This window comes from Opisthocomus hoazin, chromosome 11 (assembly GCF_030867145.1).
Source record: "Opisthocomus hoazin isolate bOpiHoa1 chromosome 11, bOpiHoa1.hap1, whole genome shotgun sequence".
Classification (NCBI taxonomy): domain Eukaryota; kingdom Metazoa; phylum Chordata; class Aves; order Opisthocomiformes; family Opisthocomidae; genus Opisthocomus; species Opisthocomus hoazin.
This window is the reverse complement of record NC_134424.1, coordinates 4114613-4258791: the sequence shown is the minus strand read 5'-3', so window position 1 is coordinate 4258791 and position 144179 is coordinate 4114613. Positions and strand designations below refer to the sequence as shown.

At 42.5% G+C, this 144179-nt stretch overlaps 1 protein-coding gene across 1 annotated transcript; it reads right to left on the bottom strand.

Annotated features, from left to right (window-relative positions):
* Positions 1–27994: 27994 nt before the first annotated feature.
* On the bottom strand, positions 27995–134212 carry CNTN3 (contactin 3). Its single transcript, XM_075432632.1, has 21 exons — positions 134127–134212; positions 111882–112016; positions 83556–83651; positions 70385–70588; positions 69972–70074; positions 68814–68998; positions 60694–60830; positions 58352–58481; positions 56928–57078; positions 45983–46110; positions 44408–44583; positions 40622–40739; positions 39338–39496; positions 39098–39247; positions 38260–38330; positions 37089–37323; positions 36802–36917; positions 36026–36212; positions 32630–32742; positions 30643–30811; positions 27995–30047 (listed from the first exon to the last, which is right to left on the bottom strand). Exons 2-21 carry the CDS (start codon positions 111934–111936, stop codon positions 29947–29949), a joined length of 2784 nt encoding a protein of 927 aa, XP_075288747.1. The 5' UTR covers positions 111937–112016; positions 134127–134212; the 3' UTR covers positions 27995–29946.
* Positions 134213–144179: the final 9967 nt, after the last annotated feature.

Below are 144179 nucleotides of genomic sequence, written 5' to 3'. Positions count from 1 at the left end.
AAGATGCGCTCTCTGTTTGTACCATCTCCGTGCTGGGACTGGGGAGCACTCGCGGTTCGACGGGAGCGTTGCTGCCACAGCCAGCCTGGCATTACGCAGCATCGCTCCACACCTGACCCCAGCCCTGGGATTCCTGGTGAAGGCAACGTCAATCAAAATTGCTAGTTTCTGCAGTGCTGTGACACCAGCAGATCTCTGGAAATAATCTGCTGACATGCAAGTACCGGTTCCTAACACAGAAGGGAGCAAAAGAAGGAACAGAAAATTGCCTTTGTGCTGGATTTAATAATTTGCATCTCAGACTTTGCCAAATAGGTTTGTTATTTATAGCAGTAGCAGCAGGAATATTCATCAGTTGCCATGAACATACTAAGCTCACCAAATACAACGCTGAACCACAATCTGCACTGGAGTCATTTTAAAATGCTTTCATGCTGAGTGAAATATTTTGCATTAAATTTAAGGCTAAAATGCTAGGGTTTCTCTAGTGCCATTTCTGGGATTTCAGATACAAAAATGGAAATACTTTATTGGAAATTTAATGGGAAGAGCAGCGCTGTGTACAAGAATCCTAAAGAACTTATTGTCACTAGTCAGGGTTTAGGATCACAATTTACTGTGCTTAAAAAGCAGAATGTATAATGAGAACATCTAGAATTCCATTAATAAGGATATATTTTTGAAGAGCTGAAAAGCTAGATGGAAAATAAAATTTTGTAAGTTGACTCTTGATGGAAGGATATGTAGGGGGCCAGTTTCTGCCTTCTGCGTTGTTGGCATCTTCATTTCAAGCAGTCGGTCAGCGTGTCTGATGTGGGAGAGTAATCACGCATGCAGAGATCCAGTCCTCCTGTTCTGCTTTTGGGGAAGCAATCCTCGTTTCTGAAATGCCAGACCTCCAGAATGTTGCTAAAGATGCAACTTTTTCTTTATTGGGATAATCTGGGGAAAGAAAAGACAGCAATTATCCAAGATTTTATAGACAGAGCCCGTGGAAAGGGTTAAATCTGGGCAGGGAGATCTCAGCAGATAGTTGCTGGTTATCAACTCAACCTGGCCTTCCCCTTCCCCAGCCCAAAGAACAAATCCAGCAGTAAAAGAACAGCTGAAAGCTGTCAAGCTTTAATACCTATAGATAAGGTCATTCCTTGGGGGAGACTTGCTCAAATGCATAATAATATAACCAGGAACTGGAAAAGACACTGAGATATATCAGAAGGTAAAATAAAGCAGACTGAAGTTCAAACACAGAAAAATCTAAGCTCTATATGGTGAAAGGTAAAATATTTCCACAGGTAAGTGGAGGCTCTTGAGTGAGGAACTGTTAGAAGGGCCTGGGAGGCCCGTTAAATCTTTGGGGATGAGAGTTTGAAGACCTACATGACACAGATAATGGAAGAGGCGGCGGGTGAGAGCGGGCCGTTGGAGGTGAAAAATCACCCGCAGTGAACGTGTCCGGAGCTGAACTTGCCGACTGCAGGGGTTGGGGGGTCTGAAAGGGCAGGAGAGACCCAAGCATCGCTTTGGCCAAGTGGCGGAGGTAACTGGAGAGCAACCCTAAGAAAAAGAAGCCTCCTGTGAAAGTGGAGACCGAGTCATGGAGTGGCATGAGGATGCCTGTGAGGCTGTGGGATTTTTCTCTAATGTAGTTTGCAGTGCTTATTGTTAGAATTGGGAAAGTTTGAGCTGGATTGTGGATAAAAGGGATTCTTCTACCGAGCCTTTTTGGATTAATATTGTTAACTTTGTTGTTGTTGCTTTTTGTCTTTAACTCGCATTTTTCAATGCAGAATCGTACTGCAGATCCCCTCAGTGGGACTGTATTTTGGTGTGAGCCTGGTGATTCTGTGAAAGCTATGGCTGCGAACAGCACGTGGTTTGATAACGTGGTGATACATCCATCTCCACTGGGAAATAAGCCTGGTGCTCACTGGTTTTAGCTGGCAGGCCTTAGTTAAACCCCTTTGCCACGGGGTTTGTGTGTCTGAAGCAAGCTCTAGCCCTGGATTTTCAGATGGCGTTGGTGAGTGGGTTCGTGCTCTCTCGTGGCTCGGATCAGATCATGTTGGTACTCACCTGGCTTTTGCAAGGCTGTGTTCCTGAATGGATTTTGCATTTCATCTGGTATTTGTGCAATAAACTGCAACACGTAGTGGTGGGAACTGGGCTCAGCATCGCTGCCCAGGCTGGGGGCGTTTGCTGGTTGCTGGGGGCAGTGGGTGCCAGTGCCAGCAGTCTGGCGTCGGGACGTAAGCACTGCTTTGGAGGGAATCTGCTGCTTTCTGAGAGAGCTGAAGGCTGCCAGGACCTCTCAGCACTGGGATCAGAGCGGGTTGCGCTTTGGGAAAGTAGCAAAGGAAAAATTCAAGGATCAGTCTTGCCAATGCAATGCCCATACTTAGTCTAATATAGTAAAATTTTAACGGTTCTGTGGTTCAAGGCACAAAAGTTATTATGAGCTGGACTTGGTGAAAATGAGCTTCTTAAAAGTAATATTGCAAATACAATTGCAGAGTAGGGAGTGTTACAGCCTGTTAGTAAAGCTTTTGGTACCGGCTAAGTGGTGGATTGGCCTTTGCAGGTTGCAGATTGCTCGTATTCCTATCCGAGCTCTTTGCTGCTGCCAAAGCAGCCCGGGAGCCCATCCTTCCATAACAGCTTTCTCTTTTCTTCTTTACCTGAATGGAGGCTTGACAGTTCTCGAATAGACTTAGATATACTGCCGATATTTTATAGTTTTAGCATTTATTTTTGTGCACAACGTGTCATTGTATTTACGTGCCAGCAATAAAGGAGTTGTAGGAATGAAAAAACCCCGCATTACTGGTGTATTCTCTTCCTTCTCATACAATGCAGTGTGGGAGAGATTACTTTCCTGAGATAAAATTGCAGCATACGAAATCCCACACTGAGCACTTCAATGCATTTTTCTTACAGGGGAAACAAATATGAACAAGAATGGGAACGAAACTCACTGTTGCTCTTGTTCAGTTTTGCTTTTTCATAGCAGGTTTTTCATTTACAGACTTTTGCCAGGCAAAAGGGATGCGTGAAACGAAAATGGAGGGAGAACTATTAAAAATAATTACTTACCTGCCCTTAAAAACTGAAATGGTTTTAGTCCTTCAAATACTCTTCCTCCTCCCTGAAGTGTGGGGCAATGTGGCTAAATGAACTATTTCTAATCGTCAGAGCTCCAGCACTAGTGAGAGAAGGAAAAAGCAGAGGGCAAGCGGTCCCTCCTGCCTGGGCTCGCTGCATGCCGGGTGTCTTCCAGCAGCAGAGCACTCCAGCAGCACACGTTCCCCTCCCTTGATCCTGTCTGTAGCCATCCTTTCCAAATACGAGCACGTTTTGCCTAGACAAAGCATACTTTTGACTCCCAACTGTTGAGCTCGCCTAATTTCAACTACCCTGCAATATTTAACTTCGTTTTCTGGAGGCAAGGAAACCCCAGCTGCGTGGAATTCAGTAAAAATTGCTCCTGTATAAGCAGGGATGCTCTGACTCTAAGAAAAAGACGTACTGAAACCTCCCTGGAAGCAGAGTCATCGTCAGGGGGGTCCGTGTGCATGCTGCTATTTTAGCCTAGCGCAATGGCGATGTTTCGTATTCAGAAAGCTTAGCTCCAGCTATTGCAGAGAAGTTGGGGAATTATCATTTGCAGATCAATCTTGTATCTAAATTGTACTCCTTGGTTACTAATTTTATTAATTAGAATATCTATCATCCATGCACAGCCTCAGACTGATTTAGAGTAGGAAGATGACGGTCTTTAATTTAAGGAGAAGTTGTACAAGGGGCAATGGGCACAAACTGAAGCAGAGGAAGTTCCGTCTGAACATGAGGAAGAACTTCTTCCCTCTGAGGGTGACGGAGCCCTGGCCCAGGCTGCCCAGGGAGGTTGTGGAGTCTCCTTCTCTGGAGATATTCCAGACCCGCCTGGACGTGGTGCTGTGCAGCCTGCTCTGGGTGACCCTGCTTCAGCAGGAGGGTTGGACTGGGTGACCCACAGAGGTCCCTTCCAGCCCCGAACATTCTGTGATTCTGTACAGCAATCACAAATGCTCATCTGAACGGCTGTGCTGTAATTTATCACTGTGTTGGGGCCAGAACATTGCAGCGCTGGAGGGATGTTAAATGTGTACTGGGTGGATTTGGACAGTAATACACCTTCTCTCAGAGGTGTTTGGTAGTGCGGTCGCTGAGCCATAGGGTGCCGTTCTACATTGGAGGAACCGATGTTGATAGGTCAAGGGGTAATGGTTTTAAACGAAAAGAGGGGAGATTCAGACAGGATATCAGGAGGAAATTTTTTACACTGAGGGTGGTGAATCCCTGGCACAGGTTGCACAGAGAGGTGGTCGATTCCCCATCCCTGGAAACATTCACGGCCAGGTTAGACAGAGCTCTGAGCGACCTGATCTGGTTGAAGATGTTCCTGGTCATTGCAGGGGGGTTGGACTAGGTGGCCTTTAGAGGTCCCTTCAAACCTACACTATGCTATGATTCCATTTCATATGTTTGCTTTGGAGCTTCAGACAGTGAGACCATAAAACGTACAAAGCAGTGTTTGCCTACAGCGTCGCAGTTTAAGTCCGATGTTTTTCATGGAGCTTCTCATCAGATTTCTGTTTGCGTACCTCCTCGGGGAGGAGGGAGCGAGAGGGGCTGTCAGGAGCCGAGCAGCAGAAGAGGTTGCAGGATCCGTGGGAGTCGTTTGGAGGAGCCCAGCGCTGCGTTCCCTGCGCAGGAGCGGGACGGAGGCGTGCGATGCCGTTCGTCTTGGGAGCACGGCGTTGTTGGTGCTGTGGGGAAGAGTCCACCCCGTCTCCCGTGGGGATTTCCACGTGGGACACCCGCCTTCACGCCCTTGCTGCCTTTAGGCAGTGGGAAATCTCCTGTGTTTTCTGCTCAGCCTCTGCATCGGAATGGGAAACAGCGTTCCCTGTTCGCTAATGTGCATCATCAGTCTTTCAAAGATGCTTGATTTCTGTTTGATTCTTAATTATTATAATAGTTAAGGCACTTAACATGCTTTAGTGATTTACTTCATTTAATTGGACGTAGTGATTAGAATATCTTTTATATTACCCTTACTGCAGTTTTAATTTAAGATTATAATCTCATGGTTCTTTTCAGCTCCTCTAGCTTCCGTTTAGATGCTGTTTCTTCTTTTCTGATTTCATTTTGTTTATTCATTTTTTCCTGCTGATTCAGTAAACATGCTGCTAGGATGATTTCTCAGGAAACCTGAGTGTGGTTATAAACTCTTTCATTTAGTGCAGATACTAATGAATTAAAAGAAAAAAAAAAAGAAAATGATTCATGAGGCCATGCCCAGCCTCTGGAGCTGTCTGTTGCTTTTTGCAGTCATTTATTAGAATTAGGAAAAAAAAAAAAAAAATTGTCTTGATGGGGCCTAGAGGGAACATATGAAATAAGGAGATAGAAAATGATGGCGTAGCATCCTCTTTGTGTGTGTCATTGTCCTGCCTTGGTAGATGGGTGATGTATGAATTAAGATTTTAGTATTATGACCCAGAGTGTGAGATTTTGATATTACTACCCAATGTTGGAATTGCTCTTCTGAAGGGAATGGAAGCCTGCGGATGTAGGTTCAGTCCCCGCTGCCCTGTGCTGGGAGCACCAGCACAGGCACTGGGGAGGAGGATGGAAAGGAGAGGGTGCTGGGAGCTGGGCTGAGAAACAGAACTCTGTGCAATCTGAGAAGCGAGCAAGCACTTCTCTGGAGGAGCAGTGGTGGATTCTCCAAATTAGTTTGAAACGTAGAGTAGGGTGTTCTTTTTTCCTCTTGGTGATGCGCAAAGTCACACAGGTAATCCAGCTGCCTTGTCCCTGCAGATATGTATAGTATCTGTATTTCGTCTCCTTTATAGTGCCAAATCCTAAGTGTCCTCCGTCACTATCAGTGCTCCTTTCAAAGGGAGAGGACCAACACAGATATGGGCACGCACGTGGCGCTTGGAGGATTTACAGGTCCAGCAGGAGAGAAGCTGTTGCTTTGTAATAAATTCCCATCTGCGATTAGGCTAAGAAAGCCCAGAGATCCATTTTACAGGCTTTTCTGTGCTCGGAGGTTTCGCCACCTGAAATGCATGGAAGCAGTAAAGCACTTTTATCTGCTTTCTCTTCTTTTCGCTGGCACAGATACTGTTTTTGTAGCACCAGGAATATGGTTTGCTTGAATTCTGACAAAGAACTACCATTACAAAAAAAAAAAAAAAAAAAAAAAAAAAATCTCCTTTTTATTATAAAGTAACCGTGATCCTGGTCAAACAGAATAAAGGATTCTGTCCCCAGTGCCGTGCTCCTGATCCTGCCCAAAGTGGCCACTCGGAGAAGGGAAGTGGGGCTTATCGCCCCTGAGCCCCACCAGCTCCCGTGCCGGCTCCGAGCAGAGGACCTCGTCCTTCCTCTGTCCGGGACGACTAATTAGGCGAAGGCTGTGGGCAGGCGCAGGGCTTCAGAAACAGTCTTTGATGAATTAGTGATTTAGGCTGCCTCATTACGCTTGTGAGCCACGGAACTGTATCGCCTTCCCGGACCATGTGAACCTGCCCAGCCAGAGCCAGGTGCCTTCAATCCCCGTGAACTGAACTTTATTCTGGGAAGCGTCCCAGTGCAATCAATTAGGTTTTGTGCAGAGCAAGGCCCTGCTGGACACGACTACGGGTACCAGAGCCCGGCCCTGGGGGAGCACGGCGTCTGCTCCGACGGTACCAGAGCATCGCGAGGAAAACGCAGACTGTCACTGCATTAACGTGAAATATTAAAGTGGCTCCAGTGTTTGGACGTGCCAAATATCAGGTCTATAATACATGTCCTAAAGCAGTCAGACTGTTGTTACGGGTGCAAAAATATTAATAAATCATTGGTTATTTAAATTGAATCATTTAGGGCTCATCTGGCTAATGAGGAAGGAAGAACGGAACTGAACACTTTTTTCAGAGACGTATGAGATCAGCTGTTGATGGGAAGCTATCAGTGTACGTACCTCGTTAGCTCCCTTGTGTGAAATTCCTTATCTGCGTCTTGTTAGTCTTTCATTAATTAAAGCTACAGAATTCACTATTTTTTGTTAGCTGTTCTCTCAGCATGAAATCTGGCTAATTCTTCTACTACAGGCAACAAAGCTTCAAGATTGAAGTTTATTCTTATTGTGTTCTTTCAGTTATTTATTTCATATTGCTGTCATGCATGGATGAATTTGTATGATGCTCTGATGACCTTTAGAAATTCTTCTGATTAAATGCCGTTCTACTTCATTATGACATTTCTGTACTTGTACTACCAGGTTTGATGTGTACAGCTTAATAACACGACCAGACATGAATGCTAATAACTTTACAATTCATCGCGTTGCTATTTTTTAATGTAGATGAATTTTAAAACAAATTTCTCTCGCTGCAGGCTTACATGAATCATATAAATTAGAAGGTAACAAAAGAACATATTAGCATTTGTTAGCCTGAATGCACAAATTTTGTAGTAACCATTTTAATATGTACTACAACTTTTCCAGCCTCAAGTTTAATATGTACTACAACTTTTCACCCTCGATTTTTCAACCAACATCATAATTGAATCGGTTTCCTTCTTGCCTAAGGATAATGATTTTACGCTGATAGAATCGTTATTAGATTCTAAGGGTTATACTGATGTTGCCTGTTTTACATAGAGCTAAAAAAAAAAAAAAAATCAGTTACTCAACTGTAAAATACTTCTACACAAAGGCTACTGTAAGTCTGAGATAGATGAACTAATTATGATGTTTAGAGTTGTCGTTAATATCCAGCATCCATAACTGGAGCCAACTTCTTGACATAGCTCTGTGCCATGGACGTGGAGCGCTTTGGAAAACCCAGCCCCGTTGTGTGTCCTTGAAGCCTGGCGAGTGGTGGAGCTGATGCTGGGAACACATGTGGTCATCGAGGTAGGAGATGGCTCCCTACAGATGATCACAGAAAAAAACCCTCCTAATCTACGGGCGCATCGTCTGGTAGTGGGAGAAGCAGAGGAAAGGTGGAAGAGGGGAAAAAAGAGAGCATTACCTAGGAGACAAGTGTTTTTACTGATCGGGGATCTGGTTATCGTTTCACTTTGTGTTTGGAAGATCTGCCCGTGCTCCAGCACGCCTTCCAAAGTGTTCAACCAATGTTTTAACTGGTCCAGAATAGGGAAGAACCAGCTCACCAGCACCTGCCGTTTTCTGGCTGCACACCCAAGCGTTGCTTTGCTGTTCTTGGATGTATGGAAGAAAAAAAACAGTCCAGGTTAAGCATAAATGATAAATTTCTGCTATCCTGAAAAACATCAACATTTCATGGGTAATTACACTTTCGGCTGCAGAAATAGCTGTTGAATTGATGATTTTACAGTTACTTCCTATTGTGCTAAGTGGGTGTGGGTCCGAGTGGATAGGTCAAAATAACATCTTCAAAAGTCTCAGTGATGAAAGATATTTACCTATATCTATTGAGTAATCAACAACTAGAATACATTATAAATATTTGTAACTTTTAATCAGACGAAAGAGGAAGAAAAAGGTGCTTGCCTTTGAATATATTAAACAGTTTTGCAATTTTTACTTCTCAAATATGGAAGTGTCTGGAACTGAAATTAAGCAAGTAGTCTGTCTCTGACTTTCTGGAAGCTGGAGGTTAGCCTCAATTAAAAAAAAAAAAAATCCTATTTCTTTAAACATCCATGTAAAATAATTTTAAATCAGAGATGAGAGACCAGTCGGCGTAACTCCAACGGACTGCTCTGCTGCATGATTTTGAGAAGCCTTCGTGCTTCGTGACCGTGGATGGATGTCACTTCTAAGGTCAGGAAACATGGTTGCTTTCCCAGGCTTATGCCTCAGTCAGTTTTATCCACTACAGAAGACAAGAGTAAGGAGCAGCACCTGTTGTAAACTTGCACTCACTCAACTAATTGTATACAGAGGGATCAATATATGAAATCAAATGTGATGTCCATGGTGCATTAAGACATTATCAAACTACTGTGCTTCTTGGCTACTTTAATATGCCTCGAGGCATTGCACACCACTCCAGTTGTGTCGTTCAATAGTTTCTTTAAGCTGAGATGTAAACATGTCTTTACAAAAAAAAAAAAAGAAGCAGCCGACCTAAAGCTAATAGAGCTGCATTGGGTTCATCTCAAATACGTGTTAAATTTTCTTGACACCATTACCCTTTTCCTTTGGAACCTTAGAGTGTTCTTGGCTAATAAAAAAATAAGGGAAAAACAAAACCTGTAAAAACAATCCAAGAAAACTCAGCGGCCCATCTACTTCCAACCTTTTGCTCTTTGTCCTAGGTATTCACAGCAAAGGAGACAAAATCCCATCAAGCTTTCTTTTCAGCGTTGCACTGTGCTTTATACTATTATCTGTACTCGAGTTTTTGCCTGTAACAACAAAACAAAGTAATTAAGGTGGTTCTAGCAAAGTTAAATGACGACAATAGCAGGAGACAAGATCTCTGGATTCCAACCCAGGCTCTGCAACTGATTTATTGAACAACCTGTGCTAAATTGTTTAACCTATTTGCTGCCGATTCCCTGTCTTTAAGGGGAAGGCATTAAGCCTTACCTCCCGTCGCATCAGTCACAGCGCTTGTTGACTGGTATTTCTGCGGTGCTTTTGAAACACAGGCTCCGTGACGTTGCGGTGAAGTGTGGCTGTGCCAAGACAGGAGACCACACAGTGGGGAATTGGTCCTGGCTTGGCTTTGCAGGTGGTGCTGGCAAGTCCCTCTTCTTTCCCCATCTTGAGAACAGGGGACTTGGACTCCCCGTTGGTGCGTGCCCATAGCCGTATGACGTGGTGTGAGCTGCCGTGTTCCTCAGCAAGAGGACAGCCCCAGGTGAGCACCTCCTCCCATCTTGACTGAAGGTGACGTGCTTGGGCAGCCCAAGGAAAACATCTCCTTGTGCCACGGACAGAAATGTCCCTAGCAAATCCTGGGGCTGTTTCTAGCTGCCTGATGGTGTTGATCCAGACCTGGCTCATCCTCTATGAGGACAGAGTGACATCATGGTGCCAAGTTCACTGGTGAGGGCATGAATTCACCCACTGTCTTTTAGTTCAAGGTCTAAATCCATGTCTGCATGGATGCTGGATGCAGAGCAGCCAAGAAGGCATGGCCCCGCAGCCCTTACATCTCTGCTGCTTGCGTGAGCTTCATGACTGCTGTCAACTTTGGAGTTTTTTTGCTCCCCGAAGCTTGAATTCTTCTAAAAATTGGCCAGATTTCTGTAGATTTCTAGAAGAAGAGTAAAATCTGTTGTTGTTGCAGTAAAACCTCATTATAGACTTGGTGTTACGTTTCATAAGGGATTGGTTTGTGAAGCATCTGTTGTTCCTCCATTGGAGAAGGTGGAGAGCAGAACTGCAGAGCAGCTTTAAGCTGAATTTGGGGACCAGGCGTAATTGGCAAGTTGCTGAAGTCTTGCCATGTGCTATAATTAAAAGGCTGCTGTCAAAGGCCAAACAGGCATAAAAACGTACTTTCCTCAGCTGCTGACCCCATTGGTGAGGTTATCTTAATTTTCAGCGTTTGATGGAGAATGGAATTTTGAGATGGAAAAGGGAGTGTCTTCTTTTAGCAAGACCCTCAGTATCTCTTAGTGCTCTTCTGCGGATATCCGGTCTGCGCAGGCATGGGAGGAAAGGAGGTGGGTCCTTGGTGTATCACTCAGTCTCCCCAGTTGTCACAAGTCCTCTCGAGGGGATGTGCTTGACAGCAGGAGAGGGCAGGCTGGGTAAGTGACTGTACCCCTGGTTGTTTGACAGGCACAACTGAATGTGCTGTACCTCTGGTTTCACAGAATGGTCGGGGTTGGAAGGGACCTCTGTGGGTCATCCAGTCCAACCCCCTGCCAAAGCGGGGTCACCCAGAGCAGGCTGCACAGGACCTTGTCCAGGTGGGTCTTGAATATCTCCAGAGAAGGAGACTTCACAGCCTCCCTGGGCAGCCTGTTCCAGTGCTCCGTCACCCTCAGAGGGAAGAAGTTCTTCCTCCTGTTCAGCTGGAACTTCCTCTGCTTCAGTTTGTGCCCATTGCCCCTTGTTCTGTCTCTGGGCACCACTGAAAAGAGTCTGGCCCCGTCCTCCTGACACCCACCCTTAGCCACAACTGGAATTTCCACTGGGAGAGAAGCTCAGCTGGGTGGGGATAATTAAGGTAAATAATAAGGTTTGGGGGATGGATTTCCTTGGCAGATGTCAGAACATTTCTAGGAAGGGAATACCTGAATCTCTTCTGCTGTGGTAGCTGTTAAGCTTCAGAAACCTAAGGAAACTTGGGCCACGAGCTTGGAGATGACCTTGTCCTTGGCGCAGGTCCTCCCAGTGGGGAGGGGTACCAAGTACGTCGGATGGGCAGAGGTGCTCCTAAGGACACGCGTCAGCATTTGGCAGGCCCAAGCTCTAAAGATGTTTCTGTGCTGCTGTGGCCGTAGCATGGACTTGCGTTCGCTTTGCCGTAGCTGGCTGGGATCCTGCGAGCAGTTCCGCTGCAGCAGGGCTGAGCTCAGTGCAGCTGCAAAGTCCATCTGAGAAGCTGAGAGGAATGGTAGTGTTTTAGCAATTTCTCCGTCCTGCAGCTGTAGGCTTGGGCAGAGAGAGTGCTACTGCTAGCCAAAACTAATTTAAAACTGTGTAGAGCTAGCGCAGATTGCTCTCATGGGAGTCAACCCCAAGATGGGTATATCCTGTAGCGCTCTACCCACCAGGTCAGACCATGCCTCGAATAATTTGGATGCGTTCCGGTGGACTTGGTGGTCTCTCTCTTTCCAAAGAACGAGAATAGGGATCAGCAGTTGCAAAAAGACAGCTAGAAGAAAAGGTACATTTTTCTGTTGTTTTTTTTTCTAAACAGCAGTTCATCTGGTGCGAGTGTTAATATTGACACACGTATTTTAAAATTTGCAAATGCACATTAGGCTGAGGTGGTGCATTGGTTTTTAATGTTTAATGCACGTGGTTTAGATGGCATGCATTAATCATATTCCTGTTGCCTTTGTTATGTTAATAGGAGAAATAAGCTCTTTTTTTTTTGTTAAAAAAAGAAAATGGGTTAGACTTTTTTTAAGATGCATTATATATCAGCAGCTAATGAAGAGGAAATAATGATGACTCTGCACTGTAATATGTATTAGAACACTAATTAGACTACAGCAGAACTGCTTACGGATGTCTTTTAAACACCTGCTTGGTAATTTTCAGCCCCATGCGTTACTCCGTTTAACGACGCATGCATGATGAGAAGACAGAGTTAAGGCTGAAATATGAAACGCTACACACATCAGCCTTCATTTTTGTCTTTTGTTCGTCCAGCTTCACATATGTTTAAGAAACGGCTAACGTGGATGGTCACTGAATAGCCCTTTTCAGGGGCTGGGCTTTCTACTGCCCGTTGCAGGGAAAGGGAAAGGAGTCAGACGCGTTGTTTTCTAACTTCTCTGTGACCATACAAAGGCATTACTGGTTTCAGGGCGAGACTCTAGGCCAGAATGTTGTGTATTGCATCTCCAGCGTTTGCTTATCATTGATTTAGTTTTGAATGTGTGTTTCTGAGACCACTAAAAGCTGCACATCTAGAAGTAATGCTGTCCTTAATTTTTAAAGCTATGTTTTGAAGTCTCCTCGTTTTACTGTAATGAGAAACCACAAATGTTCCTACTCTACATCTTATTTGCTTTTACATTTTTGTCAATTATGTAAATAATTGAATTATAAACATGAATTACAAATGTGGACCCTCAGCCTACAATGAGAATAATAACGAAGTCCTAATTATAAAAGCAATTCCCATGTTTATGTGCTGGGCCGAGGGTTCATCTGTGGGCTTTGAACTTGCACTGAAAGAACTCGATGTTGTCCCCAGGAATTGTCCTAGGAACATCAGTCCTAAGACAGCAAGTGCTTGCTTTGCGTTTTTGTACACGGAACAGTTCTAAGCTGCTCCCGTGTTACAGTCCTCTGCAGAGACAACTTGGTGTCAGAACAGTCATAGCTGCGCACAGTTTGCACCATCCAACTTTAAACTTCACGTGCATGGCATTACCCCGCAGGGACACCAGCTTAGGGACGTGGCCACAGCTGCCTTACCTGTTTTCAGAATGAAGCCCGCTCTCAGGACATGTCTGGTGGGACAACTTCATTTGGTTCAGCTGGACCACGCTGGCCAAGGTTTGGACGATCCCCATCTTTCAAGCAGCAGCACAGCGTACGTGCAGTTACTCTCAGCCTAAGGCTCAGCGAGTCCTTCGTTAAAGGCTATCAAATTTTGGTGTTCTCATTCCAAATGACAAATGGTGGTTTAAACCGATGATACAGAATTGTCAGGGTTGTGCAAGCATTTTAGTAGTCTCAAACTAATGTATAAGAGGACTGGTTCAGTTTCTGACTTTTTTATTTAAGCTTCTGTAACAGATTAATGGCTGCTGGTGAAGTTTTGCTTGCTGGTTATGCGGCGTTGAGCCTTACTGACAGTGACTCCGCAGTATTCACCAAATGCTGAGTCTCTGAGGTGATTCAGCTGGGTTTTTCTGGCTCCTCTTCCCAAAGGGAATCTTCCCTGACCACGCCGTTGATGCATTGTAAAATATGGAGCTGCTTGTGCCTGAAAGCCTGAGAGGACCCCGGACGAGCATGCTAAAGGTGAGCAGCTCTGATTCAAAGCTTTTTAATTTTTTTTTTTACCTTGACCATGAAAATATTCAACTGATGCACTAAATCCTGAGATAGTTACACACTGAAATGCAGTGTGACCACGTTTCTCATAAAGTAAAGCATTTAAAAGCAATATGCGATATTTCCATTTTATAGGTGTGTCAGAATTTTTTTCCCTATTTTGAAATTTTTGGTGCTATCTGCAGTTTTATATAACCCCATTTCAGATGGCCATTGTCAGCTACAAATGTTTCTGTCCCGTACGTAAGATCAGCTTTGCCTTACACACAGGGATGCTGCTGCTTTATGTAACTTCTGCTCTGTACCCTAAACGTAGCAGTAAAGCTCGGGTAACTTAATGCAACACGCACGGAGAGGACAGAGCTGAAAAGGAGCAGAGGGCTGGGGAGGTTCAGTGGTATGCATTGGTAGCATTGGAGTCCTGGAATGGTCACAGATTTCTGACCTGCCCGAGGACACCAGGTGAGAGGAAAGAGGTGAACGCAAAGGGGTGCGAAGTAGCATCAGACGCCATAAGGCAGCGTGGTGACCAGGTGTGGGTGTGTTGAAGGGAGAGAGGGAAAAGGGGAATCTGTTGTCCTCTTCCTCCCTCCTCAGCGTGTGGTCTGATCCAGCCTGTGGTCCTGTGCCACATGGCAGATGTAAGGTGGGGCTCCCGGAGGACACACGGACTCTTCGCAGGTGCTTTGGGGCTGGGAGGGCTCTCTGGTGCTGGGTGACAGAGCAAACCTCTAAGACTTCGCAGTCTCAAATACTATCATGAACGGATGCCCCAGGGACTGCAGTAATGGAAGAAGATGCCCTTGGGTAGGAGGTCTACAGGCAGAGAGTAACAGAAAACTGACTATGAGTGTAAGACAAGGGACTTACCTAGATACAGTAAGCAGCTAAAAAAAAAACCCCAAAACCGTGAGCAATTTTCATAGAATCATAGAATGGTTTGGGTTGGAAGGGACCTTAAATATCATCTGGTTCCATCCCCCCTGCCATGAACAGGGACATCTTCCACCAGATCAGGTTGCTCAGAGCTCCATCCAGCCTGGCCTTGAACCCTGCCAGGGAGGGGGCAGCCACAGCTTCTCTGGGCAACCTGGGCCAGTGTTTCACCACCTTTGGTCACGTTCTTCATCAGGAGAAGTGGTCTCGGCATGCCAGGTGCCTTGGCACTGCCAGTGCTTGAGGAAGCAGCAGAGCAAAGCGTAAATGCATCGTGTGAGGGAACTGGGAGACCAGAACCGCAGTCTTCCAAAGCCCCAGGCAGAGGTTTTGCCTTGCTAAGCGAGCCTGCTCACTTGGTGACACCAGCTCTGTCCACCCCTGCATCTCGCTGCGTCCCCCTGAGCGCGACTGCTGTCAGATCTGCGCTCACCCTTCGGTGAAGCAACCAATGAGTAGGACTTCTGAGTAAGGCGTGTTTGTCTCTAAAATAACATTCTTCTGAGGACAGGGACTTTCCTTCAGTTACGTGGGGAACTGCCTCTCAGTACGGTGAGAGGAAGCAGGAGGAGGGGACGGGGGGCATCTTGAAACAGGTCTTTTGAAGTCCCACTGTATGTAGACGTGCTGGGGAGCCCGAGGGGTTTTTGCCTCTGCTGCCAGCATTAGGATTTGTGTCGCTGATGGGGGGGTGCGAGACGAGAGCTGTCCCCACCTCTTTCTGCTCCCTTCCTTGTGGCTTCAGAAGTTGTGCTCCACGTCCAGAGGAGATGGGACCATGTGCTGTCTCGCCAGCACACGTGAGATAAATGGTCAGTCCAGAACTACTGAAATAATAACCCTTGGGATGGTGTCCGCTCCTTTCTGGGATAAATCAGTCTCTCCAGGGATCCTTCCCTGCCGGTGCATTTCAGCTGAATCCAAAGTTCTGAGCTTCTGTTCCTATTTAACTGCTCATCTGTATCAGCAGTATACTTAGGTATGCGCCATATCAATCTAATCACAAACCCAAACGAAGCCATTTGAGTCCTTTATGTATTGGCAGGCAAAAGCAAGCCCTTGCCTCTTATCCGTTCTGCATACGTGTAATTTTTCTGCAGCCTTCATCAGCACCAGGGATTCAATAGCTGAGACCAACATTTATGCCAGTAAATCCGGTGTGTAGGTCTGCCCCTTTCCTGAATATTCAGATATGCAGCCACATCAGTGTTTCTCGTTTGGAATACAATGACAAGGGTCATAATTTTATTCTTTATCTCCCCCTCCACCTGCTCCTGAACGCCGAAGGAAGGGAGGAAACAGCGTACCGGGGAGCTCGGCGGTGTTGATGACAACCTTGCAACGCTGGACCGTTCGTCAGGGCGTCACGGGAGGATGAGGAGGAGCGAGAAGCAGAGCTGGGCATCCGTGCCTTGCAGCCCTGGCTGGTCGGTGCTGGTGAGGGGGGTACTGGGGGTGGTGGTGGGAGGGAGACGGTGGGTGTTGGCCCTGCCCGCCCCTCCAGCCGCACGGTGCTGAGCTGAAGGGCAGAACTGCCGTGTCAGGTAGGAAGCCTTCAGCTTGGCCAAACATCAATCTGGTTTCTGAAGATGAGAAAGGTTAAAATTGAGTTTAAATGTCTTGAACTTCCCTCAGGGCTCTGTTTTGTGAAAAGGACAGGGGGTTTCGTTCAGTTGCTTTCTGCTCGCGCTGCATTTCCATACCTAAAAAGATTCAGCCGTCACCGCCCTGACAAGCGCTAAAAAGCTCTCGTTAAGGTCACCGATATCAGAGAAGTCTCTGGTACAACATCCCGGTGCGTCGGGGCCAATGTCAGACGCTGTTCGCTGCAGACGGGACTGTGACCCCCGACGTCGCGGCTGCCCCGGCGCTTTTCTTGCCACTCTTCCCGCGGAGAGCCGTGTAACGCTGCTCCAGCTGAGCGCAGAAAGAGCTCCAGACATGCGTGACCTTTAAATGCAGGCTGAAGCTCAAAGATCTGCCGCTGATGAAAAATCTGGGGTTGCTTTCATGTGTGTGAGCACTCAGGGAGCAGATGCAGCTGAACACGCAAACGCGGGGCTTCCTGCGGAACGACGCTGCTTTGTCAGATCTCGCATTTCACGCTGTTACCGCTCCATGCCCCGCTGTTTCTGTGAAAAGAGCCTCTGCGAGGAAAAGTTCCCCACAGACAGAAATCCAACTGATGTGGCAAAAAAAAAAAACCCCAAACCCAACAATTCAGAGTTTAATTTCTAAAATGCGTGGTGTTCGTCCGCAACCTGGCAGTCGGCACCTTCTCCGCTGCCACAGTTTTCTGCGCACGTCCTTTCTGCGTTGGTCCTCATCTGTGTCACCGAGCGGATCCCGAAGTCGGGAGCCAGGGATGTGCCCTGCCGTAGGTGCGCAGAGGAAGGTTGTCCCTCTGCGAGCAGCGGTGCCCCAGCGCCTGCTGGCGTGTTCGTTAGCGCGTCTGGTTTCTCCGTGAGCGCCTTGGCGTGCTGACAGCACTCGGGTGTTCCACGCATGTAGAGAAACAGATTTCCAAACGCTTTTTCTCTCATTGCTAATGCAAGCTTGCAGGTAAAGGGCATGCGCAGCAGCGGTCTGGCAGGTCCCTTCCCTGGGGGCGATGGGAGTGATGCCGTCAGCAGAGTCCACTTGCTGCAGTGATGTTCGTTTGGCACCTCAGATGTCTTCCTTGAGCCACCTGGGCATCATATTCTTCTGTCTTTAAAGCAACGTATGATGCATCATTGATGGGTGAAATACAGAAAAATGTTTGAGGTGCCCTGGTTGCCAAGAAGGCCAATGGGATCCTGGGGGGCATCAAGAGGAGTGTGGCCAGCAGGTCGAGGGAGGTTCTCCTTCCCCTTTACTCTGCCCTAGTGAGGCCCCATCTGCAGTGCTGTGTCCAGTTCTGGGCTCCCCAGCTCAAGAAAGATGAGGAGCTGCTGGAGAGAGTCCAGCACAGGGCTATGAGGATGGTGAGGGGACTGGAGCATCTCTCCTACGAGGAAAGGCTGAGGGAGCTGGGCTTGTTTAGCCTGAAGAAGAGAAGGCTGAGAGGGGACCTTATAAATGACTATAAGTATCTGCAGGGTGGGTGTCAGGAGGATGGGGCCAGCCTCTTTCCAGTGGTGCCCAGCGACAGGACAAGGGGCAATGGGCACAAACTGAAGCAGAGGAAGTTCCAGCTGAACATGAGGAAGAACTTCTTCCCTCTGAGGGTGATGGAGCCCTGGCCCAGGCTGCCCAGGGAGGTTGTGGAGTCTCCTTCTCTGGAGATATTCAAGACCCGCCTGGACGCGGTGCTGTGCAGCCTGCTCTGGGTGACGCCGCTTTGGCAGGGGGTTGGACTGGATGACCCACAGAGGTCCCTTCCAACCCCTACCATTCTGTGATTCTGTGATTTTTACTCTCTTCGGCTTTCAAGTATTTCCCATTGTGCCACTACCATATAATTCAACATTTTAAGCACATTGTTCCTCATGGCGTCTGCTTATATTTTTAAGCTTGTCTGGTTATTTTGACAACAAGAGACATCATAAATTATGTAAGCAATTTTTCTCCTTACAAACTGGCCCCAGCCCTGTGCTGCCCCGATAAGAGCAGCGAGACAGAAGCTGCTTTCATAGCAGCGGGACTCGTGTGACTGCTCTTGAGCTGCGCTGTGACCAGCGAATAGAGCACGCGGCACCGTGGAAATGAACTGAAACTGCGTAGAACAGGGGGGAAAAAAACCAGATCCAAAGCTGGCTGTGGTCTGAGAGTGCTCTGAGATTTGGGAAGCACGGTTTGCGGCGATTTAGTCTTGAAGCTGTGGCTGTGACCACGCCATGGGCTGAATGTAACGAAGCCTAATTAGCACGTTAGCTGGGTGCCTTCATCTCTGAAAGCTGGGCTTTCACCCCAGACACGCAGCTGGGAGTTCAGGTAGGTGTAAGGGAGGGTTCTAATCCATGAGGATTCAAGAAAATCAGAGAAACTGGGTTAAAGCCCTGATCGAGTTAGCGGTGTCCCTGCTTGCTGCGGGGGGGTTGGACTAGATGACCTCTGGGGGTCCCTTCCGACCCAAAACTTTCTATGATTCTAAGTAGAAAAGTGGCCACAAGAAGCAGCATCTCGGTTCTTACTGGAACTCGAAGAAGAGCAAAAATCCTGCCATCTCCTTTCCCAGGTGCTGGGAAGTGATGTCCGGCTCCTCATCTCGGTACCTGGGCTTTTATGAGACTCCACCATGATGCTCATATTGAGAGATCAGCCTCTTGACCCTTCAGTCACCTTTCTTATATGAGCAATTGTTACAGACTAATTGATAATCTTGAGGACTGGCAGTAGTTTTCCGGGACAGATGGCCTCTGCTGGGAAACCTCTGCCTCCGATAGCTCCAAAATATGATATAAGCCTCATCTTTTCAAGAAAGCCTTTACCAGATGGGTCTAATTTAAAGCATGGCCTTTCTCATTGCTTCCTAGAGGACAGCTAATTAGCTGCAGAACGGATAGCTCTGCTCCTCGGAGGGCGGGCAGAAGTGGGTGTTTGATATTGAAACATTTATGGGTTTGGTTCCAGCACATCGGTGAGGAGAGATGATGAACTCGTTAGAATAAATATCATAAGTGTCTTGAACTTCCCATTATTCTGAATTTACTAGAGCTGGCCAAAGAGAGGCCGGTTCTTGAGAAACACGTTGTGAAAAAACGTCTCTGTTCTCATTTTTATCATTGCTCTGCAGTGACCAACCCGAAGTCAGTTTGTATTATCTCTCATCAGTCCTATCAGTAGACTGCTGCCAAAATTTGTGCTCGCAGCTGAGGAGCTCGGAGAGCAGCTCAGAAGCGGAGGTTGAAATAAAGCTCTCGTCTTGCTTTCTGAGTGCCGCCTGCATCAATCTGATCGTTTCTGGCAGCCGTTTCCCAGTCGATAGTCAGCTTTGTCGTTTGACATTTGAACCTTTGGCTTCTTTAGCCAGGCTCCTCGTGGTCCCCGGTCTGCTGCTCGGAGGAGATGTCGGCACTGGGCTGCCGTGGGATGCGTTATTCTCTTTTCCTCTTTTGGAAAGAGATTCTTCCCCTTTGGGCAGAAAACCCTGAAAACTCTGGATCTTTTCAATTGTATGCGTTACAAACTGTGCTGATTGCCAGCCTTGTCTCTGTTCTCTTACATGAGCTATAAAATCTCTCTTCTCCTCCCTTCCCAAGCTGAACTAAAAATGGCCTATTTTTATCCGCTTTTTACAAGCGTGTCTACGTGGTAGAAACGAGGAGTTCTAGCTTATCTGGTGTTATGTAAATATTTCTGTGCTTCTAGAATCAAGTTTTTCTTTCCCTTTGATCCAGCTTTCTTGTAGTCAGTTTAACCTTCAGAAAGACTCGAAAGAGATTCGTGGAGATTGCCAGTGGCGTTATTCCTGAGGAACACTGGAGAGAGAAAAGAAAACTCAAAATTACCGATATAAACAGCTCATTTAGCAGTGGATGGCTAACTGAAGAAAAAGGTTGCCTTTTGGTGTCTTTTTAAGCAAATTTTTGCTTAAAATAGCTGGGACCAAATATAAAAATAGCATTTGCCATGTTTGCGTCGTGTTGCCAGATGAAAGCGGTGCCTTTGCAGCAGGCTGGGAGGTGGCTGTGCCCCAGTGTGTGCGGGGTCAGGGGGTCCACACCCCATCCCCTGGGCTGCGTGGAGGGACGGGGTGTGACCAGGCATGGGGTGGCTGTGGGGCTGGGTCCGTGGCTTCCCCTGGCACCCACACACGGATGGTGGGGCCCATCACCAGCGTCCGATACAGTGCCTTTTGCCTGCAGTTGTTGAACGGTGTCGATGGAGAAAGGAGCAGTTTGTCTGGTTATAGATGATTTTCTCAACAAGTGGATGTTCCTGGTGGATTACTTTTCTTAAAATGTTAATTATGCCTCTTTACAAGCACAACAGGACGAGAGGCAATGGCCTCAAGTTGTGTCAGAGGAGGTTTAGATTGGATATTAGGAAAAATTTCTTTAGTGAAAGAGTGTTCAGGCATTGGGACAGGCTGCTCAGGGCAGTGGTGGAGTCACCAACCCTGGAGGTGTTCAAAAAACGTGTAGACGTGGCACTTCAGAACATGGTTTAGCAGGCATGGTGGTGATGGTTGATGTTGGACTGGATGATCTTAGAGGTCTTTTCCAGCCTTAATGATTCTGTGATTCAGAAGCAGCTCGGGTGGGGAGGAGGCAGTGAGGGACCCAGGAGAAGTTGCAGTCTGCAGTGCATTTTGCTCATGAATGGAGGAGGTGTTTTGAAACCCTGCTGACGCATTTTGCCTGCAAGCACTGAAATGGGTCTTGAACTTCATAAATGCTAATGCCAGTGGTCACAGGGCAAGGTACCTCGTAGGGGCATGGTTTAGTGGTGGACTTGGCAGTGTTAGGTTAACGGTTAGACCCAATGATCTTAAAGGTCTTTTCCAGCCTCACTGATTCTGTGATTCTACAGAAGCGTATACATATGGTGGAAAAGCTGTAGACACGTCTGGAATTAGATGAGCCAGGCTCCTGGGGTTAAGTGGTGAAGTCAGCTTTGGTTTGTGGCTGAGCTGTGCCCTTTTTGGTACCAACCGCTCTGACGGGAGGCTGGAGCTCGGTCATGCCGATGGATGGTGTGGTTGGAGGGGATGAGGCATGCCCATCGTACCGTAGTGGGGAGCTGCGTGCCGATACGGCTTTGCTGGGCCCCCCGCTACACCCCGAGGTACGGCTGGGAGGTCCCCTGGGTGCAGAAGCCCCGTGTGCTCTGCGTTGGCCCAGGTTGTGCCATGGGCTCCTTCTCTGTCCCCCGCCCAGGGTTACCACCATGACTGGAAATGCCAGAGACCCCAGGTGGTGTTTCTCCAGCTTGTCAGTGCTGGCTTTGGACTGGCTGTGTGGCTCACGGGGCCTCACCCCGCGCCAGTGCCTGTTTGATGAAATATGTTCAGTGGTGTCAAGTACTGCTGCGTTAGAACCCGGCCCAAATCCAAAACCAGATAATGGAAGTTCTTTAGCGATGATGGTCGACCTTGTGAATATGAAGCAGTGTCAAACACTGTAAAGTTGTGCTTGGGTTGACAGACAAAGATCAATATTCATTGTAAATGCAAGAGAGAGAAGGGACACTTTGCATAGTTCATAAATGAGAAGGATTCCTGGAGAAAATTAAGAAGATTTTACTAGAATTATTTTTATCCTTCCATACCTTTGTGGATGGAGTTTTAGCTGATTGCTTTGGGCTGTGCTGGCAGGGAGGGGTGAACAGTCTTTCTAAAAGAAAATTTGAGGACAACTTCAAGCTCCCACAAGCAGCAGTTGATTCGAGTCTTCACCTAGAGATTTATAATTAGGACCAAAGCACCACTACTAACTGGAGGAAAAGAAGCAAGAAGTCTGTAGTTAAAAAATGTTTAATTAACAGTTAAAAAGGATTATACAGAAGATATAATAGCAGAGACTTTGTTATTTGGCAGTATATTGGGCAGAAACAATGATAGCAGAAGGCCTGGCTGAACTCGTGCTTCTGTGCCAATAACTGGGACTATGAGCAAGATTTCCTGTCTGGAGAAAATGTATATGTGGGATTTATATAGGTCTCGTGTATGTGTCTGCATGGATGTTTATCAAGTCAGCTGCTTTGAGAAAACAGGGCCTATATTTTCAAAAATAAACAGATGACAACATTAACAGTCATGGATGTGAAGGCAAGAAGGAACCGCTGCGAACCACCGCTTTGAGTGTCTGCCTGAAGCCTTCTGGTCACTCTTCTGGAAACATGGTCAGAGGTAAAACTGGGCCGAGCTTTGTTCTGCCTCGGTCCTCTCCGTGTTTAGAGGGGCTGACCGGTCAGTCGAAGTCTGCCAAAATTGGGGTGAGGGTTTCATTAGCCTTGGATCAGGCCCCTCAGCACTGGGTGCTCCGGTTGCTTGACAATAGGTAATTAATGGTGCTTTATTTTTCACGTTTCCAAGGCAACACAAAACCCCAAGACATTGTTTTCCAGTACACGAGCAGCTTTTGGCTGCTGCTGAAGAGTTCCCCTCTGCCTCATACGAAGCTGCTGTAAAGGTACCAAAGCTGTATTTTCTGTCGTTGCAGCCGACGTACATTCTATATCCACAAAAGTAACGACGATCAGACGCAGCTGATGAAATGATCTGTTCTCACTGCAGAAGAACTCGTTCCACCAGCTGAGAGCTGTGTTGTTCAAATAGGTAATTAGTGTTGTGACAAGCGTGGCTCGAAATGCCTCCATTTGGTGGCAATGTTAGGAAGCGTGACAAAAATTAAATTATTTGTCTGCTTTACCCATGGCCCTCCTTGGATTGCTAATGAGAGAAATTCTTGTTAAGCAGATGTCCTTTTTTGATAGACTACTTTGCAGGTCCTCAGCTGGGAAAGTGATTTATTATTTGTATCATAAAGGGCATGAAGGAGAGGGCTTTCCCTTATTTTCTCTGCCTCGTTTCTTTTTATGTCTTTAGCTGATGTAACAGGTCGTTGCCTGTGTTCCAGCACAAAACGGAAAGATCCCCTAAAATGAAGTCGCCGGGGAGAGCAATCCCCATGAACGCCTTTCCTGCCTGTCGATATTCCTTCTCAATTAACGGGCGCAGGGAGCGCGTTTAGGTGCTCAAATCTCAGGGGAGCGTTCGCAGCGCCTTCCCTGGAGGTGACCAGAAAAATCAATCTGCTCTTTCATTTCGGGCTGCAGAGCGATGAGTTCAGAGTGCCTAAAAATAAGTCTCTGGGCATGCTTTGCAGCACCTGCCTGGGTGTGCTGCAGCCCGGCAGCATGCTGGGGAGACCACCAAGGCCCCCCGAGTCCCGGGGCAGGAGGATGCTGTGTTAAGCACTCAGGGGACAGCAGGGAGCTGCCCAGAGCAGAGCTGCCAGCTGCTTTTATTCAAACAAAGCATTTTTATGTTTGCATTTTTTTTTCATGGCCAGATGGTTTGAAGTCCCACCTTTGACCCAGGGGCGTGCAAACCCTCTCCCTGTGCTGCTGGAGGATTCCAGTCCTGCACCCTCAGCTGGCAACGACCGGGGGGATGCGACTCTGTGTCCCTCCCCTTGCGGCTGGGTCCCTCTGCGTTCCGAGGAGCGCGGGATTTGGGAGGCTGGAGGCTCAGCGGGCAGCAAGGAACTGCGCTCTCTCAAAAGTTGCTCTTTCCTGATGGACAATTCTGGGATGTCCCCTTGTCCTGGGAGTTGCTTTGACTTTAGAATATCATGGGCTGAATTAATGAACATCTTGAAGTTGCATCCTTTCTGTTGGCTCCTAACGGGATGCTTTTGATTCTTCCCTTTTCAGCATTTGCCAACGCCTTGATGTTCTCTCACCCAAAGGGAATTAATCGCCGAGATGGAATGAAGAGCACAGCACAGAAAGTGGGCAAGGGCTCTATAGACCACATGGGACTAATTATGCTCTTAAAGGGTAAGAAAATAATCTTAGGTACCTTGGGAAGAAAGCGTCTTAGTAATGCTACATAAGGTTACTGGCGTCTCTCCTATATTTGTGTATTTAAAAAGAGAAAAAAAAAAAAAGAGACTTTCAAAGAAACTTCTTGAGATACTTCCAAAAGATCAGCAAGGAGCTCAAGAAAAGAAATTTAATACCAAATGAATTTATCAAGTTTTCTTCACCCTTAGAGATGGGAAAAAAAAAAAAGGAAAGATGCACATGAAGGTCTTGCGAAATTCTAATACTAAAACACTCTCTCGTGCACAAACTGAAAAGTCTCAAAACAGAGAGAGTTCAAAACCGAAGCAAATGATGCGCATGGTATGATCGGAGACAGGCTAGGGTTATTTTAGACTCCCAACTACCTGTAGTTGTGGGAAGTGTACTTACACACAAGCATACACATGTCCTCCAGAGTTGTGCCAGGGGAGGTTTAGATTGGCTGTGAAGAAAAAATTTCTTCACCGAAAGGCTTGTCAAGCACTGGAACAGGCTGCCCAGGGGAGTGGTGGAGTCACCATCCCTGGAGGTATTTAAAAGCTGTGTAGATGTGGTGCTTAGGGACATGGTTTGGTGGTGGACTTGGTAGTGTTAGGCTTATGGTTGGACTCAATGGTCTTCAAGGTCTTTTCCAACCTAAATGGTTCTGTGATTCTGTGGTATCTCCTAGAGATAGCCGTATTCCTCTGGCAAAGAGGAGATGCTCCCTGCTGCTCAGGCCACGCACACCGTGCTGGCTGCGGACATTGGACACAGAGCAGTTCCCTGCTGCGGGGAGGACTGATGGGGCTGTCCTGGAGGGATGTCCTCTGCCGAGTGAGCATCTGGCCCCATCGCCTCGTCCGGCAGCCAGCACTTTCTGATGGAGTGGTGGGGACCGGTCCCACCGACGCTAACGAGGTGTCCACATCCCAGGCTGACCTCGGGAGAGACGTCCAAGCCGAAGGGGAGACGCTAACAGCACCTCTGAGAAACAGCTCCCATACACGCCGGGTGCAGGCAGCGCCCGCTGGCTGAGGCTGTTGAAAGAGGTGCTAAGCTTGGAAGAAGAGAAATGTCTGTCCCATTTTATAGGCTGTGCGTTGCGCTTCCCTCCCGGTGAGACCCCAGCCGTGCGCACGCCAGGGAGGCAGCCGTGAACTGTGAAGTCTTCGCAGAAAAGCTCCTTTCTAAGAGGCCAAGACCGACAGCCAGAGGTAGAGTGAAGTGCTGTGCCATCTCCCCCTGTCACGCTGCAGCTTGCTCTACGTATGCATGGGATTTAAAGAAAAGTGGTGCCTCTTTGTATCAAGGAGGCTTGATCAAACAACAATAATGTACATTCAGTTATAGCTCTGCTAAACGTATCGTTTTGTATTGCTTTTCGGGGGCTCAAAGTATTAGCATAAAACAATCGAGGAGGTTGTTTTTCCTAAGAGAGCAAGTGCCTGTTGACAAACTCATTTTATTTTGACAATATTCCATTGTTATTTATTTCAGACAGAAAGCTGTCAGATTAATGCGCTCCCCCATGCAGGACAGCTTGCTTTATTGCCGGTTATTAAGATATAACATATATAACCTGACAGGCACTGCCCACGTCTGCGTTCCGCCAGTGAGAGGCAAATTAAGTCGAAAATGGAGATCTCCAATATTTCTTACGGCTAACATGGTATTAGTTTTGAACTCATTTTGTATTCATAGAGGATCCTGCCTGTTTGCAACACAGCTGACAGAGTAAACTGTCCAAAGTAAAAGGGTTTTTTGTAATTCTTGTACCAGCTACCTCTGAGAATTTCAGACTTCAGCAGCACAGGAAGAGTCATGAAGTCTTCTCTATGTATAAACAGTTGTCAGGAAAGAAGGAGAAAGCCCTACGTTATCCAGGTGGCACAAGAAACCCTTCAGAAATCTTGGGGGAACAGCGGTGCAGGGTGAGAAACTAAACCCACACCAAAAATAGCCCTCCCCCACCAAATCCCAAAGCACAGCACTCCTGTCCCCTCCGGTACCGGCTCCCAGCGACAGCCCTCACTGCTTCTGGAGGAGACTCGCGCAGTTACAGAACCACGGAATCACTAAGGTTGGAAAAGACCTCTAAGATCATCCAGTCCAACCGTCACCCCGACACCCCCATGCCTGCCAAAACTTGTCCTGAAGTGCCACGTCTACACGTTCTTTGAACCCTCCAGGGATGGGGACTCCACCGCTGCCCTGGGCAGCCTGGTCCAATGCCAAGGGAAGGTTTTTTCTTTTTATGTATCAAATTCTTTTTGCTTTGGTGCGGGTATCGAGCTGGTGGCAGGCGCCTCGCATCCCGTCTCCTTTTCACAACGACAGTCTGAGTCATTGTCCAAAAGCCCGGTCTGTGCTGCAGTTTCCCCAGGAACCCCGTGGTGTGTGGCTCCGCGGGGATGCCGCAGCGGGTGCTCACCCCGGGGCAGCACCCACCTCCCACCCTACGACACCGGGCTCCTCCTCGGCCCGGCCTTTGGCTTTGCTCTTCGGTAGCCTTCAGCGCTACGGAACAGCTTGGAGGAATACAGCTGCGTTTCTGGACAGGGTATTGCGAAGAATACGCTTTACACAGTAGTGTTTTCCTGCAAACTGCGACTCCAGCCTACTCCTACCTCTGCCTTACTGGATTGCAAATAATAGCAAATGTAAGTGGTAAAGTGCTGGCTGTTTTTTCGCAAGTGTAACTGGAATGGCAGAAATCCTTCCCCATCACCCACAGTTCCAGTCATACAGGCGATGTTATTCACATTTTTTTATTGTGTTTTTTTTTCCTTTTTCTTCTTCCTCCCCAGGACTGAGCTGTTAAACTTGGTTAGTGACAGAAGCTGCTCTGGAGAAGCCCTGCAAGAGGTAGGCTGGCTCGGGGACCTGTCACCTTACCTCTTACTGGCTCTTCACTTCTTCCTCCTATGCCTTCCCAAAAACAACTTATTTTTTTTCCAACTCTCCCTGGAGAATCAAGCCAGATTTATTACTGCAAATAAACGTTAACTGAATTAACATGAGAGGAGGAATGGAGGTCAGTTTAAAGGAAGCCTAGTCTGACCACGGGGGGAATACAGAGCAAGGCTGGTGTCCACCTACAACCATCCGAAAGGGAAAACTCAGTTTACTGCAGAAGAATTCCTTCAGGCTTGCCTCTTGTGTATACACCTGTCACCATGCTGGGATTACTGTTAACCCTTACTGCAGCCTCTGAATAAGCTCCCTACTAACATAGGTGGAAGCCATCCTTACCATCTTAAAATTCACCTGTGTTCCCGGTGAGAAGGTTTTAGTGCTAGAAATTCTCTGGCTTTATGGGAAGCTGAAGTACAGAAGGAGCAGGCAATATGCAGGGGGGAAGAGGCCATGCCATTTAATGCTAAATAGTGATACGCTAAATAAATTATACCAAGAACTAACTCTTCTTCAATAGGATTACGTTATTTTTTTTTCATTTCACAGCAGAGGAAACAGCCAAATTGGATAGATGGGGAACAAGGAAAGGGAGGGGGCTTTTTGTCCCTCGTGCTGCAAACCTGTGGGCAGAGGCAGAGCTGAGCAGCTCGAGCAGACCCTCGGGTCCCTGCCCCAAGCATGTCTGGCTCCTCCGCGGAAAGGCCGGGATGGTGTTTACACCCTGACTCCTCTCCTCCCGCCCGACTGCTGTGGAAGGCGGCCTGGGTATGGCCTGGGTATATGTGTTAGGATTGGAGTCTCTGGGGCAGCAAAGCTACCGCGAGGGGAACCGCTCCTGTCCTGCCAAGAAGTGCCAGTTAGCAGAAATGCTGTGAAAAATGTAGCCAAGGATGTTTAGATGCAGTAAATCCCCGTGTGTGCAAATATGTAACACGGACAAGCAACGCTACTTTGAAGTACTCCAGTATCCCTCAATGTAATAAATATTTTATTAGAGTAATAGAAAAAAATGCATACAGATAACCATAGGATACACACACAACTGGAAGTTTAAGGATAAATTTCAAACTTTTCAATATGAAACAAGGTACTCGGTACATATCTCATGGAGATATATAACTAGACATTAAATAATACAATGTAATCGCATGAAAATGGCAATACAGGAACATGGACTAGAATTCCGTGAAACAAGAAGAGAAAGATTCACCCTTTGTTGCATGAAATATAACTATATAGTTACAAGTAACACCTGTTTTCCATCTCCCCCCCCACATTTGCAAGTGTCTGAAAACATCACTGGTTAGCCACATTGAAAAGCAACTAGCCATTTACACCTATATATATGTACAGTATATACAGATCTTGCTTACTTCAACAGTTAGCACAGATTTTCATCGGGATGGGATACTAATATGGTTATTTTCTATTTGAATGCATACCAAGGTATTTTTTCTACACTGCTACCGTTAAGTTCATTAATCCTGGTTCTCTCCCTTTATATTTCTGTGTGCTGTAATAATACTAAGATTTAAAAAAGCAAAAATTGATCTCTTCAAAAGGGTATGCGTTGTGTCACATCAACACTTGCTCTACCGTGCACATGGGCCGCTCTTGTCTAAAAGGCTGATTCAACTAAACTCACAACTGCAGAAGTCGAATGTACCAGGTTTAATGTATCTTTGATATATTGCTAGAAAGCAAGCATAGCTTTCTCTAGAATAGCAAGCCTGAAGTGTCTTTGTGTAATTTTTTTCTTATGAGCTATAGTATTGCCATAAACTTCCCAGAATCGTACGACAGTGATGGGGAGCGTTGGAGCGCCAGCCCAGGTGAAAGAGTTTTGTACTGGCTGAAGAGCAGCAGGAAGGAGAGCGAAGAACATAACACTGAGCTCAGGGTGAGTGTACAGGGCGGCGCGGCAGACAGAAAAGCAAGGTAATTTGGGGCTGCATATTTGGAAGCACCACATCACAAGGTAGGGAGGTGGTAGTAGTCCCTTTTTGTAAGGCCGTGGTGCAACTGCATTTCAGTAATGCTTACAACTGGGCACTTTTGTTAGCGAAACGCGCTGACAGGAGTTCAGAGAAGGGCAATACAAATGATCCCAAAGGTGGGAGAATTTGGTTATGAATAAAGAACCTGGCTAAGAAATATAAGGTGGGGATATAAGGAAATTAATTTTAAAATCTATTGATGGAGAGGAAGGTTAAGTGTTTGAAAAGGTCCATAAACGTACACTGCGATAAAACAGAGAGCCTTCTTTGAAACACGGCTGGGAAATCATTTTTTCAAAGTAGTAGTGGAAGCCCTGCCTCTCGGATACCCCGGTGTGGACTGCACGCAACCAGCGTCCACACTGTGCCTTTTCCCTACCTCCCAGCTTTGAGTTCTTGCTAGATTTAGAACAACCTACATAAAGGGCAGTGAGAAAACTGATCCAAGCCCACTGGGTTATGGCACTGCCTCAGGAACGGCCGCCTGGGCGATGGGTTATCAGCCGGCTGAAACGCCACGTCTCTCGTTTCGCCTTTCATACGTAGAGCGCTGGTATCGTGACAACACAGAACGTACTCAAACCCATTCGGTGGTGCTGCAAAAACGGGAGTTTGTCACCGAGCCGAGCTCTGCCTCGCAGCCCTGGTCACCGTGCCACCGCCCTCCCTCTCTCTTACGCTGTATCTGAAGTATGTAATATGTAAACTCCTTTGGTTCAAGTATTAAGGCATTTTAGATTCCTTCTTAAAGGATTTGCTAAACTTGTCGTGATATTTTTACTTCAACCTACAGTGAAATATAAAGAATTTAAAAACACGTCAGTATAGAAGAAAAACATGCATTAACCGCTGCAGTTTTTTTTAAAAAAGCACTTTTCTGTAGTAACTGATTCCTTTTTTTTCTTCCCCCCAGCAAATGAAAATGTATCATCACAACACTGTATTAAGAGTCAAGGAAAATACTGTTGGTAAGAAGCTGGATACACTGAAGATATTCAAGACTGATGGGCCAGAACCTCTTGCATCCATACCTGTGACAAATGAAAAAGGTCAGGATTAAAGGAAAGCATGAGTACCTGGCTCTGTCAAATTATTACTCTTCCTAGATACTAAGAAAAATTACTGTAAATTTTTATTTCTGACAATCAATTAAAATTTACAAAAATACACTACATCTTTTTAAACTACACAAATGTGCTGCAAAATGCTGACACTGTACGATTGGTCTTTACTTTCAAGGTAATAATAAAAAAAAGGAGAAAAGTAGAAAGAATAATAATCTAACGTTTTTAACACTAGTTTGTATCGTAATTTACCAGCTCAATAGAATGAAGTTTGTCATGCGTAAGGGCATGAAGACTGTTAATTGCTTTCCTTTTTATTACCTTATTGCCATACAACATACGAGCATTAATTGTTTTTTTTCTCCCCATCAATAAGGACTCAATTCCTGCAGAGACAAGCTGCGGCAACTGCTGTGTGTCAACTGCAAATTCGGTAACGACTGACTACGGTAAGGCACGACGTGTCTCTCGATACCGTGGCTGGTAGAAAGGAGGTTCCGACGGTGGCAGGGGACCCTACGTAAGCACGTGCCAAAATGCGAGGGATTCAGCTTCAACCTACTGGCTAGTCTGGGGATCAGGATCCGATCGCTGCTCGTGCCGTCGCCGCCATCCGTTGTGGCTTTCACTTCGATGATGTAATCTTCGTGAAACTGGAGCAAAAGCTCAGCCGTTGTCTTGTCCGTGCTCAGCACGTTCATATCGGTCTGGCTGCTGGTCCTGTACAACACCTGCAACGCAAGCCAACAGCTCCGCTGCGGCATTTCTGCCGCCAGGACCTGCCCTGCGATTTTTATTTATGTTTCTTGGAAACATGGGTTCAGTCTCTAAAAAGATGCGATGAGAGAAAAGATCTGATTCTCGGTTAATATTATAGGGCAGAATTACATTTAAAGATTGAAGGTAACATCAATCAAGCTCTTTTATTCCAGCTTTAATCTAAAATGGCACAACGTATGATGACAGCAAATGAATAACATATTCTGTTGAGTATCTTAATAATGTATTGTTCTATAAATTCTCGCACCATTTGGAATCTGTTATTATCTAGATCAACTGCTTGTGCCAATACGTAGTTTGGGAAGGAGAGAACATTACAGACTATGCTGGAAGATGTTCTGCAAGTGCAGAGTGATTATTCTGTCAGGAAACTTCAGTGCATTTGGTGTCCTACGTCTGACAGAATGGGAGCTACATCTGAACGCCACATTGCCCGCTCAACACGACCAGGCAAGATGAGAGGTATCTCCTGGTAGAGTCTGAAAAATAGATGGACCCTGTGCATTCACCCGGTGGAGTTCCACAAATTTGATGAGCAGGTAAGCTTGGGAGCTTCCCATTGCAAAACCCAGCAACCCCAGCTGCCCCAAAATAACGGCAGTAATGATGGAATGGAAAAGGAACACAAAGCCACTGGAATTACACACATGCTCCACCCTGGAGACTCGCTCCCTAACACTGAGCCCTGCTATAGAATGCTCTGGGAGGGACACGGCCGTACGGCTCACTGCCACAGCGACCGCACTACGGCTGCTGCGGCAGTTTCCATGTCATTTGTCGGCTCTTCTCTTCCTGGCAAACCAACTTTTGCTGACCGTACTGCCCTTGCCTTCTGGGATTAAAATGACCCACTGAGTGCTTTACTTCCGTATAATTAACCAGCTTTATCAAAATTCAGCTTATCCTTGGGTCCTTGGCAACGTTTGTTATCCACAGGGGAACCCAGAAATGTTGTGGGAGACAGACTGCGCAGTTCGCAACTCTCTGTGGTATGTTTTTAGGTCAGCTAGCGTCTGTGGAACTAGGTGGCTTATCTAACCTGTAAACATGTATTGCTTGCCAATACAACTCAGAACACTGCACAGTCAGATCTTCAGCATAAATCTTTTATGCGGGAATATGTCATGTGGGATCCAGCTGTACGCAGGTCATCAAGAGCATCCTCAGCTATTCTCTTAAACCCGCTTAAGATACATAACATACTTAAATACTGTTACGTTTGTGCGCTCATCACATTTAGAGTAGATGTACCAGTGTACTTTCCATCAAGACAATGAGCACGTCTCACAGGAGGTAAGAAGAAAAAGGTTTAAGAATATCAGTTTGATATATGCAGTACTAATAAATAGACCTGGCCAGCAATGGAAACTATACCCATCAGCTAAATCTTGGATTATCTGGTTTCCTGCAAAATGTTACATGTCTGTGTGTTATACGTTTGTAATGAGTGTTACACATGTAGTGTTACACATGTTATACCATCCAAGTGTTAGACATTTGGGTAAGTGGGATCCCAAGAGCTGGCAGCGATGCCTGCAGCTCTGGGCTTGCTTTGCCTGAGGAGAAGGCGTTTAGTGCACCAGGAATGGTGAAAGGACCATGGTTCACGGGACGTTGTTAGAATGAGTCAAAAGCTATAAAAAGGAGACACCACTGAAACGGTTCAGATGCAGTATGGTGCATCCTCTGAACTTACTGCCTTGCAAATGGACAAGAAAAAGCAAACTGTGGATTGCTTTCAGGTATTTTTCTCATCTGTTTTCAATTACCTTATACCCAATCACCTCGGACTCGTTCTCCATTGCTCTTACTTCCTCCCAGCTGAGGATTACTCTGGAGTCGGTGACATTCCACACCACGTTTCCCGGCGGCTGACTGGGTGCTTCAAACGCATAATAAAAGCATGACTTTAATTTAATTGGCATTAGTGATTTATTCTACAGTAGGAAATAATAGTTCAGGTAATTGACTGTCATTATATGTCGGATGCACAAGCAATTCCAATGCAGCCTCGCTGTTTGTACACTTTATGGTTCAGAGACTAAATTGGAAAAACAGAAGGAAAAATAGAACGGCACATGAATGTTATTTCTGAAGTTGCATTATCTGTTGATGGTCCTTCATTAAATACAGCCAAAAGCGTATGTCTTAGGACACGGGTGATCAATTAGAACAAACTCTAATGAAATTAATGATGGTAACAGGCAATTTCTAGTTTTAGTATACTACCAAAAATAAGCAAATACTTCACAACAGATTATTTTTTAGACAAATTTAGTCTTAGTGAATATTGAAATCTACACGCTACGCTGATTTAACACATTTATAATGTAAAAATATTTGACAGTTTTGGTTTTTTTTTTGGTGGTTCTTTTAACTCAAGACGTGATTTTGAACTGCAGTCTGTGCCATCTCAGTATCTGCCAGTTGGAACAACAGCGTGTTTCAGCCAACAAAATCTATTGGGGTTTTTTGGTTCATTAACAATCTGAGACTGTTATTTTCAAAAGGAGTAGTATCCCTTTGCCTGCACACTTCAGTATATCTTGAAACTGCCAAGCTTTCAGGGAAGGCGAAGGTAAGTACAAACCTCTTAAGATGCCTCAAGTTGGTTTCCCAGAAAATGGGTCATGCAGTGACACAATCAATGATTAAAATCTTTTCTAAATGTGTTAAGGAAAACAATTTACTGTTGCTGTCACCTAGTGGAGGCAACTGCTGCTTAGGTGGACCGTGCTAAGCTTTGATGCTGAAGGTTCCAGTATTAAACACTGACAGTGGATTTAAACACTCCTATCCATCTGCTTATGGGGTTTTTTTATCTTTTTTTTTTTTTCCCCCTCCTCTTATTTTTAAACTCTCTCACACAGGTAGCTCCCTACCTTCTTTCCATGAGCAGTCTGATCAAAACCCACCTGATTATACTTCTTAAACAAAGCAGACACAAAAATGTAAGAGCGAGACTTAAAAGGATTATTCTAAAGTCAAACCACTGCTCACAGGTGTTTGGGTTTTTTTTGCAGTATTTGCCTTGTTCTATATACTGAATAGGATTTAACCTGATGCACTAAGAGCCGCTTTTTGTAAATGTAAGAGGAGATTGTTTTACTCCCGAGAATTAAGTATTACAGCACATGCAAATAGTTTTCACAGAGATATTAAAGCTGAATTTCAAAAGAAATGAGTCATTCTTTTAAATCCACAACAAAATACTAATATGACATCTGAAAAAATGAAGAGCAATTATATATAAAAACTGTAATCCTCTATCTACCGCTTGACTTGTGGGAGTGATTCAGAAGGCTCCAGTTCTCTTCAGATACCCAGGTCTGCAGGAACCTGCAGTGTTCAGAGCTGCAGATCCTCATTTGCAATAGGTCAGACCCTGAACCACCACGTCACCTAAGCACCCGTCCCGTGCTAAGCGTGCAAACGGCTACCTGGCTTTCTCTGAGCCCCCTGAGAGCTGGGGCAGCTAGTATTTCTCTGAATTAGAACCGATGGACAGAATATTTTGTTGTATTTTAAGACCTCCTAAATAAGGAGTAACTGTAACATCTTGCCTTATAAACTTGGGGAAGTCTTCCCCCAGTTACCTGCTATTTTATATAGCGGTATTTTATAAAACAAAACTATACTTGCTATTTTTTGCTAGGAATATGAATATTTATTCCAATATAAAATCAAAGATACTTTGATGGTCAAAGACAAACAATGAAGTTTCAATCTTGAAATATACTGCCAATTGAACTTCAGTATTTGTGCTTCTTGATATGGTTAACAGTTACTAGTAAGAATCTTGTAGGTCTTATGGTGAATGTAAATGCAATGTGCACAGAAATCCTTCACGGTGAAAAACAGATCAATCACAAATATTCAAGTTAAGGTAGAAACTAGGATTGATCAAAAAATCACACATTTGAATGAAAAATCAGTTTCTGCTGCAGCAGTACAGAGAATTATTTGTCTTAGTTAATTCAGCTACTAGTTAGCAAAATCCTTCAGACTGACACCACACAGTATGGCAATGTTTTTGCTCTCTCTTTTCACGAGCAAAATACACAGGCATAGTGCAACTAATTTTTTTAGTTATTCTAAACAGCAGAGACCTTGACTAAGGGCCTGATCCAGATCCTGTTCAAATCAGTGGGATCAGATGCTTGTCCAGTTCGTGGTCACTAAAAAAGGCCTGAAAAAATCACCGAGCTGACTAGGCTGGCACAACCTCTAATGAGTAGCCAGCAGCCACATGGATGATTAATTAGCGAAGGCTATTCACCATGTGTCAGGGACAGGCTACAGGCCGCGAGTTCCTTCAGATCAGCCAATTTATGGTAGCTATACGTATAATATATCAAAACTCTAGCAAGTACAAGATAATCTGAGTTGGTTTAGTCCTCAGTGACAGAGTGTGACACTCATTTCTGCATATAATCATTTCTGATGAACTAGCTTATTTCATAATATTGATGATGCAACTACTTTTGGTAGAAGAATGTTAATGACTATTCCAGGGAGTCTGACCTTTCAGACAGACTTAATTGTACATTCTTGGGGGTCTGACAGAAATACTCCAAGATTGATGACCCTGACTCCAAGCTGTACTACAATGCAAGAGCATACTAAAAATATTTCCATTTGTAGAAAAATTAGTGCTGCCTTTGACAATCTGTTCTCCAGCTTAACTTCTCCTTTTAATAGTAAAGTGGCCTCTTGTGTAATTTGTTCAAGGGGAAACAATGGACCTGAAGGATTGTTTTGCATGAATTCTATGAGGATCGCTGCATTTCAAAAGCCATGCCCTAGAGAACTTACTGAAAAATTCAACAGGTCCCCATTTTTTTTCCTTGCAAACAACTGAATTTTTTCTTTTAAAATTCTTCCAGTGGCTAGAAGAAGAGTAAAGGTTCTATGGAGAAATTACGGATCTTACTTCAGCTCCACTGGCATAGCTGAGTTCTACTTACTCATCCTGCTAAAGCAGCAGAGGGTAGAGAACGGGACAGCTACGCTCCATTTAATTGTGTAACTAACTTCTCTAGTCTGGATGAAAATTTAGGTCATTTGTGCATATTGTGAGTCCCAGTAATGCGCCTATTTTTCATTTGCCTGCAAGTGCTAACACACCGTTATGTCTCTCCCCACTTTACATTCACGATACTTACGTGTCTTTTTTGTGGTCGCATTTACTGTGGCACTAAAGGGACCGGCTCCGGCACTGTTATAAGCACGGACAGCTGTGTAGTATGCTAAGTTGCTCTTCAAACCTGTTATTCTTATTGATGTCTCATTCCCTGCAGCTTTTACTCTGTTTGAAGATTCTTCTTTTCCACCGTTATTCCAGTACCTAACCTAGTAGATATGGAACAAAACCATTTAAAATCTTGCATGGAATGGGCTGTTCACCCACTGCATCGCATTTGACTCCTTTAAGTGCATTTTGTTTCTCAGATGAAAAAGGTAGAAATACATTAAAGTTTCAAAAATATGTTTACTATGTAAAAAAAATTCTCATCCATCTGCCTTTCACGCTTGCCGCTCTTTTTAGTGTGACTGTAGGAAAAAGGGAACTGAAATATTAGATCTTGCTTGAATTAAAAAATGACAAGAGGAAAATCATTACTTCATCTAAAAAAGTAAACAAGTTACGCTCAGAAAACTGTATTTTACAAAATAGTTTCTTTGCAAGTAAATGTAATTCTGAAAAAATATGTCAGACAGACACATGATTATCAGCACAGGAAGCAAAACACGATTTCATTCTGTGGCCTTTGTTTTCAATGACACTTAGAAGAAAATAGCCTTCTTTGGGATGTACGTGGGGTAGGAAGAAAGCAAGATGCGTGGCAATCTCTTGTAAATTTGTGCTGCTGTCCTGCAGCCCCCCTGACCCTTCTGCCTCATGAGCCTTCACAAAGGAGAGTATTTTAAATGAGCTCACCTCGTAGCCCAGTAATCTTCCACTACTCATCTTCCAGGGAATGGCTGTCCAGGAGACCTCGATGACCGAGGACGACAGGCTCGTCGCAGATACACCGGAGGGTGCTATGCTGGGCTCTGTATGCGGAAATCAATAAATGAGAGATCAGCAGCACTGGTGACTGTGGAAATAAATACATTGGTATTCAAAGTGATCTCATTTCTATTAACTGTTGCTATGTTCTCCGATGAAATATCTTGTGTTAAATTTCTGGAGGTAACTCAAGCAATCTCGAGATAACCACATACCTTCTTCAGCTGAAAAAACTGTGGTTACTGAACTGAATGGCCCTTCTCCTTTATTGTTATAGACACCAACTTTGACTTCATATGGTGAAAAGGGCAAGATGCTTTCATTCCTAAAGACATATCTTGGTGTGTCGGGAGAGGTGACCACAGTCTGTATCCACGTTGTGGTGCCGAAAGGGCGGAAAGCAACAACATAGCCAAATCCCTCTCCGTTCTGTAATTCTTCTGGGATGGGCTGTGAGAAAAGCAAGAGATGGCAGAAGTCTGTGATGTTACGTACAACACTGGGGATACTTTGCAGGGTGAAAGCAAAGTATCCCCAGTGTTGTACGTAACATCACAGACTAACATACTAACGTACATGATTGCAACTAGGTTCTGGTACTGAATTTGGGATCATTCCATCAACAAATTAACTCTGGTACAGCAGAGCAAAACATCTTCCTCTTGATCCTATTTTAAGATTTGCACTTTAAGAAGAGAACAACTTTCAGGTATATTCCTTGTTATCCAGTAAATATACTGCTTTAAGACACTATTCAATAAATTACATTTTTTTCCCAGTTTCTGGTCACAATTCATAGTTCATAAAAAAAATTAATAATTGCTTAGCCAATTACTACAGAATCCAACACTACCTTTGTACAGTGGCTTAAACCTTCGTCTGATGTGATTATGATTAAGTAACCACACAGAGTAGTATATGTTACTATTACTATGTTAATACTATGTTAACATTTTTTTACTCATTAAAAACAGCCCACTTAACATGAAGTAGCCCCTGACCGTACAGCTAGCACATGTGCCCAGAGTTAACAGTAAGAAAGCAAGAACTGCAAAGCTGCCCTGAGAAGCATTGTTCTTCGGCTCAACCTTTGAGCAACACCCCTTCCTCTTCCCCCGTCCTCCTGCACCCTTTCCAGCTGAACATTTGAGAACAGAAGCAACCTCAGACAAACGAACTAAATGTCCTCCTGATTGCCATCTGGCACAGTAACACAGGAAAGCGAAAGAGGGAAGGCAAACGTGCATAGCTCACAGTACAGAATGTTACCGAGCACATATACATCCTAGATGAGAAGCTGCTGCAGCCAGGGAAATTCATCTTTTAAGGAGAGTTTGAATGAAAACAATCATTCTCTGAAGAAAATTGCTTGCCAAGAAAACTTACATCCCATGTTATGACCAGTTCAGACCTGCTGCCTCCTCCCCCACTGACTTCAGATGGGGGAATTTCGGGAACTGTGAAAAGGAAACGTACAGCTGTCTGCACAGTGTAGCGACAAGAGATGACATCATATACCGTTAACCTCCTGCTCCAAAGCTAACCTGCCTGCATTCATATTGCTTTTGCAAATCGAGGGCAAGGCTTTTGTGGCAGGGTGGGCAGCGCTGGAAAGCCCCGGCCCCATCCTGCACTCACCCTGCTGCTTTCCATCGCTGGGGCAGGCGGATGCTTTTCTGAGCGGCTGAAGAACCTCCCTAGCTCGCAGCCTGAGCCCTGTATGCTAATACTTATGAGCTTCTAAAAATTTGAGGCGTGCTTCATTTTTTTTTTTTTAATAGGGTTAACGTATGCGGTTGTATTGGGCAATGGTCTTACTCCAAGTAAACTCCTGGGGTTTTAACTGATGCGCTCTTCTGAGCCACATGCTTCTTACATGGAAGGTGTTCACTGATCAAACACTAGAAATGAAAAAAACCCGTCAAAATTAACTTATTTCCCTTCATTAATACCTTCAGACTCTGCAGCACTGCCTGAACTGACAGACATTAGCATACTAAATACAGTTTAAATGTATTTAGATGCTACGCTTCTGTGATGCTCAGTAAAGCAACACAAACTATCCCACAGCTAAATGGAAAAATCATGAACAAACTAGTTGTTACAGGCATTTATAGTCAAGGGCAATTCCAAGCTTGTCTGCAAAGAGCCAAGGATATGAACGCTCCTTTTTTGTTAATATTCAACATTAATGAATTCAAAACAAATAGAAGAACCCACTAACCTGCCTCTTCGGTTCTTACTTTTTCTGAGGGCAAACTAGGTTCTCCACCTCCAATTTTGTTACTGGCAACTACACGAAATTCATATTCAACCCAAGGATTTAAATCCACTACTGTGGTTGTGAATGTTTTTCCATCGATCACATCTGGAACTAGTAAAAAGAAAGAAAAAAGGCACTAAGAACATGGTGTCCTTGGTCGAAAACATTTCAACAGCGCCTGTAACAAGAATTGTGTTTTACCTGTTGTAACTCGCTGCCAGCCAACTGAGAAAGGTGTCCTTGCTTGTATGTTGTAAGTGGTTACTGGGCTGTGATTATCTGTGCCTTCTTGCCATGAGATCTGAGCCGTGGTATCAGTTATTTCATCCACTTTCACATGTTCAGGGGGCCCAGGTGAACCTAGCATCAGATTGAAAAATGTTTTGTAACGCTAGTACCCTGGAAATCACTAACAAAGCAGTGATTCCCATTTTTATCAGCGCCACGGTAGGAAGAAAACAATTCAGCTTGGAATGAGAACACTTGTAATTATTGTTTTACATTCACTAAACTTCACTCTGATAATCTAATTCTGAAATACTCTGAACTGCAGCAGAGATGACAGGGTTTTGGTTTCTTTCAAGGACCTTTGTTCAGCACGAACCTTCTATCTTTCCAACGTCTTTTACTTTAGTCCTCAGTGTCCTCTTTTAATCTACTCATACATCTCTGTAGTCTGCCAATTTGTTATCTACAGCTGTGTTACTGTACGAAGCACGGTAACAATTTCTCAGCACAACATCTGATCAGCACCCCGAGCAGCAATTCACTCAGGCGAGCTTTCTGCTGCCTTCTGGAAAATCCTGATTTTGGGCATCCTGGAAAAAATGCTGGTTTTTGTCTCATCTGCACCAGCAAACGGGGGGGAGTGTGTGTGTGAAATGACTAAATCATCGGCAATTAGAAAATATCTGGCATATTTTAAAATACATTGAGCAAGTGTTGATCACATAACGTGCCTTCCCAGATCAAAGCTTTTTCCTTGCAGTAAATGTAGCTGTATCACCGCAAAGGAAGCTACGGTTCTGGCTTAACCGTGAGCATTCCTTCTCTGAATGAGAAGGTAAAAGCCTGCATTACACGCTTCAAACTCCAGCCTGTCCCTGGGACAAAGCCTCTCCTAGGGTCTGGCAGCCGTTGCCCATTTCACAGGAAGGATTCTGGAGTCACCAACCCCAGCTGCTCACAGCTGCCAGCACCGAGTTCCCTCTCGTCAGCGACTTGAAGGACTGTCAGTGAGAAAAGATGTGCAGTCCATATTATATCCTCCAGCTCTTAATTTCTCTGGGAAAAATTAGGCTTCATCCAAAGATTGAGCTAAAATTCTCCCTGACTGCAGGGCAGAATGATGTAATTCAAGTCACAGTCATTCATCACCTAATTCAAGTCATGAACTGGTTTTGTAACCTACAGCATCAGTTGCTTCTGTCATCTACAATATAAAAGAGAAAATATGATTCATGGTTAACTGAAGCTGAAATTTACCTCGTACGATAAGGTCCGCTGCAGATGCTACGCTATCCACGTCTGTCTTCACCATACAAACATATTTCCCACTATGTTTCAGCTGGATGTTTCTAATCATTAAATCTCCTGATGCACTCTGTCGAAATACAAAGTTCTTATTAATGTAAAAGTACTACCCTGTAATTTAATACTGATTATATTTGTAAATGGAAAAGAAATCAGCCAAAAATGTTGAAGATGAAGTTCCTCAAAAATTGCACTGGCAGACAGCCTGCACGATAGCAAGTTATTACCCATCAGCACGGCAATTGTCTGTAAGCAACGTGAGGTAGCATCCCTCTTCTACAGGCAAAGTAAGCTACAACGAGGTTAGCTCCTACTGGGGACGTACCTCCTGGCTGCTGTTGGGAACCATGGAGAAAGCCAGCGCCCTGTGACCAACCACTTGTCTCAAAGCCCTAAGGAGGGGAAAAATGTAGTTTAGACGGCCATTAACCAGTCTGACTGCTAGGCAGACTTTCTAAGTCTTGTTATTACAGATTTTTAAGGCGTTCAGATCGGTAAATGACAACGCTGAATTTGGTCCATTCTACAGGTTACTGCAAGCACACTTTCATTGAAAGGTTGTACATTTCAGGCTATACTCCCCATTTTACAAGTTTAAGTTCTATTCTTTGTTCTTCACTGAGTATTATTTAACCTTTGGTCATTTTTTCCCATTGGTGTCTCTCTCATGTCATAGCACGTGGTTGATCTTCTGAATTGTACATAAAAACTGAGTGATAACTGTAACTTCACACCACGTTAGGGCTCCTTGTATACTATTTGTTTTCTGCATCACTGTGTAGAGAATTTGATATTAAACCTTTGGTAGCCAGTGTCACTTCAAAAAAATCTCTTTCCATCAGCTGATTTACTGCTTTAACCCGGTTCACATCATATTTTCCAGGTGACAAATCTCCCCATCAGATCTCAATTTTTAAAAGTTGTTAGGTTTTTTTTAAATTTTCTGGAAAAGCAGCGTTTCAGTTGAGGACAGAACCATATTTTGTGGTTGTTTTCAGCTACTCTGGCTACATGGCTGGTTCTTCAGTGCACATTAGTTTGGGAGAAAGGGCAAGACATGACTGTGGAGTTTATTTTAGTCTTAGAACAAAAAATAACAACTTTTCCAACCATTTGATTATTTTTTTTGTTTCATGCATTATTTTAGCATTACAATGTCTCGCTTCTTTATTCAACACAAGCTGAAAACAATTCTGCCCACTTCCCTTCCATGTGTGTATAAACACAACGCCTGGTCTTCTCTGAAAACACAGAGGTGAGGATGCACGGGACAACTCAGCCCTGACTGCCTACAACGCATCAGAAATGGAGTCGAAGGCAATCTAAAATCCACCTACTTGACTGGAAATGGATATTCAGGGAATGACCAACAACAACCATGCATGCTCAGAAGCAAGCCATGTTCTACACGAACTTATTTTAGCAAACTAAATTTAAAACTTCTCAACAAAGTCAAACAGAGTAATTTTACTTGGCATAAAACCCACCAAAACATTAACGCTGCATTTAAAGTATTTGTGGGTATTTTGGGGGCTGCAGACCATCAGTGGGATCCACAGCCTTGCCTAGCCAGATTAAATCTTTGTCAGTGTGGACAAGTCCCGGTGACAGGAAGGTCACCTTCCTTTCTCCGTGCTACACAGAATACAAATGAAGAGCAGTCCATGCGGCATGAGCAGCTGCTGATGCTGCTTTTGCTTCTCCTGACTGCGTAACAACCTCGGCCACGGCTGGGCTCTAGGAGCAGGTGACACCCGAAACAGTTTAGAAGCAATCTGTTCAGAATTTTGGAATCTGCTTGGTTTGCCATACTTTTCGTACAAATCATCTGCCCAACAAAAAAAAAGAGCAGTAAGACAGTGTTACATCCTATATTTTTCTAACCATCTGGAAGACCAGGTGGTGGTCCCATAACATTCCCACTAACTACTACTACGTGTCGGAGACCTCGGGGACTTCCAAGACATCATTACACAGGAATCGATCCATAGAAAAATTATCTTCCTTTTGCCATGTTTACAACCAAGAAAGCTGAAGTTATTTTTGCACAGATATTTTCATTTAACAAACACACGCTGTAACTGTTGGAAGGCTTAGGACATGTTTATGCTTATGTACTTACCATGACCCACACATAACTGCAGGTGACATTCCACTGACCTCAATGTGATATAAAGCACATAAAATATTTTATTAGATCTCTTGGTAACCTATGAAGTTTTCTACTAATGAGCTTCAATCCCTCTTGACACAAATAAGAGTTTAAAAAAAACCCCTCCAAATGTCTGTATTCCATAAAAAAATTCTAATTCCGTCCCTTGTGAGAAATTTCCAAGTAAAATATTCTAGATTCAGAGTTCTGAGCCAACACTCACCCTAGATTCTTCTTCAGCACTGACTGAGAATTTTTGTCAACAATACTTTTTTATGCTTTGTCCCTCGGGGGGGGGGGGGGGGGGGGGGGGGAAGACACCTAAACAAGGCTCTGATTTGGAATTACGCCTGTGTGTGTTTTAGGAAAAAAGCTACAATGTTTTGTGAGAAAAAATACTGTACTTTCCAATCAGCTTTTGAAGCCTTAACTGAGCCAGTAAAACTGTCAGATTCAGGTTTTTGTATGTTTTTAACCTTTCCTTTCTAATCTTACTATTTGTATATACAACCAGAGTACAGCTGGGGGGAAATATTACTAAATAAATAAAGTCCATGTAGCAATACTGGAAGGTAACGGGCTATGAAATCGAAGCATTCCCATTACAGCATGACAGATGGTCAGTTTGTAATTCTCAAAACACTTCTGTGCAAATGTACATGATATATGAATATCTCATGGCTCCTACAAGGAAACCTCATCATCTCCACATGCACTTGTATTTAATCAATTGCAAACTGCAGAACAATCTGTGTGTTTGGTGCCTACTGATGAAATGTGGAATCTTTCAAGGTTTTACAGGTAAAGAAGAAGAAAGTTTGGTGCTGGAATTTCACAGTTTCACAGTCAGTAGTGTCTAACCCACAGCTATTCTTCTAGAGCAGGAGATCTGGCAAGAATATGTGAAAGGAAACTTTATGAGGGCTTATAATGGCCGGTTTCAGGCTGATGCTCAGCTGTTTGTTTTGCTACCGCTTGGCCGTGGCTTGCACTATAATAAGGCCTTTTGCTGTAATTGATTTCATTCTTGTGATACATCCCTCGTCTGTCTTAACGCTTCACTCTTCATGTTTTGATTAGAAGGCTGAATTCAAAAAAGCATTAATGCCACCACCCCCCACCCCCAGCAGCATCTCTGCATGCTGCATAGGAAATATTCAATGAGATACTTGGCTTCTCGCCCCGGGAGGCTCAGGCGGAATGTTGACGGATTCAAGCGCAGGAAAAATAAGGAAAGATGGAATGTTTTTTGTTCGGCTTTAGGCTGAAGCTCACAAAGTCTGTTGTCAAGTTCCTTAATCTGTCATTGCTGAGTTTCATGTGATCTTGGGGAAAATCATGCAGGGCCAGATGCAGAAACAGAGGTAGGAAGTTAAGAGTACTTCAGGTCTAAAATACAAGGCATCTGTACAACAGGTTATGGGCAGCAAACTAGCTCAATGAATGATTCTCCTTTCCCAACACAAGAAAATTCTACACGCTCAAAAGAGAAGAAACATCCCAAGTCTACTGTGTTGAGAAAAGAAAAAAGAGTAAGCCTGTCTGTGCTGCGTAAGGCCAGTGATGAGAAGATGTCTGCAACTCACCCCTCCAACCTTCTCAAAATGAGAAGCGTCCTTCTTGAAATCGGTGAGCGTTCCATTGAAATACCAGGTGAAGCTGATGTCCAGTATAGGATCATGCTGAACCTGGCAAGGCAAGACGACACTTTCTCCAACGGTGACATCCATGTTGGAAGGTGCCAAAGTAATCCTGGTTGGCTCTGTTGTGAGCAGAAATATCGGTTATTGGATTGCTGTATTGCTGAGCTTTGCTTGCTACTAATATTCTACCACGTTCTTCAAATCTGATTAATGACAGTCACTTCAAATTATGCAGCTGGACTATAAATCCTGCTGCCCAGCCCCTCTTGTTGGAGCATTGTGTCCTTGCACATTTACCAGTGGGAGCTACTCAAGACTGAAAAGGTAAATTTTCACCTGCGGAGTACGGGCCGATACACTTTACAAAGCTAAATGCACTGCAACCCACAGCAATGAAATTACCATTCAAGAGCATGTATGCTTCTCAGCAATAACATTAATGTTTTAGAGCAGGAAGCTGTAGTAGCAGCCACTGGGCAGATTAAGAGGTGGGAGTGAGAGAAAGAGTTAACAGAATCTGGAAACTAAAGGAAATCCACATAGAGTAGAATGCATTGGATATTTGGGTCTATATATCATCTAGAACATAAATAGTGTAATTAAGAACAGCTGCTTGTTATTTCACAATCACATGAATGGAGAAAAATTTCAAGTACTGTAAATACTGTAAAAATAAAATTTGATTTTAAAACCCCTTTGTATGTAATTTTATTATTTGTATACAAAGGGATATGAATCATTTAGGAGCACAGACTGAAAATGTGAAGCTGTTCATTCACTGAGCAAAATAATTCTCTTTGGATCTACGAGATATATAGGATATGTAATACAGTCAGACAGTAGTCTGAGTTTGGAAAATCTTTTGGATATTCCAATCTTTAAAAAACGACGCCATGAGAAAAGACATTCTTCAGAGAAGCGTCACCGACTACTGGGCCTTTTAATCCAGGGTCTCAGACAGCAGCTAAGAGGAAGGGGCAAACACCCTTTTAACAACAATTATGTATAGAAAGGCTTTGTGCTTTACTGTCCATGGAGTCTCTGAATGTTCCTGCAGCTGGAGTTTCTACCACATCCTTTTCCATAAGCAACCAGCATATAGTTCCTTAGGACTAACCAGATTTTGTACTGTAATATAAAATTACCTCAAATACTTTTTTCATTACCATGTTTTTTTATCAACAAATTAAAAAAAACCTCAGTCCTAACCTAAAAGCATAATTGCACTATTTAGGGAAATAAGAGAAGGGAGAAAAGCGTTAAGAACTCCCTCACATCTGAGAAATATCTTTGTCAAAGACAGAAAATCCCTCAGTCTCTTTCCCCTCAACTAATAAAAGATCTGCAACAAATATCTTTTTCTCTTTCTGTATTATTAAATATATGACTTCTCACACTCTTTACCTTCCACTAGATTTACTATTTTTTCAATAAGCAAACTCAGACTCCACGTCGCTGCAGAGTTTGCAATTCAATGCACATCCCCGCACAGAGGACCCTCTGTTCCAGCTCACCTACCGGTAACGATTAAGTTTGTAGAGCCCCTGGCTGTTCCAAACTGGTTTGTTGCCAGGCACGTGTAGCTTCCAGCATCAGCTTTGGTCACATTGGCTATTCTTAGTCCTCCATCCTTTAGTAACACGATTCTAAAAAATTGTGAAGAGATTTTAAAAGTTGCGGCATCGGTTTGTAGACAAAATCCTTTATTACTCATACTGTTACCTCAGATCTATCAAACTGCATCGATTACCAACCTGATGTTTGAAAATTTTGTGGCCATACACTGACAACCTGCAACAAATTTATACCCATCTGTATATTACTCACCATTTTGGACACCAGTAGAACCAATGTTTAAGACCTGTATGTGTGCATATGTCTGTCTGTGTGTGTGTGAGCGAGAAATAGCACATTAACTCCAACTTCAGCTGCACCAACTGAAACTAGAATAATTTTCAACTGTTATGCTGTCTGCCTCCGGCAGCCTTGCATGGTAACTTTGAAATACCCGTGTATCATGACGATGCAATGGGATTTTTCATAAGCAATCCACCTTTTGCACTTTTCAGGGTTCGTACAGACAAGCCCAACATACTGCGTTGAAGTCAACAGCTCATTTGCACATCTGACTCTAAAGCAGGATTTAGCCCATGCAAGTACAAACTCAGTATTTGTTTAGAAAGCAAACTGAGACTTCACACCGTTGCAGACTTCTGTCTCCGTTTATCACCAATGCTGAGCAGGAGAGACCTGCAGACATGGGAGAGCTACGCTTTGTGGCATGAGGAGAGACCTGCAGACATGGGAGAGCTACGCTTTGTGGCATGAGGAGAGACCTGCAGACATGGGAGAGCTACGCTTTGTGGCATGACTTGAAGGAAAGAAAATCCCCTCCATCCCACACAAACCCCACCAGTGAGAATCATGCCTAATGAACACACAGCATGGAACAAAACGGAAAGATCCTCATAAAAAATGTGAACCAAAGAAGATTTGCATTACTGATACAGACAGAAGAGTGCCAGCATCCCAACAGCTGAGATGACAAACTATGGCACATCCTAGGCAACAGCACTGGAAGGATGCAAAAGCAAGGTTAATTTGACTCCCTCGTTCCCTATTCCTCCTCTCTGTCATATGCTTAGATGCAGGACCTTCTACCAAGGCTTCACTAAGGTAACCCAGAGCAGCTACACAACTAACTGTAACTGTATATACAAACACCCAGAATAATTAACAAAAAAGTAAACAACATTTTTCCTGACATGCCTAATTCTCTCTCCGATGACATCAATCCATTTCAATGGCACCAAACGAATCGCGGCGAGGCTGTTCTGTTGGTTCCTAAGCACCTTGGCTAGCAGGTATTTTGGAAATGCCCCAAACACCCACATCTAGTGACACCGAATCAACAGAACAGCAAACAACCTGAACACTCTGGGCAAACCTCTAACTGCGTTAGCTGGAGTCTTACACAGTTATCGCAGTAAGTACCAGCTGAGGAGGCAGCAAACGTCCTGAAACTTCACATTGCTATCTTCCCTTTCTCAGAAGCCATGAGGATTGTGCCTTCTCACTTGCACGTACTTCATTATTAACCTGCTTCTTTATTCAGTACAAAATTAATTAAATACACACCCCTGCTGGTCTTTTTATTTTTAACATACTTGGTGCAAATTAGGATCTCCATCGCTTGTCCCAACTGAGATTCAGTGCTCTGAAGTTAAACACATATTACAAAAAGTCGATGGGGAAGTCTGCTGTGTTAGGTGGGAACTGGAGTCACTGCCTCTTCCCAAAGCTTGTCCCAAGCATGGGGTAAGCACGATGTTCACTAGAACAAACAGGTTCCTTGCTCTTCCGGCACTCACACGCTGTAACTACTAGCTTGGCATGAGCAACTCTCCATGCGAAGCTCCACAGGTGCTATGGCAGCTGACGAAGGACAACGCCAGCTTGAAACGGCAGCACTGGCTGCAGGGCAAGCCTGTAAAGACTGCTGGGACCGAAGGCAGGCACGGCTACAACACACCTGGGGAACACACCACCGGAGACTTCACTGCGTTGCCAAAATAAAAGTTGGCCCGCAGAAGGTATATGCTTCAGTAAGCTGCACTGTCATTGATTATTTATAGTGATTTATATTATAAATAATACAGTGTTACAATGTGTTTGGTTTTTTATAAAAGAAATTCAGCTGAATGCATATTTCAGAAAATAATTTATTTGCTAAATGAGAGCAACAGAACACAACTCTGGAGTTTGATGGGTTCGGTGATCTTATCCTTCACCCTTAACTTCTCTGATCCTTCAAAACCATGTTCACTACCGCAGACCACGGCGGTGGGAGTCTCTCGTGCCTCTGTAGTTATCCTGCTCCTCTCCTTTAACAGCAAGTTCACCTAATCCTCAAGGCCACAGGGAGACTGCACTTCACATGTCTGAAAGCGGGAGTCTGGATTCCCTCCACAGCTGCGCTGATACTACATAACCCTTCCCAATGAAACAGACTCAGAAATAAGCACAACCTTTACTTAGTTTTCTTAATTATTTTGAATTGCATTTTATATTTTCTTAACAAAAAGATGTTGCAACACTCAACGCTGTAGCGGAGATACATTTCCTTCGGGCAAAGGTGATATGACGATGAAATTAGCAGATGCAAATGACAAGTCACCTTGTTAGAATGATAGACAAAAGCATCTTATTTGGGGGAGAAAATAGTTGTATATAAATAGATAGACAGTTTAACCAGTTTACATTTGGAAGTAACCACCTCTGAATCTTCCTTCCTAAGTACGCTGAGGTAGCCAAGCCAACGTGGTGGCATCTGAAGCACATTCGTAAGGAGGATGTGCTCCATCAGTGTCTGCACAGCCGACCTCCCTGAGGCTTATTAACTTGTTTTGGAATATTTATAAGTTGTATTTCGCTGCACTTTATATTAGATGGAACATTTATAATTAATTAAATCTTCCCATAAGGTATTTTCAATGTGTTAAAGACATGGTTAATACATTTTATAGGTAATTATAACGACATCAATAAAAGGTGTTAAAATATATCAATTAGGGTTGCAAGCAAGCTATTGAGACGCTGGACTTTCTAGTTATCTGTATATTTGGCAAAGGCTTGTATTGCATCATCTACTTTGAAGCAGTTTCCAATAGAAAAAATGCAAAGCCAAATAAAAACCCAACGGTACTGACTAAGCCTGAGATCAAACAAAGGAAAAAATAGGATTGGGGTATAAACCAGAAAATGGCTATTCTTTAACTAAAACAAGTCACGCTTAGAGTGCTCTGAGCTATCTGGAAGTCTAGCTTGCCTAGAATAATTAAGCAATAGGCTTATTAAAACCAAGATATAATTAAGATCAAGTTTTTTTTCCAGAATTAAAAAAAACCAAACACACAACAAATCAATTCTAGAAAAAAATTATTGTCAAAATAAAATCTTAACTGGTAAATTAAAAAGATAAACACTTTTTCAATTACAAAACAGTAACTGCAGCGCAGCCTATGAAAACACTAAACCCAGAAATAGCTCTGCCCCTCCTGCTGAAACATTAAACAAACCAAAGCTTTTAGTATACTTAAAATTATTAGATACTCACACACTGTGATAAAACAAATGTACTACGGCTGGCTTGCTGCCAGGAAGCGATCTAGATCTCTAACACAAAAAAATAACACAACCTCCAGCGCTCCCTCTACCTACAAGCATTTTTCAATACATTTTGCTGAAGGCCAGCAACGTTCAACGTGAATTCCACTTTCAACAACCTGCACACTTCTGATGCACGCGCGAATGGCAGAAACTTTTCGCCCTGTAAGAGATAATTGGTGGAGCAATGCTCTGGCACATAGCCATTTGCACAACTGGAGACTAATTTAGGACCTGTTTGGTCATCAGATCAAAACATCATTGGCAAAATCATCATCTCTCACTAACTCTCAAGCAAAATAGTGGGAAATCAGTCTTTGAGAAGGTTCTTTTTTTTCCATTGTCAAAAGGATGGCACAAAAAACCCCAACTAAACAAACCTGCAACAGCCAAATGTCCTAACTCATGCCCATGCTCTTTGACTGAGCTCAGCAGAACGGGGAGAGGGATTAACCAAGCCCAGGACTTCACGGTTCCCGACCCGAGAGGCTCACGTTGGTAAACTCTGAGAGTCTTCCTGTCCCACCCGAACTGGGAGCACGTATTCAGCATTACAGATCTTCCAGACAGCCGAGGTACTTCAGTGGGGTTACAGTCTCCATTAATTCTGCCCAGCCTGTCAGGTTTTATTCATGACATTATGATTCGTTATTAGTTATCTTAGTCATAACCGACCACGGAGAAATCCAACTGTGAAATGTGCGCATGTACTTCTCACACTGATAAATTATTTTATTGTTGTTACAGACCGCACCAAATTTTCGTATTTACAGATATTGAAACAAATATCACCCGGGCCTAGAGGGCAACTGGTGCTCCAGGACGCCAATCCAAGATCTGTCAGCTTCACTATCTGCACTGTAAGAGCATTCGAAGGTATTCTGCATTCACTGTCCCCACACCTAATGCTTACAGACAGTATTATCTATAGGTTTATAGATAATAGAATAAAGGTTTATATAGTGTTATCTTACTCACCAAAATCCTGTTAAATTGAATTGTTGGTGCAGTGCAAGCACGCGCACAGCTAAGGGCCAGAATATGCCTCAGGGTTCAAGACCACAAGGCTGCCACTTGAAACTTGGTGTCGTTAATTAAACTGCCAATGAATGCTAATTCATTCATCTTCCCATGACAAAGCTTTATTACTGAAATAACAGACATAATCAAACTAAACAAACACTGCCTTTTTTATTTGTCAGATTATTCAGCAGAAAAGTCAACTATTTTAGCTCCTTATTGATATGATAATAAACACAAACATGTTGCTCTCCAGTTCATAACACTTCAGTACAAAGGAACAGTGGAAAAGTGGGTCAAAACTGCCTTTTTATATATCAATCAAATTCCAACTAAATTAAACCAGATTAATTAACAAGAAAGGGGAAAAAAAGCTCCTATTGAAGTGCTGGTAAGGAAATGCATTACTTTCCACATCACAGCATTTCAAACTGTAATGCAAAATGAAATAAAAATACTTAATTCAAACTGTAGGGAAGATAAACCCAGTAACTGATACTTCTAAGAATCATGCAGTGTTTTATCAGGAATTATTTCTCCTCTTTTCCTTCCCCCTTAATTTGACATCACTTTGCCACAATTAAAATTGCTAAAACTGGAGTTTTTTAAGAGAATTGCACTGCAAAGTCTTTTAGTGAAGTTAAAGTTTGCAGCATCTTCGCGTCTTCTTCTAGTCTCGATAAATCTAGAAACATCTAGGAATAAAGGTGGATTTGCTCACAGCTGAAACACCACTCCACATGATCTCAAAATCCCTGGTATTAATCTGAGCCAGGAGCACAGGACCCACTACAATCAACATGCAGTTGTCCAGTACTATAAAGCAATTAAAAATCATATACATAGATATAAAATTTAAAGAAATCTTTGAAGGGGTTGTCTAGGTTGCAGCATATTTTTGTATGTCTTCTGGTTTTGATGAGTTGAACTAGCATCAAGTGCATTTAACTTTCTTTAAACGTCTAATTCTCCTTTTTGGGATAAAAAGAAAATAAAAGTCCATCCACCTGGAGGTGGAGGTGTCTTCAGCCAGCTTTTCATCACAGAAGAAGGTACATGAAGGCAACTATGGTTTGTGTCTTCTGCTCTGTCTATCCTGGGGACTGTGGTCTGCCATCAGTAGAAGCTGTTCCAGATTAATTTGGAATAAACAAAACCTAGTCGTGGCTCAGTGACTGCACATAAAATATACTTTAGAGAAGGTTTTTAAAGGCCTTGTAATATGAGATGCCTGGCAAGGAATAGCCCGAGTAAACCCAAGCTGCTCCCAGCGCGGTGCTACGTACGCACCGTAACTGTAATATGGGGTGAAAAGTGACCAGTGCCAGGTAATCAGGTACCCTCAGGACCTGATCCCAAACACAAAAGAATTCTTGCTAATTCTTGATTATTATGCTCATTACATCACCCAAAATTATTTATTTGAAAGGTCCAAAACCTGTAGGAAGCATTTCTTCCTTCAGTACCCAATTAATTTAATTCCCATTTTCTCTCTTTCCTTGTGCATGTTCTACAGTGACCCGTAAGATCTCCCTTGTCTCTGCATTACTGTCTAGCTCTCTCTATTGAAGATATTCTAAAAAAAAAAAAAATCACATGTTTGCAAAACTAACAAGAAGCAAGGCTGTGTTCTTCAACGTTGAGCGATTTCTCAGCCCAGAGCTCATGAATCCATTTTGAATTATATTTTCTTCCCTCCACAAGACATACCATATTCAGCTCATTTAATTAAAATTTACTAAGTCATTATCCGAATCTCCTACGTACTGAAAACGCAGCACCATTTAAAAATAAATTAAGAATACAAGCAACAGTGCCATCAAAACGAAAATCTTTCAGGCTTTACTAAAGTAATGCGGTCAGTACCTCGAGCGAAACGTTAAGCTCTTTTATGACAAAATACTAAGTATACATTGAAGCAATGGACTATTTGTGCTTTATTTTATTATTCAAATGGGAGTTTTCTTAAAACATAGCTATTCTATCCATGTTGCTGCATCTGATGTGACATTTTCACTTTTATGGCTAACATTCAGGACTTGGTTCCACATTTGTGCTGAGCCATGCCCAGCCTCTTGTCCATCCAGAAAGCCTTCCCAGTTCAGGTCCAGCCCAAACTAGCATGGTCTAACCACAGGATCTACACCAGGGTGCTGGAGGAACGTGCTGGCACATCCTCAGAAGAGGACATGCTCCAACATTTGTGTATGTTTATATGCAAACCAAAACGTTTCACTGCCTTGATCCTCTAACAGCGCTGAAGAACGCCATTACACCACAAGCAAACCTACCAAAACCAACAAGAACACGGTTTTAACTACTCAAGGGCAAATGAATTTGGGAAACTATACATGTATCTATCCACGTGGGACGTAGCGCAAGAGCTGTTCCCTTGCAGGAGCTGAGCTATGGAGACAACATAACTCGCTGCGCTCTTTGGAGACCCTGCTTGCTCTTTACAAGCAAAGGGCAATAGTGAGGGAGGGGGGTCTCCGGCTCCGTCCCACGGAGCGCTCCGTGAGCCTGAACCCTCCCGCAGGTCTCAGCTCCAAATGTAATTACGCTCATTCTGCCTCCCCTACTTCTCCTGGATAAAGCACAGGCCGGACCCCTGTGGCCAGCATTACCCCTTTTAGGAACTCCTGCCTCCCTTTTTCAGCGATTAAAAAAGACACCACCCCCCCAGACTTCTCCATTAGCAACGTAGTTAAAGGTTGAAAAATGTACCACTAATTGGAAACCCCTTCCTAAATTGCAACAATTGTAGAACTGCAAGAAATTCATGAATTGCAATTATTCATAGCAGACAGTAATGAACTCCAGTGCTTTCTGCACAGAATCACATTTCTGCTTTTCTCTGACGGCGAGTGTACTTCATGTAGATTAATTCAGGATTATTGCCTTGCTATTATGTTTCCTCTGTAAACCATTTAGAGTGTGCTGCCAAAAATATAGCAGGAGACTCTTTGGGCCATATTTTGGAAATACCTGCACTTTGCAGAACTAAAAGCCATAATTTATGTTCATAAATCCAAGCAAGTAGCATCACGTATGCTCAATGCATTTTCAGAAACTGAACATTACTTTCTTTAGCCTGGTACCATCCCCCCAGATGAAACTGGTGGGTACTGCTTTTGAAGGACAATCCAAAGCAACCACTAAAACCAGATCTAATACCTGTACAGACAGAAAGCTCCCAAAGCAGTGCAGAAGTGGTGGCTGGAACGCTCTTCTCTTGGACATGTGTGGAGCCCTGCACGGTCCAGGCATGCCTGGCAGCTCTGGATATCACAAATTGAACCTACACAGCTTAGCTGAAGGCTGATGGCAGGCAGGTCCAACACCAGACAAGCAGGAATGGCAAGGATGTCATGCTTCTTGCCTGTCTTTTTATGGAAATGGTATGGGGATAAAAACTAGGAAGACTATCAAGTGCTATGCATTTCATAGAATCATAAAGGTTGGAAAAGACCTCTAAGATCATCAAGTCCAACTGTCAACTCAACGCCCCCATGCCTGCTAAACCATGTTCTGAAGTGCCATAGCTACATGTTCTTTGAACCCCTCCAGGGATGGGGACTCCACCACTGCCCTGGGCAGCCTGTTCCAATGCCTGACCACTCTTTCAGTGTGGATTTCAGTCCTAATATCCAGTCTAAATCTCCCCTGACACAACTTGCAGCCATTATATTACAAAAAGGACCATAAAAATAAGAACCAATGAAGATCATCAAAGAGCAACAGGTTCCACAGGAATTTTAGATATTGTTGCGGCCCTGTGTTACAAACTTATTTATGAATGTGATATTATGTCATTACAAGCCGATGGGAAGTTTCACATAGGAAAAAAAAAAAAAACTGGGCTTATTTGGAATGAGATTGTGCTTGCTTGCTCACCGGCATGCAGCCAGCCAGTAAGTCTGTGGTACCGTGTCCAGCTCTGTAACGACAGATGCCTCATCCTCTGCCAGATTGCCACATCTGACAACACTTAACACTTGAACGCATGAAACCTATTGTGTTCCCTGTGAAAAAAGAGCCAGAGCTGCACAGATCCAGATGACAGCAAGTGTCCAGACCTTTTGGGTACAAGAAGAGAGCTGTAGCCTTATGATGGAGCAAGCGATGGTCTCAATCACAGCCTCTGAAGGTTTTGACTCATCTGGTACCACCTTCTGCATTTAGAAATTTCAAAACAAAACCATGACGTGGTGTTTTACAGGAATAGGGCCAGAAGAATTTCACCTGGTTCAGAAATAGCTTCTCAGTCATAGGCTAAGCTTTGTACAGCCTAACACAATGTCCTGGAGGAGCAGGGATACATTCATGAAATCACAACACGCTGCCATGACAATCCTCCTCTGAAAAACAAGGCATTCCATTTGCTCAGCCTCACGTTTGGACTTTCGAACACGTCAGCCGTACCACTGTCCTTGAATTACCCTTGTGAGACAGGGTGATACAGTGCTGCAAGAGGAACACCGACAGTCATCCTGTCCTCGCTGCTCCCAGGCAAATCCTACAACTGTCTGCGGCCGCTGCTGTGACTACAGCCTGCACCCACCTCAGATACTCCAGCAACCAGGTGCAGAAAGGCTGACCTCAGGGCAAACCAAACTCCCAAAGAGCTACTCTGCTCCTCAGAGTTTTTACAGCCTGTACTGAGTGCTGAAGTGCTGCAGCTGGAACGTCCCAAGTACCAAACCACCTAGTTTCATGCTAAATCAGATACGTAACTACCTTAATTACACTCTTCATCCAAGGGTTTTTCCTCCTGTCCCAGTTCTCTACCTGAAGCTCCCACTCTATGCAAATATTGAAACATAAAACAGAAAGCTTGAAATGGTTTTCATCCCTAATACTGGAGAGATGCAAAGCAAACGGCTCCAGAGCACAGAGAGGTACACTTCTGTATAGTTTGATTATACAATCTCATCAGCAGGCTTGTGCAATTTTAGTTTACGACTAATTCAATAATGCTTTAATGGTTACTGCTGGAAAAAGTGTTTACATGTTGCTGGAAGTCAACAGCTGAGGATATATGTGAGTCACAAACTCTCCACCGAGAATTACTAACACCAAAACCCATTCACTATCACGTAAACACTGAAGAAATGGCAACCTACGTCCCCCTTAGTATATAAAGTTCATGGTTGCTTGAAAAGAACCTGAAAGTGTATTTTCGTTCCCTTTTTATGTTTTCATCTGAGCAACATGCAATTAAGCATATGTATGAACAAGTACGTTCATAATGAGTACACATCTCCTTTCTTCCACACACTTCCTCGTTCTTCCTGCAGTCACACGATCTCGATCTTTTCGCTGAACTGACCAGAGATCCATTAGTCATCCTTCTAAATATTTTCATCAACCATCTACTCTACTATGTATTTCTGAGAGCAGACGCCCAGCACTTAACACTGTATCTAAGGCAATGAACTTTCACAATGCAGTAACAAAATTTTAAGTTCTTTTCTGTTCTGTGCCATACACACCACCACTCTATTACTTAACTAATAATGCACACGGAGCAGATGTTTACACTCACCTATGCACAGTGATGCTTGTATCACTTTCCTAATTGTATGCAGTTAATTTGTAACACTTAGATACAATCAGTTTTACTGTTTTCCTTTCTAAAGTGTATTATACATCTGTAAATACTGATTTTCACCTGTCACTGTTCAGCTCACGTGTTTGGGTTTACGAGGTCCATCTTGCAATCACCTGGAAAACCCTGTGATTTTTTTTTTTGGGGGGGGGGCACCTACAATTTTGAGTCAACTTTGTAATAACTTTTCCCATATAAATAAACATAGTAACAAAAAGGTAAAAACCAAAATATTAGAATGGTAAGAGCGCTATTCTCAACCTCCCAATTATTAACTTTCGCCAACTGGATTTTTTTTTCAAATCTCCTTTCTCTCAGCCACATTATCACCATGGCTGTAATTCGCCTCATCTGCCTCCTTGCCAGCATTTTCAGAGTATTTTGTTGAAGGCTTTTAGTACTGTTTTATTAGCCATGCATTTCCAGTTTTCTATCAGTACCTGGCTCGCTCTAAATCAGGCCAAACTCTACATTGAACTGAAAATAAAAGGCTCTTGACCTTCACTCTCAGAGCTCAGCTACAGTGACAATTAAAAAGCAACAAAGCCACCCCTCAACCAGAGAGACTTTATAACTATTCTGACCTACAGACGCCACTACTGCATAAAAAGGCATAAACAAGCTTTTTTGTAACAGTAAAACAAATAAACCAATATAACTTGGTACCTTTCATTTTCGTGTAGCTGCTCACCTCCCTTCTTCCAGGAGCATTTAGCCTTAGGGGAAGCTTTGGGTTTGCATTCAAAATCAACTGTGCTGCCTATCTGAACCTGGATCAGCTTCTTCATTGGATTCTTGGAAAAATCTGGAGCGGAAGCTAAAACAGAAGGGATAGTAATAATGAAATAAAGTACCTGTAATTATATTAATGATATTGTTATTTAGCACTTACATGACACTTCTCAGATTCCAAATACAATTTAAAAAATGAATTAGTTAGTTCAAACGGATCTTCTATTGGACAATTCTGCATTTCTCCTCCTTATACTAGTACAAAAGTAGAGGTCTCCACTGCGCAGCGCACGTCACCTAACGAAGCATGCCCAGAAGACCACACCAACTTCATCCGAGCTGAAGCTCACTGAACCCAGCGAGCGTTAAGCAGATGCCTAACTTTACGCTTTGCTGCATGCGAGCATAGCTGACTTCTCCAAGCCCAGGCAGGGCAGTCATCACCAGCAGTCCCGTTAAAACCGAGGGAACTGGTTGGCTGCTAGTTCTGTGTGAGAGTGCAGTGTCAGATCAGATACATTAGATGACATGAAATTACAGCACGGCTCATTCTGAATGGGTAGAGTTTGTATTAACCAACGATTAAGAACGGGCACACGGCTTCTGTCTGTGCTAACAATGAACTCTGAAAGGAAATTCAGTATTTCAGGAGACCAATGCTGAGGGAACAGACTGCCGACTGACTGCAATCTTAACAGCAAGGAAATAACCCGTGTCCCCAACACACGCCGCCTCTACAGGCTTAGTTTTGACATCGGTCTACATCGGAGGTAGAAATCGCACAAGCGTATGAGCGCATCTAGCAGTCCCAAGTCCAGTGTTTCCCTCAAACAGATGGCTGTCACTGATTTAGACCCACGCACACACCGTTTGGGTGACAGCCCCTTGTCCCCCTGACCAGAGCAGCCCGCTGCTTTCGCAGGACCTGGCTCCCCTGAGAGCCGGGAGCTGTGGTGCCAGAGGTGAGCACAGCTCACTGATGATGTGTCTGTGTCACTGACTGATGTGTCCGTGTCACTGACCGATGTGCCCCTGTCACTGCCGCCTCTGAACCGCAAGAGCCGCTTTAATCTTTGGGCCTGTGTCCAAGCCCCCATCTCTGCTCTTCCCCTAATGAATAATTTAGCTGTGTTCTGTTTTAAAGCAATGAATGGTTGGACTGCAAATCCTCTGGAAACAGATGAGTCAACCCCTCAGTGCTGCAGATAAAGATGCTACGTCAACATAAATGTTTATTTCAGTGATAGCATCCAAGTGAGTTAAATTTGAGAGAATGACAAGGTGGAATACGAGGCAGGTGGAGGGGCTGTGGAAAGGAAGAATGAGGTTTGTGCTTTAGTGACAAAAGGAAATCTTACCTACAACTCTGAGCTCTGCACTCGAGTAGATGACACCATGCTTATTTTCAGCTATGCACTGGTATCTGCCAGAATCTGTCAGATTTAGATTTGATATTGTAAGTGCACCATTTTCAATTTGGATCCTTCCCTGAAGATTAAGAAAAATAGCTTTATTTATATTTCCTGTGAAAAATTTAAAATAAGAAAAATAAACAGGACAGCATAAATACAATAAATGGGATAAAAGTAACAGCATAATCATGAGAACAGTTCTAAAATAAGTGACAAGACCACATCATGATATGGCAACACAGTGTATGAAATCGATTCTTCAACCTTGCTCAGTTTCACAGAGGCTTTGCGATCTCAAATACCCTTGTATTTCCCCAGAAATATGGACAAAATCATATTAGGCTCCTCACAACAGACCAGAGTATCCAAACTATACAGATGGCACTGGCATTTCGTACTATTTAGAGATTTCACACATGCCATTTGCTAATGAGCTCTCTGTAATACCATGCAGAAAAAATTCCAACACTCATTAAACAGAAGATACATATTTAAGTGCCTTAGAAGCACAGGGAAGGAAGCATAGGGATCTTCTCACCTTGCTTATTCTTGGAAAGCTATACAAATTACCGTAAGAAGTGACTAATTTGAAGGATGGAGTGACAGGAACTGCTGAGAAAAGGAACTAGTGACAAAGACAAAACCCAAGGAGATTCTCCTTCAGGGAAAACCAGAGAAACAACAACGAGCAACAGAACAAACTATACACTCAAAAACATTTTCTGATTTTTTTTTTTTTTTTTTTCAGATCTGGACATGGCTCTCCAGGCCTTAGGCAATGGCACTCACTCTCTGCCTTTTCTTAAGGGCATGTACTTGGAGCTGGCCCCACCACAGGGTGACTCTGGCTATCTGCAGGCAGCCAGGACAGCTCAGCTCCGCTCCCTCCTTGACAGGTCCCCTCCCAGTTAACTGCAAGGTGCTCAGCCAGTTAGACAAAGGACAAAAGCCTGAGTCTCCATGTCTTGATCCTACCTCTAGCATCCCAAGCTCCTCTTCTTCCTCTTCCTTACAAAAGATTTGTTCCTGGAGAAGGGGAGCCAAGGGGAACAACCCCAGGAAGAGATCTTTGTGGAGGAGACCCGCAATGACTACGGATTATTGCAATAAAGGAGCTGAAGACAACTGATCACGACACACAGAGAACTCTTCTGGTATCTCCTCAGCGCCAGCTTTCAAGGAGTTAGTCCTACGGTTTACAGCCCTTAAATATTTCAAGCATAAGCCACGCTCACACCATACCAAAAGGCAAGACACCAATGCTTAAAAGCAGAGAAATGGGTTTTGATTGAATGAGAGAAGGTATTTTTGAGGTAAAAAAAGTGCATTACCTTCCTGACATTGTGTGATATGGTAACAATGCTCTTAAATCACCAAGATGAGATTTTGCACTCCCTCACTTAACCTGTCCACTAAACACTGCCATTCCTTTTAGTGAGCATATAGCTACAGCACTCTGAATTGTAAGGAATGTTTTTCAGTGCTTAGATCATTTTTCACAGCCATTCACTGAATTCACTTCAGCTGTTGCTCTTTCTTCTTCAACTGCCAGTGCCAACGTCAAGCACAACACAATGGCCAAGGGCAAAACACCTCCCTGCAATGGGATAGTGCCCATAGTTTGTATTTATATCCCTGATTACCTGAACTGGGCAGTTTTCCCAATGAAGCAGTGAGAAATAAAATCAATATAGGTATAAAATGCTTTTCCACATTTATCATCTGGGAGACCAAATATCTCACCTTCCAAGTACCACTTCTCTTCCCTGTCACCAAATGCATTACCTTCCATTAATTTAACAATTGTATTAAAGCAAATACCTATGTTAACATTGCTGTTTATATTTCACTCTTTGTATCAAGTAATGTGTCCTATGAATTCTTAGGTTTTTTGTCTTCCTTAAGAAGTTTGAAAATGTTTTCTTATTACCTTTAATGAAGTGCCAACAGCAAGTAAACCAAAATCACTTTAAGTTCTCTATCCCTCATTTATGGTTGTTAATGTATAACGTTAATTAGCATCCTTCTCATCTTTCCTTATATACTTAGTCGCATAGTTGTATTATTGCTTTTAGATCTCTGTTTAGCTGGGATACTCTTGTACAACATAATTGGTCTTTGTGTTTCTGGTACTGCAGCTTCTGAAGTTTCCATCTGGATGCTCTTGACAAACACATGAAAAACAGTTATCAAGTATTTCTCATGACTAATTACGTGGACTTCTTCAAACTGTCACAGGTGTACCAGTAATTTTACATGGCATCATATTTTTCAAAACAGAATGTTACCTCTACTGACAGTTGGTCTCCATTCTTCAGCCACCTATACGATGGTTTGGGCTTCCCACTTGCTCTGCAATCCCAGTATAGCGTGTCCTCCACAGCAACTTCAGTATCTTTTATTGTCTGGATCCAGTGAGGTTTTGCTGTAGATGAAATAGACATCAGCAACGAAGGCTCTAATAAGTTGCTTTTCCATATGAGAAAGGGTTAATTTGCACAGCGCTCATCAGTTTTCTGCATGGACTGGTTTGAATCACCAGACATTCTCACTGGTTCTGCTTCAAGTCACCTAATGAAAGAAATTACTCACTCTTCCTTTTACACATTTTTATTACAAGCAGTAAACCAAAAGAAAATTGAGATTACAGATCACTAAAGCTGAACTAGTGAAACGAATATTAAAATCACTGATTAAACAACACAAAATTGAAATTGAGGTAAATGTATGATAAAGAAATTAGTGGTGATACTGGAATTACATAATTGATGTAGCTAAATCATCAAATTAATACTGAAGAGAATCCTTTAAGTCCTAAAAAAACTGTAATGATATGCCAGCCTTTATTGTAAATACCATTTCAATTGTTTTCTAATGCTAGTCAGTACTTAACTGGATAAATACATGGACGTCTGAGTCTGTTTTTGAAAGCATTAATATTAGCACAGCATTTGGGTGATGCAAACCAGAATATGGCCTTAAGAAAGTCCATAAAAATCACTAATTTTTAGACAAAATTTTGATGTCTTAACACCATACATCATTTAGAATTACCTAAAATAGAATTAACACCATAGAGTTTAAAACATGTATCACAGCTCTCATAAGGTAAAAAAAGCTCACTTGGCAAATAAACATCACTGCATGAAAGACAACAGTAGTTTATTCCTTTTGTGCTATTTTACACAACAGCATGACCATTGTTTTATAGCTAATTTGTGTGAATTTGCTTTGAATTTGTTCAATATGCTAGAAAGTTTATAAGCTCAATATATGCTACTTCTCCAAGGAAAAAAAAATTCTGGACATTGCATATGGAGAAAAAAGATTAAAAGTAGGACGAAACTTGGTTGCAGGTATATAGCTAAGGACAAAAGAATTTTCTGGAGTCAATGTGATTATCTTAAAGATTTTCCTAAACTGATAATTTCTAAAACTGCTAACACTCTCATACCAAAACAACTGGGGGGGGGGGGGAAAAGTCCCTAGTGACAGAAGAAAATATTATTATTTAATAGATGAGTTTTGGAAGCACAGAAGGTCAGATTAATTCCCATTGAACTTCCTACTACAATGGAGTTACACCAGCAATTAATTCAGACCAGGGAAAGTAATGACACACCTATGGCCACGAGGGAAGCCTGCAGCACAGCCGAGAGCTGAACCCCTTCCATCGCCATAGGCACAAGACCAGCACACCATTGTTTGGATGAGGGTTGGTACTAATTTTATTTTAAAAGGTTCATTCTTTTCTAGCATACAAATTTTCTTTCTATCATATATCCTACAATACAGCAAGAAGATCTCAACATGATCATGTATGGTACCATAATTTTATGCAAACAAGCATTAATACTATTTATGATATACGTATTAGGATTAACTTCTCACAGAAGAACTTACTAAAACGCATTCATCAAGATATTAACTTAGCAGGTTTTGGAATTCAACCAGCATTTGCCGGCAGTGAAACCTTTGTTATTTCTCTTCTTTTGCACATCCCTTATACCCCATGAGGATTAATGCCTTTCACTGATTTGGGGATGATATATTTTTCACACTCTCTTTATCAAGGTCAGCTCTAAAAGACAGGATAATCTGATCTTTGTGTCAGGCAAATGTACCACCTTACTGATACTAATTTTGGTTAAATCTTGAAAATTAATGTTACAACACTGGAGTTCAAGCAAGAGCCATTGCTTTACCTCACATTGTCGTCTGGCATCTTTGCCCCACGCGTCAAGGGGATGAAAGCTCAGGACTCCATGTCAGCGTGCTTCCTGCACTTTCCATACCGAAATATTTATGCAACAAGCAACAGTGCTTCAATTATTCACGGAGCCATACATGTGTAATATTTCACATCTGCTGCCTATCTCCACTTGAAAGTAGGTCAAATACAGTCTATTTTCAAGTTCAAGATCTTGGATTCAATTCCATTAATAAGAAAAACATTGTCTACGCCATAAATCTTCATTTTGGGACTCCTCATGCCAGACAGTGTCCACAGGAGGGTTTCCCAAGTCTTCACGGTAGATATGATAAACAGGGTCTTTTTGGAATGCATGAGAGCAATACAACCCCTTAAAACAGAAATGAACAGAACAGAGCTTCCTAAGCCAAAATACGAGAAATTTATGGTCCTTGATCATTTGAAAGAGAGTGTTGATGTAGATTTTGGTGATTGTCTTGAGGAAGGCTTTTTCTCTTCAAAATACTGATGAAGGAATTCAGCAGAAAGAAAAATACCCCTTTCAATCTGCCACATCTCAAAGTCTTTAAAAAAAGGCCGTAAAAGTCTTAGAAACTCTTTGAAAAAGAACAATTCAACTAACCAGTTCAAAACTGAAAAGGCCGCTAAACAGGGGCAATTCCAGCTGGGAATACTCCACTGAATACTCTGAACCTTGGCCAAGGTAAAGATGGTCCACGTTGCAGCCGCTGAGAAAAGTGCAGACAGAAGGTCACGTAGCAGTAGATCCACACACCCTCTCAAAACATAAGCGTGACTTTCCAAGCCCAGCACTGCCCTTATTCCTGAGCTCTGCCTAACTGTACCTAAATGATTCTGTACGTACGGCTTTATTCCTCTTGAGGTCTAGTCAAGGTTAGACAAATTATACCAGTTTAGAACATCTGGTTCCTCTACCACCATCACATCTGTGCTCCTGAAGGAAAACTAATGACTTGGTAACAAAGCCTCATTCTCTCATGGAGCTACTGCATTGGCTTGGTGCGTAACTTAGATCTTCCTGAGGAGACACCACTCCTTCCTCCTTAAGCAAGGAACAGACAAACAGGCAACACACTTCTCTTCAAATGAAAAAAAAAATATGATGTCCTGTAAGTTGAGAGCTTGGAAGTTAATTTTAATGCAGTTTGTAGTGCAAGGTTTGAGACTGTGACAGGAATCTGTATTGTGCGGTAATACTAAAAATTCTTAGGAACTTGCTGTGCAATCTTCATGAAACATTCATATAAAGTTCCCCTAGGACAAGATACTTGTAGGTAACTGATTTTCTAAAGAAGGTTAGCCATCAGCCTCATGGTTAGTCACTTGGAAAAGCATCAGACTCTATTTTGCTTCAGTTGTTTTTGCTTAAAATATTCCTTGCAATACTCACGGTCCCACAGGCAAGAAGTGATACAAGTGTGTAACTTCATAAAATTGATGCCAGTGAGAAGACTCGGTCATCTTTTTTTCGGTGGCTATGATCACCCTTTTCTTCCACCTAATTAGTCCAGGCATGTCTTCCTGAAGAAAATAACTGCTGCTTCATTACACTATACAGCATCTCTGCAGGCATAAGGAAAGCAAGAACCATTTTTCTAGATTTTTAAGAAACCCTTTGCAATGACTGTTCTGGGGTTTGACGAGAATGAAGACCAACTGCAATGAGTGACTGCAACGAAGCTCTTGGAAGCAATGGCTGATGAAGTTGATACTTTTCAGAAGTTGTGCTGAAATCTAATTTGTAAATAATTTGTGGGGTACCATGCACGACGCATGTCAACACGTATTTTGATATTGAATTTCCTTCAGACTAGGAGACTTCAGTAGAAATCTTCTAATTCTGTAAGCCACAGGAATGGCATGAAGGAAAGGCAGAGCTTCAGGCCCACGGGTTTTGTCGAGACACTGCGCTCTCCCAGAGAGTAGCGAGGTCTGCCATGCCTCTGCTTGGAGGCAGAAGACGATGGGAAGCTCTTCCAGAACAGTCCCTAATTGGGGCTTGCACAGAAGACACAGTCTGCTTATACACATACCATTACTTTGAAATACACAGCCTGAAAGCTGGGCTGGAAATCTCCTTTGAAAATATCTTTGGAGAGCTCAGCAGTTGGGAAATAAATCAACGTCAAAAGGAACTTTCCATAGTTCAAGAGAAAGCAGCTATGAAGCATACTGGTGAAACAAAAAAAACAACCAGAAAAAGTAATCTTTGTTTTTCTAGGTAGTAGATCTGAAAGTCAGGCTATGACACTCATACTGATACCTACCGAAGTGATGAACCTTATTTTATCTCAAAACTCCAAGTGACTTTAAGCACGAATAACTTTTTTTGATAAAACAAACTGGGCCTAGAGAAGCATCTAACACATCCCTGAACATGTCCGTTATTTGACTTCCATTGAAAAATAAAAGCAACAGGTAATTGCTATATCACTGGGGAGAGTTTTAGCATGTAAAAAAGATGAACGATTTATCTCTGTAGCAAGGCAATTAAATTATTAAACTGCATCGACAATTAAACTCTAGGTTGCTCAAACTCAGCAACTTCTTGATATTATTTAGTCATTAGTTTTGTAGTTAATATTTTGAAGACATCTTCATGAACCAGACAGCGTCTGGCTATCAGACAAAAGCTTTAAACAGTGAGGCTTTTCCACATACGCGAATAATGTAGTTTCAATATAAGTTTAGTGGTACATTATTACCAAAATAATTAACAAAATAAACAAGTCTTTTTTGATATACTAAAAAATTATGCAGAGTTTGTGTATTACTGAGGGGCTCACCTTTGCTATCACAGGCCACCACTGCAGAGCAAAAGGAGAGCAGCAGCAGAATTTTTTCTCCCCGTTAAACACTTTACCTTGGTACTCTCAAGCACGAGTTCCGTTCAATCAGCATGTGCTAATTAAGAATATATATTCGTCAATTATACTTTAAATTAATTTCTTCACATACCTCTACCATGTTACAGGTTTAATTGCATCTTAAAATACAGAAATGTAATTGTTTCATTTCTTCTCATTTTTCTATACCATGAACAGTCTCCATAGATTCTTTCTTCTTCTATTATCTCTATGGAAAGGGCTAACAGCGATGACAAACGAATAAACTAACAACGTGAAAGCAAATTATTTATACAGTCAGCTTTTATACTAAATCAAAGTTAGATAATCTTGTCCTATTTTTAGCACCTTCTGAACTTCCCCGAGGAGAAAACTGGCATTAAACAAACGTTGGAACTGTACAAATCACAATAAACTGAACATTTGATGTTGGGTTTTTCTTGATAAATCTTTTACGAGAAGAAAGGAAGATTAATACTCTGTTAGTAACGTTATGAAAGAACCCAGAATATCTGTTTTAGACTATCTATTTCAATTACTGACTTCAACTATGGCTTATATTTAAAACCCACAATAAATGAAAAAAACAGACCCATTTTATTTTTCATGAAGAGAGTTACAGATGTGCATAGAATTTCTAAACCAAACATATTTATAAGCATTCTTGAGAAAATGACTATGGACATGATTAAAGCTGAGCCTCTGTTCAAATGCTCTGTGCTTTCAAGACCATAATTCATTAGTGGAAGAAGAGGCAGGATAGCACAGAAAACAAAAGTGATTTTTTTTTTTTAATTGAACAATTTATGCAAGTTTTACAGTTTCAGCTCGTAAAACAAATCGGGAGCATACAAGTGTTTTGTTTCACAGCAGAGCAAAGAAACGTTTCAAGTTCTTGTTTAGGACTAGCTTTATGTTTCATTTACAAACAATCTTCAAAATCTGCAAAGAAAGGAAAATTCTTTTTTTTCAGTCAAATGGAAAATTATTTATCAATTCCCCCCCCTACCCCGAAGATTCATTTTTTGTATTATTTCACCAGGACAGCTTGGAAAATGTTAACCTCAATTCTTCTTGTACTCGTTTTTGGGTAAGCCAGAAACTTGCTTTGTTCTGCTGAGGAGAGGAAAATAAATGTTGTCACTGTTGAAATACAAAAGCATTTGTCCATTTGTAATGCTTACATTTTTCTGTATACGAGTAGCAGACACCTCTTGCGCTCCTACCAATAAAGTGCTTTAACAGCAGCCAACATCCACCAACATTGCCACACAGATTTGTGTCACCTCTGCCAGAGCTGGTACTTTCTGGCAGATGGATATTTTTTACTCTAAGTTTTCAGTACATTGCATTAGTTTCCCCCAAATCCTCATCTGCTTTTAGACCAATTTCCTTAAATATTGATCTTTTATTGGAAGACTAAGCGGCATATGGTTAGATTTCTTTACCAGACAGATTTCTGAGCTTTAGTCTCAGGCACAGTGGCAAGCCATCAGAAGATATTATCTTCAGTTATAGAACATTCTGAATCTACAAACTGAATTAAAATCCACCAAATTATCAAAAAGTGTTAAAATGATCCTATCCTGAATACGACTTCTTGGCATTCTATCTGCAACAGTAAGGCAAGTAACAGAATAAGAAAGATTACTTAAATCTACTTAATTCTGCAGAATGGGTTTCATTAAGCAGAACAAATGAAATGAAACAGTTGGAGTGCCATTAATGCCATTAAAGGTCTCATTAATCTTTTTAGGATAAACACCCATATTAGGGAGGAATCCAATATGGGCAGACATTTATGTTGGAATATGAACTTTATTTGAGAGTTCAAATCCCTTTCTGGATTTGTAATGAAAATGTTCATGCTAATTTACTAGTCACCAAACCGCAACTCGCTTGCTTTTATTGATCCACAGCATCCCTTATTTCAGCTCTGTGTCCTCTAATGAGCGAAACAAAACTTGGGAAGAAGGTCAAGTTATCTCAAGATTGCCCACTGTCGTAATGACACCACAAGGACTAACAAACAAATCTACTCTATTTTGCATGTAGCTTACACTGACGTGTCTTACAAGTGCCCTGATTTAAAACTGGAGTAGGAACGGTGAGCCAAACTGATATACAAACCACCACCTGTTTGAAACTTTTCAAGCAGCTAATAGAAGTCATGTTATGAAACCAAATGCATAGTGCCAAGATCAGAATGACAGATGACACTGGCAGATGAAGCATCTTAGATCTTTTGCCCTATGTTATTCACAGCATTTCTCAAAGAGTCATAACTAGTATACGGAAAATTCAGGCTGCTCAAAGTCCCCCGTCCAACCTAATCTTGAACTGATGGGGCATTGATTCACTGTAACTATTAATTTGGAAGCTGGCGGGGGTAGAAGTCTCTCTTCCTTCCTCCTTACAAAATCTGTTGTACCTTAAGCTAAGATCTTAACTGGCTAAAATCTACATTGCAGCGCTCTGTGTGCCTTGGCAAACAGCAGCTTCCCATACAGAAGCCGTAAAGAGTATTTGCTTGAGGTTGCAGAGGAGCTATGCTCTATGATTTTTTATACAACTTAAAAAAGCATCCCTTTGCTCTAGTATTACTACATGAGGAAAACATTCCAAAGCACACTCTGAAACGCTCTTTAAATTGCCATTTACCTAAATAAAATTATATTTGCTGAGATGTGGCTTTAACAAAAATTGGCCATTACCACTTTGTTGCAAATCACTCTAGCTTTAAAACACCACCAATGTGCTTTGCTGATACTCATTTTACTCTATAGCCTTAAATGCACAGGAGACTCTCCTTTTTCTAGCTACTAAATTTCATATTATTTCATTTCCTACGGTGGATTATACCCTTTCATTTATTTACTCATTTTAAAATAAAATTGGCCATTTTGAAAGCAAAGGATTGACGGTATCCATCACTAACCTTTTCCTAAAGCAAGATAAAACGTGTATTTCCTGTAAACGTGAGGCCTAACGATCCCCCAAATAAACCCAATGAACGGAAAATCTAAGGTTTTACCAACAGATCAATAAGAAGTGTTTAAAAAAAGTCTTTCCATCAAACAAAAATAAGTACATGCACTTCCTGCAGTACTCGTGGCAACCCTTCTGAGCCTGGGTGTTGATTAGAAATGTTATGCAGAAACCCGGTGCAGAAGTTCTCATTCTCTGCGAGTAGTTAAGATGCCATGGATTTTTAAGCATAAATGCTTGATGGTATTGCAGAAGCTGTTAAAATGCCAAAGTACCCTAGAGGAGTTTATATTTCATGTGTAAAGAAGGGTGGGAGAGAGGGAGAAAGGAAGTTCCCTACCATAGTAAGTCAGACGTCCTCTTGCAATGTTTTTTCCTCTTGAGTTTTCAGTAATACATTCATATAATCCTGCATCCTCCTGCTGGAAATTCGGTATTTCAATCATGCCATTAGATTTCCTCAGCTTTATTTTACTTGGAAATGGCAGACCATCAGTTCTTCTCCAGTTAATCTGAGGCACAGGGCTAAAGAGAAAATAATGGGAGTTTAAACCGCTTTGCTTCAAGTATTTCATAGTCAAAATTAGATCCTTAAACTAAACTCAGAAGTGACTAAAAGCTTGTGTCAAAAGTAGTATTCCTATTGTATTCGACAGATGGTCAGACACTATGGCAACTCATTTGCACATACCGTTCTGTTTCCCACGCTGTTATCTGCCGTACCAAATTTTTCATTAATATCCGTGTGAACACCCAACAACTGTAAAACTCCTTGTATATGGGCACTGGCCTCCCTCAAAGAGGGGTGAGAACCACCAGTGACTTCCAGGGGAGGAGAATGAAGACGATTCTTTTGAAATTCCCATCCTACAACAGGCATCCATTCGCTGATTTTAAAACTTTCCCTCACCTCCCCAAAGCAATAGCATGCGATTAAGTTATCAATCTCAAGCTTAAAATTATGAACACCTGACAAAGCTGCCTGCAAATAAACCGCAAAGTGGTAAGTAAATACATTTACAGAAACATAAATGCATTCTCAGATCACTTGTGAAGGAGAAAATATATCAATTGTGTGTGAAATATCATTCAGAAGAGGAATGCATTTTAATCTCTATTTTGGCTATAAAGGAAGAACAATATTATGAAAGCATCAAGCACATTTAACAGTAAAATTCAGACAAAATTCTCGCTGACTTCAACAACAGTTCCTTCTGCGCAGAGAAAGGAGAGCTAGGCCAAAGGATATACACAAAACTGCACTGATCTTATTCAAGATAATTTGAAATGTAAACCCCTGTGTTGCCAACATATAAATTTTCATTCTAAACAAAATAAAAAAATACTCCAAGGCTCCTTGCCTTCTTATTCCAAGGCAGTAACTGTGATGATAAAAATAGCGTCTTTAGAAAACAACCGCCAAACGCCTGCCAGAACTCCACATCTCTTGTGCAGATGAGCCCTTCAACACCCAGTATGGGTGAAGTCGAACACTTACTTCCCCAGCGCAAAGCATTCCAGCTTCACAGTTGAGCCTTTAGCTGCAGGAAGCGTTTCAGGAAACTGAACTTCTATTTTGGGTTCGTATTCTCCCATCACACCTGTATGAGACAATTGAAAAAGGTAATTTTTTATTTTTAAAGCCTTTCCTCTCTCTTCAGCATTACACATTGAATTCAAAATCCAGTTTATTTCTCTCGCACTCCATTTATAAGGAGAAGCAGAGGAACCTGCCAGTGAAATCACTGTCAGACTCAAGAGAGGAAGAGGAGCATGCAACACAAAATAGCTTATCTTCTTACAAAGCAATCAATATTCTGAGAATGTGTAAAAGGTTACACTGTAAAAGACAAAAACGTTCACTGACGACTAGATGCGGGATTTATCGACGGTGCAGCAGGGAGCGCGTACCATCCGTGCGCAGCACTAGAGGAGTTGGCGACCCCAGAACTTGGCTGTTGGTCACAGTGCTGGTTACAACGCAGGTGTAGTTTCCCACGTCCGACGGCTCGACTTTGGCGATGTAGAGGTGACCGGTCTCTTGAGACACAAATCGCCGACTGTCCTCTTGTACATACGATGGATATTCATTGAAGATCCAAGCAAATGACAATTCTAGTTGGTAATAAAAAAGTAGTAAAGATGCTTAGTAGGTTTTTTCACATTTTCTCTTTAAAAATCAGTTTATTACCATATTTTACAATATTGTATTATATACAACACTGTACTATGTAACAAACAGGACCAGGGAGCCAATGACTGAGAAAAATAAATTTCAAAAAGCACCAAAAACTAGCAAAACCAACAAAGGCAAAACAAACCTTTTTTTCACCAAAGCCATATCTCCTCTGTCAAAAGAAAAAGTTGAAAGGAATTCAAAGTGTTTTATGCAGGGATAATATTTTATCTACTTTTTTTTAAAAGACTTATTATGCACAGAAATAGGAGCAGACAGCAAAAACGAGACCAAACTTTGCTAAAATGCAAACATTATTCATTCAGCAGCTACTTAACAACTCAGCTAGATACTTAGCAGGTAGAAGCCGCACAGGAGCATGCAAGTGAGAGGAACGTCAAAAGAAGCACGAATTCCCAGTACGGCTTACCACACAGCAAAACTATCTTTTCATATAAAAATCCATAGAAATTCCATTACAAAAATCTCTGTATGATATGGCAAAGTAGCCCTCGCTACCATTCATTCAGGTCATTTGAAAGTAAAACCACACTTCAACAGATAAATGAAGAGATCTGGCAAAAACTGCATTAGAGTTTGTTTTTTTCTGAACACCACTTGGAGCTCTGTGTGTCCGATTTTAATTGGCAAAAGTCCCTTCCTGTGTGAAGCCATGTGCTTGTCTCATTCATTACTACAGAATCAAAGGAAATTAATTTTTAATGGTTTTCCAGGCAAGAAGTATTTTTCATCCAAATGCCACCCAGCTGAAAATTTATAAAAAGATTACAGCTTCTACAAGCGCTAATTAGAGACGATTACAGCTTGATTGACCTGCCTTCATGTTAAAATATCTTGTAGCATTCACACTGCCCCTACAGAATGGAGATCATCCTTTTTTTGCACAGGTTTAATTTGAAAGCACATGGATTTGGATGAAATCATGAAATGGAGAGCAGGCATTTTTATAACCCTCATCGTTGAGTACAAATATATACCCAGGAAAGCGTTAAGCCAATGAGACAATTTAATACAAGGTAAGATTGTACAGATGAAAAAGCATTCAATAAATAAAATAATTAATATATTTATGGACTAGCAAATGCAAAAAGGGCATCAAATGAAATGGCTTATCACAACTGTATTTAATTTTTTTCTACCAATATTTAAACTCCTTCCATTAACATAATTTTGCAGGAGCGGTGGGTACGAACAATTCACAGTCTCAGGGCTTTTCTCAGGAGTTAAACTTTTGGCATATCTGGAAATATTTATGGTTAAAACCAGCCATCTACCCTTCTGGACCTGCAGCACGTCTCCTCAGCTGAAACAACGGCTTCTGCTAGAAGCTCCTTCCTACGTAACAGCAGAGGCGTAACTAATTTATGACCAGAAAGGTCAACAAGGATTCGCCAAGAAAAGATGGGGTAGTTAGTGCAGTGGGAAGTAAAACCTGTGATCTAGCTTGGTTGGCTTCAGTAAGACTTCCGAGATGTGCCACAAGAGTCTCACGCACAAGCCAAAGAATATTCACATGGCCAATTAAAAAATAACGTGTACAGCCATCCTCCTATCTTACAACACCAACACCAAGACATAGGTGTCAATGGTTTGCTGCTGAAGCGAGAGGGCTCGTTCAGCAAGCACCGCGCAGCAGGGAAGCGGCATCTGTGCACCATTCTGGCTGTGGTCTGGCACTATCCAATATCTGTCAGCCACTTCAAACAGAAAAAAATAAAATAATAAATAATTTCTAAACAGGTAAAAAAGAAAGAGTACATCTGATGAGTTGGACAGGGTCTACGAACTCTCAGAGCAGACTGTATGGTCTTGCTAAATGAGAAAGACCAGAAAAAAAAAAAGGGTCATTTCATTTCTATGGAGCAGCTGGATGAAGAGCATGTGATCACAAGGCTAAGCAAGAGGCTGTAGACCAAATTAGGTCTCAATTTAGGAGGTGTAAGAAGAAAAAAGTTTACAGTTTTAGCTCTACATCAAACTCAGACATCCACAAGACACAAAAGGCAGGAGGCCAGACTTTATTAGTTCTGATATTTATTGAGCTACTTGTTTCCCTTACTTCAAAATTTTCTTTCATTTTTTTCTAAAAAAAAAAAAAAAAAAAGAAAATAAAAAGAAAAAAGACATTATTCAAAACATTCAAAAGGGACAGACAGATCTGGATATGTGGCAGGAAAATAAGCAGCTTGATTTCGTTCCCATTATATTGGGTTAAGTCAAGAGTAAACTCATTGAAATCAGTCATTATGATTATAAAAGCCACGCAAAGTGTATTCCAGTTTAATTGGATCCTTCAACAGCCTATGAATAAGCACGCCTGGAAACCTAATTTCCCATTCAACATATATTTTCATCGACTCTCTTAAAAAAGGGAGCAGGGTGTTTCTTTACCAGTGCCTCACAGCCAATATCTCATTTTATATTTATTGTACTTTACAAAATTGTATTCTTATTTTCCAAAAAAATCGTATTAAACAACTTGTTCTGTGATTTATTGTGTTTACACCATTTGCCTGTTGCTGATCCTAGGGCACCTCAAGGGACATAAACTCACTCCCTTTCTGTCAATTACAAGTTTTCAGTTGATTTTCTGTTATAAATGGAAGTAATATGTCTCTCCTGGGCTTCCTCAGAGATCGAAGCCTTTGCTTTCCAATGCATTTTTTCCTTATTTGCCAACCATGCATGGTTAAGGTATTGGAAATTACAGTTATTACTCAATTTTTATTTGTTTACTACATCTTAGTTGGCTTCTCCTCTTTATTTTGCATTATTTGATTATTATTTACTGTGTGGTTTACCAGCCACAGCACACTCAGCATGCTCATACTGTTCCAGGCACTGTGTGCACCTAAATGTTCAATTAAAAACCACTCATAAAATTGCCTGTCATTTTTACACTTAAATCTTTACAAAAATTCAACAAGTAAATCAGCACGGTCTTTGAGGTCTACCATGCTCGTTTCTTGCTCTCTACGAGCCTTGAAAAATGCATCTTCGTTTCCTATGCAAAAATAATGTAACGTTGCTCCAGGGGCATCAGGGGATAAGCCCCGTACACTTTGTAGTTTTTAACTGGGTTCAAAATTTAAGCCTTAAACTCATGTACATAGTTTTGAAAAGATTGCTTTTAACTATATTACACATTTCCTCTAAGAGAGGTTGTAACACATCAGTGGGAGACCACTGAGTGCAACCAGGACAAACTTGCTTCTTGCAACTCGAATTTAAGAGACAAGAGCAGTTGTGGGAATCCCACACTACAAATGCCTTCAGGAAGCCTGCAAAACAAAAGTTGGAAAAAAAAAAAAAGAATAAAAGAGGCATACAGACCTATGACAGAAATGAGAAGGATAATTCATAAAATTTATTTTACACACAAAATGTACAAATCCTGAAGGTCTTCTCTGCTGGTCACTCCCCCCCAGCTCTTGCTCCTTCTGGTCTGCACCACCGCTCCTACACGCCTGTTTAATGTGTATCCGCTAGCCCCGCAATTCACACCCAAACAAGATTTCTAAAATAGCCAAAAGTAAATGTTGTGAACAATACTGTTCTGAAACTTGTGTTAAAAACTGATTGGATTTCAATTAGTGAAGTGGATGTCTCCATAAATAATTCTGGAAATAAATGAAAAAAATTTCGATTTTGCATGCATCAAGCTGACTGAACAACAGTTAAAGAGATCTTAAGCTTTATTTGTAAAGACAAGAAGTTTCATGTCAATCGCTGATACCCAAACCTGTATTATTTCATACAGTTTTCCAATTCAGATTCTACAATATTCTGTAACAGAGATGACAGGGGAAGCTGAAATACCCTGGTATTCTCTGTCTTCAGCTGGCACTCTGCCTAACCTGCAGGATGGTGTACAGCTTTTAAAAAACTGCTTGCAAGAAAGTAATCAGACAAAATCTAGCAATGACAGAAACTGCAATTAAAGACACAGAAATCTGTAAGAACCAGCTATTTTGAATTCTCTACCTTAGAGTTAAGAGTAGAAGTAATGAGAAAGTAACACTGATTTTGAGAGGATAATGACAGATTCCATAATTAAGGAGGAAGCCAATTAGTTCATCATTTGGCCCAGTTTCAGCTCAAACTGTGATGAAATGATAGAAAACGGAGCAAAGCCTCTCACTTGGCGGATGAGCGCCGCTCGGGAAGAGCGAGCGCCCACAGCACAGACACCCAGCCATCGGGTCCCGTTTCGTGGGGCAGGCGCATGCAGAAATGTCAATTTGTCAGCAGTTGTACAGCTGCCTGCATGGGAACCCCTGGGAAAGTGCTAACAAATTATTTAAAGGTAGGACATTCATCTGCATGGGGTAAAGGGCATTAAACTCTCAGAGGATGCTCTTAACCTAGATGTAAACTGTCCTTAGTTCCCTGCAGCTTGATCCTTAGAGGATTACACTACGCAGATTTTGGTCACTCTGCTCTTGGATGCGAATGCCCCCTGGGCGTATAAGGAATTTTATCTTACATGCACTACCTTCAAGCCTCTCATTAACTATTTTTCCTTTCTCACTTGGGCAAACTCTAGCTACTTTACTCCCATTAGTTCACCGCCTCGAGTAGTCCGTCCTTCCTTTGGCAAACCAGCCCAACCAGCTGCAAGGCTATTCCTGGAGCCTGGACTTCAGCCAAAATCAGAGGTAGTGCTTTTTCTCTGCCATAAGATAAATCACATCTTTCTCACTTTTTTGGCAAACATTAAAGGTTGTTTTACAAATAAAAAAAGTCTTATGCACTGTAGGCGTAAGACAAGGTGTTTATCTACTCCAATATGGAATCATCTAACATACACGTAAGTTGGATGTTGTAATGTCTTTAGGTGCTGCTGTCAAAAGTGGTATCATTTTGACAATGAAAAAACACTTTAGAATTTTATTGGAAATAAAATGTACATCACTTCAGACTTTTAGGGTATACTCTTGACCACTTTAAATGCCCAAAAACTGAAGAACTGTCCTGTGTTCAGCTGGGAAAAACAGAACAAAACTCTGACCGTGTATTTCCAAGGGGCATCCTGCATTGTTTGCACACAGGTAGTTACACCACTAATTACGCAAAAATCTTTAAATGTTCACAAAAGCTGCAGTCCGACTTCAGAGTACAGTCTGTCTATAAACTGGAGGTTGGTAGTTTATAGTCTGTTAATGTTTTCTATGCAAAAATAATGACAATTACAAAACAAACTCTATAACAGGGCTTGAATTGTGGCCACCAGCAGTAAGGCGAGACAATGTGTACCTGGTTAAAATAGTTGTAACATTTTCCCAACTTGGGGAAAAAAAGTTTGGAGATTTATAAATGCTTCTGAAATTCCCCCTGAACTCTTCCGAGTAACTCTCTTCTGGCTGAAGATATTTCTGCTTATACAAAATGTAAATTGCATGGTGGGAATGCGAGTCCAGGTACAAAAGGCTAAGAACGCATCCCAAGAAACTCATTTTATTCCAGAGAATATGGAAACACCCCGATTTGAAACTAATGAATACCATTAATCTTTTTGGCATAAAAGGTGAATTATTTTGTTGTATAAAAGATCAATTTTCAGCATGCTGTGCAGGTAATTAGGCATGCAACTTCTGTGTATGGAATAACCCAGAACATTGAGAGCAGGACGAGAGACCTGTGTAATACCCTGCAATTTCAATCTACACATTTAACAAGAATATTGAAATGTTTCAGCCAAAAGTGCAAGGTTCCTACTTCAGGCTGACACCTAATTTTCATTTTTAAACAGAACATGGTAAGAGTCCACTCGTTTTCTGATTTTGAAATGAGCTAGTGTGATGTGAAAAAAGATGCAATTCCTTAAACATAGTCGCAGCACGAATCAGATTTTTCTCTGCCGTCCCCTCGCCTACACCACCAGCACAGAGCGGCCAAGCAGGAACTGCACACACCGGTCTGTCACCTTCGCACAGCCGCCGCAGGTGACAACGCTCCAGCGACGCAGACCAGCCCACTGAAGGTCTGTCTGTCTCTATGCTCGACAACTTGCAGAGTTTCTCCGAGTCTTTCACAGCAGTGTCCAAAGCAAAGCACACCGCTAATTAAAACATAAATACTCATAAGCTCATCCTTGGGAAACACAGATGTTCAAGACCAGCAGCATTATTTCTTTGTTAACACCACAGAAAAACTCCTGCTAGGTCCATTTCCAAGCAGCATATCCACTGGAAAAGCAGCTCAGCAATGCGGCCTTGCCTGCTGTCTGCCTTTTCCCCCGCCCTTCTCCAGTCACACGTGGGGTTTGACCATTAACTAGTGTTAAGTTTCAAACCAAATGTGACCTCGTAATGGAGAAGTGCTCCTTAACTCGCAGGTTAAACGTTCATCTTGTTCCAGATGGTAGTGGGAGAGTTTAACAAAATGCTTTTCTACATTTGGGTTCCAGTGCTGAATAAAAACCCAATTTTGCTTCCCCTGGAGCTGTGCCGGATGATGGATTAGTTTCTCTTTATCCCATTTCTGAACTAATTGTTTCGGACTAGCTGTGTCATTCAAACTGCGCTGCCTCCGATCACATCGCTCATCCTCTGCAAGTATGCAGAAAAGAAGCTGCTTTAGGAAGCAATATTTAAATACATACCCATCAGCCATATCCATTTCAAATGACAAATTGTTCTTTTAATCACCTCCCTGGAACTTTACATTTAATTGCTCAGAGCATTTCTAACAACTCTGTTGTGCTTTTTCAATAGTTGAAAGTATTTTAAATTGCTTCCTGCCTATAATAATTTTGAGGATAAAAAGATGATAGTTTAGTTTACTGCTCAACTAAAACATATCTGATTCTGTCTCCTGTTAAATATTAGGGAGCTAAACTAAGGGACACTAATGGAAATACCCAAGTGTAAATTTTCAAAGAAACACAGTAATGTTTACAGGCTAAACTTGTGATTAGCGACAAACTTCGTTTCGTAGTCTTGCACTCATTTAGGAGAGGGTACTCGGTAAACCCCTGTGAAAAACAAACGTTACTTGCAGTACTCTTGTGAAGAGTGTAATGATCAGCGATGACTGTGTGCTGGGACTGCAGCCATCTCCCTCCTGCCTCGTCCTAATCAATTATCCTGCTTCAAAAGGAAAATTCAAATACTTTAGTAGAGAAGATAATAAAGAGCTGGAGGAGAAAAACCCCACAGTAACAATTTAGGGATAAAAATAATCTTGGTAGAGAGCCAAACACCATTACTTTGTCTAATATTCTCCCCTTTTTCACCAAGCAAACCTGAGATACTTGGGACTAGCTAAGGGAAAAGCCTCGACCTGAATGTTTTCCTCGCCATTTGGTTCTTCCCAATCTACCCCTCCCTCTTTCTTCGCACCCTCCCCTTCTCCCAGCAAACACCCCATCACCGAGCGGCACAGTCTCCCACGAAAACACTCCCCTCTCATACCGCTGCCTCTTTCAGTTCATTCAGGTTCAGGAGAGAGGGACGATACGAGCTGGTACCAGCAACCAAGCGCACACCTCCCAGTCTTCCGAGGTCTCCTGGAGTGCCCACACACATTTTGCTGAGGTAACTTATGCAATGTCAGTCCTGCCAAAGTCTACTCTACTCTTTGCTCTCTCCCACAACAGCCCACCTTCTATCTGCTACCAGGATAGGTACTAACACCTTAGTGGTTAGGGAAAACCAGATGTAGCGCAGCCAGCCTCTTTGCTTTCTCCTCCTGGGGCTTTAGGTGAAATCGTACCCCCCACACAGACTACAGCTTCTGACAGGCTCTGCTGCCCCGCCAATAAAGAGAAAAAACAAACTTTAAAAAAACCATGAGATTTACAAATATCGTTTTGTTTTCTGATTTGTATACTTGGGAATGCCACTTTAAAAAATAACTAAATATGAAGGACTGGGGGCTAGAAGCTTTCCTTAAAAACAAAATGACAAAAAGCTGCAATATTCCCACAATCATCTTGCAATGGGTATTCAAGATGTAGTGCAAATTTATAAGAGCTAATATTACTAATCATAGATGCTTCCAGGCTTTACGCTCTACTGACTACCTGGCTACGAAGCTATCCTTTGCGATTTAGACACAACTCAAACTCAGACTTACAAAAAGGACAGAAGATCCAATATCTAAGAAATAAACCAGAAATACTAACACCTTCATATGTTCAGTGGCATTCATGTACACAATGAAACACGGAGTTCACAAAGAGTTCTGTAAGGATTTTCAGTGACACCATGCTTGTCCAGTTTGCCTCTTCCCAAACTGGAATCATGCATCATTTGCTAAAGTTTGAGCCAGTTGTACACCCCATGCTAGCTTAAAAACACATACTGTGAACTAGCTGCACATGTGGCACAAATATATAAATAAGGACATACTAATTTTAGTGTGGTTTACTTCAGTATAGAACACAGGTTCATCAAGAGAAGAAGTGCTGCAGAAAGACTGTATTTGATGAAGTGCAGAACAGAGTGCCTCTGCAGCACTGCTTTGTTACTGGTGGTGAAAATAATGCTCTGACAGATAAAAATCATTGTAAAAATCCAGCTGTGAACATGTATTATTGTCCCTCATATGGACAAATATAAGCGTCTCTTGGGTATCATTTGATTTTAAACTGTCAGCTGAAATTTGTGCAGATGATGATGACGACACCAGCAGGACTACTGCACAATATATTTTTAAATAAAAATATCATATCTCCTTGGCAGGTTGAGAACAGCTTGAGAACACTACGGAACCATTTTTAAGGCCACTACTTTTACAATATTCAACATGCTATTCTCCTTAGAATGCATTTTTGTGCAAAAACTTCATAATGTGCCTACTACAAGTATGATTTATTGCTCATGCCCAGATGAGCGTCATCCACAATCTGCAAAAAAGCAAGAAGTAAAGGTGCAAAAACAGGATGCTTTCCACCTCCTGAAAACACATTGGTAGGCAGTAGAAAGAAACCATATTCTGGAGTTCTATCAATTCGGTTTTGCTTTGTTTTACAGGTGTGACGCGTTTCCAAAGTCAACTAAGTAAAATTAATTCAATCTATAGTTCCCTGAAAAATAGCATGTTGATATTCAAGAGTTGCAAAAAAGAAATAATCAAAGCATCGAAATATTTCTGGCATCTGAGATACTTCCCATGCCATGTTATGCGTGAAGCACAGTCTTGCCGGAACTTGCAGGTCTCCAAATGGAAATACAAGAGACACGAGCAAAAATTTGCAAGTCTAAACACTAGTCTGCCACAGACACGACATTATTCACTGAATGATCTCAAGCAGTGAGCAATAAAATTGGGATCTATCTAATATCATTTCAAATCATCATGTCATAACTTTAAAATAATAAGCTATAAGCTAGATTGATCCCTATCCTTCAACTACAGCCTCATTTATTGATTAAGTCTACATTTATCAGGGCATGATAGAAAGAAAGACAAGTTCTTGCTGCTTTCTATGTGTAGAAATACCTTTGCCATAGCACGTCAAACAGGAACGCTAATCATGATTATAAAGACAAGTAGAAACTCCTTGCAACTTCCAAGCAACAGTTTGTCAGCTCCACCACGTTCTTGTGGGTTATGGTTGTATTCCACATAGCAACAAGATAACAGGGAGTATATCCACCAACATTAACTAATGCCTAGTTCTTCCAGGCAAGCCTGCGTTTCTTGAAAAGTCTAAATAACTGTCAAGCAAATCTTCTACCATTAAAAAAAATTATCTTTATAAAGCAGCCCTGAAACCACCACAGACAACATAGGAGGACTACGCCTCCTTGCTTCCTCCCCTCCCAAAGAACACAATACACCTTATAAATCAGTAGCATTTTCTGAAATACAAAATCAATGTCAGATTAGTAAAACTGACCGTACTACACAAATATAAATCACAACACCTAGCAAACAGAAATAATGGCTGAAGACAAGCTACATGATAATCAAGTTACATGCACAGTAGTAACAGCAGGTAAAACCCTAAAGGAACTTGCAGATCTGCTTTACTCTGGGGTTTGTCACTCCTTAGATACCAATTTTGAAACAAAATCAATAGTAGAGAAAAATAATTTTTAGATCTCCATATGTCTAGCCTTTTCCATTCTTGGCAGAATGGAAAAAAAATAGCATCGCATGAACGTTTTTTAACTGGCTCCATGTTAAGTGTGTCCAATATCAAGTTTTGTACATGGAGATGTTTGCTATACTGACAGTCCTTTAAAACCATCAAAGATGTAACAATAACACAGTAAAATGTCAAAATAGCTGTAGAGAGTTCAGTAGAATTTAATGATTATGACAACTGAAAAAGAGAGCAGCAGATCCACATAAATAAATTTTAGATGTCATTTTATCTTTTGAGTAGGCGGGTGAGATGATTTACCAATGTGTGTAAAAAACAGGGTATTTTAACAGGTGCCCTGTAAAAGAATTAAAAATATATACAGAAGTATAGTCTTGATGTCCATCTTAGTTACCAAAAAGTCACTGCTCAGTGATACAACTTACTTTTTTTTTTTAAATGTTAGATAACCAGCTGAATTAGTAAAACATTTGGGAGAAGCCTTCACACACACACACAGGCGGTCATTTACGGAGTCTCCCATTCAGTAAATCACCAACAAGACTGCTAAAAAAGGGAATGCCAAAAAGGGAAAACGTGCTAGCACTAAAGAAAATGTTGGGGTGGTTTGTGACACAGCTTATGTTTAATGACAGAAATAAAAAAGAACACTGATCTGCATACCCTCAATTGGAAATATCAAGCACCATCCTCTCCCCCCCGTATGCCAACGGCCATCTCAGACAAAGTCAAAATACAAGCTCAGCACGTGAGCTGACGTGTATGAAGTTAAATGGAGTTTCATTGTTGGTTTAAATGGTAGATGTCCATACTCTGATGGAACTGGAACTGCAGACTTCAAGAGGACAAAAGTACCATTAACTACATGAATAATTCGCTCCCCATTGAAAGGCAATATTCATATTACTTATGTAAATATCTGTGGCTAAGATAAGCAAACGAAAAAATATGCCAGGTTGTAGGAGGGAAGCAATTTCCTTTTTCCATACTATGAACTGGTATTTCTTTTGGGATGAACACTGGTTTCTATTATAACAAAATGCTGCAGATGGAGGAATAACCACAATTTAATCAAGTCTCTTCCCGAAGGCTTCTTAGAAAATGTAAGAAATAAGTGCAAATCCCCATCAAGCTAGCAAGAACTTAGGAACTGCACTACACGGCAGAACACAAAAGAGCAGTATTTCAGAGGCTAAAGCGAGCGAGAAAAGAAGGTATTAGAGAAGGTTTTTAAAATTAGAGTTGTCTGGAATTATTTGATAGCTCAGTGCAATAAATACAGAAATCAAACATAAAAAAAAAATCAGATCACTGACCTGGAAAGGGCTCAACAGCCCTCAGAGCCCTCAGGCCAGGTCAGCTGTTCTAAACCATCCCTGCTCTTCCTAACAAACTACCACTGCTTAACGGACCGATGTTTTATCTAAGACTCACTGACCTGCATCCTACCATGCAGGTCCAGAGGCACTGTATGCTGCACACCACTGCGCTACGGGTTTATTTTAGAGAAGAAAGAAGAGGAAAGATTTTCCACCTTGCTCCGTGTCTCCTGAAAATTTTAATGGTTAATAAACCCATGGATTTTAAACAATTGTGGTACCAATTCCCAATTCCATTTGATAATTCAGAGAGCCCTCAGCTCTCTCTTTTTTGCATGAATAACACAATTAGTGTGCGGGGTGTCAATCACATCCCATCTGCTGACTGTGGAAGAAATTCTCACCTCTTCCACGCGTTGATTTGAAGCACCGTTCTTCGCGATACGAGCGTGTTTTGTCTCACCTCCTGTTTAACACCTCAAACACCGCAAGGCTCAGCACAGAGCTGTAGTCAGTTGGTGACCACCTCTGGCTGTACACCCATGCACAGGATGCGAGTGTAAGAACAGCCGGGGTAATTCAGGCTTTGGACTGCATATAGAAGCAAAATTTAATCATTCTAATTCTTATAGATAGCTGGGAGAACGACCCATTTTCTCAGGAGCTGAAAAGACAAAGCTGTTGTAAGGCTATAAAGATGATTTAAGAGTATGTATCAGTTTAGAGAGAGAAGAATTCTGCAAGCTCAGACAGTTGTAAAATTGCCACTTTATGGCTGTGTTTGCTTGGACTCTGTCAAATTTAAGAGGCCACAATACCTACATGATTGTATTCAATGTTTAGCTTATATTACCTTGTCTTTGCAATCAAATCTAATGCTTAGCATCACAGCCCTTCAATAATGAGACTACATATCAATTAAAACCAGTTAATTTCAAATAGTACTTGAGGCCCAATAGCAATTAGTCAAAGATGGAAGATGCAGAATGAACGATAAAACGTACTTGCAGCTTTTGGTCCACCAAGAATCCATATATCCAGTTTTCTCACCCTCAAGACAGCAGTGCTTTGAATTATGCCAGCATCACTACATTACACTATCGAACATCTTGAATGCAAGAAAGCAGGCAGATACGAGCGTAATTAAAGACAACAACATACTCTTTGCAATTGTCTGGTTATAGAGAAAACCAGATTCACTGAGGTTTGGCAATTGTGAAATCAGGCAGAGTTTAACTCCTGAAGATACTCAATTAGCTACTAGAAATATCGTAAAAATCAGACATGTTAACTGCACAGAAATTACTAGAAGGCATTTCAAGATAAAAGTAAATCTTCCTAAGTACCTCCCCTCCCCCTCGTTGGTTTTGTTTCCTTTCTCTCTGTGTTTACTTCAGAAATGAGGCTTCGTTCTTGCTCTCTGAAGGTCCTCTCTCACATTTCCAGAGGGATAGTCAGCTCCCAGTGAGCCCGGGCCGGCCGCAGGATGCAGCCCGGTGGGTCCCTTACCTCCTGCCCGGGGCGGTGGTCCACACAGCAGCACGACACCCTGCCCCTCTCGAACAGACACCACGCTCCTCATCTTCGTCCTGGGGTTTTCAAGTTCTGTTGTTGAAAGAAAAGTGAGCTGGGTATTAGGAAAGAGAAAAGACCAAACATACATGAGTTTTTAGTTCAAAGAACCTGATATCACATCTCTTGTCTGCAACCGAGTTCAGCGACTGCAGTGGGTCAGCGCCAAAAGAAATGGCAGCTCAGCACGAGGGAGGGTGACAGAACGAGGACCGAATCGAGCTAATTTACAAGAACATAATGAAACAGATCCTATGGCCAATTCTGTTCTTATGCCAGGCTTGTACTATCCTCATTTTGATAACAAAAAGGAGTCATAAGCATAACTGAAAAATAGGTTTCAGCTGCTGTTCATTCTGAAATGAAGGCTCTGATGAAAACAGCATCAAGATCCTACTGAGCTCCTCTAACCAACCGTAAAGCAACGCTAATAACGCAGCTGCTCAGAAGAGAGATATGTATCTCTTCAAACAGCCGAGAATCCCCCCGACCATGTCCCCTGTCACACGGCGAAGCTCCGGCGCAGGCACGTGCTGTGCCCCTGGGCGCGCTGACCCAGCGCTCCGCCCGGCTTCAGGCCTTCCGCCATCTTCTTCAGCCGTGCAAGACGGGAAACAAACGCCACCGAGTGCACATAAACACAAAATCGCAGAGCAGCAGTGTTTTATCAGAATTTTATATTAACTTTAACTGGTGACTCAAGACCCGAGGAAGAATGGTCTCATTATATCCTTGAGTGAAGCTATATATAACATCCAATACAAACTAAGAGTGTGATTCTACACTAAGAAAGATTTTTCTATGAATAAATCATATTTTTCCGTAAGAAAACCAAACAGATTACAATTTTTGAAAGTTTGTCTATGACCTTGTAAAGGATGCCCACACACAGTCCTTCAAATGAGGCCATCTCTATAACCAAGCATAATAGCCACAAGTTGACCAGCAGTAGCTATTTCATAAAATATAGTATTCTTTCATATTGAAAAGCAACTGCTGTTACAGTCAGAACACTGAGCCGAAGTGATCAGAATTTCAATGCTTCATTTGAAAAAATACATTTTTTGACCACAAGAAGATATTGTTTTATTATTCTTTGTTACTCCACACAAAGCTCACATGAGGGTTTCTTAAAAGGGCTATTTTCAGGTTTCCAACTGAATTTCCATGCAGACACATGTCAGGGTCTGTGTTTTCACCCACAGAGGAAGTTTGGGTCTTTCAGCTGGTACTTCAGAGCGAGGAGATACGCTATCCTACACTAGCTATGCATGTGTAGGATATCCTACACTATGCGTATGCATGATATGCTATCCTTCACAAAATAGCTATGCAATATGTATTTTAAAATTTACAGGGAAAAAAAAAATCTATTTTACATATAAAATTAGTTTAGGCCAAATTTTGCCCTCTTCCTTCCCTACCACCATAAGTCACAAATCATACGCAATACCTATCATTTCTGTAATTAAAATGAACCGGTTTATCGCTGCTTTCTAAGCATTCTGTACATTCATTTAGTGCGAACGTAACACCTGCAGAAACGCGGCTGCCTGAGCTGTCGGACACATGGCACAAGCAGGACGGGCTCGGCCTGGGAGCACCTCGGGCAGGGACACGAGCCACGGGCCGTGCCGAGGCGTTCCGAAGGGCACGTCCCGCCCAGCCTGCCGGGACACAGCAGGGACCCACCGCAGCTCCGCGGCTTCATCTGCTGCGATGATATACTGCAGGAGTTGTTAATCACTGATTGCAGATGCAGACTGCTGTCACAGGGGAGGAGTTTTTTTGGAAACAAGAACCAATGCAGAATCCATCAGAAAATGAAGAACATGAGCCATACTACAATGAAAGAATAATTTTTCACTAATTAACAGGAAGCTCTCCATCCTACCTTCTAGAGTGGTTTAAGTACCAGACTAATCACACAGCTGCAGAAATACCATCGCTTAATTCGTTTATATACTTGTATATTCTCTTTGCACATTGTCTGGCACCACCTTGAAAATAATTAAAAGTCACTATGCAAAATAACCACAAAGTTCTCTATTAGCATTACACAATGAAGTCTGAACCTCTGACCTTGGAAAGAACTCCCTGCTTATATTTGAGATTCTGGTCAGGTTTTCAGGCACCTCTGTAGCATATTCAGAGTATTTAAGGTCAAAGCCAGTCCTGTCTGGTGGAATACCAGTACAGAGTGGTTTGGGGTTGTTTTCTTTGGTGTTTTTTTTTTGTTTGTTTATTTTGGGGGGGGGCTTTTTTATTTCTGTTTTTGGTTTGTTTTTTTTTTAATAAAGCCACTATTTTAACAGCAATAACACTAGAGAGAAACGCTGTATCTAACAAAACTTGCTATTACATGAAATCATTGGGAAGGAACATTTATTTCTCACTGGAAAAGGCCGGCAACTAGTGGAAAAGCTTGTTTACTTTTACAGACCATTCTGTACCTCTGAAATCAGAGGCTCTTAACTATTAAGACATTTCAGCAGGATAAAAGTAGAACTGGAAACAAAGAATGAAGGTAAGAACAGGACAGAAGACAGTTTTAAGGAGCAATAAGTCAGAACAGGACTCGCTTTCCAGTGCCCCATGGGATGACAATATCCCACTGTTATTTGAGAAAAAAAGGGCAAAAACACATATAAAGTATTTCTGTGTTTTATCTTCTGATCTATGAACTGTCTTACTTATCACTAGATTTTTAAAGCTTTATCTACTTTCTCAAACTGGTCACCAAAACAAAGTTTAATTAGTTTCTCTTGCCTACGTATTTTTAATTCTTACTTGTATTTATTACGATATATTGTCCCCCATTTATATCTCCCTTCCTCTGAAAGGCTACCATTCCAGTAGGAAATGAGCTACTTTATTACTTAACTCTGGCAGGCAAAGTCTCCCATCACAGCACTGAAAATATTTTGGTAAAAATGTTACAAAAACCTGACTCCACAAGAAAAAAAAAATTCAACTTCAAACCAATCTAGAACTGTGTAATCTGGAAATTACAAGTTTTTATTGTCTGTTTATAGTTTGCCATATAGAAAGAAAGTTTAAAATTAGTAACTGAGACTTTTCTGACTCCTGAAACAGCATTTTCTTCTCCCTTCCCATGCTAACACATATTTGCCTCATTGCCTTAGTACCAAGTACATAAAGCTACATCAACTGAAATACACATGCCATTGCAATAAAATGGAGCAAGAAAATGCAATTCAGCTTTATTAAAAAGCCTTTTATTCTGCCCGAAAAGAACAATGAAACGTGTTCTTGCACATCCAAACAGCAAGGATATGAAAACTGTGTATTCCACTGGGTTCTCGCCTTCCATTTAATAAGTTAAGTTTTAAGTCTCAAACATGTTGCTAAGAAAGATTTCAAATATGGAGTAAAAGTAACATGAGCATCATTCCCCTTGCCTCTGCCCTGGAATAACTGTTTCTGCATTTGGAACAGAAGCATATAGAAGTTCATCTGATACCCACAGATATTAAAAGACGTGGATTTGTAAATTCATGGGGGAGACGAAGATTTGTATATGCGGGGGGGAGCATATGCTACCTGAAACATCTGCAGAAGGTAAACCAGGCCTTGTACACGTGAGAGAATAAAAACCTCACCTGCAGAGGACACACCTGCTGACAGCATTCACTGCCGCTCACTGCGAGCATCTTCTAAAATGTTTCCAGATTCTGTCGTCTTGCGTGATCAAGGAAGGGAAGCAAACGGATCATGCAAGATCAGATCACATATTACGCCTACACTTTGAAAAGACATAGAACACCACGTTGTGAAAAGTCCAGAGAATTTCTGATGACAGACCTGCTCCAGACAGGCGACTCCTAGCCCGTGGCAGCACTGAGCTGTATCACACTGTGCCAAGAGACCTGTGTGATGTTTCACCCCAGTCACACGTATCTGTACACAGGAGCTTCGTAAGATTAGTAGAGGCTGCTGGGAACTGCACTAACTTCTAACTTTGTAATGTACAAGACACATTCACTCCCTGGAGAGGAGCAGGATTCAGTAGGTTCCCAACTCCAAGCCTCGTAATACTGAAGCATCTTACTACACTTGTACCGATTGATATTTATTGTCAAGACACATCTATGAGCAATTCTACCATGTTTTGATAACTGCAGAACACGGGTTCATGCTCTACAAACACAACTGTCCCTTAAGAGCCACGAAAATATTTATTCCATTACTTAGACTCATTATTCAAAGCAACAGAACTTGTTAAATATACTTTATGTATAATTCTGTACTGGTAGGATGCTCAAGTACCTAAATGAGTCAGACAACCAAATCTTAACTGTTTTCTTGAATAGGTAATTCTGAAGTGGGGACTTTGTTCGATGTTAGCACATAATGAAGCACTAACTCACAAACCGCTCGCCCTGGTAAAAGTCGCATTATTAAGAGGAAATGAAATAGCAGTCTCTTGGCTCTTAGGAAAAAATAACAGCCTCAGCATGTTGTAATAGCTATGCTGGTAATGACGATTTCCAGAGAAAACAGAATAAGATGCATTTGTTTCTTCAAAAAAAAAAAAACCAAACCTCTTCACCAATGCCTAAATCGCCTATGTGCATAAGCCAACCTTCTTCCCCGCCACCCTGTACCCCCAAAATTTGCTATACCAAGACATTTCCCTGAGCAAATATTTTAGGCTTCTTCAGACAGACAGCAGAAACTGAATGTACACTTGGCATAACATTAAGCTTCTTAAAAATACCTGTGTCCGCCCCACAGAACAGCTGGGATACAAAGCTTGTTAACCCCAGCACACTGCCTGCAGACACACAGCACTTGGAAAACGCACAACAGAGCCGCACTTGGAGCCAGCGAGGCTTCATGCTGCCTTCCCTGGGCTGCGGACCAAGCCTGGGAGCACCATGCTGAGGAGAGAGGGAGGGATAAGACCAAAAATTATCTCCATAATCATCAATTACTGTTGGAGGTAGAAAGGAGGAAGATATTAACAGTGCAAAAGTGAACATTACTCAAAGGACGCAAAGAATCCGGGCGATTTGTCACTCCAGCAGACGCTCGCTGGCTGCTGAGGAACCATCTCCACAGCTTCATTTCTGTCAGGCTGGCGTTACGGGCAAATCATGTAATTTCACAGCAACCTCTACAAAACCTGTTAACGCTCTGACACACTACTGAAATTTCATTTTATCGTACGACATTCATCTGTATGAAGGTAGCAGTACAGCAGGTTATGCACTCACACACACACTACAGAGTATTTTTAAAACCCCATTTCAGCAGGAGCCACGGCTTTGGCAGCAGCATCACTCCCCGGGCTGAGACCCAGCTCCGCCACTCACAGCCACCCACGCCCTGGCCACCGCGTGCCCTGAAGGCTCCCACCCTCAAGGCACTCTTTATCCACAAGCCAAAGCACTACTTCGACAACTCCGAGTTTTCAGCTTGAATTACCACTCCCCTCCCCGTTCCTATTATTCTATCTCCTTCTGCAAAGCCCAGTTGAGTCAGTATCTCACATACATAGAAACATTGCTAATAAAATGCAGCAAGCTTCTATGCAGTGTAAGTGGCTCCAGGAAGAGACCCTGCAGCTAGCTTCCACTGCAGGGAAAGTAGAAGATCTAGTGAGGGAGCCATGGAGGGAATAACAGGCTGCTGAAGCCAGCTGCCATGAACAGCACCAACCAACAGCATCAAAAACTCACAGAACTCTCAGGCTCTGCACCTCCCCTTCAGCCACTTGGGGTGCAGCAAAAAACACACCAGAAAACAATTAAGCACTCCTACAGCAACTGAAGGAGAATAATTTAAGAGTCATACAACAAAGTCAGCATTATACAAGCACACACATGAAAAGCTAAAAAGAAACTGGCAGGGATGTATCAGAGTGCAGTGAATGAGAGACGTCAGCGTGGAAGGAGGTAGAAGGGTTGGCACTAACAAGGGAGAAAAGGGACAGAGAGATGAGACGCTTTTGTGGGCTGCGTGGAACAGAAGGAAGCGACCAGAGACAGTAGAATTAAAAAAAAAAATCAGTAGAGGAACATTAGTAGCATAAAAGTTGAGGCAACATCTGATGAGCAGGGAATTTTTTTTTTTTTGAACATGCTTTGCATTGGCAAAAATACACCGACAGAACTGGAAAAACAGCTTTGTAAGGGAAATGCAGGTTTTGAAGGAAAGACATTCTCCAATAAGTATTTTTAAAAAAATATGCCTTCCATAGATTCATATTATCTGGGATTTATCCTTGAACTCAAGGCAAACACAGCACTGAACAAAAGCAATTCAGGTAATTTAAGAAATATCTCTGGAGGGAAGGATGTTTGCTCAAGGAAATTATCCTACAGCCGAATTCTCAGGTGCCACACAGATTTCACCTCCGTAAAACAAACCTTAAGAATATCCTGACAGTCTACAAAGCACCTCCACCACTGACCACTCAGGACCATAAAGCAGTTTTACTGGTGAAGAACACCAGGCTATTCACATTTTAATACGCAGATGGCTAAATGCTTTGCCAGATCTAGGTCTAATTACTTGAAAGTTTGTTTATTTATTAAGTGACAGTGTTTCCAGGAAGACTTTCCTCATTAAGTAAATAAACCAGTGAAAGCCATCCTACAATGGTTCAGTTTTGAAGCACTGGGAACATGCTGATGACAAGAGGACGTTTTTTCTGCCACTGACTTCACTCTTATCTTTGCAAAGACAGCCACTTTCCTTAAAGAAAAGGACATGTTCTCCCACAAACATCACAAAATACAGCTGGGTTGTCACCAGAAAGTATTGCCAGCATACGGGTAACCAAAATCTGTCATTTTCCCCATCCCACTTGGTATGGAGCACCTGGCAAAAAGCCCCACGGCTTTGATTAGGGCCATGTGGACTACAACAGATGTAACGATGACAAATAACAGATACAGCAGATGAGTAAGTGTCCTGTCAACAGATGTCCGACCACAGCTGCTGCTTCACACGTAAAAATACACTAACTTGTTAGTCAGCACAAAAACCCAATACTCACAGACCTTCAAAATATTTATAGTTCTCATGTCAAAACACGTGTCCTACCTGGGTTAAGCAAAATAATATGAAATGCATAAGTTTGTATAGAGCTGCAAACATAGTAAGGAATGCTGTTAACGCCAACACAGCTAATTAAAAACACGGCCCCTGGAGGAAACCACGCCATCATCCCGGAGCTGTTCCAGCTCTGCTGAGTGAGCCCCCAGCCTCAGCAGCCTGCAGACCACCCCTCTGGGGATGAGGCCCTCCACAGCTCTGCAGCCCCCAGACCGCTCTCCCCGCTGTGATGTGAACCCTGCCGTGCCTTCAGCTGTTCACAGCCATCCCTCCACCACCGCCTTTGCAGCCAGCAGGCACGCGCAGTGACCCAAGCCATCTCCCCGGCCACGAGCCACAACGCAAGAGCCATTTGCCTAGAAGGGAGCAAACCCTGCCAGAATCACCTGTGCCTTTTTGGTTTTTCCCCAGAATCGGTTGGGTTTTATTTCTAGCTCCAGCTGCTGTTCAGTATTTTTAACTTGACATGCTGGGGATCCTGAAGAGCCAATGGATTTATATTTTTTGTTTTTACTTTAATAATTCTTCAATATACTTTTTCTCATCCTAAAACCAGATGGGTTTGCCACGTACATCACACCTCAACTCTTCAATGTAACAAAAAAAGCACAAGGGAATGTAAGAGAAGATGACTATTTCTACAAAAGCAATTTCAGTAACCTCCTTGAAGCAAGCCACAGAAGGGACAGGGTGAAAGCACAGAAATTAACACTATATCAAGAACAATATTTACAGAGGAATCCAGAAGAAATTAAAACTTTTAATTTTATTATCGGAGTTACTGGTAGATGAAAAATGCAGAGGCAGAAATAAAAGCAATACTTTTTCATGGTAGCACATTTGCCTGGCTCATGTGGAGGAAGAACAGTTATTTTACTGCATTAACTATCCACACCGCAATTTTAAGAAAGAGGTAAGTGAATTTTCACATCTGACAAATGATATAACCCAGACTTAGTGCCCTGAATATAGCATGTAGTATGACATTAATTGCCTCTGGGATGCTCAAATCTAACGCTTCTGACACAGGGACATAACACACTCCTCGCCGGGCGCTCCTCTGCAACGGCAGCAGTGCCAAGCTGAGCACAGGGATGTTGCCACAGCAGAAAACGGATTCCGGAAAACTGCTGCCAACATTGATGACTATAAATTTCTCAGGTTACTAACTAGGATTAGACTACATTAACAGGCTCAGCAGGACAGGAGAGATAAGAAAGATGATCTACTTCTATCCAGGCACCGTACAGCAGCACGCAGGTTGTAGCTTAACGAATGCTCAGGAGCACATCAAAGCTAACCAGAACGTATTTTGTTCACTTCTTTACAGTAGCCAGAAGTGGCCAACGCGGAGGGTCTGCAGTTGCTTTCTTTCAGACTTTAGGGAACAGCGATGCAGTGAAATGCATTTCTTGCCATGATGTCATTTCCAGCTGAAAACCAAGCTGGTATTTTCTACTGCAGATAAGACAGAAAAAATATAAAAGAAAAAACACACATCATTGTGATGCTGACAGCGGAGATATTTAAAACACCACAAAATTTCCAGGTTCACATTAAAATGCAAAAATGAATAAACGTAACTCGATCTCCAAAAGACAGGACATTGTGCAGTCCAAGCAGCAGCATCATTTCTTGAATACTTAAGACAAAAGCTGAATAATGAAAAGTTTCCCATGAAGCTGTATCTCCAACCTGTGCACAAGCATGACTTCTTAAAAAAATTAATCAAAATCTAAAAAATACTGCATAATCTAATTCAGTATTCTTGTGCAAACATACTACTCTGTAGTCCCTACTAGAGTTAAAAGAACATACTGAGGCTGCAAACTCCATTCCGATTCGGCATTAGAAAATGCCAGAATTAAGGCTGCTCAAAAACTGCAAATATTGGTCAAGGAAAAAAAACACCAAAAGAGTACGATTTCAGCACCAAGGGCTTGGGCTGCGAGCGTGCGTTGGCTCCTGTTGGCTGGGGACACATTGCAGCTGGGAAAGGCACCGAGGGGCATTTGCTACCAGAAGAGAAGCCACCGGGAAGGTTATGAACACGGGTCGCGTGAGGGAGCCACCCTGACTGAAACCCCCGGCTCCAGAGAGCCCCAGTCCCAATGCCGTGGTCCCTCATGGAGTCTGGGATGCTCCCACATGCTTTGGACATTCCTCCCACCACCTCCGCCCTCTCCCCTCGGGCTTCCCTCCACTCCTCCATTCCCCACCAGTTCCAGCCTCCTCAACTCTCACCGACACTCAGGCTCAGCACCTTCCTCAACTTTTCCCAAAATCCCTTTATTCCCAGTCTCAAAAAACTCATTCTGCCAATCTCTTACCCCTCAATTATGATCATGATATTAATTACAGTCAAATTCCTCTAGCTTCTCTGTTTTCTTTTCATTCAGATGGATTTCATAGCTTCTGCTACTGGGATCTGAACACAGGAAGGACCATCTCTCTCAACAGCGATGTCAGACGCTGTTAGGTGACTGTCACAGAGAAACAGCAAGAAAGCGGAGCGACAAAGAGTTTGGCAGTACCCTCACAGCAAGGCTTCACCTGTGGGGGAAGAACTAGAAGGAGATTTTCTTGCCTATACCTACAGTACAGGGAGAAGGAGAGGCTGCACTGAAGCTGGGAAGCTTCAGGGAGCAGAATTTGATGGATAAAAGTCAATTCAACCAAAACAGCCTAAACAAGACCATCTGGTCTCATTTTGGAGCTACTTAGTACAGGGAGTCGATGATTCATACCAGAGTTCCCTGCTATTAGAGCGGAGAGTTTCTTGTCTGATCTGGAAACCTCTCCTCTCCTCAAGTGCTGCTGAGTATTTAATTAGTTTTTGAGAGTCTGAATGTTCCGTGGAAGGTGTCAAACCGTTTTGCACCTACAGCGAGCTGCAGCAGGCACCGAGTGCAGAGCAGCTCTTGCTGAGCACAGACCTCGTGCTCCTGGTAGGACATCTCAGGAACCCCGATGAGCAGTTGCAACTGGCAGCTGCTCCAACGCACACAGCAGCAGCTCTACTTATCTACACTGAAATATGTTTTCACTGTAAGCAACTTTCTCACACTTGTACCTTCCCACCAACAGACTCTCAGCAGTGGATAAAAGAAGTCATTCAGAGCGGAGTGACAGCACACACCGAAGCAGTAACCACCACTGAGACCTGCGAGGCTGGCGCTGGCTCTGCAGCAGCCCTCAGCAGCACGCTGCCATTGCATTTTCACAGAAGTTTCTCCTGGTATCATTTCTTAGGTAGGACAAACGCAAAGGCTAGAGCCAGATAGCGTCAAGTTAGAATTAAAACTCCAGACAGTTCAGAAGTAGGAAGTTTCTGCATACCAGGTAAGGGTTTAATACAAGGGTCACTGAGTAAAATTGTATTGCCATATCCAGGAGATCAAAACAGATTATCTAACAGTCCCTTCTGATCTTTCATCTTAGACACGAACAACCCATGGCATCGCTTATTTTCTCAACTCTAACGTGCTGTAAACACTGCCTTTTACCCTACCGAAGAACCACCCTGCTCCTACCAGGTACACAAACACACACTTATCAGCCTGACCACAACTACAGACAAAGCCTACCCACTGCAATTAAGCCAAAATTTAATTTCACTTGCTCTGTCACACATCCACTTTTGCCCCTCATTCTGTCAAACCTGCAGGGCCTTTTCAGTACACGGGCCAGAGCTTCAGTCTAGTTACAAAACCTCTCTTCCAGTGTTAATCATTGCTCTGACCCACATATAACAGACATTAAAAAACAAGCAGTTTAATCCCCATGCAGAAAATAAATCCCATGTTTTGGTTTATAAAAACAGGAATAATAATTGTTACACAATTAAACAGAAGGGATAAATAAACCCTAAAATTTAATTTCACAGAATCACAGAATGTTCGGGGTTGGAAGGGATCTCTGGAGATCACCCAGTCCAACCCCCTGCTGAAGCAGGGTCACCCAGAGCAGGCTGCACAGGACCGCGTCCAGGCAGGTCTGGAATATCTCCAGAGAAGGAGACTCCACAGCCTCCCTGGGCAGCCTGGGCCAGGGCTCCGTCCCCCTCAGAGGGAAGAAGTTCTTCCTCACGTGTGCCCGTTGCCCCTTGTCCTGTCACTGGGCACCACTGGAAAGAGTCTGGCCCCATCCTCCTGACACCCACCCTGCAGATATTTATAAGCATTTATAAGGTCCCCTCGCAGCCTTCTCCAGGCTGAACAAGCCCAGCTCCCTCAGCCTTTCTTCGTTGGTCCTGCTCAGAATGAAGTGGTATCTGATACTGTGTTGTCTGGAGGAAGAACGAGATCCTTGCAAGCATGACTTGGAATAAATTAATTTCATTACACAAAGCAATAATTGTGATAAGAACTCTACCTCAATCTACTTGGACAACTTATATAGTGACAAATCAATGCAATTCAGGGTGTGTGGCAGACAAGTCCCAGGGTGCGGCCGAGTGTCCCACTTCGAGCTGCAAACAGCTGCAATGCCTGGCAGCCCTTTTCCAGCCTCCAGACCAACATCATCTTCTCATGGACACTGGGATGCAAGAAAGCACTTTCACCCTCGCCATGGAGTAAGCAAACACTGGAGTCTGGAAGTATGTTTGGGTCCAACAGTTTAGACACAAAATTCAACACTGAAATCTCCACATCTCCAAATCTTCTAGTAAAGAAGGATTTATTATGAGGCAAAAAGGTTTCTAAAAGAAAAAAAGATAGTAGGTCCACTGAATCCCCATTAGAAAAGCTAGGAGAAAAAAATACAGGATGGATAAGACAGAACTGGCTTAAAAAGAGATTATACTTACTTTTAAATGGAAGTGAACAAGAGAGCTATGCACATACATGAATGGGTAAATAAGTCACATATACTATTACGAGCTGAAGTTATGAAACACTAAGGAGAAAAATGCTAGATTGTTAACCAGGGAAGCTGAATATTCAAAACAATTCTTCCAAAAAGCACACAAAATAAAACCAGAGGGAAATATGTATTAAGAAATTAGAGGTTCAAAAATAGCTGAATGCAGAGGAGTGAATAATCAATACGGAACACAACTGTTAATATTAGATCGTTAATAATCAAAAACATCATATCATACACTTCCTTGGTACTCGGGGAGCCAGTGAGGAAGCTTACTGGCAAATCGCGAACAAGAGTTCAGAGAGCAGGTGAGAAGCTGTGGCAGCACAGAACCAGCCTCTAAACCAAGAAACCAAATAAATCACTGACTCTTATGATTGTTTAACTTCATTACTGGGTAAAAATCACAGGACATACAGTGGAAGCTATCAACATAAAAGCACTAGGACAATACAAATCAGATGTTACAGTGACAGTAAGTTCATAAAGAGAAACTGCACTCAATGGCATGACAGCCGCCGCCTTCCACCACAGGGTTTGGAATAGACGTCCCCATCCACCAGTTTCAGCCCATCATCTACCAGCTCTCGTTCTCTCCATCAGCTCCGCAAGATCACAAGGCTACCCACGCTGTCTGCAAAGTACTAATATAATATAAACATTAATATGGGGGGGTGCTTTTTTTTTTAAATAGTACCACTTGTAAATGATGAATGTCTATGGACAAAACGCTGATTAAACTTCAGTCTTAAGTTATTCCCATAGGTCATTAATATTTAAACGTGGTTTAGCAGATTTGGGGTAAAGAGGTTTTGACTTGCCTATTTCCACGGTAAGTGATACTAGAAAAAATAAAATCTGTATAACCTTTTAGTAAAAAGCTATGAAAAGAAAAGTGCTAAGGAAACAAATGAAGGCATTTGAAATTCAAGTGGTAAAGAGGGCTTCCACCTAACCAGTGAGTTCATCTTCCCAGTTTGCTTCATCCCTCAAAAGCTAGCGCAAACAGATTATCCAGAGCACTTTCTTCTTTGCTCTTCTTGCAGCAAGAGAGCTAAAAAAGAAAATGCAGGGATCATTTGAGCACATTAACCTCCTTGGAAGAGAATGGAACAAGACGAGATCTTTAGAGAATTGCATTCTGTCTGCCTCCGCAGTAATGGCATTACACTTGAATGAAAGCAAAATTATGTGGAAGACTGTTAGTTTACTGAAGGGTCAAACAGACAACAGCTGTGGCAGGCAGCAGCAAACCTTTAATATGCCATGATGTACCAATGTGCACATCCTTCAGTGGGTGAATAAATGTGGCTGAACAAGGGATTACACCTGAGCAAGCAACTGCATAGATTAACAAATTCAGCATCAGACCATTCAACAAGAATGCTGCGGGAGTGGAGAAAAATGACTGCCCAGAAATACCTACCTGTTCTTCTGCTACTCCATTTATAAAAACAAACACAATCCCAGTGCTGCTGAAGAGCGTTTAATAGATTGAGACATGTACATACGGAGAAAACCCCCACACCACAGTGGGACCTCAAATCTTTTTGTTGGAGTCTAAGCGGAATCACTAAGTGACAGATGCTCCATGCGCAGATTGATCTCCAGCCTTAGCCAAATTGCTCCGCGTAGGGTGATGTAATTCTCAAAAGTATATCGTTAACTACAATTTAATAAAAAGCCATGGCCTGAAAAAATACAGTTTCATAAAAAAGAAAGAAGATCTCTCCCTGCACAGGGCTGAGAGAGGTAATAACAGGAAAATAAAGAACAGGTACTGCATCTCTTCTTGTAAGTAGTGAGAATTTCCTCAGTTATTAGATGAGACTCCCCACAATTCACAGCCTGTGCTCTCTGTCACCACTCACTACCATATTCTACCAGAAACACTCACATAAATACATTATCGATACAAAAATAAAGACCGAAGCAACGCAGTGTAATAGGTGTAGCTCTGCAAGTTCCCTTGCTTTGGTGTTAAGGTACCTGCTCTGCTTAGCAAGTAGCTACACCAATAATAAACATCACGAAGCAAAGGGGAGCCCTGAAAAAGTACATTTAAAGTAGTAAGATACACAGTGAAGACACTTAGACAGGTATTCGTAATCCCTCCTAAACCTGACATTCACTGTCTTCCAGCCATGGGTTACTTACAGTTAAAACTTACTAAATATTTATATATTCATATTATATACCACAAGACAGCTGCACTTGTTATACACCTTTTAGCAACAACATTTTTTCCATTCAAAACTTATTGCTGTAAAATGCATTCAGAATTATTAAGCATTTGTTTCAGTCCCAGTAGGATCCAAATCTAACAGTTTTATTAGCCACGAAGGGTAAAGTACAACGCAGATAACACAGATGTGTTTATGTTGACACAAACATTTTTTGTGTTTGATTTTGTAAATTGTAAAGCTACAGTTGAAAGATCAAAGCATTAAATTCCTACTGAACATTCCTATCAACTTCAATGGGCTTTAGATCAGGCCCTTAATGTGGCATTAATGCAACATAAATGTTTTTAAGTATTATCTTAATATCATCTGTAGTACGTTAAATGGACTAACAAGACCCCATTGGGGTAATTCTGACAACTAAAACAAGGGCTGAAACTATTTCCCTTAGCAATGACTTGCTTTGATTTTTTAGTGAATATTAGCTCTGTTTTCCCAAATAAGCCATATTCCAGAGGTTTAAGAACAGTCCTGAAGTGCAACAGTCCTCAAAGTCACCATTCTTCCAAATAAATAAACAATTATCTGCCAAAATTAAACCTTTTTTGTTCAAAGCTTTATCTGGGGGAGGGGGAAAATGTCAAAATTGTTAGTTATAAAAATTCTTATACCTACAGATTTTGGAATTTTAGGTATAAAGTCTAAATGCCTAAGAATACATTGCATCATATTGGTTTCATCTTTACCTATATTCTGAAATTGAAAGAAACCTTAAAGGGTTTAAAAGCCTTAAAAATCCTCCAACCAAACAAAAATGAGTATCTAAGTTATCAAACTCAATATTTAAGTTTAAAACATTTCTTGTGAAAATGTAGATCGCTATCAGAGAAATGAACGAGGGGCATGATGAGCACGAAACATGAGTGGGCTAATAAACAAGCAGTCCATTCCTCACCCACAGGCTCTGAATGCACGCAAAAAGGTGGTGGACAACAAGGTGAGCGCAAAACTTTCACAAGCTCTTCATTTCTTAGCGTCAGCACTAACACCGCTGCACGCAGGCTGCATCTCCGGCTCCCAGCAAGCTGTCACCACCAGAATTGAGCAGCAGACAACTAAATACCTCTGTTACCGCTACGGAAGACAAAATTTGATTCAGATCAATTTACATAACTATCTTCCACTGCACTTCAGTTCAGATATTTGTTACGTTAAACAAGTACAATTCAGTGAAATATGAAAGATAAGAAATGAAAGGAAGATGTACAGAGAAATATGAGAAAGATGTACCAAGATGAGGCAACAGCTGTTTTTTCTCAACCTCATTTAATGCTTTAAAATTGCAAGCAGTTGCAACTAACAGAGGCTGTGAACCCTTTCGTACAAACCGGTTTTGCATGCTGACTTGGGGCCTCATCCCCTGAGACAGAGGATTCGGAGACCGTCCCCAGGCCAGGCTGTTCCCAGCTCCAAAAGGAGCCATGGGTTGGTGGTCACGGACCAACAGGCAGGAGGGCTGGGCACAAAGGGATTCTCTTCTCTAAAGAGATTCCAAGTCACACTAGGAGCAAAATCATGGCAAGTTAAGACTTATCTTCACAGAAAGCGGCACTTAACTTACATCAGCCATGATGCTGCAGGTCATTAAGTCTGTGGTTTTGGATGGGCACATAGGTTGGCTTTCACACTTTTTGAAAGAGTTTTGCCCAACCTACTAAAACAGCGTGAAAATTTAGTCTCATGAAAAAAACTACACTGAAAAATTATACAATCAATAGCTTTGGGTAAAAAAAAAAAAAGAAGTTGGAATTTTTCATATCCAAAATACTCTTATTTCCCAGGCCAGGAAGTCTCTGCTCTCTCTCCTCGCCTTACTCCTCTCCCTCACAAGCTATTCATGCATAAGCTTTGAAAGATAACTTTGAAAGACAGCAAGAGACAAATAGATTTACATTAAAAAAAAAGATAAAGTTACTATGGGAATAAGACGACAAAAACTGTTACTTAATCCAACATAAAAAGGATGAGAACTGGAGAGAACTGAAATGCAATTGAAGCTGTCACCCCAACCGATAGGGTTATGATCTGCACCGACTGCTTTTTCTCCCTCATTTACTCTATGCTTTTATGTAATTGCATCTTCTCTTCAGATACTATTTACAGACTACAATAATTTAAATTAAGATCTAAAAAACTTTAAAAAAAAGAATTAGAAGTATTTTTTTTCCAGTAGTTTGCTCACTACTGTCACTCACTTGGAAACTCTTGTAAGAGCTGAAATGTGCCCACATTCCTGTAGATCAGGAATTTGACATGAATCTTTAGGTTTTTTAATATATGTATTTTTTATATAAAATTGATTCAACCATGTGATTTTCTCTGTCCAAACTGCAGTCTGTGGTCTGCAATAAAGTTTTGCATAGGCTAAAATAAGTTCAGATTTAGTTTTTTCCAAAGCTGCAGTCAAAGGCAATTCTTATAAATCCTGAAGGCAGAAAGAACTGTCACACCACCCCCTCTCCCCAAAAAGTCAAGGCACCATTAACGTCAGTACTTCATCTCAAAAACTGCTGTCGCTTATCAGAGCTTGCTGGAATCGCTTCCCAGCTAGCACAAAACATCACGGGAAGGAATGAATCTGTCCCATTTTCAAGCCGTTGATACAGGATAAATGTTTCTTCACATTCTGAAAAAGAGCAGGGAGAATGCACTTCCTTCCATTACGTATCCCCATAGCTGCCTTGGCTCACTAAGTAACATGCCGCATGATCTCCCTACACAGTGAGCCTTAAAAACAACAAATGTGATGAAACCTTAAAAGATGCAATTCATAAAGTCTCTACCGATGGATGATCTCTGGCAACACAAAGACCAGAAAGTAATCCGGAACGAACTAGCTAAAGAACTACTCAAACATACGGCAGGACTTGCAAAGACCGCATCTTCTTTGCACTTGAGCTCTTCTGAGCTACACAAAGGCCTCCGAAAAGCAACCAAGGAGCAGATCTGAAGCTCCTTGAAGGGGCCGTAGCGAGACTTTTGTTAGGGTACATTCCCATCAATGCGTATGGAATCCCTTGTCTGGTACTAAGGCTGTTAGCGTCACGATTCACCCGTTTTCTTCAAAATCATAAAACCTGCCATTCAGTTGCTTACGGAGAGAACACCTTTATCTGCCACCTCTGAAGTATGGGAGAATCCTTAACTGAATCTAACATTGAACTACTTGGGGATTTTCTATATAGCTTTCAGAGTTATAAATAGCTGTATGAGGAACCAGGAAAAAATATACACTAATTACCCTTGACTATGCAAATTAAGCTGTTTTTAATTCAGGTTTAAAACATTTTGAAGTTCTCACTGCACAACAACTGTCAAAGACAAATAAACACTACGCTTTTCTGAGCGGCCCTTTGCCTCTTGCTGCAGAGCACCCGAAGACGCAGCGCACTATTTAGCAAAGCACTTGCCTGGTGCAAGGCTCGCAGCTCACCGGTGACGAGGGGGGATTTCGAGCTTCTCTAATCTGCAACAGTGGCGGAGTGGCACAGGAATTGTGACATTTGCTGATTACTTAAAATAAGCTCCTGACTTACTCCATTGCTTCTACTAAAGAAAAGTGATGCTAATGCACTGATTCTTCACACTTGGTACTTCTTCATGAAATGACACTTGCGAGATGGGAACAAACCCCAATGTGCCTTTAGAACAACGCAGAAAGTCTGTTTTGTGACTTTTCACACAGAACCTTGCAAGGGTCATTATGTTTTTTCCTGGCAATTTGAATGGATACTGCTAAGTCATCTGCGCAAGGTCACAGCCATCCCAACTCAAACCCAGGTCTCCTAAAAACCCACAGTCCTGTGCCCTTTGCATTAGGCTATTCCAGGTTTCTCATTTTACACCACGGGGAAACACCCAGTTCAGTATACAGAGTTCCTTACTGTGTATCATTGCCTAAAGCTACACCATACCTCCCCTTCTTCATAAGGCTTTCTCTTCTCCTCTGCTGGATTAAAATACTACAAGTATTTCCAGTGACTGGTTCAAATAAAGTGGTTCCTACGCTCAAATGTTTCTCCACCTATTTCTCAGTTTCTGAAGGTCTGACCCTCGATTATGCAGGAGTCAAGTACAACCAAGCTCAAATACACTCGTCATTTTCTGCTCTCTTCCAAGAGAGCAAGCAGCACTTGTCTAGAGAGAGGGTCTACTTTCCTGCCAAAAGGCGTGTTTGAAATGCTTTTGACTGTTACAAGGGTCCTACAGAGCCGACAAGAAACGTCGTAACTATTTGTTCTATCCAAGAAGGAAAAAACATTGTGCTACATTTAACAGCTGTATTTTAATATTCTGTTTATCGTTATGGAAATAAGTTCATTTTAGCATCAGTAAGTTCTGATTGTGCTAATCAGACAAGAATATAAATGAGCTTCTATTTGCTTAGGTCTTCAACCATGTATAGTAATATGGCAGAGGTTAAGCTTTTGCTTTCTAACCTTGTGTTATTTTTCACTTGAAAACCAAGTGTGACAATTGCGTTCTGATGCCTGATTAATACCGATTCCTGAAATCTCATCACCGATATGTACATCCTGTATTGGAAAAGTTAAAGGTTAATACAATCCCATTTGTCACTAAACAAGGTTCACAAAGCGATGTTGTCACAAAGCAATGCCCAGCACTAGGTCTCTTTTGTAGGTAAGTAACAGAAGATTAAAAGTAGTACCCAAAACCCTGGGCATTATCACACTAGATGAAGTTACTCATCCACCTTGGTCATCATTTACTCTTCAGCAACAGCCTGCGACAGGTAGTTTAATCAATGACGATGGCTGAACAGCAAGTCTGGGATGCTTCTGTCTAGTTTGCTATCAAGAGGCAGAAGACACATTAGGATGGCTATTCAATAGGGTGGCTGTTCACGTAATGAGTGAAAGCTTTATCTTCATTACACAAACCAGCAGAAGAAAGGCAAAACAGCCAAGCTCTAAGCTTTTCTCTCTTCAGTAGGGACAGCCTGGCAAGTAAAGAAGAATGACTTTAATAGCTGCTGCTGAGGGACAGGAAAGAAGAGATAAGCTGATGCTTTAAGAGAGAAGAAAGAGGGATACCAGCTTGCTGAGGGCGGCTGACAGCCTCTCCTAGCGTCCCCTCATACCACCTTGGGACGGGGACGGTACGGGAGGGCTGCCTGATGTTGGGGTGGAAGCCAGCTGTCCTGCAACGACTTCCACAACTTCTCGTGAAACTCAGTTACCAGTGTTGGACCACGCTGACCCAAATAGCAGCTGTGAGAGGCTCCTGTCCAACCCTCGTCACACAGCAGGCATGCTACATGCCAAGGAAAGGCTACGTACCTTCAAAAGCTCCTTTCTTGAAGGAGTCCAAGACAGGAGGCTGAAGTCATACAACAAATAAGTAGCCATATACCAAATACCAAGCAATGATCTACCTACTAAGAAACTCAGCAAACAGAAGTTCTAAGGTACTGGGAGTTACCACCCTTCTTATCAAATAAATGTTTAGGCTGTGGATTTGAATACTTACTCTGTTACATGTTACTACTGAATGCAGTCAAGCTCTATAACCTTTTACAAAAAAAAAAAAATCACACTGGAACTACTTTCTATATTGTATTGCACTTTGAACTGCACTAGGCAGAAGAACTGAATAAATACAGATGTACAGCCTTCATGCTCAGTACTATTTACAATAACGAAATTCTGTTGCAGGATAAAGCACTTGAAAATTTCTTCTTGGCAATTTATATAAAAAATGAGAATCGTTACTCACCAAACTTTCTCCATTCAAACATCATAAAATTTGTGATGAGTTAATGAAGATAAAGACAGCATTCATCTGGTTGAAGTGAAGCATTAGAACTGTCCGGAGGTGAGGATTCAGCTTTAAGGTTAGACAGTACCTGCAGCAAGGAGTAGCTGCTTTTCAAGAAAAGGTTTTCTTCAGCTTAGAAGACAAAGCAGAAACTGAGGAGAATTTTCATATGTATTTAAGGTCTCTTTTCAAAAAGAGGTTTAGTATCACAGCATTTTCCACGCTTAAGGAACTAAACTTTGTAATTGATACAAGTATGCCCACCACTGAAATACAGACTCCTGTGAATCCACTGAGCTTAGAGAGTCCTTGAAGTCAACAACAGTTTTTTCACTGACTTGTAATGCCCCAGGTTTACATATAGCTAACAAGAAAAAACAGGAGATCCTGATGAAGATGACTATTTATTCCCTTGCTTAATTCCAAGTGAACAGATTGGCATTGCTCTCTGTTGCTGTTTACCTTCTCACTGCAATATTGACGAAGAATGAAATTAAGCCCTCAAAACCCTCTCAAAATGGGTATGCTCTATTGGTAGTCTGAAAACCAAAAAGCTCGCCATGCTAAGGCACAAGTGTACAAAAGCCTGTACTTGTATTAAAAGCAAGAGCTGCAGCATGAATGCAGAGGCAAGATTTATACTGGTTTATAGAAAGAGGTGAAACTGGATCTCCAGTAAGCTACCACCACCTGTCAGTTTATAGGCAAAAGATGTCTGCAGCAAGGTTAATTTCTTGTCTCACAGAACTTAAATATCAGGCTGTTTGCTGTATCCTTTGTTCACCATAATAAAGGAGGAGTTAGGCTTGATAGTATGCTGGGTTTAAGTGCACAGGGATATCTACAATGGGTGCCTTTTCAGATTTACAGCAGCAATTTTGTTTTCTGTTACCAGATCCATATGAAGCACTCATGACATCAAACAATTCATAGAAAAGCAGAACTCTAAGACTGGTTCTTCATTTCGTAACCAATTCAATAAGCAAGCAAAATTTTCTATCAGCGTAATGAATCTTGTTAGCAATATGCAAGCAATCCAAGCTAAGCAATTCTGACAGTCACTATTGGCATAGATGCATTTTAACATTATGAGTATACATGTATAATGCACAAAGAGGATATTACTATTAATACGCAAAACCATTATTCATTAAGATACAGACTGGCTCTGAAGGCTGTAACTCTTAATGAAAACTGAATTTTAACAAGAACAGTGTCAGTAGTAAGTGATGATAGCTATTTTTTCTCCTACAAATGGATTCTCACCCATACAGTAACTCCTCACTGAAGACTAAATCAAAATTATTGCAAGTTTCCAAGAGCTCTATCTGTTTTGCACAGGGGAAGGTATTGCTGGCATTCTGCCAATGTCCAAGAAGCCTACACTAAGAATTACACATTTATGACTGCAAATATACTCCTACACGGCATTGGTTTCAATACCAGAATTCACCAGACACACACCAGAAACAGCCCATTACTTCCTCATCAACATTACATCAACAAGTTGATGTTTGGTACACCCCTTGCGTTCAACAAATACTGAAGTCCAAAAAAAAAAAAAAAGCACTCTTGTGCCTTCAAAAGATGTTTAGCCAAAAGCAAACAGCATCTCCCTAGATAAGCGCACACCAAGAGGAAGATAACGGATGCACCCATGGATATTGGGCAGGAGTCCGAGCTCTTGAACAAACAGACGGCCGTACAAATGCAAGGGAGCAGGGGGTGAGACCACGTTCACTGCTGCGGTCAGGTCCTACAGCAGCAGTCCAAAACACCACAACAAAACCACCACGAACCGCAGACTGATCAGAAAACACACACTCCAGTGCATCTGCAAACCTGGTACAGGAACAAGGCCCTGGCTTTCCCGATCAGCTGGCTAGTACAGATTTGGCAAGAATTTACTCCTGTCTCCAATTTTACTGGACACTCGACCGAACAGGAATATTGTTCACTTGTCTCATCCATCTTACAGGATCCTGGGATCTGGGACCCAGGACAAGTGCAATGATACCAAAAAGCGGACAAACATCACACTGTTTTCAGTAGGATCCCCTTTTTCCCCTCCAAATCAATTCAGGATAGAAGATGCAGGGTCAATGTAGGAACCCAACTGAGATCCTTTGCACAGGCCCAAGCAAGCAAATCCTCCACCACCTCATAAAATGGTATTCCGGGTCTGGGCAGACAAGATTTTCCTCTGAAGAGGGTATTTCTACTTTCCTCGTAGCATGATTTAATAGCAACAATAAATCAGTAAAAACATGGAAGGTTTGTTTTCACGCTCTTTGGAAAACAAAGTAAGAATCATGACTTCCATTATTTCATAAGTCTCTTAAACTTAGTACTAATAAAGAGGAGAGGTGTGGATCTGACATGACCTTGCTGAGCCTGAGGGTTTAGCAGAGTTTTTTCTGTATTAAGCTAAGGAAAAAAAAACACCAACAAAATGAAAAAATGAAAATGAAAACAATGCAAACACCTGAACTGACATAAAGAAATACATACAACGATCTCATTTTAAACTCCAATGGACTATCATGTAAGGCAACAGAACACAAACCTTCTGGTTGGCAAATTTCACTGCAAAGGGCCAGAACAGAAGCCAAGCTTCAATGTCCAAACAGTTTCTGCATATTACAATATTTTTACTTTTCCCCAGCAAAAGTAGGTTTGTTGGTTTTTTTTCAGTAACAACTGAAGTTAAAAATAAGTAGTTTAATGACAATTTTTTGTTTGGCTCTATTTCACAGTTAAGACAGTGTATCCTAACACCATTTGTGGTGGCAGCAAGTTGGACTTTCTCTGCTAAGCTTCTAAGTGGATTCTGCAGGTCTCGCCCTGGACACGCAGTTTGAAATGTGCCCTTTCATCTCCTGCAGAACAAAGATTTTATGCATTTACACACACAATTCTCCTTATTTCATTTCTTTGAACTCTCTCTTTATTCACAGCTTTCTTTCCCCTTCAAACATCCTTCAAAAGTTGTTTTTCCCTCTTGATTCTCACGAGAAACTTTAAAAAGATACCTTTCCAGGGAGGAACAGAGAAGTCAGTTTTAGCAGTATAAAAAGCTGAAAACAGTAGAAAGTTATGAGAAAGCAAAGGAAACCAACGCCTGTGCTCACTCCACTGATGCGGCGAGAGGCCAGGCCAGCAAATGCACAGCGCCTGTGCCAGCTGGGGCCGACGGAGCCCACGCTCCCCGTGGAGCTCGCTGCTCCTCTCTGGCTGAGCAGGGGGAATACTCCAGCAGGGAAACGAAGCCAAAATTAGCAAGAGTGGCAGGAAAACCCAGCTGCCACGCAAACTGCAGAGCAGCAGTTTACACGCTTGTGACAGGAGTTCCCCTTATCTATCTTATCTGTTCACCATATTCACCGGTCACTGCATCGGCAGCGCGTCAGTCTGCGGCAGACTGCTCTTCCTGCATTCTGCAAGTGAAGGCACTGCTGTCCAGTTTACCAGAAGAGTAAGTGAAGCCAGCTGGGTGGCACTGGAGGGGGGAAGGCTCTAGAAATGAGTCGGGAGAGGTCATAACACACCTATAATCAATTCATGGCTTTGCTCTGGATGATCACTTAGTTTTGCACTTTAACAGTTCATGTTGTTTTGCATATTTTATCAATTTTTATCTTTGAAGTTGTTCTTCAGAATAATTTAAACATAACAACACTAAAATATGTGGTTTGAAATTCCTTTCCTAACAAGGTAGACATTTTGAAAGTCCATATACATATCCCATGCTAAGTAATCATCTCTCTGTTCCCTTAGGTAAATAGACAAAAAGACCACAGGATCATTAGTCATACGGATACAAGCATACATCAATAAACAAAAACCCAAGGGCCGTTTATTTCTTTTTCATTAGATACTCTCACATCCCCACTTTGATGAACTGTGAAGATTCACACAGGATAAATGAAAAGCAATTCAATATAGGACACTGCAATAAGGGAACTAGTTTGAACTACATTATCTGTAAGGACTGAGAATGTCAAGGTTTATAAGCCAAGATCAGCAGCATCTCAGCTTCTGGAGCTATGATGTTATTTCAGAACACTGAACTGCAAACAGGTCTTAAAAGAACTGTCTTTTTGCTTATAAGCAGTCCACAAGAAAAATTGTTTTCTACAGAGTCAAAATACCTGCTGATCTATCTTAATGATAGGTTAAAAGTAATATTCTCAAAACCGTTTAACAGCTTGTTTCACATTTACAGTGTGCTCCTACTAAAAGTCTGTCTTGAAATAAATTCCACTACATGATTCCCAAGTGGATTTTAGAAACACGCTGTTCCAAAGGTCCACTAATAATATTCAAGCAATTGAAGCAAATGGGTAATGCTAGCATTATACACATGCCCAGTCTCCAAATAGCAGGAGATCTGTATGTCAGGATCAAAATCTTTCAGAGTTTCAAGTGAGAGGGGTTAGGCAGCTGGAAATACTCAATTCAGGCTGTTCAGCAAATCACATCTGGCTCAAACCCTTGTCTCTGTTGCTTGGAGTTACAGTTGGCACTTGCATTCTCAATAACAGCAATATAACAATGTTAAGTCAGGGATATATATCAATTATGGGTGCTCAGGGCTTCCAAGCAGTCCTGCTCCATCAAACCATCTGACTTTTGGCAATGTGAAAAATGGCTTTTTGCTTGGCTTCTTGCTGGTCCTCCAGTCCACCAACTCCCCATGGCTACTAAACTGACATTTGGGACGTCCTCTAACTGCAGGGAGATGAACCGAAACAGATGCAAAGAAGGGCTAGCAGGGTGAACACGGGGAGAGGACAGTCTTACACAAGACCAGAATAATTTGCGCTTCAAAATACTAGCAATATTTCCCTTGCTACTGCAGTGGCCACTGGAAATTAAGTATTTCACTAGTAATTAGCTGAATAACAAACCAATCTCTTTAGTAAACTCAGTGAAAGTCAATGCCAACTTCACTACTGAAAATACTGAACTTTTGTTTGAGATGCGAATTGATGAATTTGCAGTAAACATCATCCCTTTCATACTGTGTCTCTTTCTGCAGTTACATTTGCACAGAACCACACATTTGTTACTTTTTTTTCCCCAGCAAGTCATTTAGTAGACCTGCTGTCCATACCATTTAACACAGAAAAACTTTGCATTCACCCTGAATCCTTAAGGCTACCCTTCCTCATAGGCAATAAAACAAAACTTGCTTTCATCTAAGTTGCTTTTAAATACCACCCAAAAGAACTGAGATGATATGAAATAAAAACGTAAGAAAGATTAAAGGATAAAAAAGTCCTTCAACGGATGAGTGAAAAACCTTCCATCCTTGCAGACGGAGGTTTTGCCCTCCTCCCCACGAACCACTACCAGGGTCAAAGTGAGCTGGGGGCAGCTTTGGGGGTCACACCAACAGTTCTACAGATGCTGCAGCTCATACTCAACGTATTTGCAAGTCTCCAACCGGTGATGCTTACAGCTTTCTCCATGTTACTGCTCGTAACACACCAGCAGTGCCTGGGAGAGAGCAGGAGAACCTGGTGGTGCTTAAGAGTCAGCCTGCTCTCCTGGGTCTGAATGTTACCTCATGTATTATCTCAAAGGGTTTTTTTCTATTTAAAGAAAAAAGCATATTTAAATTCAAACACATCAAGCCAGATGATTTGCATTCTTTGCAATTTAAAAAAAGATACAACTTCAATAAGGGTAAAATGATTGTCATTTTTCAAAAGAACATTTTACTGTATGCTATCTGTGAATGAAATATTGGGGTTTTTTTTTAGCCTTTATACTAGTTTTATCTCAGATATTTGTTACGATTCAAAGGATAACTATTAAATCGTACAAATGTAACCAAAATCCACTGCAAGATAAAGTTATTAGTCCTTATCTTCCTTACTTTATATCAACTGAAAAGCTTAGAGAGAAATTACTTTTAACATATTAAAAACCAAGCCTCTTTTCCCCCAGCATCAATACTCATCTAATACTAACATAACCATGACACACACAGTAATTTATTCTACTACAACACGCATGACGCCAATCACCAACACAAGTGACCTATTGCATGAAAATTATTCATACTTTTTAGTTAAGTATTGCAATGTAAATATAACAAACCCAACATCCAGCAGATAAAAACCAGCAAGATTATACTTCAAAAAAATCTTCAGGTAGGAACTGATTTTTAGTTCGGATTTTACCTGTTTGTTATTTCTCCCCATAGCGTCGTTCGTCACATCAACAAATCACTTCAAAACTAAACTAAGTCAAACTCTTATTTTTAAATTACCAAATAACACATCTCCTTTGAATAATGACTGTACTGAACAGTCAGGAGAAATCCAAAGTTACCTAACAGAGGTTCAGAAACACATTCGCACACTCTGCAACAACAAACGTTTTGCTGACATTTCTAATGTCAAATTTTGCCAGTTCAGATGCGGCAGTGGCTAACTGGCCTTACAAGTAACTCCCCAACGATAACAGAGACGTAGCAGTAGGCATTGCAGAGAGTGGACTTACATCCTTCGAGTAATTTTAAGACTACAAACACGTTTTCAACCTCAGGTATTTCCAGATGCAGCCCAAAACAGAAGCACAGCTGGAAGTACAGAAGCAGCATCAAGGAATGCCACAACACGCCTCCTATAATCCTCCTGCACGGAAACAGCTCCCTGCTGCCTTCTCCCTCGCTGCTCTGGGATTTTCACAGGCTCAAAGGCAGTCACACTTACTGCACGGCTTACGCCCACGGCAGCAGGATGGGCCAGACTGACAGCGGGAAAGCACGGACCCAGCAGCAAAACAGTATCTTCTCAGAAGTATTATTAAAAGTGAGCTTTTCTCCCAGCAGTTTAAAGGGGAGAAAAGGAAAGCCCCCCTGTTTCAACCAATAATTCTGTGCAAGTCTTGTAGGATCGTTTCAATCCCAAGACCTGTTTCAGAAAGCAATCCATAAAGTAGTACTGCAGGAAAAACAATTTCTATTTTTAAGTCTCTTGGGATTTTCTTTTTCTGTAGAAAAACATTGATAGAGACAATATTAGCACCTTTCACTTTACAGATTGGTTTAACAACACTGTTTCCCTTTCTTCAAAGTTTTTGACTAAGCCAAAAGCCTTCCGAATCACCATATAAAGCCAAATCCACATATTTTACTCCCAGTTATGTTTCTGTGCACCTCACGCAGGAATTCAACCCTCCTGAGGGCAGCCAGAACACAAGCACCACTGACAGGAGGATGGGGGATGAGAGAAGAGGCTGGCACAGCACATGTTGCCGCATCAGTCAGTGATCACAGCCAGGTGACAGCACAGGCCAGCCACAGCACCAAAGGTCTCTATTTATCTGTCCCGGTGTTGGAACTGCAAAGAAAAACACATCCAACCACAGCAGACCCAGGCTATAGACAATTTGATGCACATGTTTCAATCAAAGCATGTGTGCACACACAGTACTCTCCTCGCCAAAGCAGTGCTGACTGCTCTGTAGAGGACACACACACGTAATTTGGGCACTACCAGGCACATCTGCTCTTTGCAACCCTTGCGATGCCAACATGGACCAAAATCATCAACCCCTGAGGGCAGAACAGGGGCCTCTCCTCTCCCCCTCACATGCACCTTGGCATTGCTAGGGATGCTCAAGCAGAACGCATGCTGAACAAAGAGATCACCCAGAAAAGTAAAGGACTTCTGCTGCGAGCATTGACCTCGATAAGATAAAGAAAAATGACTCAGAAGAGCTAATGTGGCAAGAGAGAGAAGACCTAAAAAGAGCCTAAGTTCCAAACACCGAGAATTAACTGGGTTATTGTCTGGTGGAGTAGTAAAAGCAAACCTCTGAACTGCTGAATTGGTGCAGTGATAACACAGCACTACCCCTCATGAACAAACCATTTTAAAGTGAACAAAGATTTGACAAAAGCTGCAACAATCATCCCCAGTTACAGCAAGAATTTGAAGCTTCCAGTTAAAAGAAAAAAGAGATATTGCAGCTATTAAACCAGCATACATACGACGTATGCATAGCTAATAACATCCTTCACGTATTCAAATATCTTCTCTGCTTTGAAAGCATAGCCCTATGTTACAACTTTGCAGGAAAAAGGTTGTTTAATTCATTCACTGTTAATATTTTGTATTATTTAAGATATGTCTCGCATGCTTGGTTTCCAGACTCTGTGTGACACTCACACTGCAAAGTCTCCAAGGCTCTGTTTCTCAAGTGCCACTCCAATCTGGAACCTGGAGCCTTATGCTTAGCTCTTAACTGGAAGTTAGAGATTATTGCATCTTACCTGCAAGACAGCCAACAAACGACACCAGGAACAGCTGTTTCCACAGCAGCAGCATCTTCAGTCACCTAAATTCAGTAACTCTGGTTCAGCCTCCCGTGAACTGTGTCTTTAGTCCTCCAGGTGGCAAGGTTCAACCTGTTAGAAGAACAAACGGAAAATTGAATCCTGTGATGATTCCTAAGAACTGGCTTCCTTGTTAATGCACTTGTTAATAAAGTTGACAGCTCGTCTAATGTTCCTCTGTTCTCCGGTGACTTAACCCTCGACAGAAGGGTACGTACATGTATCACATGTAGGTATGTGCATGAGGTGGCAGAAGTTATGTCAACCAGCAGGAGCAGAGCCGACAGGCAAGTTGATTTTGTAGTTTCTCCTTCTCACCAATCTCCAACATTCATTTATTTATAAGAAACAGTAGTTTTAAAGGAAGAGGAAGCACATGAGGTGCAATCGTACATGAAGTACAGTAATTTAATGCATTTGATCCAAGACCACCTCGCATCGTACTTGCCTTGTGTACCCTGTGCCATCAACATGTGCAATAACTGATTTAACTAAAGCCACGTCTAACCCATTCCTTTTTCTGTTGTTGTTTTCCCTACTAGACCTGTGCTCAAATATATTTAACAGCATTGAAGAAGTCCGAAGAGGAAGATCTAGCAACTAAAAAACCACCAGTGAGCACACAGCACTCAAGGGCACCCGGTGTGGTGCCATGCTATGAACTAATCTGCTAGCTTCCATTTCTACCTTTGTTACTGGCTAGGTGATAAATGGTTTGCCAAGGTCTACTAGCCTGGGTATGACGTTTGTTTACTTTTATTTTTTTCCTAAAAAAGCTTCAAAGTATATTTTCTGAAGTAGTATGACAACTGTGGCCTTTGTATGTTGCCACTTCCACAGGATCCGCTTTCTTCAGAGGAAGGATAGATAGCTGGGCAAACTTAGAGGTTCTGGAGTACACAGAGCAGACCAAATGGTTCCTTCTGGAATTTGTCTATGGATCCACACACAGAAATATTAAGGTCACAAAAGAAACCATTAATTCTGAAGAGCCAAACCTGAGATGTCTGCACTTGACTTGTCCATGTGACCCATCTTTCACATTACAGTTGAAAGTCGCTAATACTTCTGCAAATCAGGCGTCTGAATTTCAAACTAAGCACACCAGAAAGAGACCACGTGCTCCGATACACCCCCACCCCATGACTCGCTAGGGAAATTTCAGCTCCCCAGAAAGCCGTCACACAGCCCTTCGCTGCCAGGACCGTATCTTTTCACATCCTGTGATCCCAGCTCACGCAGGGTACGCTGTCACCTCCCGCAGCAAGGCACACGGCACTGGCAGCAGCACCCTCTCCTCCCTACTTACTGGCAGAGGCATTGTTTTCCTTTTTTCACATGTTTCTAGAGCAGAAAACAAGCAAAACCAAAACCTCACATTTCTATCAAGTAACAGGTACTGATCGCTCAGCAGCTACCTGCTGCCAGCAAGGCTGGTACATAAGGGAAGCATAATTGTTACAGCAGTTGCCATGTACCTAAAAACTGTGGGGGGGATGTCCCAACCCCAGGATCAGTCAGTGTGAGGAACCACACCCAGTTCTCACAGACTAAGATCTGAAGAAAGTTTATCATATGCAACTAAAACATTATTGGTTTCCAAGAAGAGTCATGTAAGTAGGACAAATTCTGGTAAGTTCTCATGTTAGAAAATCCACAACAGTGCCTTGGCAACATTACAATTCCTTCCTTCCTGGAGGCAAGAAATCCTGAGGTCAGACGCACAAACTGAGATAAAGGCAGGCAGAAACCTGATGTGCATCAGATCTGCAGTTCAAGATTTAAAAACCAATAAAACTCCCACCCAACAAAACCCCCACCAATGAGAAAAAAGATACTTTTTCTTGAAACTGAAAGCTTGGGTTTGGTCACTCCCTGCCACCAGCCCGTGTCTCCAAAGGCCACCCACAAAGCCTTCCCCACAGAAGGTCCCCAGTGGGCAGCCACAGACCAGAGGCAGGACAGCCAAACGCCCGCCTCAGACACGGCCCGGACGCGCTGCAGGAGGACCGGCTGCTCCTGCAGCCATTGGAAGCTGCGGCTGTGCCACAGGAGCATCTCAGGACACCCCACTTCGGGGCTGCAAGGCTAAACCCTGCATGACCAGCCCAGCCCATGGAAACTAGTGATTTTCTAGCTGTACCGTTTGCCCTGCAAAGGCAGGATAGCCAGAAGGGCAGGGAGAGGGGAGGAGGTGGAGGAGGAATGCCAAAGTAGGTCACTCTCATACATCAGCTTTCTTACAGTCTTACAAGGACGGGGGTGCGGGGGGGGGGGGGGGGAAGCTAAATTAATTTGATTTTGTTCTTGAAGTGCTCTAGGCAAAGCAGAGCACAATAGATCCACTTCAGGCCAGAAAAAAAGTGCTTTGGTAGAAGCTAAAAAAATTGAAGACTTTTATATGTGGGTATAAAATCATAAAAATACATCTCAAACTCTGCCTGCATTATATTTTAATAAATTTTAATAACTATACCAGCTAGCTAACCTTGCAAGATTTAAATTACTTTAAACATTTTGTCCATTCTGTAAGATTTTGCTAATCTAGGTTCTATTCCTGAATACCCAAAATTTCATTTTTAACACAACACTTAGCAGTGTTCAAATTTATAGCTTTAAGCCAGATAAACATAGCCTTATGCTCAATAACAGGTTGGATCTTTACAAAGGAAGATGCAAATCCATACACACGCTGATTTAACACCAGCCAGACACTAAAGTACAAAATTCTGGAAGCTCTTCCTCACTTCATTGTTGAGCAAAGCCTTCCCATTAAAGAATAGAAGCTAAAAGCAGGTTTTCTCCACTGATCCACCCCAGCGTGCTGCTGATAGGCACTCGAAGGGTTGCAAAGCCCGAGACCCACCATGGGCTCCCTGGCCTCCCCTTCGGCACCGAGGTCATCTTTCCCAAGCTGGAGGGTGGCACTAGGCTGTTCATAGACCCTCACCGAGTATTTGTCACAGGAGTAAGCTTGCTGCTCTAAAATTGCTCCGAAAATCAAGTATGGAGTACCTCTGCAGCTCAGCTTTACAGTAACTTGTTTTTGTTGTTTTTTTTTTTTTTTTTTTTTTAAATAAAAAGGGAGGTTATCGTAGTAAGCTAAAAATTTGATCCCCAGAGGTAACAAACAAAAACCCCATTCTATGAGAAAGGCTGCAATGAGTTACCTTTCAAAATGTACATATTCCCACTAGCTAGCACGTGGAAATAATCTGCATCAATGCCACTGACCGCCAACGCAGGGATGCAAAATCAGATGACAACGTTGAGCATCTGTCACCTTCAAACCTTCCAGGTAACCCTGGTCATTTTTCAGATCAGCCACATTCAGACAGAGGCAAGAAAGAGTAAGGAAAAAAAAAGGTCCCAGCTCCTTGCCATTTGATTGTAATTTTTCAAATATGTCACATGCTAGAAGTGGAGAGTAATGTAGTATTAATAGCAAAGAATAATTTTACCTCCCTCTCTCCTTTTGCAGGAGCAAAGGGGCAGATCTACAACTTCATTTTGGTGCTTTTGGAAATAAACGGACCTAAATTACTTCACAGAAAATCAGCACTTTGTATGTAAAGGCCAGAAAGAATGAAGACGAGCAGCACTTGCTGTGGCTGGAAAAGCTGGTAAAGAAACAAAGAGAGTACTACCCACAGAATATGCAAAGGGAAATATAAATATATTTTTTAAATTAGAAAGCTTCCTGGTATTAGATAGCACTCTGGTTTCAGCAGAAGCCAAAGATATTTCAAAACAGTAAACAAGCAAACCCGTGAAGCGGTGCAAACACACCAGGAAAAAACAACAGATTTAATTTCTTTATTATACATTTCTTTGACTTTCAGAGGTAAGTGCACTCTCATGAGCTCCTCTGAGAAGTCTGTTAATCAGAGGATAGCAAGGAAAAAACCACCAGTCAAACTACTTGGGATGAAAGCACACACGTGTAACAACAACCACCAAAACACAGCTTGATTCTCCTTCCTTCAAAATTAGCTTTCCAAAACCTACGCACTTTCAGGTCATACAATACAGCAAGTGCTGGACCAGAAAATCTGAAAGAAATAGAAAGTTTGGGAAAGGTTCAAGAGTCAGTAATTTTATTCAGTGACCTTAATTTTTACTACCCAGCATCAAGTGTAAGAAGCAGGAGTTCCCCAAAGGTGGAATTTTTATTTCTATATATAGAAATGGAACTTGTCAGATCTGGCTGACAGGTTCGAGTTAAACTCTGAGTTTGAGCTGGAGGAATTTGTAGTGTCATCGAGTCTAAATTAATCAGAAGTTCCTGGAACTCAGAAGAGCTACAGAGACCAAGAACTTACTTTTCCGTATCGATCACAAACCACAAAACAGAAAATCAACTGATGTACTAACACTAGAGGTCAGCATATCTTTGCAAAGGGAAGACTTATTGCAATCTCATCTTGATGAATTACGAGATTAAGACTCTAGTTAATGACAAAGTCGTCTCCACGGAGCATCATAACGAGATGCGGTGATCAGTGTGGAATACACCTCAACAACTTCAAGCAGGCCATTTCTAATTTGGGGGAGGGAGGAGAATGTAAAATACCCACTTCTCATTTCCCTCAAAACTAAACTACTTGCTGTGAAAAATTATCCACTCTTCTTTGTTTCAATGAGGAGTACCTACGTGGTGGACTTCTATCTTCCACATCACTGAACCAATCCTCCGTCTCTTACAGCCCATACTCTGAGACTGACAGGAACCAGTGCCATGATGAAAACATTCTTGCTTTGGAAAAGTGTGTAGTTACCATACATGCTTGGTTAAAAAAAAATTTAAAAAATCTTTCCAAGCTGCTACAATCATAGTCTTTGAAAACACAAAATACAATAAAATTCATAAAAGCACTACATTTGCATGGAATTTATCAAAGTAGTCTTTCTGTAACACTAGCTAACCTCTAGACTTTGCTCCGACACCAAGGTAGCCCCAGTTCACTGGGATCTGTCACTACGGGGGTGAATCCAAGTCAAAAGTGCTAAAGGTGCGTGGAAGTATCAAGGCAAAGGCAGACCTATCCAATGCCAGAGTTGGCCACAAAGTGATTAATTTTTTTTAATCAAATTTATATCTGTTGTTTATTCCATTGATGCAGACATGGTGCCAGTTCAAGATGAGAGCTCAGAAGGGATTTCTGTCACTTGCAGGGAACAGTTAATTCAGCTCTGACATAATCCAACAGGCAAACCTAGAGATTAAGGTATCCAAGTAATCTAACATGAGACTGGAAAGGCTTCGAAAAAGCAAAACACAGAGGAAATATTGAACATTCCAGAGTCAACACCAGCAGCATACTTCCGAAAGAAATGCAAATACATCCAATGCACTTGAAATACTGCAAATAAATAAGAATTGACCAGTTAAAAGCTAAGAAGCACAACAAAGAACAAGAGTTCAAAAACCCACTAAGCAATACTGCGGTTTGTTCCAAAGAAAAGTTTAAAATAGTGCTCCAAGGAAAATCGTGGTTGCTCCGGCTCCTTTGGGGTCTCATTAGATCTTTGTTCCACAGCTGCATGGCAGCACCACTCATTAGCAAGCAGCCTTCGCAGGTAGCAGTTGTGAGGCTGCCCGTGGCTCTTCCTCAGCCTTCCCAGCCCTACAGGGACCTCAACAACAGACAAATCATCCTGATGAACTTGGACCGTACGCGCAAAAAGGAAGAAGAAAGTTTTAGAGAAACTTCACCATTACCAAGCACTAAGTAGGATTAAAGCCATCCCCAGTGCGTCATTAGCAGAGGTTTAGTTAGAAGCATCATTTTAAACAAAATTAATTTACAAAAGCCTGAAACAGAAGAATCTGCAACTGTTCTGCGGACAGTTTTATTACAACTTCTCTTGTCTCACTGCATTTATTGACTCTTTCCGCCATGGTCCCTCGATTCATCTACCCATCCACCCTTTGCACTTGATCTAAACCTCCGGTACGCAGACCACACAGGTGGTTCTGGCCTACCGAGCATCTTCCCTAGCCCTACACTCCTTTCAGTCCCTCCTTTTCCTACTGGACCAACAAACCTTTGTAGTCATTGAATTCCCACTCTCCCTGTATACTTTCGACAAACAGTGTCATCTTTTGACACTGTTTCAGTGAAATCCTTCAACAAAGAGTGTCACGGAGCATCTTAACTTTATACCTCTTCTTCGTCACAACATTAAAATCCTCCCTGAATACACCAAAAGGCTTATTGAACTCTGTATCTGCATTATTACATTCATCCATTTAAAAACTATAAACCACTAAAGAAAGCTGTAACTCAGCTGAGCCTTTTACCACAGGGAGTTATTCCATGTCAACAAAAGCAGTGAAGTTGCAAAAAGAAAATAATTAAGAAATGACATTTATCTTCAAGTCCTTAGGAATCCTACTTTATTGTAAGACCACCACCTTCCACAACTCTGCGTATCAACAACTTGAGAGCCACTCTAAATCTAGCCAGAGGTCTTCGCTTTGCACCACCTGCGGAGACACAGCCCACCTCCATCGATTTTGGGACACCCACGACAACACTTCACAAAAGAGCTACCTTTGCATTTTTCCCCAAGTTTACAGTGGAATGTTTATCAGAATCTCTTTGTACTTATCAATTACACAATACAATTTCAAGTCTTAAGAAATAGTCACTCCAGGCCCAATATACATGGAAGACCTACTCTGAACACAGTGAATCAAGTTCGATGATACATTTAGTTACCATTATTAAAATTGAAATTATGTCCTTTTTTGTGTTGGTACACTGAAGGTATTACACTGATAGAGTAGATTAATTTTTCAATCTCAAAACACAGATATTAAAAGCGATTATATTGCCATTTTCTGCATTATTTCAGGAAACATCCACATACTGGTAAATATGAAAGCTCATGAGACAAAGCAGATTTGCACAGAAGTTCACTCTTGAGACATTAAAACTTCTCTCAATACACTTTGCTTTTCCTGTCCAGCCACTCATGGCTTGCTATGAACCAGTTCATTCAAAACAAACAAAATACTTGATGTTTTCTTTGCCTAATATTTTGAAAAGTTTTAGTTACAAAAGCTGCTTCTATTAAAAACAAACCAACAAGACCCACTCACAGAAGAAACAGAATTAAGAGACCAGTTAGACAAAACGCCTGCGAGGACAAGCGCCAACCGCCCAGGCACCAGCCACAACCTTCGGTCTCAGCAGGCAGGAGCCCGGCACGATGCACAAGGGGATCCCGTCCGCGCTGCCGAGGGCCAGCTCCTGAACCCTGCGGGTTTGCCGCAGCGTCCGCCTGCAGGCAGGCTGCACGTGCCCTACGGACCGCCCAGCTCGCTGCCAGTTTCCAAGTAAACCCTTACCTTCAGTGCTAAAATTTTATCTTCGAATCATATGGGAGGAAAGGGCATTTTTACAGCGTACCAAGACTTTCAGGCTGCACCCTCTTGCTAAAAATTCTTTACCTACAGCAATCAGGAATCTTGTCTGTTTAGCACAAAGGAAAGTCTGAAACTCCCTACAAGCATTATTAAAAGTTAACTAGATATATATTCATATTCCCCAGTCATCACCAAAAGCTAACTTCTGCTGCTACTTTAAATACCTCCATTTATTAGCATGATACGGATACACTCCTCTGACTTTAGCAGATTATTAAATACCTAGTCAACCCATGCTGTACAATGCCAGCGCAACAGCCTCCTGCGTTCCAAAATCCTACAATTAACATACTGCAACGTTAAAATTGCAACACATCCTTGAAAACACGACCTGCCTTCTGTTCATTAATTCCTCCTTTCTTGGAATAATAATATTTCAAACCAATAGCCAGCCTCACAAAGCCGTAACTCCCCCCCCTCTTCCACCCCAAAGAGTGACTTGGCACAAATAAAGTATTTTCTCTGTTATTTTCAGGCCGCTGCTGCTATAATTTGTATGCCTGAGCCTTTCACCCTGTAACTTACAATCTCAGACGCCCTTTTGATAACACATATGGGTCACCACCTTCAACTGGGCATCTCAAGACAGGTACTTCCAGAGATCAGAAGTTCTCTGAACCCAGATGACAAGATGACATAAATCACTTGAAAATAACCAAAGGCTCTAGAATTATCATAAATAAATCAAAGCTCTTGGTAAAATAAAATGTGAATTTGGATGAACGGCACCTCATGTAGCTGCGGTGGGTGAAGGGGGAGGACCTGCCTACCTGACTTCTGTTCCCATAGCTCAGATGGCTGCGATTGCTGCAATTGCACTGCCAGCACCGAAGCACTACATGAGTACTTGTAGACCCGCAGCATGGCAATCTGCAGCACTGCAAATTCAGGAGCACATCAGAGAGAGATAATAATGTAACTGCCTCTACTCCATGACATTTATTTAGAGTTTTGCTGGGTGCCATGGCCTCTGGAGGAGATAATCCCTGCCCTGGGTGGCTCCCCCCACACTGCCCTGGCCATAATACAGCGGCCCCGTCAAGTCTACCTGACTTCTGTAGTCGTTTCAGGTAGACTTTCGGCATGTCAAAAGCCAGGTAGACAAACTTTTCCATGTCTGGAAAAAGACCAGAAAATGGCAAAGCCACAGCGTGGCAAGTGTGGGGACTTCTACCAAGACAGTACCTGGTTCCCAGAAAGGCAGCAGTTCCCTGATGAGGACTTACAGGAGATCAAACGATCCAGAACAGAACTCCTGCCTGCTCTGCATCAAGCAATTGAGATTCCATCTCGGAATAAAAGCAGACTGGAGAAAACTTCAGATTTAATCTCACCAAACCTTACTACTGTTTGTTATCAGTTTCACACATTTTACTGATTTTTTTTTTTTTTTTTTCCTCCTTAAATCAGAACTACATGAAAGGTCTTGGAGCTTTTTGTTCTTTCAGGATAACACACAGGCAGGAGCAGTTAACTATGCAAGTTTTCAAAATCTGTAACATTAGCATGTTGAGATGCTGGGGGAAGCAAAGACTGTATGTTAAAATAGCTTAACAGGAGGAAGCACGAGGTGGTGGAGCTTTGTAACTTCCTTAAGCTGCTTACCTTCCGATAAGGAGCTTATGCAACTTTCTTAACTCTGGAGTACATTCAGCAAATGATATCAAAACAGTTTTCAAGATAAGTTACACTGTGGGACAGATGCCTCTTGAGTACTGTCATTCTGCCCCTCTTACCAATGAAAGGTGCAAAAAACCCCAAGGTCCCCCTCAAAAAACACTCACCCACTAAAAGCTCAGTACATTTCAGCAGAGGAGGCATGCGCTGTACTTGTTTTCCTTACATGCCCTGGTACATCTGCACAGTAAGCCCAGCTTCTGAGTTTTGGCAGTATGAGCAAGAGATTCCAAGCGAAGCCTGACTACGAAGAAGCTGCTTTGCAGTCATCTGGAAATACTTGCAGAAATGAGTATAAACACTGCAGTTATTCTAGTCAGAAAACAGACTTCTCAGAAGCTGCTAGGATTTTTCATCTGAAAATAAACCAATCAACCCACAACAGATCTAGCCAAGAATATTCTCGGGACAGGATAGGGACAAGGTCAGAGCCTGGAAGTCTTACCACAATCTTGACTAAGTTGCATCAAAGCTGGGACTTGAGTGAATAATGAACGTGAAAGAGACACTACGCTCCTCTTGGACATTGTTGGAGGAAATATGGAAAAAGCTAAGAGAAGTCCATGATCCTTTTCTGGATCCCAGTGCCTTACGGAGGTGCAAAGGCCACCACGGCCACTTCCAGAGAAATACAACAGCGGTGTCAAACACCAGGCCAGGGCACGGCCCCCACCACAGCAGATGCACAGGGGCTGGTTCTCAGCAAGGCTGGGACCACTCACCTGGCCAACCAGGGGCTCCTGGGGGCTGTGCTTTTGAATAGGATGCCTGTTTCTTGATTAAGATTCATTTCTTTCAGCTGTTTTGTAGAAGGACAGATCTGCAGAAGGGCTTTCTGGTCTACAAGGGCACCTGGATGAAATACTGGAACTTTCTAGTACCTGGATTTTGGTGTGCAAACCACATTTACATAGCAGGGAAGAACTTACTACAAAACAAGATGCCAAGCAAAACACACAATCTTTTGTTATCCTCCAAAGGAGAAGAGGGGAGGAAACCCTATGTGTTCTTCATGTAAAAGTCACAGAAGAATAGCATGGTTAGAAACAACGGTTCTTCTGTTTGCATTTTAAGCTTCTCAAGGATAAAGGATGCTCAAGTAGACTAAACTAAGTTTTTAAAGCATTAGAAACACAGCTCTTTACCAGAGCCATACAGATTTCTATTTTCTTTAGCAATACAATAGCAAAGATAGTCAACGTGACATTCAAAATCCAATATTTACAACAATTATAGTGAGAAACTGATAAACTGCAAGATCTATAAACAGATTAAGCCAAACATATAAAAGGAAAACTACCACATATATGCAACTACTTCAGTAATTGTATTTGATTCCACAAATCGTTTGCCTGTTCTCTGTAAGGCTTCATTGCTTTTTCCACTATAATTTCCACAGAATTTATAGAACAGGAAAGATGCGAGACAAGCAACAAGAGCAACAGTGCTATGTGAGAAGGTAGACCCTCAAGTCAGGGGAGCAGAGGCAACTAACTCAGGTTTACATTCATTTAGCTACTTCTGGGACAAAAGCTAAACGTTGCTTAGTCAAGAGTAGAAAATAAACAAACTAGTAAGTGTCCAAGAATGGGAGAAGTGTTACACATGAGCAGCTCCTGCTTCTTGTCTTGTCAAGAAGAAAAAGACATTGAAGTGCACTTCCATCGTAGCTGGGCTATGACAGCAATGGAGCTCATCAGGGCTGTGCACAGAGCACCAGGCTCCACAGCTTCTGCAGGCTCCAGCACCAGTCCAAGCACAGGTCCTGGTAAACTGTCACCCAACCCAAACAGGAAGATCTGCAGACTACAGCAATAAAACATGTATTTTTTTCTCTGTGGAAGAAGTTCAGTATACAAATAGAGGCTTTTCATACATCACTAACCATGCACACACAAACCTAACAAGTACCTAGAACATCTCTGTAGAATCAATAAATCTTTTTCTGGAGGTGTATGTTGCTAAAAACGTACGCTTAAATGCTCAAACAGATACTGGGGACCATACAGTTGGAGACCTCACTTGAAGGACAACAAACTTTAGAAACTCAAGTTCTGTTTTTCCCCAAAAAAGAATTCAATCACTTTGAAATTCAAGGCTTCAGTTACACGGATGCTTTCTCAGCACCAACACCGACTTAACCTGTACCCTCGCCTACTTATTCACTCCTTAGGTGATGCCAGCACAGCCCTTCGTCAGACCCAATGAACAAAGCCAAAGAGCTGATGCAGGCTGAATTGAAGGGTTGTTAAGGGGATAGGTGACTCGGTCCTCTTATATCTCCCTTAACTCAAGGATTATAGCTCGAAAACAGCCAAGTCCTTCACACATCTCTAAATTTTTACTCATTATCCCAAAATCTTTCAAACCTACAAGGGATTAAACTATTTAAAATTACCTCTATTCTTAACCATATTTCCTTCCTTCCTGGCTGCTAAATCAGTTTTGTTTACCCTCTGTCTCTTCTGCAAGCTTTAGCTTTGGTTTTTTTATCCTGTAAATCAATGACTGCACATAAAGGAGGCTTAAAACTTAAGTCCTATGCATCACTTTGAAGCAGTAAAAACCCTTAAGACTCCAAATAAAGCTTATTTTCAACCACAACTAGGCCTCAACTCCCGAATTCCACAAATCTTTAGGTTCAACTCATTTCTACTGTAAACTCTTCCCCCCTCCCTTTTTTAATACGGCAGCAGCATCCGCAGCCTTCTGACCTCAGCAGTTTGCTTCAGAATTTAATGGAAAAAGAGGCAAGAAAAATCCTAAAGATAAAACGTGAGAGCTAGAAACTGATAAATTAAAAAGCCAGTGTACCATATGGCTGATAAACATAAAACCTCTCCCTGTAAAGGTTGTTTCAGTTTGTCTGTTTTAAATCAGGTTACAGAACAGATAAAACAAAGACATCGATTCACTTTAAGTGAGGAATGAAACACTTCTCCATTTCAATGTTCTCAGGTTTCATCAAATAAAAGGAAAGACAAAAAAATCCCAGGAGATGGCTCAGCACCATGCTGTACCTCCCCCTCGGGGGAGAACCCAGAGCCTCGCTGGCATCCCCTCCATCCGCAGGGAAGTGTGGGGATCCTGCCAGGTTTGCCCAGAGGACTAGAGGCTCTCGGGACAGCAGCAGCAGACAGCCAGCACCAAAATAAAGTGCTGCAGTGGTCCCTGTTCTACCTACTGATACCAACTCATAGTCACAAGACTAATTAACACACCATTTACCACCGTGTTCCCCAGGAGGCAGGATGGGTGACAAGTTGCAGGGAACCTCAGGAATTCACAACGCCCCTAACTACGCCAATGACCACGAGCACCTTCCTTCACCTCTCCACGTCTCCCCATCCGCAGAGATGAAATAACCCAAACAGCTCTTCACAATGTTCGTGTACTAGACGTGAGTTCTTTTTAAAGGCTTAAAAATTCACAGTCGTCGTTGTAGGAGATCTTAAGGTGTCTGAAGTAATCTGCCATAAGTAGCATTACACGGACCACAAGATAAACATTTACCAACCCTATACAGCCAATCTGCACATTGACAATGTTTCTGCATATTTCACTACTCTACATTTAAAGGGATCCTAAGTATTTACTTCAAGTCATAGAATGGAGTCATAGAATACATCTTCATATTTGCTTACTTGCATCATCTTTTAAGCATTCCCTTCATTCATAAACACAGCAACTCAGATTCTCTGCCATCTCCATTCACTGATGCTCACTCCCACTCAAGTTAATAGTCAGGACCTCATTTTTAAGGAACAGTAAACACTACGCTCATCATCCCCCAAACTTTGAGCAGTAGGCAGTCATCCCCTCCATTCAACACTCATATCTACCTGAAGAGCTGGACTGGGATACTTTGCAAATTGCTTCCCTGAAGATCCCAAAATATCTGACTCATCATCTTTAAGCATTTTCCAATTACATAAACTAAAGAGAGGACAGCCACAGCAGAAAACGCAAGGAACGCCAGTCAAGCACACAGACAATACTCTGCATGACTTTTAGCAGAGCTTCCATAAAATTTAACCTTGTATCTATCAGTTAATCCACACATTAGTGACTAAGGCAAGTATTTCTGTTTGTGCACGGGAGAACAAAATATGAAAAAAAAAAAATCGAGTTAGGAGTCTGTCTTTCAAGTTAGCTGTTGATTCCCCTTCCTCTGCTGTATGTTGATCAACGCACTACTAACAGCCTTCAGCAGAGCTTCCACTAAACTGTCTGGAGGTATTGGTCAGCAGCATTTGCCATTGATTTAAACCACTATACACAGTCACCAGTTCATAAGATCCAGACATAGGAAAGCATGTTTGGAAAAGATAATCTGATATTAATATCCACGTACTGGCTTGATCTGTGGTCTTGGGGAAAGCTTCAATTCCCTGTATCTTGTGGCTTCAGCTTCATTGGAAAGACTGTTACATGAAAGCACTTAAACACCCTGAATAAATTACACCCATTACTCTCTGCATGCCATTAAGCTAACAGGTGACTCAATTCACATATTTACATGCACTCTCATACAAAAGAGAGCAAAGTTACAAAACCTGTCCTTTCCACCTAGACTACTCAAAGCAGATACTCATTTTCATACACTTATCTGCACAGTCAAAAAACACATTCAATGTATGTAGTGAACACAAGCAAAAACTAGGACAGATGGAAAGGAAAGAGTCGGAGCCAGCACTAGTCTATAACGAATGCCAATTCATGTACAAAAACATTACGAGTTTTCCTAAAAAGCCAGATGCAGACCTGAATGGTCCAGAAGCCAGTACCAGCGTTCAAAACTAGGGCTTACTTAATAGGCCCCTTTCAAGGGTGGCAAGGCTACTCTCTTGCTGTAACTTCAATCACTCAATGTTTAAATATATCCCCCTGTGACACAGCACAAATGTTTTCAATGCAAATGTCTTCAATTGCCTTTTAATAACTCTAAGGCAATATATTCTCAAATCCCAAGGTTAAAAGGGAACAACTGATATCATTAACAGTTCCACTGTATGGACCAATGAAGTGCAACTTAAATTCAGTACAAATCAACGTGACAGAAATTGTTAGTGCTTAATAAGTTCACATATGTTTCAAGGGCAAGTATAATAATGTAATAATATGCCCTTGTAATGCAAAATGGGAACAGTGGCCTACCAATTATTTGGGCATATACTCCACTGTGAAAAAAAAAAAATTTAAAAACGCAACAGAAAATGCCACATCATAAAAATTAAAAAGCCAGTTCCAGCCTCAGCTCAGGTCTGCTCCTTCCCTCCAGTCTCAATTCCACACAAGCAGTTCTGAGCACAGGGTTTGAAATGGGGCATCCCACCACCACACTGGATTGGCAATGGGCTCTTTTTACACCTTTCTAGACGCTCAGGCAGCTGAGAGGCTGCGATGAAGGGCAGCCTTCACTGGAACGGCCTCCATCCTGCGACCATGCCCTCGATGTGCTCTTCTCACCAGCCACGGTCAGCAGCAGGAGAAGAAACAAAGAGCACCAGCTATTCCTTCTAACACATTTCAGGTTCCTCTGCAACTATTGAGTATTCAAAGCGACCAAATTTTAGAGGAGATGGGTTGGAGCAGAGTGGATGGAGGGACTAATAGCCAAAGCATTGTTGGAACAAAGTCCCATTCCACCACCTCAATAAACTCTAATAGTTAATTGAGTAACCAACAATATAAAACTGTACAATGTGATTTAACTACTTTATAGCAGAAGAGAAATACTGCCCTTCCAGCCCTGAGGTCCTGCCCCACATGTAGAAGTGAGGTTTCCCCGCAGCATCACTGCTAAGCATCTGCTCCAGGGCTGGAACTGCATCACAGCCCAGAGGAATCCTCCTCATCGGCTAACCATCAGCTTCTCAACAGAAACATAAAGTCAAGGAGACAACTGCTGCCAACAGGAGTGAGGGAAGATCCTTACTTAACACAGCTCTCTCCTGTAACTGTGGAAGTGCCAGGAAATCCCACCTTCAAACCTCCAGTATTTCAGTAACACGCAATAATTACCTATACAATCATTATCCTACGCCACTCATATTATTACATTTATAAATCCTGCTGGTTTAAAGTTGTGTATCGATTGCAGCAATTATTTAGAATTATTAAAAAACACCCTCTGGTCTATCTCATTCCAAGGAAAAATATAATTTCCTGCAACAAAATACTTAACTGCAGAAAGAAAACTGAACAGAATAACCTGAAAGATAAAGGTATTTTTCCTTAACACTTCTGAAAGACCAAGTTAATTCTCACCACTGTTTTCCACAGCATTTGGATGTTCAGATTTCAAATACTAAAGGTAAGAACACAAAGGGTCTTCTACTAAGACTTAAATACATAATAATGGAAGGGAAATACTCAAAGCATATGCACATGTGACAGTATATATGCCATCAGCTCTTGACCACTGTGCTAGTTTTCTTTAGAGCATTTGTTTTTAAGAAGTGCAACAAGCATTTCACTGTTCTTATCCAACTGTCCAGCAGCACGTTCCCAGAGCACAACGCTCTTTCACAGGAAAGCGGTACTGGTGGTCAAGGAGTAACCTGGCAGAAGTGTTATCAACCTATACTCTGCTTCATAAGTTACCCTACTAAATTGTACATGCATATACAGCCTTATCTTTTTGTTGTCCCTTACAACCTCCTTCAACAGGCTTGGCTGAGATGTTAAATAAACCAGGATGCTGAAGAGAACTTTCCTCCCACTTGCAACCTCCACTTCGCTTGTAGCAGCAAGCACAAAAAAAGTTACCATTTAAATAGTCATCACAGTAAATGCTGACATTTTAGTCATGAGTTTTTGATATAAAAACCACATGTGATTCTGCAGCTGCATGTTCTACCAAGGCACAGACCCACCACCCAGGCAAGTGTTACTGCTCTGCACCTGTGGGATCGGGACCATCACGGGCTGCTACCTGCTCCAGCATCTAACACACATCAAGCTCACCCTGATGCTTGTCCCCCCCACTCCCACTGAGGGCACCAGTAAGTGGTTGGGTAATAGCAAATGAAGACCCTGTTCTCATGGTTTTAGAAACAGACTATCCTCAACCAGCAGAGCATACACATCCAGGTGACTGCAATAAGCCTTAAGAAACTAGGATGAAATCAAAACATTTGATTATATTCAGGAAAAGTATATCATGGTTTCTGCATCAACCACACGAGTCTAACTTCCCAGTTTCTCTATGTAAAATACCTCCACAATAATACGCTATTAGAATAATATTTTTCATCTCACACATTTTACTGGGAATGCTGAGACACTGACTTCAACAAAGGGAGCGTCTTCAAAGGCAGAGATGCATGATTCTTTGGTAAATGAACTGTGAAAATCAGTATGCTTGTAAGCTAAACAAAATTTATCATTTACTGACCCGCTCTGGATTGGATTAGACAGGATTGCTCCTTATGTAGTCAAGTAGCACAGTAAGCTGAAAATGATTGTCCTGACCTCAGTACAAGCAAGAAGGACGCTGGCCATGCTTTACATTAAGTCAAATTGTGGAAAACCAGTTGATTTTCCCCACCAATTTACTCCAAAGAGAGGTTTACAGCTACAAACAGCTGTAATTTATTATATTTTAAATTTCACAAAAGACCTAAATATGTTGAGCGATAATACTCCTCAGAATTGCCAAGGCCTACTGAACCGAAACACACTCCCCAAATTACAAACATGGCACTGTGATTTCAGCTGAGCTAGAGAAATAATGTCTGGTTTTTTGTTTTTATTTTAAATGAGTTAGTACACAAAAAATTGGAGTAGTGAGAAGAGCATTTTTTAATGCAATCAATGCAAGGTGGCCCACTACTGCTTGGATTAAAGTGTAAGCAGCAAAGTAACCTGGATCTAACCATAAGTTTTCAATGAAGCTCAAACTACCGTTTTAAAACTACAGTAAAATCCAAGATTTCTCACTTCTCCATTACAACTGAATGTACAAGCATGCCCTTCCTCAACCATACGTCTCAAAACCAAAGAAATGACATATAGGAATAGATCTATAGCAATACATACAGAACCTGCCATACCCGATGCCTCTGGAGCTTCTTGCATTGTGTCCACCAGACCTCACTCAACCAGAGCAGGTCTTGACCCCACAGCTTCCCTGGCACAGTGCTAGGCAACTGACTTACTATGGTAAAAAAAAAAACAACCACTTCCTTTAGCTTTCTTCATTTAAACACAGTATGGAGGAAACAATTTGTCACAGCTGGATCAGTTTAATCATTCTGGACTTTGGCTGCAAGTCAGCTGCAATCAGAGAAGCAGAGAGACACCTGCCAGGACCAGACACACACCCAGGTACGGAGCTGCAGCCCAGGAGCCTTGCTCCATCCTTAGCTGCTGAAATTGCAACGTAGGAGACAGCACACGGGCCCCCGGCATGACAAGGAAATGGTGGCACTGCCTTGGAACTCAGATTTCACTTGCACAAAGATTTTATAAGCTCCTTCATGGCACTGTATTAGAAAGACCCTCATGCCTGCCTTCTGCTCATCACAGCAGCCCACCAGAAGGAACTAGCCTCTCGAGGAAAGCAATTTCCATTGTATCTTTACATTGTTACTTCACCCACCTGTATACATCTACACTCATATTTGCATTGCACGGTTAACTGATGCCCAGAGACTTTGGGGGAGGGTGGGTGGGGTGTGCAGCTTGCATACTGGTGTGGTTTTGGCTGTGTGGACTTACGTCTCTCTGACAACAACTTGCTTATTTCCAATATTTAAAGAAAAAAAAAAAAATGTCTAACCTATTGCTGCGAGTACCTCAGACCAAACCAGTTAGAAGAAATACTTGCCTGAGTTTGGTGCACCGGGGTGCGAGTTAGCAGTGTAACTCTCTCATGGAAAAATCCCAAGGTTTGCTCTTGTATTTTCCAGCACCGAATAACTGATAGATCATTAAGAACCTCCCAGATATGTCTGGTCATTTCTGGTTTTCTCTTCCTATTATCTGAAGCATTTGCTCAAAAGTCTTTCACAGCCCTTGTTGCTGCAGCACATTTTCTGGGGGCTCACCATACTGGTAGCTCTGCAGTATGTATTTTAAACGCTTCACGATTCAAACACTGCAAACACAGACAAACTTTCTCCTGTTTGCAATTAGGATTAACAAAAAATGAAAATACATGTCCTGGTTTCAAATCCTGTCCCTTCTCACTAGGTAGGTTTCCCCATGAGAGCACAAGTAGGCTGCAGGTGTGATCGTTCAGGGCCAAGCACAGCTTCAGCAGCTTTGACTGCTCTTTTTCTCAGCTGGAAATGCAGCAACTCTGCCAGTTAATTATTCTTTACATTGACAAACATATCTTTCAAGAGCTAACAAAATATTTAAGAGTTATAGTTTGGCAAAAATCCCACATCAGCTATGCAAAAGGAAATTTTCACATTATAAGGTGTCACTGGTGATTCTTTAAGTTTTTCCTCTAATGCATTCTCCTACACCCCATGCTATAAAATCTGCATATTCAAATCTACTTTCAGAAGTTAGGGCTATGACGCTCAATAGCTTCACTAAATCAAAGGTGGCGATGTTAGCATATGAGAAGACTGCAGTTCTATCAACTTCATGTTTCTGCATTTCAACTGCTTTTAATTGGGATAATCACTGCCTGATCTTTCCTCTTTGTGAGGAAAGAGGCTGCCTCCTAGGGAAATCTAAGTTGTAGAGCTGGGGGGGGGAGTACGGACCACAACCGCCCCCCCAAAGACCCGGGAAAGGACACACTGTCACTGCAGGTATGTTTTGTTAAGGATAGCAGCAGAGCAATCATTTCAGTGCATGAGCATCAAAGCAAGTTTTCAGCTCCTCCATGCCCAGACACCATTTCTGTAGCACATTCAGTCTTGAAGACTCAAAATAAGAAGTTCCTAAACTTCTTTAAACAAAAGTTTATTTCAAAGTATCTTGCCATTTAATCTAATCATCATTCATGTACAACTTAAGAAATGCATTCATCACAGCTGTCCCTCTTAGGATAAGTCATTTCCTATCACTTGTAATTTGTTCAACTTTAATGCATCCGTTGCAGGTGACTGCAAACTAGTGTTCACCAGCTTTCACATATGAACTAAAAGGTTATATATCTGATACCAGAACAAGACAGACCTAGCTGCCAAAGTCAGCACCAAGAAGGATGAAAACTAATACACACAAAAATTAACTTTACAGATGAACAGACTTCCTATTTCCCTTGCATTTGCTCATAAATCAAGCCCCATCTGGTAATTATTTCTCAAGTCATCTAAAGTCTTCTTCCTACTCAGGAGGGACACTCACCACCAGCCATAGTCACTCCCCATCCCTGGTAACTTCTTCCCCCTCTCAGTAGGCTTGCTAGTTCCTCAGACAGCAGCACCCCACCACCGTGCCTTTCATCATTTCAAATGCGTGAAAAATCTTGTTTGCAGTTAGTATGTCTTCTAGTATTAAAGTAAACCCTGACAATAACTTACATTCATATAAAACCACTGGCTTATGCCATTTGTAACAATCGGTCTCTTCTTGGAAAAAAGATTGAACCCATTTGTAGAATTTTCCCATTACAATACCACACGAACATAAAGATGTGGTACAAAATGAAAGACAGTGAGTCTTGCTCAGAAAAACCCCAAAACCATCCCCCAGGCACAAGTGGTTGAAAACGTTTATTTGTGGCGTGGAAACTCCAATCAAAACATCACAGAAAAGTAACATCAAAATATGGCATCGCTAAGTAGCTACTGTGACTTGCTCTTTAGGAATTTAAAGAGCAAGTTGTTTTGGTAGGTCCACAACTCACATGTCCGTAAGTCTCCAAGCCCAGGGATTTGCAAAGTGTGCAGTCAGCCGGATCCACGCACGGATTTCTGTGCGAGACCCTAACGAAAGTCACCAGCATCGGAGCTCAATGACTGCCAGAGCTACAAGAGCTATGTGCAGGGCCAGAGCTTGCCACCGCTCTGCAGCAGCTCTGAACCTCGCAGGCGTTCAAGAAGTCTAGTGTCATTACTTCCCTTCACATAAAAGGTGAAAGCTGCCTATTAATTGGGCAACCCCCACCTGATGCTCTATTCACTGAGCGACTCTCTGCAAAACCAACTTTGGAAAAAACCCGTGGCTAACACCCATGCCAGCCTGCAGATCCTCTGCTCCGACAGCGCGGACTTGCGTGGCACCTCCTACCGCTTCACACACGCAGAAGACACCAGCGCTTCCAGCTCCAAACCTGTAGCTCATTCCCAGTGCAAGGCAACGCTCAGACTAACACGGAGAAGTAAAAATACTACAAAGCCTGCAGGAGCCCTGATGAGCAAGGCAAGCGCCCGTGCAGCCCAACAGAGAGCTCACAGCACAGGGAGAATCGCAGGGCATCAAGTTGCTTTCGAATTGCAGCCCCAACACCAAGCCAGCAGCTTTTTTAGCAAGAATTACACACCTCCACTGAACCACTTTCCTCAAACGCTTTCACAAATTCATTTGCCAGATCATTATGGAAAGTCTCTAGCATAATAAACAACTTTCTGAAATAATTCCACATGGAGTAGTAATATACTTTCATTGCTTAACAGTTAGTTCACCATTTGCATTATTAAATTTGTTCATAGCTTCCCATACACATTAAAAAATTATATCACTGAACAAACCTGGCACGGAGCTTAAGCTATGGTTCAAGTTTCTCTTGCAAAATACCGCAGTAAATAGTTTGGAGAATTTGCTTGTCCTTCATGAGGTCTTGATTTTTGCACTCATAATAAGAATACTGACATTATTTCCCCTTGTATAAAACAAGCACTTTGAGGACAGCTAAAAATCAGTATGCTACTGATTCTGTGTGTGTGTATGCCATCAGCAAAGTGATCATGACTAGCCAGTTAGCACCCAAGGCTGCTGCTGGATCATTTCACATCAGAAACGGACTCCCTCCGACGCGTACAACAAAATGGAGCTTGGATCCAGGTTAATCACAGCCAGGCACCACACTTAATTGGCAGCAAGGTCACATAGTGACAGTGGGGACTCCAGCAGCTCATACCCGATAAGGCACGAGTCATAAATAAAAAATCAAAAAGTTCCAAAAGAGAAGACAAATCACAAGTTTAAGGAGCCAACATCGGGAAAAAAGGCGAAACCTGCCGAGGGGCTTTGCAGAGAGCTACAGGAGCAGCGGGAGAGCAGAGCCACCAAGCTGTGCTGAGCCGTGTCACCGCCGACCACGACAGCGCAGAAACTCCCCGTGTGCCTCGGCCAGATTTCCCTGCGTGTGATGGGAAAGGTCCGGCTCTGCCAGGATCCAGTGGAAACCGAGAGGTCCCGAGTGACGCGCAGAAAGAGCCAAGCCACCATTCCAGAGGAAAAAAGAAAAACCACTGGAGCGGTGCGGGGTTTGTTTTTAAACCAACACTCACCACATCATGCTTTAAACCAACAGGGGCAGAAAAGCCTCACGCACATTCTGCAATCCGAGACAATTACCAGCGCTTAATTAACAGCAAAGCCAGAGCGGCACAGCTTCAGAACTCGAGTTAACTCCAGGCTGACTTCACACAATTTTCACGGGGGGAAAAGCACGCGAGCACGCGGATTTGCAGCGGTTCCCCTGCACCAGGCCGAGCAGACCGACCCCGGCTGCTCTCCCACCGCGGCGCGGGGCCGAGGGGGAGCGGGCCAGTCCCGCAGCGGCTCCCCGCCACGCACGGCCGCGGCGCGGAGGGAAGGCAGGCAGGAGAGGTGCCTCGCTAACGCAATTAGCGGAAATCAATCAGGCGAGTGGCGGCGGTGCTGCAGCAGCGCGTACCCAGCGCACCGCACCTGGGAGAGCCCGAGGCTCTGCGCCGGGGCCGCGCTCAGCGCAGCGGCACCTCAGCCCCCACCGCCTCCCCACGACCACGCAGGGACCCCTCCCCTCCCCGCGCCGCGGTCCCTTCCCTCCTTCCCTCGGGCGGGCTGAGGGGAGCCGGGCAGGCGTGGGCGGCGCGGCGGGCAGCCCTCCGCCACACCGCTCCCCTCAAGCCGCGACACCCAGCCCAACTTTGTTCCTCCCCGAAGTTGCCCACCTCAAGCCGAGCCGCCACCGAGCCTCCCGTCGTAATCCCGCCGCTCGCTCCCGCCGCCTCTTCTGGAGCGGCGAGCGCCGCGCTCCGGGGCGGGGCGGCGCGGCCTCCCGCCCACCCGCTCCCTCACCGCCCAGGGGCCGCGCCGGGCCCGGCCCAGCCGGGCGGGTCCCGCGGGGAGGGGAGCGGGAGGGGGCTCGGGCGCGGCTTCGCTGCGTGCTCCGGTGGGGATCTGCTTGGGGAGGGAGGCAGAAGGCGCCCCGGCAGCGCGGGGGGCGGCCGTGCGGGGCTGCCCCGTCCCGCCTCGGCCGAACGAGCCCGGTGCTGAGGGAGAAAGTCGATGGGTCAGAGCTGAAATGAAAACTCCCGTCGAATTTCTGGGCGGGGAGCCCGGGAGAAGGCTCGGGTTCGCGTGGGTCTCCGTGCGGGAGCCGGGTGGAGATTTTTACTGAATGCGGCCCCAGCTGATGGCAGCGTTGCGGCTGTGCCGCGGTGATCGAGGCTGGGCAGGATTCCTGCGAGCCCCTTTCCCCAGCGGTCGGTGTCACCAATAGTCAGAAGTTCCCCGAAAGCTCCGCCGTGGGTCGGGATCCCAAAGCGCGGCGAGGTGTGCGGGACAGCAAAGCGCCCGTCCGCCCGCTCCGCCCCGCTGGAAGCCGCGGGTGGGCCGGGGTCTGCCGGCACAGCCAGGTCCGCGGGGCGAAGGGAAGGCCTCGGCCACTGCCCTCCATCACCTGGGTGGAGATGCCTTGCTCCGCGGCCGTGGGGAGGAAGGGCACGGAGAAGACGGTTTGCTTCTTCGAGGAGTGAGATTGAAGTTGCTGCCATCTCTGTTTCCCTTTCTGTCCGTTTTTGTGGGGAATTATTGAAATGTGCCGGCTGGGAATTGGTGGCATGTCCTCTGGGGACGAGGAGAAACATCTGTAGACCCAGAGCCCTGACCTGCAGGGGCCGTCTTCACCTCTGCGCATGTGCGAGTCTGTAATTAAGTGATGTCCAGCACTGAAATGCAGTCACTTCTGGAATGAAATGTGGCACTGGTCTGAGGAAGGGGTGTCAAAAAATAAACTATCTCAGAAAAACAAGACGCGTTTTTAATTGGCGGGGTGTGATCACATAGGACTCATGGAGATGACAGAATAACTGCGACTTCATGAGCTGCCGTTCATGAGCTGAGCACCGAGATCCATACTAACACGGTTCAGCTCAGCTTCGGCACGGAGAAGGAGCGTGGGCTCAGGCTGTTACTGTAGCTCAGCTGATGTATTTCAGTACGGTAACTCCATCACAGCTCTGAAACTCCCCTTTGGGCTTTCACCTAGAAGATAACATTAACTTTTTGTTATTATTACACAATAATATGATAGGAGTAGGGCCAAGCCTTAGTTCTACAGCAAACCCTCACGCAGGTAGGAGCACGGTGGCTGTGGACACCTCTGCGGGGCACTGACTGAGCACAGACCAAGGAGCAGAGCCCGAAATGCAGAGCTGGCTTCCCCAGTCTGCTGTTCACGTGTTTGCTGCACCCACTGCGCTTGGGCTTGGGAGAGCTGACAAGGTCACGGACCTCTGGCATAGTTCTCCACTTGGAAGTATTTGCCTTAGCTGTGCATGACCAGCATGAGAAGGATAGCCTGTATTTTTATGCTTGACCGAACGCAGGAGCTGTTAGAATTTCAAAAATGCATTCTGCAGTTTGCCTTCCCTGATGTCCTTGGTCACCTCCAGCCCAGCCCCACATTTTGGCTACCTTGGCCAACGAATATATTTTTCAGTTTCAGTGAAGTCAAGGACTTCAAATTCCTGTCATAGGTATCAAGCTACACCACGTAAAAGATGCAGGGCTTTTAAGTTTGTCAGAGAGGCGCTTGTATGAGATTGTGAGGTCAAAAAGATGACTCTAACCTTCGAGATGACAAGTAAAAAGAGACAAAAAGCACTCTTTCCCTCACTTACTTTATAGCAACCCAGGCAAGTAGCAATAGTGGTTTTGTAAGTGCTTTTCCTGTATTTATTGCAGAAAACACAACAAACATGCAGTATCACCATATACTCACTGAAGATAATTTGTAGATGGTAAACTCTCTGAGGATAGATGGCATGTTTTCACACTGTGCCTGAGACTTCGATGCCCTTCTGCCATCTGGGGTTTCTGGACCTCCTGTAATATACATATTTAATATTAACAACCTAATTGCAAGTCTCATGCTACTTCCAGCCTAATGATTTCTTTCATTTCCACTTGTTGTTCAGACATCACTGTCAACATGTCTCAGAAATCATAGAAGAACAGGGATGCTTCAACTCTAGTGCTAATTAATGCTTCCTAAGAATTAAAGTGAAAAAAAACCCCACTTGAATTTATGAGCATGGGTGGAAGCAGGTAAATGAATATGATAATTAAACTTCACAATTAATAAATAGTTTAGTTGGAAGACCCAAGTTAACCCTGTCCATCCTGTTGCCAGGTGGAGCAGACCTAAGCTATCAGCTGAGCGCTTGCTCCCGTAACTGCGCTCCCCCCACTGCTCTCTGCCAGCTGCCGTAGTTGCTGTGCCTACTTTCAAGTACTGTTGCTCTTGCCACGTTCACAGTTTCAGCGCATGGATTGCCTATATCACTGTTCTGTGCACCACTGTTGTCCACTGCCTGCTTTGACAAACCTTGTGTTTTCAAATTTTAGATGGGAATTTAGCCACCGGTAACAAGTAGACTCAGATCCACCTTAACTTCCTCCAGAAAAATCAGTCATCACTTGTCTCGTAGATGCTTTAGCCTTCGAAGACTTTCTCTTACCACTGGCAGAAATACCAACTAACTCACCTCAATCTTCAATTGACTCGTTTTGCAAAAGACCTCTAGGACGTTGTCAAAATGGGATCTAGTCAGTGGGACTCGATGGACCATTAGTCTGGTCCTACCACTGACAATCACTGCTGTCAGTTTCTTTGGAGGTAGATAAAACAATTAATGTAATCTGAAACTGCCACTAGACAGTAGGATACTGAAATTTTTTTTTTAAAGCTGAAAATTTAGTTTTCTGTCTTTCTGTGCATAAGGGTTGTGTTAGCTCACCTTTTCCAATCACACTTTCAGGCATAATAATGTCAATGACGAAAATATATGAATAAAATATATGATGCTTTGGATACAGGTGAATGAGTGGAAAATCTACTTTTTCCAGTTATACTTATGGGAATCTTTTTTAAAGATAAGTGTTTAAAGTAAATTTAATCTTGCTAATTTTTAAGATATGCTTCTCTCCTTAACAACATTGATATCAACTTATCTGAGGCCTTAGTCTGCAGGGACACTTAGTAGGTTATGCATTTCTTTCAAGACCGAGGCCAACTGTAGTATCCAGGTGGTATTTCAAATATGTGTATCACAAGGCAGCATGCCGGGTCTTCAGAGCACGGGGGGCTCCCTGGTGTGGGGGTGTCAGGGGATAAGCTGCGTTTGCTTGGTCCACAGTCATCTCACATCATTGGTGTTCCCAATGCTGTCACCAGTATCAGACATGCTCCTCATGGCCATCTGTATTTTGTCACGATTTTGTATAATCCTGCTCTCCATAGGCCTAGGAGGCATTGTGTTAAAAAGGGTAGTGTTTTTAGAAGCATCCAGCAACGGTCTAGTCCAGTTTCACTGAAGTCAATGGTAACACTTCTTTTTGGCATCAAATGCGATCGATCAAATCACCGGCATCTTAAAATTTCCATTTCATCGTCCCCATGAGCTGCTGCTCGTGCTAATAAGTGCAGAGTGTAGCTGGTGTTTGGAGCAGCAGGAGGCAAGGACCGGGAGGGGGAGGCTAATGAGAGGCCCTGTCTGTGTATTAGGGAAATTAATTATGTGACTGGATTAAACTGCAGCACTGAAAGCCTCACTTTGCCCTGACACAGACTATATACATTAAAGGTTTATGCCTGTGTAATAACCACAGCGATGTTGTTATATGGACGCAAATTTCCTGAACACAGGCAGGACCTAGATCAGACCACAGTGACCAATACAAAACTGATAGAAGAAAGTGAATTATGTGCAATTGTACTGGAGAGCATGATACAGAATGAAAATTATAATAGGAAGGTTAAGTGCCCAGTGAGTGCAAACTGATACACAATATCTTGACATCACAGAGAGAGAAAATTAAAATGGTGAAATGGTTTCACGTATAGGTAGATGGAGGCATAAAAGCAATCTGTGAACGATGGGAGTGAGAACAGGGTGAAAGCATGGTATTTTCAGATGTACAGCCTTTCGCCTATTAGAAATGAATAAGTGCTTGAAGGCTAATTCCAATAAATAGGCAATTTTAGTTTTGTTTTTATTTCAGGTGTTTGTTTGGCTCTGCTTTGGTGTGTCATTGAAATATTTGTGTATTAATAGATACTCATTTTAATAGCATTACAGTAATCTGAACATCTGCAGCTACTAGGCATTAAAATATGATTACTTCCCTTTATATCAAGTTATTTTGCAGTAGTCCTGCCGGATTTTGTCATATCTATTAAAATGCAATGGATCGGTTCTTATCATTACCTATTAACTGGCAACCTTGAGCTGAAGTGTTAAGCAGAAACAAGCCTGATGCCCGGAGGCCTGGCTAGCAATTCAGCAAAAGGCAAAGGCAATTTATGGCTGTCCTAAAAGCTAAATGACAGGCTGTGTAACTTCCCTAATCAAATAGAATTAAATACAAAATTATATTCCCACTGCCCCTGCTATCCTTCGTTCAGACAAACCGCCTGATCTACTGTTCAAGAGTGTGCTAAATATAGAACATTTTCTAGATCAGAGGTTTTAATTCTACCAAAGTTTCACCTTCGTTTATTAGAGAAATGAGATATTTTGTTTAGAGCACCGAGGAGCTCTCACGTGGCATGAGGGCTCTCTCCAGATGAGAAACGACCCCTCTCCTGGGCTCAGACTGACTTCTAAAGAGGTGAACACCCAGAGGATAAACGCACCCAAAGCACAACGGTGAGTTTGCTGTTAAGGGCTACAAGACAGAAACCAAAGCATAGGCAGCTGTTGCCAGTAAAGATGCGGTTAGTACATTTTTGACCGGTCACGAAATACTCCTTAAAAGCACTCTGAAGTGTTGTGGCTGTCACTGTCACGCTAGAGGGGAGTGGAGGGAATGGCAGGCTACTCCTCCTTCCCTGCTTCTTAGCCTGACAGTGATTTTTCTACTCAGAAGAACTGAAAAGAATCTGTATTTTTAAAGTTACTCCTGAAATGGTACAATATTTGTTTTCAAATGTGATGCTGAATTTTAGTCATCTCCAAAGCTTTCAGTTCTAGCTGGGAAATGCGTGGCAGTCGTGACGTACAAGTATGAGGAGTTGTCTTCATCATAGCAGCCATCAGCTAATATTTTCTTACACAGCTTCCTCCAAGCATCCATGGAGTGGTGCTCCAGGAATGTAGTGCTTTATATAGAACTTTTAAAATCATCTGACACTTTAACTTTTAATATGATGAAGTAGGTTCAGGTTTTAATATCATGCAGTTTCATTCATGAGTTAGCTCAGGCATCCCAAACATGTCTGAGGGAAAAAAAAAGGTAAGTGCATTTAATCCTAAACATTGTCAGCAGGATCAGATGCAGCCAGATGAAACAATGAGCATAAATAATGCAGACCTATGAAGAAACAAAACGAAAAACAGCATACCTGAAAGATAAACAAGACGAAAAAGTGCCCCAAGAGCTTCACTTTGTTGAAGTATTTTAGCCAGTATTTATGTTTGCCCTATGAAAACATATGCTTTAATTCCTGTCTAGGTTAAGAATACTTGCCTAAATCAAGTACTAATAATTCTAAGATCTATAAATACCCTGATGGGAAAACTCTGCATCTGTAATGAATACAAATGACCCTGTGCAAATGCACTTTGAGCAGAAACAATAAGGAAAACAGTATGTCAGTGACCTCCAACCAAAATGTTATTGCATCTCAACATTAGGGCAGCTGTGAACCTTAACGTGTTGAAAGCAAATTTAAAAATCTTTAGAAAATTCTAAGATAAAAAGGAAGAGTTTCAGAGCATTCAAGTTGCTAATATGCTTTAATGACTACTGGTGTCACCACCACCCCAAAATTATGTGAGCTGTGCTGGAAATCCTTAAGGATGGTATTGCCATCCGACTAACACACCTCCAAATAAAAATGGAAGTCACACTCTTAAATCAGCACACCGTTAGCTTTTGTTAATTGCCAGTTGCTTCACCTTCAATGCTTTACGATTTTACGAGTTTTAAATTGAAACTTCTATATGGTGAACATTATGGAATAGTAAAAAGGGCTGTAGATTGGATATAAGGCATTATGTTTGTTTAAGGCGAAAATCCTTGCACTCCTGCAGGGCACGTGAGATTTTATGGCTTGAATCTAAAAGAACAATTCTTAGGAAATTGGACGAGCTCCCCTCTGTAAGCAGAGCGCTCCTGTCAGGGATGGGGAGACCATTCCCATAGTCCATGACTCTCTGAATAAAGCCGTTTCTTCACTGTTCCCAGCTGGTCCCCATTTCCCAGGGTCTGTGAGGAGCTGGTAGAGGAGGATGCTCTGCCGATTCTGAAGGGCTGGAGGACTCCGAGTACCCTGCTGCTTCAGCCAGTCACCGCACTGCTAAAAAGCATTTCCAGGGGGGGAGAGATGCCCAGATGGCCATTTCTTGCTGTTTTCAAGCTATCATTTGGCGAGTCATTGTGGCTCTGTCTTGTAAAGACATCTGAAGATTGAGGGTGTCTGGAGATGTAGGAACTCACATTTATTAAGGATGCTATTGCCACCTCCAACCCTGCTGCTCGGTTAGCCACAGAGAACACTGTAAGGGTGACCGCGTGCGCTATGAAATCTGCTCTTCACTTGCAGCACATCAGCAAAAATGAGTGACAAGACAAAAGGAATTGTGTTGAAATAGTGAAGGGAAAACGTTCACAAACTCAAAAATTACTTTGAAAAGTTTTCACAGTCCCTGCTAAGGCTACCACATCTCCAGTATGTGCACTACTCACCTTCCATCTATATATTATTCTTATTATCCCTTCTAAGCTCACTGCAGAGCCAAGGGTCTCTGGCTCGGTTCCTGGCGTCGCGCTGAGTGATTGAGCAGGAACCGTCCTTAGGATGGTCTGGTGGGGTCTGGATACTTTTAGCTGCATTGATCCTTCTTGTGACCTTGTCACAAACAATGATTCCATCCGTGGCTGGCAGTTTCCTACGTTCTTCAATAGTTTTGTCAGTTTTTTGGACAGCAATGTGCCGGTTGGCTAGAAGATAACATCTCGAACTTCAGGGTTAGGATAAATCCAATATTAGGTTTTCTACTCACTGAAATCTTGCACGTAGCTATCTTCAAAAATTTACAGACATTGGTCAGGAAATGGAAGAAAATAAGTTACTGTTTTTTCTGTATTTTCTTAAACTTTTTCCTACTGGATACTCTGTTAATTAATTTTTCCTTTATAATTTCAGCTATGCTATTAATCTCTTGAATTGAAGATTTTTCAGAGCCTCTCCAGAAATAAACACTGGAATGAAACTACCATAAACCTGTTGTTTTTTCATTTTCAAGCCCATAGTTTATACTTAGTCCTCTCTCATTCCCATTACATGGAAGTCAGATAGAATAATACAATGAAAAATTACCCCAAGATTTCATTTCTCATTGAAGAGGTGCTTTTATACATGAAGTTTACCGAGTTAATATATAAAATTTAAATAAAAAAATCACAAACCTTCCAATCCCTATTATTTGAAAGCAGCTAATTAGTGGGTTTTTTGGTTTACATTAATATTTGTTTTATTCCAATCATGCACTACCACTCTCTTTACCTGTTGTTCACTTAATGCCATCACCCAAAATACTGCTTTCAGATAGTGAACTCTACAGAAACACTCAAAATGCTCTTGTCTGGAATGTAAAATCATTTAAATAGCCTTCTCTTTTCTGTTAGCTGTTCCTGAAGTTCATTATTGGAAATAGATGTAGAATATTTCTGTCCTATGAATTTTTAAATTGCCTTTATTATGGCACGCTGTGTATGAAATGAATGTGATTTAAACTGTTGTGCCCTCTACTGGCATAAAAGAAATAATGAAAAAAGAGAAATTCTTTCCAGTTCCTGTATCAAAATAGAGTGCCAAAATTAACTTTTTGGGTTTGGTTGGTTTTTTTTTTCAGTATGCTTTAGTCACATTTGAAGGCTAGATTATTTTCAATATTAAATCTTAGCACATTAATTGCATACAGGTTCCTTTTTTTTTATTACAGAAAGGACCATTTACACAGTTAAGGCAGTATAAAATGGCCTTGCCATAGATGAACATGATGGTGTGGATGGTATGTTAACGCAGTTAAGAATAACTTTATTTTGATGAGACTTTTAAGGTGCCATGCTATCAGCTAGAGAGTATGAGAACAAAGTTGCATGACAAAATCCCTTACAAAGTTCATAGAAACTTCAGAGCATTCAGCTATTTAAAAGAAAGTCTGTAGGAGTTGGTGCATAATGGGAAGTAGAATATAGAATTTCATATAATACAGGAGAATTAAGACCTCACCCTCTGCTGAAATGCTTCTAGCCAATCCTTCACCTTCCATTAAAAAGAAAGCTTATAATTTTCTGTCCTATCCCCCATTATTGAAGTTGTCAACTGGCATTACACTTGAATAACAAAGAAACAAAAACATACCCTTTGGTAAGAAACTTGCATGCTGCAACTTCCCAGCGTGGGCAGGATTAGTCACGGATGCTAATTGAAATACTAATTGACATATTTATACCATCATATAAAATCCATTCAACACAATGGCAATAATGTTCTCATCTAAAATAGCTGTAGCATCCACGTGGAGAACAGTGACAGACTGCAAGTTGGCTCCACACTTTTCTTTTAGCCGAGTAGGAACATTGCGGGTTCCTCATTTCTCACCTTTTATAAAATGTGGTAGCTACAGACTACAGACTAAATGGATACCAGGCTACATTGATCAGAGAAGAAGAAAACTAATTACCTTCCAGAAAACCCAATAATCAGCAGATGAAGAGGCAAACATACTCTTGCCCCTTCCTTTGGCTCCAACATTGTCCCTCTGTACTGGAAAGGGGTTTTATTTATCAGTGAAACAAAATCATTAATCACAGAATTAAGTTATAACGTACCCTATAACTGGCTTGATTCGTAAGTGGCTGAGTCTGGAAATGAGGTGGGTACAAATAGCATGGGGTCAGCCTTTCAGAAATCTCAGTCTGCTATTAAGTGCTTCATTGCCAGGGAAAACTACACCGCCAAAATGAACTGTAATCACACGGGAAAGCAGAGGATGGACTCTTGTGCTTACAACACAATTCTTTCTGCCAACTCCTCTCTACAGAACTGCGTTAGAATAAAAGTAAATATTAGTGTCTTAGGCACTAATATTGCTTTGAATTGCTGTGTGTTTCAAACATATTTAGTTTTATTGCAAAATCTTGCTTTTTTGGACCAAAAAAAGAGATCCTTTAATATTTCAGGTTAAAAATCTATTAAGTATCTGTGCAGGATCAGTGGAAAGCAGGGTATTTTTTTTTTATGTATCACATGATTATCTCAGAGACAAAACCCAGTTCCATTGCCATGGAGTTCCAATGTGCTCAAAGGGATAGGTGCAGCAGAATGGGTGGGTAAAGCAAAGGAGAACGGCCCGGAGGAGAAAGCGGGAGGACTAAGCAGAAGGAAACACAATCACAGAGGAAGATAGATGGGGGGGGAGGGAGGGATAACTACAACATGCCACTGGTGCCCAGAAACTCTGCCACAAAACTCACACAAGATGGACAGAAGTGCTGCAGATGGAGAAATTTCTTTTGTTTTGCATGAAACTACGGGGGTGGTTTTAAGTAAAGTCAAAAAAAGGAGAAAGGGGTGAAAGAGGAACAGGAGGCACAGAAAACCGCAGTGGCTGTGCAGTTAAAAACCCAGCAAGCCCATGTTCAGGACCAGTGGAGAAGAGGCAAAGGTGGTGAAGAAGGATGCTTGTTCAAATGCCATGAATAACTGG

Bases quoted from the DNA above. Each gene is read 5' to 3' on its own strand.
- CNTN3 (XM_075432632.1), bottom strand. From the start codon at position 111,936: ATGCTGCTGCTGTGGAAACAGCTGTTCCTGGTGTCGTTTGTTGGCTGT. The intron at 46,111-56,927 runs GTACCAAGTTAT...ACAATTTTTTAG, and splicing joins CAGCTACACGAAAATGAAAG to AATCGTGTTACTAAAGGATG. The intron at 39,497-40,621 runs GTAAATTTCAGC...ATCTGATGCTAG, and splicing joins AGCGGACCTTATCGTACGAG to GTTCACCTGGGCCCCCTGAA.